Source organism: Talpa europaea (assembly GCF_964194135.1).
Source record: "Talpa europaea genome assembly, chromosome: 6".
Lineage (NCBI taxonomy): Eukaryota > Metazoa > Chordata > Mammalia > Eulipotyphla > Talpidae > Talpa > Talpa europaea.
In genome coordinates, this window is record NC_140072.1 from 98,498,345 (window position 1) to 98,642,523 (window position 144,179).

The 144,179-nt window shown below is 38.5% G+C and overlaps 1 protein-coding gene across 1 annotated transcript; it reads left to right on the plus strand.

Moving 5' to 3' along the window:
- Positions 1 to 9,641: 9,641 nt before the first annotated feature.
- EPSTI1 (epithelial stromal interaction 1) lies at positions 9,642 to 96,486 on the plus strand (the record flags this gene model as incomplete). The annotated part of the gene is given in 15 exon segments (XM_084234892.1): positions 9,642 to 9,794; positions 30,034 to 30,086; positions 34,311 to 34,369; positions 35,672 to 35,755; positions 39,526 to 39,599; positions 40,242 to 40,325; positions 47,758 to 47,831; positions 59,965 to 60,058; positions 62,137 to 62,214; positions 67,867 to 67,950; positions 86,626 to 86,699; positions 91,552 to 91,615; positions 91,619 to 91,651; positions 96,288 to 96,331; positions 96,333 to 96,486. Coding segments are annotated over 15 exon segments (1,206 nt in total).
- Positions 96,487 to 144,179: the final 47,693 nt, after the last annotated feature.

Genomic DNA, 144,179 nt, shown 5'->3' on the forward strand with positions numbered 1-144,179 from the left:
TTCTTTTAGGGGGCAAAAGAGGCTGAGAAACAGTAAATGTTAACTTATGTTTTTTTAAAAAAAGTTACATTTTATAATGTAATGATGTCATTATAAAATGACATCATTTTAAGAACCCTAAGTTTACTTGTTTTGTTTTTAAATTAACCCACCAACCACTGTCCTTCTCTGGTCAAAAGAGAGGGCTCCACTATATAACAAAATTCAGAGGGCACAAAGGAGAAAAGACTAAAGAAGGAGTCAGAAATGATTATGGAAGGATGAATACAGATTTGCTGAATTAATAAGAAGGAACAGATTTTGTTACTGTAGGGACAGGAAGGGCCACAGTGCAGGTTTTCTGATCCAGCAGACCAGGTAAAGGAATCCTAGAGCCCTCCTGTAGGCTTTTATTAGGATTTACCAGGCACACGGCAGGAAAGGGTGCTGGGGGGCCGGGAGGCTGGCAGGCCTCCCAGCCCCCAGCAAGCTTCACTCTGCGCTCTCCAGTTCTCTGGTGGTTCTGCTTCTGCTTTTCTGCTTCTTTGTTTCTCTCTGCTTCTGCTGGCATCCCTATGACGCCGCCCTTAAAAGCCCAGTCTCAGTCTAGGTGAATCCTATCTACATATGCCCACACTCTACTCCAGGTGCCCGCCATCAGGCATACATTCAGGACCACAGGGTTCCATCATCTATCCTAATGAGGGGAGGGCAGAAAATCCTGATACTTTTACCGTACCCAACAGTTACCAAACTCAAGTCATTTGTTGCATAGTATGTATCATCAGTCAATTGATTAGATGGAGTCAGAGATTCATGGTAAGACAATTGAAGCTATCCTCAGCCACTGTAGCACAGCACTAGTTAGATCCCTGGCCAGCCAGGGAGCTGACACATATGGCCCAGCAGACCTCTCCTGACTCACCTGCTGCTCCCCTCAGCAGTGTATTTCCATCAATCCTCCTGATCTTTTCCCCATTCTGTCTCTGGTGAATCCTCTCACTCCCCGCCCCCAACTCTGGCCTATACCCCAGTTCTTGTATGTATAAATAAATAAATCTTTAAAAAAAAAAAAAGAATACAGGGCAAGACGCAAAGGCAGATTTATATCTGCCCTGCTGGAAAACAGCATAAACTGAGTAGAGACCAGGGTGCAAACAGGACCCCAAAAAAGAGAGGAGGCTCCAGATCCATTGTCACTCTGAATGGAGTCGGAAGAGCCACAGCAAGGAAGTAATTCCTTCAGTAATAATTTGGCAATCTGCAAAGCTGCTTCTGTCTTGTGGGGAATGCTCGTTCCATGAAGTTATCCACAAAGGCCAAAAGATATTTACAATTGCCAGTGGTTGGGCATTTGGGTAAAACCCACTTGCCAGTCTTCAAAAGGGCACATGCCCCAATATTGAATCCCAGTACCTTAATGAGAGTCAGACTTTCACTTTTTCTTGGCACATAAATAGCAAACTTGATTTACAGTTTGAGACATTCTGTGTAAATTAGGGCTCTTTAAAAATGGGCCCAAGCACTCTAGTAAACCATCCCTCCCATAGTGGGGTCCTCCATGGAGACAGTTCATCAGAATCATTCAGCTCAGCCAATGAGAGGACACCACCACCCTGCAAATGACAAGCACTCTGCTTCCAACCCCCCATTTCCTCCAGTTGACCCTCCTTTTTTCTTTTTTAATTTTTAAAATTTTCTTACAGCATTGTTCATCTTGTAGTCCCCATAGTTGACAATCCTTAATTCCTTTTTTCTACTGTTTCTTCCTTTTGTTTTGGGGTAAATGAGAGAGTGAGATCACACCTTCCAAATTACATTTTGTTGTTGTTTTCAAATAAACCCATTTTGCTGCTGAAATAATTGGCTGTTTATTTATTCATTTATTTATTTTTGAGGTCAACATGAAAAATACCAGGTACCTACAGATAAATCAAGTAAGATGAGGATAAAAGGTGACTGTTTAATTTGCTAACTACATGGTCTTTGGTGACTTGGGCCTGGGGGGGGGGGGTGCGTGGGTTTCATAGCAGAGAGATGGTTACCATACCACATTCTAATATAAGGAGAACCATTGGTAATTCTCTTTCCTAGTTATATAGGTATCAGACTTCTTTACATAACATGAAGAGAAGGGAATAATAGCTAATTTGTATTTATCATCAATCAGATGTTTTTAAAATGACTTTCTCGCTAGGTGCTTGAATATTTGCTGAAATGTTTACCCTTTGGAACTTAGAGTAGGAAGTCAGTGAAAACCTCTACCTTCTTCCCTTAATGATATTTACTTAACTACCCACAATGGGAAATACAGCTGAGGTATGGTTTTAAGACTTCATCTCTTAGAAGAGGTTTTTAAAACAAAGAAATGAGCATAAAGTAAGTCACTAGGGGGTGCACACACAAACATGTTTTTATTTTTAACTTCAAGATGCATTTTCAGTTGACTGACTGCCAATAACTTGGCATGCTGCTTTTGGCCTATGGCAAAGGCAGTAAAATAAGTGCCATCCGTGGGAGTGTCCACTGTGTAATTGCGAAAAACGGGCACCTACAACACATGGATTTGTCTAATGGTCACCCAGTGCAGCATCTGCTGCTCAGGTGCCAGCTAGAGATAATCCTGTGAAAGAAAAGCTGGCACCAGTGCACATATGTTATTTTTTGGAGCCAATTTACATTTTGTGCTTTTGTCTGTCTGAGCCAAAACAGCATAAACAATGCCAAACCCAGTTTTCTGATTATTTTCAGGCTGATTGAATCTGGCACATGACATGGTTTTATCTAATTAACCCACATGTGGTACAAAACAAAACAAATTTGAAATGGAAAGCTCTTTTCTGCCTTTATTGAAAGACTGAGGTGAATATATAATTATTTTGTCCGTGTCTCGCAGCCAGATTTATGGTTGAAAGAAGAGGTCTTTTTGTTGTTGTTTTAACTAAATAGTAAAATAAGTTCTGGGTATTATCTGCCTATTATAATTAAAATGTTTTATGTTTTACATTTTCCCAAATCTAGCCCTCTCCTTTTCTCCCTGTCCTGAAAGAGGAGATAGTTATGAAAGATACGTTCAAAATTGTGTTATCATTAGAAATATATTTGATCTTTGACTCCAGTTCCTGACACAAGTTCCTAAAACCCTTAGAATTTCCCCAGGGATAAGACTTAAAAGTATCCATCAGGAGCCCTACTAGAACATACCTGAGTTTTTGCTAATGAGGTGACAGAGTAGGTCACTTTGATAGCCTTCATGGGGCTGATCAGCCCCACTTGCCAACTTCTGGGAAGAGGGGTAGGGTGCAGCTTAAGTCACAAAAATTCTGGAACAAGGAGATTTGGTGAATCTCCAGATCTATCACATCCACATGCCAGAAGGTTGCTGTACCCTGGTGCCCAGAGACAGAAGTTCCGGTGCTAAGGACTCTTCAAGATCTCACACTACGGCCTTCTTTAACTGGCTGTTCTTCTAAATTCTTTTTACTATTCTTTCCAATAAACTGGTAAACATAAGCAAATGTTCTGTGAGTTGCTCTAGCAAATTAATCTAACTAGAGGTAGGGGTGGTGAGAATTCCCAATATGTAGGAAACAACCTGAACTGAGAGTGGGCTTTGAAAGGGTAGGGGCTACATGCTTGTGGGACTGAGCCCTTAACTTTGCTGTAACCAGATGGTCAAAGTACTGCCTGAGGTGAACAGAGGGGAACAAAAGTTTTTAAGATAGGGAGAGAAATTTTAATACATAACCAGTCAGGTATGAAAGCAGGAGCTGGCTCAGATCTGCCTCCCTGACCAGTCAGAGCCTTGGGGACTTAAAGGGTGATTGGGAGGTGGGGATAGGACAGGACTGGCCAGGGAAAAGGGAGGCTGTTCCATTGTACAGACCTCTTCTCAAGGTCCCATGTTCACTTTCCAGGGGGGCTTAGAATGTGCTCCGAGAGGGATTTGCGGAGTTAGATGTCATCAGGTTACTCCTGGTCACGTCTGGGGTCCAAGTGTGCCTCCTAAAACAGAGCTGCCCGATAACCGAGTGGAATCTACTTTGATCAGTTTCTACTGGTCGTGTTCTGCTCATCTTGCAAAAACAAGCTGACAGAAGTTTGTGAAAGAAGAGGGGGAGATGAGCACGAAGAAGAGAGCGGTGAGAATGCTTCGAGCTTGTCAGGTGACACATGCTTGGACTTTGCATAACAATTTCTGACCAGAGTTTCATTACTATTTCTGGATATTGATTTAGATTGCAGGGCATCTAGGTGGTGTTGCAGAATTGTCAAATATGGGTAAATCTCATTCACTACACATTTGGTGACCAGAAGTGTCAAAATGAGGAGTTAATCATAAGTGGTAAAGGAGAAACACAGAGGAGTATTTTTTTTCTTTCCTTTAAACTGATAAACATATGGACTGTTTGTTAAAAAAAAAAAAAATCTCACAACTGAATAAGAGTCTATCACATTTTGAAGATGAATATTAGGCAAAGTAACAATTCAGCTATCCATTTAGGGTTGCAATGCTTCCATACTCATTGTATGGTAATCTGAGGGCAGGCATAATATTTCTCATCTATAGTTGCTTCAGGACACCCGACACAGCAGTGAGTACAGTGGAGCTCAGTAAAATGCTAATTCATGGTGATGACGGCATTAATGCGTTAGAGTAGGAAGTGGTACTGTTAAATGACCAAAATTCAGTGAATTAATTTTAAAGATCTGATTGGCTTTATTATACAAGTCATGAAGAAGCAGCATCCCATCAAGCTTGAGCAAAGGACTGTAAGAAACTTTACAAAAAGAATTTTTTTTTACTGTTTATAAGAAATTTTATTTATTTTTATTGATGTTACATTGGTTTACAACATCATATGCAATTAAGAGGTATCCTAGGTATGTCTTCTTTTATTTATTTGTTTGTTTGTTTTGTAGTTCTCTTATGTATGTCTTCTGAAAGAGCCCAGAAGCATTTTTACCTTAGTAAAAATGAATACAACTTCCACTCAAAGGTTGATTGCAAATACCATTTCCCACTAAAAGGAAACAAAGGTCCTTGGAGAAATGGATGATAATTCTATGTCTGAAACAGGGAAAGTACAAGATAAGCCTGGTCAACCTTAAAGAAGTTTACCAGCAACGTGAGTCTACTGCAGAATAGCAGAAACATTGCAATCCAGGAGATGCAAGCTATTGTGAAATATAGGCAAATCCAAAGTGACAAAGAGAAGATTGGCTTTATGGCCCTTAGCAGAAAACTGGAGAGGGATGTTCAAATGCAAGTTCATTGGAGGAAAGTGAGAGTTCAAGATTGTGACAGCTTCCTATTGGCTGGACTGCAGCTAGGCAAGATGAGATATGTAAAAAAGGTACTTCTGATGGAGTCTTAAATAACAGTGAGTGAGCTCTCCCTCTGGTCCTCCAGGCTCCATTTCAAATAAAGCTTCCCTTTATTTATTTCCACAGCCTGGAGCATCTTGTTGTACCAAAGTAAAAAGAAGCTCAAAGAGTGCTGGGACATTTCAAAAGGCAATAGGAGTTCCCACAAAGGGGCTCTAACTGGCCAAAGGTGACAATCAAAACAAATAACAATAGTAATAAAGTAGAATCTGTTGAATAAAATAAATATCCACAAGTCCTTATTTGTATAAATGAATACATAAGATGAAAGAGAAATCTCTTCCTTCAAGCAGAATATTTTATAATCAATGTTGAAGAAGTGATGGAACTAGAAATTATTTTGTGGTAGTAAATGGTTCAGGCAAAAAACATCAATGGATGTTAAATCCAGTGTACAAAAGTTTGATGAGGATTAGGATATTTACATATTCTCAAAGTACCTCCCCACAGATTACTTGTCAATTGCTTATTAATTATTCTCATTCACTATACAGTGGGGAAACCCAGCATTATGTACCATCACAACCAAGGGATGATGTCACCATTACAGATAATGGGACAAACTGCCATCATACAGTTTCAGATATGATGCGTTGAGGAAAACAGCATTTCTGTAACAATGCACAACTTTATCTAAATCTTAAGGAAAAATATGGCAATGTTTGCGAAGAACACTGCAATGTTTTTGGCTTGTATGCCTCAAAAAATATCAAGATCCTGTGGGATGAGGGAAAATTGGAAACAGTTCCTGTGTGAGAGCAATCAGAGTCAGGGCAATTAAATGGCCCTCAGTTGGATCCTAGATCATGAAGAAATAGGGGGAAAAGGAAGAAATTTGCTTTTTTGTTTATTTTGTTATGAAAAATTTTTGAGATAACTGGCAACATTTTTTTTTAAGATTTATTTATTTATGCATACAAGAACTGGGGTACAGGCCAGAGGCTCGGGGGGTGAGAGGATTCACCAGAGACAGAGTGAAGAGAAGAACAGGCAGACTGACTGAAATACACTGTTGAGGGGAGCAGCGGGCAAAGCAAGAGAGGTCTGCTGCACCATGTGGGTATTTCCTTGGCTGGCCAGGGATTGAACCTGTGCTGAAGAGACTACAGACAGCTTCAGAGCGCTGCACTCAACCCCTTATGCATAGCACAGCAGACCTCTCCTATGCCACCAGGGAGGTCCATGATAACTAGCAGCTTTTGAGTGGCATTTATGGCTTAGATGCTAGTATATATTGATGTTCATTCTTGATTTGTATAAGTAAAAGAGTGTCTCTATTTTCAGTAAATGTGAACTGAAGTATTTAACAATAATGGATCTGTGTGTTTGCAACTTAACCTGAAATGTTTCCACAAAAATGTGGAAGACCCAACCCCATATCTGTGATTAGTGGAAATTCAGCCTTGGCACATGTAGTTGACATGAGGTCATACCGCATTCTTGTGGGCTCAAGTACAGTGGCCAATATCCTTACTGTAGTGATTTGGAGATGCATGGACATGAGGAAAAGGACCAAGTGATGGCAGAGGCAGAGAGTGGGGTGATGAGCTAGAAACCCAGAAATGCCAAGGATCTCCAAAAACACCAGAAGAAAGAAGATGAATATGAGACTGTCTCCCTCAGAGCCCCCAGAAATAACGAACTCTGCTGACACCTTGCCTTCTCATTTCTAGCCTCTAGAGATATGAGAGAAAAAATCTCTGTTGTTTCAAGTCACCCAGGTTGTGGCACTTTGTTCTGATAGCTCTAGGAAACTAATGTAAACCCTTTGCTACTAACATCAGCATCTTATGCATATGACTTTTTTTGGGTATAAATATTCTAAAAAGTGTAACGGAAAGGGCTATACAGGAATGTATTGTTATGTGCATGTAAGAAAAATGTTTCCATTTTTTGTGTATATTTCTTTCATTCATATACCTGTGGGATCCTTGCATATGATGTAACTGTATTCGCTATGATCTTAATTTTTGTGTCTGTCCCAAATTCATCCATTGAAATCCTCACCTCCAGAGGTGATGGTATTGGTAGGTGAGGCTTTGGGAAGTGACTAAGTCATGAGGGGGGAGGGGGAGCTCATGAATGGGGTTAGTGGGGGTGAGAGGATTCGCCAGAGACAGAGTGGGGAGCAGAACAGACAGACTGACTGAAACACACTGCTGAGGGGAGCAGCGGGCAAGACAGGAGAGGTCTGCTGTGCTATGTGGGTTAGCTCCCTGACTGGGGATGGAATTCATTTTGCAGTGGCTCATGGTAGATTGATAGCACTGAGACTTTAACCCCTGCACCATCAGGGAGGCCCAGGGATTAGTTTTTTATTTTTAGGGGATTTCACAGATCTCCTTCGTTTTTTTAATGCTATGTGAGGACCCAGAAGAGGGCCCTCACCCAATGATTCTGCATACTGACTTGGAACTCCCAGCCTCTGGAACTGTGAGCATACATTTCTGGCTGTTCGTGAGTCATCCAGTCTGTGGCATTTTGCCACAGCAGCTTAAATGGACTAAGAAAATAACTTTTAACCCTCATTTCCTTGCAGGATAGTATCTCCTTTAAAATGCACAACATGATAAAATAGAGTTAGTGAAGAGAGCAATAAAGAGGAAGCTGAATCAGATTCAAAGCCTGCTTTTGGAACTAACACAACTCTGGGAAAAATGCCTAACACTGACACCCAATAGCAGGCCATGCATGTGTAGTAAATGTGTGTTGATTATTATGAAATAATTCTGAACTACTTGCTTTATCTTTTATAATTGAGAAATTAATGTTCTTCACAGGTAATGCTAAGATACATAAAAAAAATATATAAAATTTCTTTTTCACATCTATACCTTCCTGTAGAGAACATTTATATTATCAATAAAAATGTTAACATCTCATTAATATATGCTCCAATACCATTTGCAGAGCCAAAATATCTCTATGCCATTGTTAATTTGTTAAATAATAACTATAAAAAACACTTTATAATCTCCAGTGTGCAATGATCACATTTGGCCCTGAAATGTGAAAGCAAATGGGAAGGACAGGATTTATAAAGGAGGAAACCAAGGTTCCCAGGGGCTGAGTAATTCACTAAAGATCATCTTGCTTTTAAGAAGAAGAGACAATATGAGTATTAATTCCTGAAATTCTGGTGTCAGTTATTGTTTTAGAACACAGCCGAGCATTTGGCCAGAATTAAATATCTGGCTTGAAGCACAGAATGTCATTGATGGCACTGTGAACTAATCCACCTATTACTATTTATAACAAGGTACATTTGATTGCTTCTTTTAAAACTCAACCTTTGCATTCCATAACCCAGAAACATGTTTTACTTGGATTAAGTACAGCCTAAACAGGAATAACCCAAGGTCTTTTGTCTAAAAAACAAGGAAACAAACAAAACAAAACAAAAAAAAACCTTTACTGACAAACACAACTAGAAAATAGAAAACATGGTATTTTTTTTTTGGTTTCAACTATTTTTGTATGGCCAGATTCTATGTGAATGAGTAGTTTTGAGAGAAAGTCTGCTGGATTATTTTAATCTAAATTGAGACACCAAACCTCTAACATTGATACAGCTTGATTTTCCAGCATTTTGCTTGTTCTTCCTATATTATAATGAAGATAATTTATTGAGAACAAAAGGGATTTAAGATGATGCGGGTTTGTTCTTTAAAATACTTTCGTTTTTCATACACTATGCCACAAAGTCAGTGTCATGGATGTGACAGCTCTGCATTCCAGCCACCAAAACAGTGTCACCTGTCAGGGTCCAAATGCACCTGGCAAACATGCCAAGAATGTGGTTGGAAGGAGTTCTGAAACACTATCTAAATGGTTTGAAATTTCTTACATCAATAAAAAAATTTTACATCCTTCCTCTTTCCACATTCTCCTGAAAAGTGTCATGTATTAAATGTACTGCCATAGTTATGTTTTAGTACAGGCTATGTGCATATTTCATTATCCTACCCTCAGAGACCAGCTGATGCTTCTGCTATACTACCCAACACCTCCATACCGACTCAGTCACGTACTACAAAAATGACCAAATTATTGTTCTCCTTGCAGCAATATGGTCTTAGCCTAATGTTCTGAGACATAATGACCTACTAGAAGCAATCTGTAATACACACTCAAGACTTCTCCTTCTAACTTGTCTGTTATTCAGCCTTCTAAACTGTCATTCTGTTGCAGTTTAGTAACTTGTAATATCTTTTGGTGCAAAAAGCAAATAAGAGCTGCTCCTAAGAGTTGATGTAATGATGACATTAGTGATAATGTTCCTCATCTACAGTGCTGATTCTCAATCTGATTGTACAGTGGAGTACCTGGTAGACTTTAAAAATTCCAGGGTCCAAGCTGTGCCCCCAGATAATTCCAATCAGAATTCTGCAATGGACTCAAGTCTCAGTGACTCTACAACTGCTCAGGTGATTCCAGAATATAAGCAACATTGAGAATGACTGAACTAGCATATAAACAGCCAGTTTACCAGCTGCTAGCCAGCAGTATTTCTGCCTGTCTGTGCCCAAGTCCCTAACTGGACTTGAGATTTGGAGGTTCAGATGTGCCTATTCTGACACTTTTGGGGTTGGCTCCACACCACTGGAACCACTGGCTTGGCTCTACACTGAGGCTCTCTTGCCTTCTTACTAACTGACCAGTTTGTACCTGGAGTGAACAGGGAGAGAATACTGCTTTTCCTTTCACACCTTTTATTTTCTCTTCTTTTTTTAATTCATTTTTTTCAAAGATTTATTTTATTTATTTATGCACACAGAGCTGGGGTATAGGCCAGAAGTGTGTGTGTGGGGTGGTGGTAATAGGATTCACCGGAGACAGAGTGGGGAGCAGAACTGGCAGGTCTACTGAGATACACTGCTGAGGGGAGTAGTGGGTGAGAAAGGAGAGGTCTGCTGCACCATGTGGGTTAGCTCCCTGGCTGGGGGATTTAACTCATGCTGCAGTCGCTACCAATAGCTTCATAGTGCTGAGACTTAACCCCTTGTGCCACCAGGGAGGGCCCTAATTCATTTTTTTTGATAGGCATATGTGTAGTTTCCAGTTTGACAATCCATGGATAATATTCATTTGCACATTTTTATATAGCACATGGTAAGCACATGTATAGTAGAATTATTGGATATGAAAATGTCACTCTTATAGTCAGTCAGTTTTTCAAAAAGGTTATACTAATTTACAAAGTCCACCAGCAAAGCATAACACATTTTAGTTGTTTTATATCTTTGCTTACAATAGGTTTTTCTCTTTCATTTTAATTTTTGTTGAATGTATAGAGGTATCTCATAATTTTAATTTGCATTTTCAACATGCAAATGAAGTAGAGCTCCTTTTCATTTATTAGTTATTTGGATATATTTTTGCCTAAAGTGCTTGCTCAAGTATTTTGCCCAGCTTGCTTTATGCTTTTGAATTTAAATAATAACAATTAATAATAATAGTAATAATGATGATGATGATCACATTTACTGAGTGTATTATGTGGAAATGAGGTGCTACACACTTTGTACTTGTATAATACATACAGTGACACTATTTTTTTTTAAAAAGATTTTATTTATTTATTTATAAAAGCACTGGGTACAGTCAGAAGTGCGGGAGGGTGAGAGAATTCACCAGAGCCAGAGTGGGGAGAAGAACAGGCAGACTGATGAAGTACACTGCTGAGGGGAGCTGCGGGCAGCAGGAGAGGTCTGCGTGCCATGTGGGACCCTTGCCGAGGCCTGGGGATTGAGCAGGCGCTGGGGAGGCTGCGGGCAGCTTCCCAGCCCAGCGCTCAACCACTGTGCCACCAGGGAGGCCCAACACTATTTTTCAGTAGTTCTTATGACTCATTCCCATCTTACAGTTGAGGAATCTGAGGCCCTGAGATGTTCAGTGCTTCACCCAAAGCTTCTCAGTTGTAAGAATTGGGGCTGAGATTTAGACACAGGACTACTTGGCAGCGTAAAGTTTAAATGGCAAACACTTCAGAAATAGCAGGAATCATTCCCTTCTTTTGGACTGTATGTAACCTTTATCATAACCATTTTCAGGGGTTTCTGACTAGTACCTCAAGAGGAGTCGTCATGCTATTGGTGGGGAATCCCAACCTCAAATCTCACTTCTAGAAGCACTTATAGGCCATGGAAATTTCTAACATGACTCCTTCTCCAAGTTCAGTCAATCAAAAGAACCCTTGGTTTATCCAAAACAAGTGGATCTCTTGTCAGCTTCCCAAATGTAGTAGGGATGGAACAATGTCACAAAATATCTATGGAGTGTTCAATGCGTCAGTATTCCAGCTTCCCCAGGAGTGTACTCCTGAGCCAGGCATTTAGAAGTTGGTAGGTCAAACTATATACACTGCTTTGTTGTTAAACTGAAAGGGATTTCAAGATAAAACACACTGAAGGTATACCTCTGTAGTGCTTTAGCAATAGTGAGCCAAGAACTACTGGAACTGAAGTTAAGAACTCTTTAAGATCAACTCAAAATGGATAAAAGATTTGGACATAAGACTTGACACCATAAAATATATATAGAAGAAAATGTAGGTAAAACACTTTAAGACATACACCTCAGTACCTCAGTAACATCTTTAAAGACTCATGACCCAAAGCAAAGAAAGCTAAGGAAAAGATGAACACCTGTGATTGCATCAAACTGGAAAGCTTCTGTACAGCAAAAGGTACATTAACCAAAGAGACACTCCGACTGATCGGGAAAAAATATCTTGGCACTCCATACAACTGATAAGGGACTGATCACAAAGATATTCAAAGAACTCACATGACTCAATAAGAACAAAGTAAACAATCCAGTCAACAAATGGGCAGAAGAATTTAAAAGACATTTCTCCAAAGAGGAAATGCAAATGGACAAGAGGCATATGAAAAAATGTTCAGCTACCTTATAATCATGGAAATGCAAATCAAAACCACAATGAGATACCACCTTACACCAGTAAGAATGGTACATATTAAAAAAACTATCAACAACAAATGTTGGTGAAGATGTGTGTGGTGAAAAAGGAACTCTCCTGCATTGTGGTGGATGTGCAAATTGGTCCAACTACTATAGGAAGCTGTGTGGAGATTCCTCAGTTTACTAAAAATGGAGCTACCATATGACCCAGCAATTCCACTCCTAGGGATCTACTCAAAGGATACAAAAACATTGATTCAAAAGAATACCTGTACCCCTATATTTATTGCAGCACTATTGATAATAGGTAAAACCTGGAAACAACCCAAATGCCCGAAAATAGATGACCGGATCAAGAAGATGTGGCATATATACACAATGGAATATTATTCAGCAATCAAAAAGATAAATTAATGGCATTCACAGCAACATGGATGGAGCTAGAAGGAATTTTCCTCAGTCAAATAAATCAGAAGGAAAAAGAAAAATATCGGATGGTTCATTTAATAGGAGAAATATAGGGGAACCAAATAAGACATCAGGGGAAAAAATAATAGCAATACAAAATACAACAAAACAAAACAAAAATAAATGGACAGATATAAACTAGAGACATCTTGCAGGGGATGAGGAAGGAGAGGAATCAGAGGGAGGGAGGGAGGAGCACAGGGGACTGTAGTGATGGTGCACTGGTATATTGGTGAAGGAAATTCTATGGGGACTACACCTGGGGGGGTGGATGCAAACATTGTTTAAAAATGAACAATGATGTAAAATATATATAAATAAAAAATAAAAAGAGCTCTTTAAGGACAAACTTAAGTACTATTACAAAGCATATATAAAGCTCTTACATTGACAGCTGAAAAAAATTAACTTCTATTTATTTGATATCAAGGTGCAGTTTATGAACCACTTTCACATATATTAACTCCTTTGGCTCTCACAAACTCCTAAAAGTAGATTGGACGGGTGGTGTTATTATGATTAATATTTCCATCTTATAAATGAAGCAACCAAAGCTCAGAGAGTTTCAGTGGTTGCCTGAGGTCACAAAACTCTTTACGTTGACTCTGGCAGGTCTCAAGGTCAAGTCTCCTGACCTTTTCCCTGTACCACACATTCTCTTACATACCTGAAGATACTTACAGAGGGCTATTAATGCTCACAAATGAATTGGCCTAGAGTTAAATCATCAGAACAATTGGAGAATTACCTAAGGGGGACATTTTTGGAAAAGTCACAGTGGTTGGGTAAAAAATGGGCAGCACAGTAGAGAGTTTCTGTTTGATTAATATATCACAACTAGAGAAACCATTCGGGGGAACTCTCTACCATACCACTGGCAGAGTCTTCAGAAGTTTCCCCAAAGTTAAGGGAAATACCTTTTATCCCTGCAGCCTGCAAAGATCTGTGACAGCTACCCAGTGATAGAACCGGAGATGGAAGCCACCAGCTATTTCTCAGATCTGAATTTATAAAGAAATTCAGCTACCTTCCCAGGGATAGGAAATATCATTGAAAGCACATTTCTATATTCCAAATTTCCCCAAGTGATATATATTGTCACCAGAACAAGCACACATCTTTCCACTCTCAGGTATAATTTTTTGAGCTATACAACAAGCTCACTACATTAATATTGTTAAAGAAAAGGAATTCTGATCCAAATCTAGCATGTTTGCTATTCATGAAAATTTAACAAGTTGTATAAAGCACTGTCATTGTATAGAACATTTGATCATGTAATTGTAGGGATGAGTATTTGGAGTGTTAAAGTTTTTATTAATGCTGATTCTGATAGGTTTGAAATTTTGACATAACTGTTTTGGTTTTGGAATATAATACACAGCTACTCATTGTGAAAATCTTAATAAATGAAAAGCATTTTGAATTTTGGCAATAGATATTTTGTCATGAACATCTTACATAATGTAAAAAGTTAGACTCAGAAGACCTAAATTTAAGTTCTGGTTTTGTCACAAATTTGTTATAGAATTCTGGTAAGTCATCTGACTTACTTAAGTTTCAATTCCCTTGTGTCTAAAATTAGCTGGCTAAGAGACATTCTGCAGGGGAGGTAGATGGAGTTGGATCAAAACAGGGGTGGGAAGAGCACAAGGGTCCATGGTGATAGTGCATGGGTGAATGGGTGGTGGGAATTCCATGGGAACTATACCCAAGATGATAAAACATACATTGTATAAAAATGAAGAATGATATAAAAATATATAAAATTAAATAAATAAACAAATAAATCAATCAATAAAATTAGCTGGCTAAATGATCTTTAACATGGAGTTAGAATAATAAGGTCCACTGTAGCTCTGGACTCAGAGAGAGTATGTATGTGCTTCTCATTCAGTAAATATTTCTTATATGAACTTAGAGTGATATAATTGTAGCATTTTATGAGTCTATGGTATAAGACTTGAAGAATTTCTAAAGAATATATAATTGTCACAATACAAATATGCACATACCCACTCCTACACACTCATATACACACACATCCAATGAGAAGATACCAAGTATTGAATTTTACGTAGCTCCTTCATTAGGAGATAAAATAAAAGCTTAAAAATAATAATTGGACTCAAGCTATTGGATCAATCTAACTTCTGAATGGTCAGATTTAAGGAAACATGACTTATTAGAATTTTCAGAAACTAAGATTTAATTGAGATACTTGAAGATAAAAGGAAGTTGAGGAGTTCTCTATCTTCATGCTAATGAAGGAGTACTCTAAGGCAAGAAATTTAAAAATCAACTACATACTTCCATTTTTTCCCTTGGAAGATAAAGACATGCTTGGGCATGTTAGCATTAGGCCAGATTGGTGAAATTTCTTTTTGATTTAAACTTATCTTTAATCTGAGTTTATTGGGTTTGCTAAAATTGTTCATTGTGGACCTGAATTACCATTTCCCATCAATGTCTCATTTTATAATACTCATTTGCACATCTTTTTGAATCCTCCTTTTCTTTCCACCCAGCTTCCCTCTTTTGCAACCAAAATGTCTTTTGCTCAGATTAAACTCATTTACCTAAAGGAATGAATAAGTGATTATTTCCCAGGGGCAGTTATATTTGAAAAGAAAACCATTTTCTAAATGAATTCCTAATTGGTCAAATTTCAGGCAATTTAACAATCTCATTAGATTTCAGGTGTTCTCCATGTCCCTTAAAACATATAGGTAATTGTCTAGTACAGTAGTTGTTCCAACCTTTAAAGTTATGGAATGCTTGCTTCAAACAAAACCAAGCAGCAGTCCAATGCTGAGAAGAGAGAAGGGCTAAAGCATTTTGGTTGAAGCAAAGATGGAGATCCAGAAACTTCCTCATTCACTATTTTTCTCCACCACCCATCACTGCAGAGGTATATGCCCCAGAACAACACAGTAAAAAACAAACAAACAAAGAAACCCCCCACATATTCTCACATAAATATACACATTTAAAGTGAAAAGAGTGGACGACATGCAAATAGATAACCCACTCTCAAGTATCCTAATGTGACCTGTAGGTGTCCATTTGCAATAATAAATCACATTCCCCTTTTATTTTTAACACTTTGAGAAAATAGCAAAATGAAAAGTGAACAAAAATAGCAATTTGATTTTATCTATTATCTTCTATTTCTTGTTCATGTTTGAAACTTTATGTGATTGTGTTGTAAAGTAAATATGGTCAAGTAAGTATATTCCTAATGTCAATGTTAACTAATATTATAGCTCCTTTAGGAGAACTGGTTTTCCCCTAATTTGGATTTTCCCTTTCTCAAACTTTGAACTTAATCCAACCAACAAACCAATTGCTTTCTCCTCTGAAATAAAAGTTCCAGTGGTATTTTCCCAGTAGAAAAGATTTTGAACAACATGACTTTTGGAAAGACCATCCAGATCTACTTTTTTACTGAGCTCTAGACTTGCATTTCTTACCTTACAGATGCTTCCAGACCATTGGTTCCCAAATCAAACTCGTTCACCTTCCGCCAAAACTTACCCCTCCTCTTGATTAAACTTATGCTAATTCAAAACTAATTCAAAAACCATAAGAACAGCAGCCATTAAATTACTGGGACTCTAAACTAGGCATATAAAGTACATCAGGATTTTCAACCTCAGGACTGTTGACATAGGTGAGACTTTGTTGTGGGAGGCTCTCTTGTGCATTGCAGGGAGCTTAGCAGCATCCCTGGCCTCTACCCCGTAGATAGCAGTAGTTCCAATCCTCTCTCCCAATCCTCACCTCCAAAGAGGCTTATTGTAAAAATGTCTCCAGATGTTCCCCACAGTCTGTTGGCGTCAACTTCATTTGAGAACACTGATAAGGATTACTTCTTTATTCCTCACAGATCCCCACAAGGTAGGCATTGTATTTTTATTCCACACTATGCAGATGGCAAAACTGGGCCTCTGAGGAATTTTGAGTTTTGTACTTGGTCATGTGACTGATATGTGGAAGAACTGGATTTCAAAAGAAATGTGTCCTCAGTTTTTTCAAAAGCTCTTATCAAGTCACTTTGCTTTTATGAAAGACTGTCCTGAATACCTATTTTTGCTAGCTGAAGGAAAACTGAAGAGAATTTACATGTTTGCAATAAAGCCAAGAGCAAAATGTCTTCTAGTGTCTATTTTGCAGCAGCCATTATGTAGGGGAGCTCATCCCCCAGAGAGAGAGTGGCCCGAAAGCTTTTTCCCGGGAAACTATCAATACTTGGTACAGGCTGTGTAAGCTTTATATCATTATTGCTTTTACTACATGTTAATGTTGTGTTAGGTTAATTTTATGTTGCTAATGTTATTTTAGATTTCATGCATTATTTGGCAGGATTTTGTAGGTTAAACACTCAAAGAATTTCCATATTAATGAATGCTAATTGCATCATTGATTTCCTAAAAAGTTTCATGAGAAGATTCTGTTTTTGGATATTGGGGGAAATTTGTACTGTAAAAACTGCCCTCCTGATGCTTACTTCTCCTGTGCATCTAGCTTTTTTAACCACTTTGTTCTTTGAAATGTCTTGATTTTGCTTCCTGTATTCTGTTTCCCATGGCCTTGCCTTAGCTCAAACCTCTATTTTGTACATAGGTTCTAATAACTAGGCTCTCAGGAGCTGGCTTTCTCTATCAATATTATTACATAACTGGACCTCCCTGGTGGAGCAAGGGATAAAGACACAACCCATGAAGCTGTCTGCAACCACTGCAGCATGAGTTCGATCCCTGGCCAGGGAGAAACCCATGTGGGGCAGCAGACCTCTCCTAACTCTCCCACTACTCCCCTCAGCAGTGTATTTCGTTCAATCTGCCTGTTCTGTTCCCCACTCTGTCTCTGGTGAATCCTCTCCCTGCCCCCTCTGGTCTGTACCCCAGTTCTTATATGCATAAATAAATAAATCTTTAAAAAATATTTTTACATAATTGCCCTTTTGAGAACCCTTCTGTACCTCCATCTGTCCTATAGCATCGGTCTCCAAAGGTAGTCCCAGCAGCATTGTTATCTCCTGAAAATGTACGTACCCGGTGCCCACTGTAGATCTACTAAATCAGAAACTCGAGTGGGTTAGAGCCCAGAAGTCTGCTTCAATACATCAACTGTTTGGCTGAAGTTTAGGAACTGCTGCCCTACTTACTTGATAGAGCTCTAACACCCGTGGGTGGCACAAAAGCCCTAACTTGTTTTTCTCCCAAATCCCTGTCTTTCCTCCTCCTGCCTTACCCCACATAGTTGCTGCCATTCAATTTCATTAGCTATCAATCGTGCATTTGTCTTTCTGTTCTACACCTAATAAAATAAGCAAGACAATCCAGCTCCTGATCTGGGGCTGGGGGACTACCACCACCCTCCCCAGGGAGTTAGGTACACACCTTGTCATTTTAAACCACAAATTTCTGCCACTGCATCTTTTTCCTGGTGAGCTTCTGTGTCATTTGTGGCTCATTCTCAAATGTCCCTTTACCTTGAAATAGTCAGAGGGTTCATCGCTAGTTACCCAGAGCAACAAGTAGCCATATACATCCCCTTGTTATTTCACTCACCCCATGTGACATTAGCATGGGTCTCCTAGTATACATACAGGCCAGGTGAGGGAAGAGTCTTCTCTCACCTTTGGTTAGCCAGTGCTATGGCAACGCTGATCCTCACACAGGATCATCAGAGAGCTTTTAAAATATGTAGGTGCTGGGACTTTCCTGTAGACCTACAGGTATCGAATCTTGCAAATGTCTATCTTAAAAATCATCTCCACAACTAGCTGAATCATTGCACATTGGCTTGCACAGAGCAGGTGTTTAATCAGTATTTCTCAAATGTCTGATTTATTACTCAACAAATCTTGCTAAAGAATCACCTCTACCTACCCTTCACCTTCCTTCTCCAGTACTTTGCTTTTGATTTTACTTTTCATTTCCTTTAACTTGAGTGCATCTGCACAGCAACAAAGCAGCAACCACTGCTGCTAAAAGGGGAATTTCTGTTTAGATAATTTTAACTATTGAGCTAATCGCTGGCATTTGAAAGGAAATATCTTGTTCACAGCCTCAAATATCCAGCAGTAACTCAAATTGGAGTTACCCGTTAACATTCCTTATGTATCTTTCAGGTTCTACTCTCCCTGCTGCTCCTCGCTCACTTAGGGTTTCACATAGATTTGTCAAAGTCTGGGGCAAGCACCAGGCCAGGGCTGCAGCTATTTGTTGTGATAAGGTCAGAGGGTGTCTCCTTGGAGGCTGAAATGGAAATCTGGCGGGAGCGGTCTGCAATAGGTAACCAGGAATCGAAACTCAGCTGTTAAAACCGCTGTCCCTGTGGGAGGGATCGCCTCTCCAGACTCACTAAGCCTTCCAGCCTCCTTCCTCCAGCAGCTGCGGCGACCCGGGACCGCGGGCCCTGAGCCATGTCCTCCCACAGCAAAGTGGTAGGCTCCAGGCTCCGCGCCAAGAGCCCTTCCCAGAGTAGACCGGTGCAGCGATGGTAAGTCTTGAAAAACCTGCCCTGAGAGGTAGGGGGTGGGCGTCCAGAACCCAAACGTACTCACAGCTTTTCTTAATTCTTGGAGCCCAATATAAGGCTTGAAACAAAAGCTCATTTGTCTCAACAAAAGCACCCTGACTTACTGTCCATATTGAGCGCGCCAATCTGCAGTCCTTTACTAACTCTACCAACTCCCATTCATTTCAAGAATATTGCTTGCCAGAGCTTGTGGCTGGTTACAGCATGGAAAGCTATCGGCGCGTCGGCGCGTAGAAACTGCTGGACTTCATAGTAATATTTCAATTATGTCCTAAACAGCTGTTATAATTAGTATGAAAACAATTTCCCCCTTCTAGTAAAATTAATCTCCCCCCCCCACCCCACTTCACTTTCACTCACCCTTTCTCCTCGACTTCTAGCACATGAAAGAAGCCCTGGTTGCTAAGGAAGCTTGACCGATAAGCAGTACATTTTCTTTCATTTTTTAACTTTTGAAAGAATTCATAACTACCAGACTTTTCCTGTTATTCATGAAAAAGGTTAGGATCACTCTTAAATGGGGAGGATGATCTGGATGATTCCAGTTAGAGATTGCTACATTCCTCTCCTCAGAATAAGAGGTGTCTTGCCACAATAGGCGGTCACTAACTTCCAGTAACCTGCATCTCTGTCTAAGCTGTAGCACTTAATGTAACAGAGGTTGTGGGTGTATGGTCTCATGTTGATGATAAACATCCTTTAAGTGCCTTCTTTTTTTTTTCCTATTAAAAGGCATCTACATAGATATAATTGTTTATTTGCAAGTTCATATCATCTCATAAGCATTAGTAGATGCATCTGTTCACTTATTTGAGTGTAAATTACCCTAGAATCTTGTTGGACCAAATTGCTCAGAAAGGAGCAATTTTCTGATTAATTATTCATTTCTCAAAACCTGCAGACCTTCCCACATATGGTTTGTAAGTACACCATTAAAGAGTACCTGGAAAAGTTCAGTTATCTCTCATAGAACTCCATTCTCCCCCTCCCCCCTATGAACCAGTTGCAATTAGCAGAGCATTATAAGATACATTCCTTTTTACGGTGTTTAGCATTTAAAATCCTGTTTGGTTCATTCTGAGTTCTTATGTCTCTATTAGTCACTTATATCTACTCTTTATCTCCTTTAATAGAAGTGGGAAACCAAGGGAAATGGTTGAATGGTAAATAACATCTAACTAAAATCAACAAAAATAGTCTATTAAGATTTATTCATTTGGGTAGGTATGAGAAATTAGAAGCATTTTCTGATGGAAAATTAAGAAAAAGGGAGGAAAAGTGCTTAATAATAAACCATCAGTGACTCACTCTTATGAGCTTATTTTTGTGATTAAGGGTTGAAACCTAAGCTTATGTGTGTGCAACCTTCCACTAATTGTTTAGGAAAGCCCCAGTATGGGCACACAAACATGGGTGTTGAGGCCAGGCAGACCTGGGTTCAAGTTCTGATTCTGCCATTGCTTGCTTGCTTTCTAAACTACAATAAGATGTTCAGTTACTTGGTGCTTGAGTTTCCTCATTACTGAAAAGAGGTACCAACCTCTCAAGGTCTTTTTGTTAGTGTGCGTGTGCACATGTGTGTATACATGCACATGTGTGTATACATGTATGCATGAAGCATAACTTTTTGACTGGCCAAGAGCAAATATGCAGTAAATGTTGGATACTGATCACCTCGAATTCATTTCACAAATGTTTATTGGTAAGTACTATGCACTTAAGATAAAGCGTTTCTGTCTTGTGAAAACACCAATTTAAAACACCTACTCACATGTAAATGTAAATAAATTGATTTTAATAAATTCTCCTTAAATGATTACTCTAACAAACTCTAAAACAAAGCTGAATTCTTGACTATGTTTAGATTTAAGTAATTACAGGTATTTATTAACTCATATTTTCTTTCCAATAATTTTTATTTAGTTATTTGCTCTTGTCCCTAAATAACATCAACTATATATACAGAATTAAAGAGAAAAAAGCTCAAACAAACATCTAGTCCAAAGTAATCTTGTCTGGACCCTTCTTTTCAATATTTGATTGTCATCATCTTACTTTCACTCACATCACATCTAAATAAACATTCGACTAAAGTATGGATTTTTCTGATGGTTTCAGCCCAGAACAGACTTTATCCAGTTCTGGTCAATAGGCTTTTGCCTGTGATAGCCACATAGGGTTCACTTCAAACACTTGTCTATAATCATAACTGGAAGTAGTCCTTTAACTAATGCTGCTTGAAGAAAATAAAAATATATTCTGAAAATGAACCCATAATGTGAAATTTTACTATACAGTTAACTTTACCATAATTCATACACAAAGTGGGTTTACCTTAACATATTTGCGGCCCACTTAGTACTGAAGACTATATAGACTTCCTGATGAGCAATGACAATAGCAAACACTAGGAAATGCCTTGTAGGAGAAAGTGCATTACATATATTAACTCTTTAAGGTCGCACAACAATCATATAATAGAGAAGATTTCTAACTCTGGCTTTAACTTAAAGTGTAAGAACGAATAACTGCTCAACAAAAGAGAAGCCCTTACAAAGCTTACAGTCTAATTGATGGGATAGACAGTTATCAAATAATTACACAAATACATCTTTGTGTGCAATATAGAGGAAAGCCAAACCCTAAGCTAATCTTGGGAACAGGTAAAGCTTTCCTAAGAGGTGATATTTGAGTGTCAGTCACCAGGTAATTAAAAGTTGTATGGTTTTTTCTGACATCAAATATCATTCCAATACCAACCAACTGCAATTCAATTCAATTCAGTTCTGACACTACCCAGAGTGAGCACAGGCCCTACAAGTGAAGGGCTCAGCGCCATAAGTCTGCCCTGTTTCTGATCCCAACCACAAATGGGATCCCCTGACTACCTACTCTTCTGCTTGACTGACAGCAAATTTAGGCATTTCCATGACCTCCCCTCCCTGGGTCATATCCCTCCTCCCAACCCCATGTTTGAGAATTCATCAGAATGGCTCATAGAACTCATGAAAACCATGATTTTATCTTTTATAGTACTATTCCTGTTGTACTATAAAAGATATCGCTCAGGAACAGCCAAAGGGAAGAGATGCATAAAAGCAAGATAAGGGGTTTGGGCATGGGGTGTTACACAGAGCTTCCACCCATTTCTGGTGGCCCACTTTCCCAGCACCTTCATGTGTTCACCAATATAGAAGTTTTTTGAACCTTTTTATTTGAGAATTTTTATTCAAGCTTCATTATAGATTGAGACCAATGGCTAATGATATAATTTCTATGCTCTCCCCAGAGGTGAGAGGTGGAGGGGTCAGAATAGGGCTTGAGTGTAGGGTTGTGGGCCTGCAAGTTCCAATCCTCTAATCACATGTCCTCTAATCTCATGTTTAGTTTTTCTACAAACAGTTCTCTCTAGGGGCCCCCCAACCCTAGAGAGATAATGAAAATTAGCATATGACATTGTTATCACTTGGAATTCTACAATTTTAGGATCAATAGGCCAATAACCAGGAACAAAGACTATTTATGTTGTATTATAGCATAGGAATTTAAGTAGCCCCTGTGGCAACCAGGAAGCTTGCTATTCACCTCTCCTTCAAAAGAATGTACTATGTGGCTCATAGTTAACTGAAAGCCCCAGTCACCCTTTGCTCTTAAAGTACACTTACTCTGCTCTTCCCAGAGAGTCCCCTTTAATCCTTCCCAGGCATGCTCCCTATCCCCCAGTAGATCTCCCAATCCTGTCTACCAAAGCCTGGATTTTCTTTGCTGCTTTTCTCAAATGACAACTTGGTGGGCTTGCATTAGTGCAGTTCTGTCACTGTCACCATTTTTGTGCAAACTAAACAGCACACTGTCTTCCAGACTTCTGACCATAACCTGGAATAATTAGCCCTAGTACATGTGTGTGTGCATATGAAACTGTATGTAACTGAATAAAACTTCACAACAATCCTCACCCTTATTATATGGGTTGTACTCTGACATTTTCTATTTTTATTCATTAAAAATAAATCCGTTAAATTGATTTCATGACTCATTATCATGGCCCATACCTACAGCGTGAAAAGCATAGTTCTATGCATGGCAGAAGAGGTTATTGGAGTGAATGGAAAGAAAAGACATTTTGGTTTGATTAGATCAAATTTACCTTCCTGTATATGCAGTAGGATAGAAATTATTGTTCTGTTTAGAATGATTTTCAACTTTTCTACGTGAGATTCCACTCGTCAGTATGGTATACATTTGCAACCTACCAAGTCTTGGGGAGGAATCATTTTTGTTCAAATACAATATCATCAAAAATGAATAAGTATTTCTCAAAAAGTCTTTGACAGCTGAAACAGTGAAACAATAAATCAACAGGATGATGAAAGCTTGAAAACTCATAATACCTATAATAATCAGCGGAAGCATAGCAGAAATGAGGGGGAAAAAAAGAAACTTAGTTCAATTACACAGTAAGGTTACTTACTTCAAAGTCAGTAGAGTGCTGTAAGGTTATACATATTGTTAAGGTTAATTGCATCTATTCCGAATGTATTTGAATTTGAAACAAAAGCTTAACCGGAAAAAAATCATCAAAAGGTGAAGACAGCTCTTGAAGGGTCTGTTCTCTATCAGAGAATCACTTGATGTTGGTTCCTTTGTTCTGTAAAGTTTGTAATACAGCCCCCTCCAACAGGAACACTTAAAAGGCAATCCATTAAAATCCTATAGAAAAAATTGAGTACATTTACCATCATTAAAACTGATGGACTAGTATTGCCTGGTGATTGCTTTGCTGTGGGACTAGTGAGAGCAGAATCCCATGCTATCTAATCTTGGGGGGGGGGGTAAAACTCTGAGCCCCTGCTTTAAGCTTTCTTTAAAAAAAATTTCTTCATTTAAAAATATTTGGCATTTTTTCACCTGATTATAAAAGTCATATTTGTATGAAAACTCAAACATTATAAAAATAATATGGAAAAAGCCCCTTGCAATTTCAAGCCTTAGAAATAAACACGTCAAGCAGGGTAGGTTCTGCTCTATGATTGTTTATGCCAAAAATAGGAGTCTTAAGAGTCACTTTTCCCCTTGTTCTCTGTCTTGATCTATTCTGTCAATAGAAGGTGACAGAAGAAGCAGATAAGGTCTCTTTCAGTCTTTATTTCAATGTGTCACTGCTGGTATTACAACACCCCTGGCAGATGGTCCTTTGCTTGTGTTGTTGGATTTTAACTTGGTCCTTGTTTGTTACCTTCCTGTTGTTGAAAATCTAGTCAACTGGGATCTCCTTTCCCTTATAGTGGGGTTTGGTGGTCAGGGAATTAAATGTGAGACCATGTACTTACGAGTGCTTAAAGGTCCTGAAACCCAAGCTAGAAAACCTCCCAGTCCAGCTAACACCCGGCTTACAAAACCCTGATCAGCTGGTGCTCCTCTTCCCACCACCCTGACCTGGTGATGAGTCCCATCAAATCCAGGCACCCACCAGTTTGAACTCAGCAATGTGGCTCTTGCCCTGTTGTGTGATCCACAAGAAATGACCCTTGCTTATTTATTGGTTCTTTCAAAGCTTGTGTGGAATTAGTTGGTGAAAGCCAGGCAAAGACCCTTCAGAGTCAGCAACACTGTGGTATAGGCAGAAAATGTTTTTCCACATTTCACTTGTACAAGCAAAGAACCTTTGTTCTTATAATGGATTCTTGGACAATATCTCCATGTAGTGTTCTTTCCAAAAATGTTTAATATGAATATATAATCATGAGAATATCACTTCCTTAAATTCAAATTGTGAGTCATTCTATAAATGCTATAAGACAATTTACCTGGTTTATTAGCCAGGGTTCTGAAGAGAAACAGACCAGTGATTTACATAACACCAGCTAACACCATTTCTATTGTGAAGAATTGGTTCACAAGCTTGTGGAGGCTGAGAAGACCCCTGACCTGCTCTCTGCAAACTGGAGACCCAGAAAAGCTGGTGATGTATTTCATGAGGCCCGAAAACAAGGGAGCTGATGGTGCAGATTCCACTCAAACCTGAGGGCCTTAGTGCAGGCCCATAGAGGGCAGGAGAAAATGGTTTAGTTCACGATATGGCAGAGAATGGATCCAACCTTCCTCTGCCTCTTTGTACTATTCAGACCTTCAAAAAATTGAATGATGCTCACCCACTTCAGGGAGGGAGGTTTCCTTTACTCAGCCCATTGATTCAAGTGCTAGTATCTTCCAGAAATATGCAAACATACCCAGAAATGTTTTACTGGGTAGCTGGGTATCTCATGGCCCCTAAAGTTGACACATAGCATGAACTATCATTCCTGGGCTCTGCAAAATGTCAGTCATGAGAGGAAGAAACATGTTTGGGAATAGTTCTAGGCTATAGGAGTCTAAAAGTCTCTAAGTGTGTAATGTATCACTGGATCCAGAGTGAGGGAAGGGGAAGGAGAATATTTAAAACATTGGAACAAGCTAAGCTATGGAAACAACCTAAATGCCCAAAAGTAGATGACTGGATCAAGAAAATGTGGTACATATACACAATGGAATATTACTCAGCAACCAAAAAAGATAAACTCATGCAATTTGCAGCAACATGGATGAAGCTGGAAGGGATCATGCTCAGTGAAATAAGCCAGAAAGAAAAAGAAAAATACCGGATGGTCTCACTCATAGTAGGAATTAGAAAACCTAAATAAGGGACCAGGAAAAAGACTAATTATAATAAAGTAAAAATCAAAATCAACAAGCAACTATGAACCAGAGACACAGTAAGGGGGGGAGGGTGGAAGGATTAGGGTCAAAATAAGGGGGGTGGGAATTGTATGGGAAATATAACCAAGATGAAAATGCATACATTGTGCAAAAAATAAAAATGTAAAAATATACATAAAATTTTAAAAAATGAAAAAAAAATTGGAACAATTTGGAAGTTGGAATATGGCTATTAGCCAATGGTGTTTTTAATATTTGTTTCCTTGAGTGTAATATTAATAGTTATGTTTAGGGAGGAGAATGCCTTTGCTCCTTGGAGATCCCTGCTGAAGTATTTTGCAGTGATGTGTTCTGACTTTGCAGCTTGTTTTCATTTGCTTCAGAAAAAACAATAAAGGGGAAAAGAGAAAAAAAGCGAATGTGGCAAAACATTAACTGTTGGTAAATAGGTAAATAGTATATGGGTTTTCATTTTACTAAGATTTTCATTTTGTTTTGTAGGCTTAAAATTTAGCATATAAGTTTGGGGAAACCATCCATAATTTTAGATAGTATTCTAAAGTTAATTGTGAGTCTATTCTTTTGGAATCTGGAGAAGTTAATAGGAAGTTTGTTGCAAAGCTTATACTTAAGATTTCTTCAGCTTACCCTAGGTATATTAGATTTCAATAAATAATTTAAGGGAAAAATCTAGATTCAGAACCCTATTATCTTTTGAAGGGGAAAACTAGCTGATAACTTTTAATGAGATGCTGTCTATCAATACACTTTGTTTCATGCAGTGGTTCTTTTTACTCCTGGGACACAGAATGAACAGAGAATCAGTAATATGGGATATAGATGTTAGAAGAAGAGCCAGAGCCAGAAATGTAAACAGAAAGTCAGAAAAACTAGTACATCTGTTGTAGAAGAAGAGTCAGCAAAGGGATTCAGTCACCGCATTAAAAAAAGCTTGGTTCTATTCAATGTAATAAAATAGAACATCTATTACACAAAACATGTGTAAATATAATTACATATAATAAAAATATATATCCCAGAATAAATGTCTTAAGCATAGAAGGCTATAAAATAAAGTCTGAAGGTAGGTAGTCCAGGACTGATCAAATACAAATAACAGGCATCCGTAATAAAGCATTTATTTCCTAGCAACTGTAATTCCTAGTAATTGTTCTAAGCACTTTATATCTATACTCTGAAAGGTAGACCATTGTTATGCCCATTTCATAGGTAGAAAAATAGAAAAACTAAGTAATATGCATAGAATAGTTAGCAAGTAACAGAATTAGGGTTTAAGGCGTATCAATTTTGGCAATGGATTACCATTAGCGTGGTGGTTTTATAGTCACAGAGAGCAGTTTATGTCTGCCTTTCCACTTTGCTATTTCTTTCTTTTTTTTTTTTTCTTTCCACCTTGCTATTTCTGATGCATGTCTTCATCTTCAGGTTACCTTATTGACAAGCATAGGTACCAGAGTACCAGCTGCCTTGTCAGCCTTCCAGGAAGGGGGGTGACAGCAAAAAAGCTCTTCCTACTAAACTTTATTTGAAGGAGCTTTTCTAGAAATTCTTCTCAATGGCTCTAACTTGATAATTCAATTTTTTCAAACTTAATCACATGGTTATACCTAGCCATAAAGAAAATTGGGGACTATAGTATTTTATTTGGCCATATCATCAATCTGAATAATATAGGAGTACTATTAATATGGAGGTGAAAATGAATGGTTAGGTAGAACCAGCATCTTTCCTAGTTTAAGAATTAAGGTCATGGGCCTCGCTGGTGGCGCAGGCGGTTGAGTGCAGTGCTGTGAAGTAGTCCGTAGCCTCTGCAGCGCAGGTTTGATCCCAGCCGGCCAGCGAGAATCCCACATGTCGTGGCAGACCTCTCCTTTCTTGCCCGCTGCTCCCCTCAGCAGTATACTTCATCAGTCTGCCTGTTCTGTTCCCCGCTCTGTCTCTGGGGAATCCTCTCCCCCTCCTGCGCATTTATTGTAGAAATAAATAAATCTTAAAAAAAAAAAAAAAGAATTAGGGTCAGTCAAGGATAAGCACAAGAAGGAATCATATGATCAAATTGTCTCTGGGATTTTAGAAATGCAAATGGGCTATGTAAGGAAGAAAAATTTAAATGTAGTCCACATTCCTATTTAGCATACTGACTTTACAGGGTTGAGTTTTCTTCTGGATAATCTCTGTGAAGCTTTATGTTTTATATGTAGTTTAGGATTGTTTGTAACAGTGAACAATTCAAACAATTTAAATGGTTAAATGAGTAGTTACATTATGAGGCATCCATGTTGAAATTTTATGTAGTCATTTAATATTAATTTTGTTATATGCATAATTGGGAAAACTACTTATGAGTGAAAGTGTTTTAAAATTGGACTTATGATATGATTGCAGCAGTGCAATAGTATGCATAGGGTAGAAATTAGACTGAAATGTACCCAAATAAAATTGTAATTAGTGATCTCTAAGGGGTGGGATTATAAGTGATTTTTAACTGATCTAAAAATGATTTTCTGTATTTTTTTCTATGAGCATATGTTACTTTCAAAATGAGAAATAAAATTTCTTTCAGTGTTCTTCGTGGAGAACTGGTTATAAATCCCTTATGTTTTATATTTCTGTTTTTCCCCTTAAGTTTTAGAAAACCTTTGGGAACAATGTTTAAGATGTAGACGTAATCAAAAATTTGTCTGTTAATAATAGTAATGATTATAGCATGACTAGCCCATTTGATAATCTATTCAGATGCCAATTTCTTTATTACTCAGACGTTCTTTAAAGATTACTAATCCTAAATATTGTCATGTTGGTAAAGACAGACTTCCTTGGGCTCCCTCACCAGGTATACTACCAGGTATACTACCTATTAACCTGGAACATTCCTCAGATTGTTATGTAGCTGGGAACCTTGAGAGATGAAGTACACTCTCTTTAGGGCAAAGATGTGGCTTGGTATGACCTGCTGTGAAAATTGAGGATCCCCCAACTCAGTGTTCTTCAGCTGGATGCAGACACAGCATGTACAGCCTCCACATACCCCCCCCCAAAAAAAACACTGGAGCCCAGAGAAAACAAATGTAAACATGCTGGTGCTCATGCTGGTGCTGTGTCATGAAAAATAAATTCCTTTGTCTCTGATCCAGTAGTCTAATGTCTTCTGCCAGCATCCAAAATACTGTAACGGGCTGAAAGGTGAATTAGCTTACAGGTAGGGTCAAATCAAATTCCAGAATGGACATCTATATATTCTGATATTTTGAATTCCTTGCAGTTATTTTTATTGAGGAAGCAGTTGGTCTTCATCTCTGCTCGTTAATTGTTCATTTTTTAAATACAGTCTGTATAATAATGTGCTTTATATATATTCTTTGTATCTTTAGAATGAATCCTTATTACATCCTCTTTTCATAGTTGTTATCATATATAATATGTGTATGTTCTTTTAGTGAAGAAATATGAATTTTTCAGGTCTACTCTATGTTTGTTCAGGTTGGTAATTGCACAAAGTTGTCTGGCTAATGTATTTATAAAGCTGAAATACATGTGTCCTTTCCACCTGAAAGATACTTGTTCTTTAATTTGCATAAATTTCCCATATTTCACTAAGTCATGGGGTCTGCATGGGAATCCTGGGATGGATGGATATGTGTGGGTGTGCGCGCGCGCGCGCGTGTGTGTGTGTGTGTGTGTGTGTGTACCTCTTTCTACTTTCCATAAAGGCATTCTGTGAACAAAGACACTAATGACCTGATGATCTCTTGTTCATATTTCTTCTCTGCTATGTGTTCAGTCCTCTAACAAAAACTGTGAATTGTAGAACTAACCAGCTTCCCATCAGACTCGTGGGTATGCAGACAGTGTCTTGGGCTCTGCAGTTCTGAGGTCAAAGAGCATTCACAAACGCTTCCACATTGAAGATGTGGAGTGCTGGATGGGGGCTGATGTAATAGACTTAAGGGTCAAGGATGATTAGTCAATTTGATCTTGTTTTTTCTTTTGCACGGGGATCTTTTATAGGCTTTTGGAAACCTGAATGTTTCAGGAATTTTCACTCATATTGGCCAAAACCAGTAAGTTTCATATTCCTGCACTGAATATATATAGCAGAATCCAATATGGAAAGCCATAGCTAGAAAATAAATCTCTATCCTGTGCCTTTGATTACCTTCCTTTTTTTTTTTTTTCAGTTTCACCAAGGATAAGGTTTTATTGACTATGAAAACCTCAAACGAATTTTTTGGTTGAATGGTAAACTTTACATGTCTGCTATTCTGTTTGAAATGATCTATTTATAACTTTATCTTCTACATATTTCTGAATTTTGTCCCTGACTACCTTTTTTCCCCAGTAAAACCAATGTTGTTCCTAATTAGAAGTTTAAATTACATCTGCTGCAGTTTGTACACACCAGGGCATATATTTATATAATACTCCTAGCCAGCCAAGATATTTTTCACAACTTCAACATAACATTTTTTCATTAAGTTTTTATTGATGAGGCATTATAAAAATTGTGCAAGAATGTACACAAGAGAAGCAGTTGTGTAACTCAGAAGAGACCTCATAGGAAAACATTTCTTAAATGAAGTTTTCTTACATTTTTTTTTTTATGGTGCAGAAAACCATGTTTTTTTCTTTTTGACCCGTGCTATTCTTTCATGTTTCTGTATAGCTCATTGAGATGAGCTGTTGGAAAGTGAAAATAATCTTACAAACTGAGATATTTCATTAAATTTCAATGAGGTAATTAAGGAAGCTCATTTTCCAAGATACACATTTATTTCAGTAGCTTGAATGTTGCTTAATCAGGAAATGATCAGAATACCAAGTATAGGTAGATTGGGCTGGTTGAGATCAGAGGCTTTGAGAGACAAACTGTTGAAAGGGATGGCGTGGAGGTTAAAACAGCAGAGGTCCTTGCTGTGGGTGGAAGCTAATTGGCTGAAAACATGAATAAGTTATACTTGTTATTCATGTCAAGGAAAAGCCGAGAGAGGAGGAACGGATACATATATCTACCAAGACATTACACTCTGTCACATGTTATTAAATAATAACTAAAGCAGGTCTTTAGACTTATATCACTTTTCCTATAGCAAGTTAGAGGAATGTTGCTCAATTACTTGGCAACGCTTTCTTCTGAATATTATGATTCAGAGTTGGCATTTTTTAGCCAATAAAATATTGTTGAAAAGGTTGCTAAGGAATCCCTAACATAAAACATTTATTACTGGTCACACTGTCCTTGAGCCTGGGGTTATGTTTAAATGCTTTCAATTAAAAGCCTCTGATTTCAAGCCTGGATAATTCTTTCCTTCTTTTTCTGACTCTGTGCTATGTCTAGGTACTCATAGGGTTACTCACATTCATGAGAGATTGATCACTGTTGTGTTCCTGAAACCAAAGATTCTAGCATGATGTTGTCAGACTTAAAGTTAGATTAGATATTGTAGAATAAAATCTTTGACAAATAGATTGATTTTTTTCTTTCCATACCTTTCTACCATTTTCATAAGAGAGACCTGTGGAACCTGGAAAATTCTCTGTGAAGCTACTTTTAGCAAAAGCCTGGCAATAAATCACTTTTTGCCATTTCAGATCCTGTCCTTTAAGCCTTAACTTGCTATTCATCTTCTCTGAAGTTTTCTACCCCTCTAGACTTCCTATAATGCTCTTCTCACTTCTTACATCATTCCACTTTGCCACTTTTTTGAATATCCTTGCAGTGTGCTCCACTGGTGTCATGAATTGTTCCTAAGTATAAGTGATGTCAAAGTAGTTGGTATCTGTATCTGTTCTTAAAAATATCCTCTCAATCCTCATAATCCCCTAATGCAACAAGTCCATTGTAGGTGTTCAGTTAAGCAAGTTACTTTGGAAGTCAATCAAAAAGCTGATGTTAAATAAAATATATAACTGTCTTTAATTATTTTTAACGTAGTTTATTTGTAGTTGAATTGGAATACCCCTCTCAGGTATTTCCACAATAGTATACCCATCACCCATTCACTCATGTTCCACCACCAGACAGCATTGTGTGCTTTCTTCCCTCTTTGTTCTTCTCCCTCCACACTCCCTTCTATTCTTTGTATTTCAGTTCTGTTGTCAGCTTTCAAGGGTTAGTTTTTCAGCTTGAAAGACAGTCATATTTTATGCTTTCTATATTTAGCTGAAAAAGTCAGAATCAGATACCCAACTTGTCTAAGTCAAAAGTGATGGGTTTGAGTCTCAGTACTGTTGTTTCATCAGTCTTGTGATCTTTGGCATATGATTTTACCTCTGTATTTGTATCAATGATTTATTAATCCTTAAATTCCCTCTTAGTCCCAAATTCCCCTTATCAAAAACATCAACATGACCTGGGAACTCATTACAACTGCATGTTACTAGACCCCACCTGAGGCCAATTGAATCAGCTCTGCACACTAGCAAATTCTCCAGGTGATTCTGATGCAGCTAAAGTTTGAGAACTAGTGGGTCTGGAGTATAGTCAGATCCTACAGAAGCTGTATCACATTGTCACTGGACATTGAGGATTGTGTAGTTGTTTCTTGATTGGTATTGAAATCCTGTATCTTGTGTTTCACCTTTAAGATTCAACAGAATGGTTCACTATTGCATTATGTTCAAGTTTACAGATACCCAAAAAATTGCACTTCTCAAGTTCCTATAAAGTGCTGGCAATTGAAGAATGAAAAATCTTTAAGGTGAACCAAGAATATGCAATGGACTAGGGATTAATTTCCAGCTGCACTCTCCTAATTTTGTATTCATAACGTTGCATGCATGCTATGCTACCCATGCAGTGTCTGCTGATATACATTAGATAATTGGGCATCCAGCAGTCCCATTTGCATGCAAAGGTGGTTGCATTTCTCCCATTTATAAGTCTAAAATTAAAGCCCAGTTTGAAGCTGGCTGAAGGTTTGCTGCTAAGAAAATGAGATAAGGAAGAAATGACTTCTGTTAATCTGCTCTTGTGGCCTCTGCCATTCAATCTTTGTTAATTTGTCCTTTGAAATTATACATTGTGTGTTGTAAAGAGAGCTTTCTAAGAGTCTGGGATTTTTAAAAACCTACGTTTATAAGCTGATTGTGTTTATCCATAGTATTGCCCCTAAAACTGTATCCACATGTATGCTGCAGTCTGTTGTTGTGCTATAATTTTGCTTTATGACACATTCATACTTTTTTGGGACCATGTACATCATCTCAAAGAAGAGTTACCACTGGGACAGACTCATAGATGGTGTCTGTGGGCATCATTGCATGTCAATCCAGTCTGCATTCATCAAGTAGCTACTTATGTCCAGTACTGTGCAGGGCTGGATGTATACAGATCAATTAAGGGCAATTTATGCCCTCAAAAAACTCACCATATCTTAGTAGCTCTCTGGTATCTCAGTGCTGAATACATTTTTTAAAGATTTATTTATTTATGCATCCAAGAACTGGGGTACAGGCCAGAGGTGTGGAGGGTGAGAGGATTCACCAGAGACAGTGGGGAACAGAACAGGCAGACTGACTGAAATACACTGCTGAGGGGAGCAGTGGGTGAGTCAGGAGAGGTCTGCTGCGCCATGTGGGTTGCTCTCTGGAGGGCTGGGGATTGAACTCATGCTGCAGTGGCTGTGGACAGTTTCATAGGTCGCGCCTTAGCCCCTTGTGCCACCTGGGAGGGTCAGTGTTGAATATTTTTCCTTAAATGAAGTTTTCTCTGATTCCCCCCATTTGAAGTGATCCTATGCTTCTTTGAGCTCCTGGTTATGCCTAACTTTTGTCCCAGGAAAACAAAGAGTCCAGTGGACCCTAGGGCCAGAAGAGCCAAAGGCCAAAGCACGAAACTGCCATTTGGCTTTTAGATAGGTCATTGGGAGATGTCTGCCTTGCAAGGAGCATACAACCCCAGTTGGGGGAAGTTTGGTGGGGGGGGGGGGATGCTTGAGTGTTTCCTATACTCCCAGAGTAGGTCACAGGGAAGAGAATGTCTATCCAGAAGCATCTCAGAGGAACTTGCCCATGAGTGCCACCTACAGGAACAATGGATTCCTATAAATTCAGTCTCCAGGAGCCAACTGTGAAGTTGTCACATGTCACTCTCCATCAATTGCTTGTATTTGTTTTACTTTGACAAGTAGATTGTAAGCTCCTGAACAACAGACCAGGGTCTTGGAAGATGGTCCTCTTCCAAAATACCTGTCTAAATACAGCATATCAGCAGGAAAAATGTGTGGTGATTTATATGCATTAGTAGTTTCTCATGATAATAAGCAGATCTTTTCTTCTCATTCTAGCCCAGGAGCATACACTTTGATAATACCAAATGAAAATCGAAGAAAACAGATACAAAGAAGTATGTACATCTGTTCATTTAACATTTAGATTGCTTCTCATTTTCTTATAGAGTACAATTGATTTGCTTTGATCTGACGTATTTTTATTTTCTGACTCGTATAGACTCTCCAGATCTCGTCAAGCTTTTTTTTTATTTTATCTTTAGCAATGCTAATTATACTTTAAAAAATTTCCCTATTATAAATGCTTCTAAATTTGTTTCTCTGTGTTAATAGCAGAACTCAAAGCATGATTGTAGAGTACAGATTTCTGTTGGCTTTAAACAACTTCACACCTATTGCCAAAAGATCCAATTTCACACCTATTGCCAAAAGTTCCTGTAAAGTTGGGCTGGCTACAGATAGTTTTATAGGCCTATGACTACTTTTGAAATAAGCATATTATATGTGAAATGGACCACGAACAAATTTGTCTGTTGACAGATCTTGGCACAACTGGAAGGCAACTCTCTAAAGGGTCTCCACCAGACAGGTAGCTCCCTGGTAGTATAAGCAGGTCAGTGCAGAACTTATGATCAGTTATGGAGACTGACAATGGGCATTGCTTGCAACAGGTTCTGACATCTCACAAGATTTTGACTTAAATACCTAACAGAAATGTAAGACTTAGCATGCTCTGTGTTCTTGAAAACTTCCAAAATACCTGAATATTTTATAAAGTATTTTTCTCTAATAACTAAAAAACATCATAAGTGGACATTTGGAACCATCAGGTCTCATGGCAAGGATGAGGATCAGAACCTGAACAGAATTAGTGTCTCTCTGGCGCCCCCTGTTGTCACTCACATGTACATGTAGGGACTGAGCACTGTTCTTTAAGGCTCACTCTGCCTAGTGGTTCCATTCCAGGAACAAGAGTGGAGGCTGCCCTCCCCCTAACCCTGCAATGCAGAGCCCTCACCCCTTGTAGTTATAATTATCTTGGGGAACATTTAAAATAAAATGAGTATGGCCCTCAGAATTTTCTGGGTATATGTGTTTGTCTGTGTGTGAAAAGTTCTTATTGACATAAAAGTACAGTAGTTTAGCACATGTTCTCTATAGGAAACGCTCATTGAACATGAATTTGTGTAGGATTTTAAGAATGCCAGAAAAGGAGAAAAAGCTAACTTAGTAGCTCAGGCTGTTCTTCAGATTTGCACCTTATGTTCAAGATCCTTAGAGAGGTGCATGGGACCCTGAGGGGTTAGGACTAAATGGTGTAGTTAACTGTCCTCTGATGGTTGTTTGTTATGGTTTCAAGGGACCGGTTTGTTTTTCACACTAATAATGAACGATTTGGTATTTCTCACCTGGCTTAGTTGCTGAGAAAGAGCTGGAGGACCTGGAGAAGTGGAAGGAACAACACAGAGCAAAGACAATTTCTCTGGCTCCAAGTCAGCTAGGTAAGCCTGCAGACCTGTTGTCTGAAAGGGTGAGCACAGGGCCACCCAAGGATCCTCTTAGCATCTTGCCTACACGTCTTTGAAGTCTTTGAATGGATGGTATAGGTTGTTGGGTGCTGTTGCTTGGAATGGAATGAATTTTTTTTAAGATTTATTTATTTATACATAAAAGAGCTGGGGTACAGGCCAGAGGCGTGGGGGGCGGGGGTGAGAGGATTCACCAGAGACAGAGTGGGAAACAGAACAGACTGACCAAAGAACACTACTGAGGGGAACAGCGGGCGAGCCAGGAAAGGTCTGCTGCCCATGTGGGTTGCTTCCTGGCTGGCCAGGAATTGAACCCATGCTGCAGAGGCTGCTGACAGCCTCATAGGTTGCGTCTCAACCCTTGCACCACCAGAGAGGCCCCTGGAATGAATTTAAAGTTGAAACTCATTGAATCTGCAGCTATATTGTTTCTGATTTTTTGTAAGAAGCAGACGTGTGATGCCACAGTGATCTGGCACACAAGTGATGGCTTAATTGCTAGATAATTCAGAGCCTCTTGGATGAAAATCAGCTCTGATGAAACTTACCTGGGGGCTGCATACACCTTGTCATAGCCAGGGGGGCGGGGAGAGTGGGGGGGTGGGGGGTGGACAAAAGCTATCACAGCACATTGATCATGGCAGTTAAATGATAATGTGAAAAATGTAATGGAGAGTCAATCCCAAAGCCCAGATGAGAGTGAACTAGGGACTCAGTGTTAGGAATAAAAAGAAACGTTACCTGTGTATTCAGTCTACAGGTAGAGACCTCTGAGCGTCTGCTGCCTGTGTGGTGAATCATTTGGGCAGCCTTTGCCTGGTGCTTGGATCATTCAGTGGGGATGCCACCTAATTGGTATCATTCATGTCCTTTCTTCCCTTTTCTGTTCCATCAGCAGCTGAGAAATTAAAGGACTGGATACATAGTTTCCACAGATTTAGTTACTACAAAATCAGGAGTCACTGTCCCATAGTTTTAGAGAAACACTTCTTTCCAGGTGAAAATAAACTAACTTGAAAATCATGTAATGAAACAAATTAACATTATCAACCACATCCCTCTTTTTTCTTATGAAAGGTGTCAATCTCATCTTTATGCTGAAAAAATCAGATTTGAGGGGTATGATCAGGAAACATCTCTGTCCTTCCAAATTGACCCCTCAAACCAGTTATTTTAGACTAGTTTTCCTAATATTCTTTGTCTGAAATTAGATTGTTTTGTTTTTTCTCAAATATAGTTATACAGCTAATTCTAGGCATAAACCATTTCCATAGTTAATGTTCATTCTTAGGTACTAGTCAACCTTTGGTTACTAATAGAGATAAAAGTTTCTTCCCTGCTTTGACCAGGACTGTTTTGGTTTAAAAAAAAAAAAAACACAAAGAATTGAGACTCTGACCCCTCCCAGGTCAAAGGGAGAAGGGAAACAGAGAGTTAGGGCTTCCTAATGCACTGATTATAGATTCTTCAAGTTTTGGTGTGTGCTTCCTGCACATTCCCCCCTGGGGATCTGTGTGTTCTGCAGGTCCCACCTTGCTTGCCATCCATCTCTCTCCTGGATTTTCCTGATGGAGATAATACACTTTCCTCCTGGCAGCACGAGGCTTTCCAGTTGGCTCTCGTGGGCTGTCTTTGCAGGGCTCCATTGTTCCTCTGGATGGCTTCATGGGCAAATCCCTTAGATTGTCATTCTCTCTCATGACAACCCAGAATGGGAGTACAGAAGCCAGGCTACTTAGCACTCAACCACCTTCTTGGTGAAATGTCTGAGTTGCCATCTGAAGGCAGCCTTGGGCCTTTGGACTTTGCCTTTCCTGGCAATGGCGTCACTAGGGTCCTTAGTGTTGGAGATACAGGCTGAGCTATCCAAGAATTTATATTAAACCTTTCTTGCTCATCTTGACAAAAACATTCCTTCTTCCCCAAACATGACCATAGAAATGGAATTCACAAAGACATATTTCCTCAGGATCCCATCTCCGTTTAACCTAGTCAGCCACTTTTGTAGGGCAAGGGAAGTTCCTACTTAAAGTTCCCCGAACTGGTTTTCAGTTACCCCATTGCAGAACCTACTTAGGAGTCCCATTTCTTTACTTTGGCATTTGGAGCATTTGCCACCTACTGTCTTGGAAGGTTAGCCAAAAGTGAGCAGAAATCTCATTGTAGCTTTCTGTAATAGGATGATCCTTGATATGTGTGTAGGAAGAGGTATTTGAAAAGAAAAATGTTGAATGTATTAAACTTTTTTTTAAAGATTTATTTATTTGTGCACACAAGAGCTGGCGTACAGGCCAGAGGCGCGGGTGGGTGAGAGGATTCACCAGAGACAGAGTGGGGAACAGAACAGGCAGACTGACTGAAATACACTGCTGAGGGGAGCAGCGTGCAAGACAGAAGAGGTCTGCTGTGCCATGTGGGTTGCTCCCTGGCCGGCCAGGGATCGAACTCATGCTGCAGGGATCGAACTCAGAGGCTGCAGATTACTTCATAGTGCTGTGCTTAACCTCTTGTGCCACTAGGGAGGCCCAGAATGTATTAAACTTTGAGATGAGGTTTGAACAAAACCTGCAGATACTTGGGTATCTTTCTCCATTTTTGTCTTTCTCAACTCTTCCCTGAGCTTTCTATCCCTTAAAATATCAGAATTGTTCTAGGAGATACTGATAGTAACTGTAGTATTAGATAAAAGCTTCAAGAGTCTTTACTATCCCACCCCCCAACTCCATCACCTGCAACAAAGTTAACCAAGCCAAACAGGCATTATTTACCTTTTGAGATTCAGAAGAAAAGTTTCTGTGGTGTCTTTATTAGTTCAATTACCAAAACTATGGTGAAAGCAAATTGTTCTAATGCATCTTCTATGACATGAATCTTTCAGAGAACAGACAGGTTTTGTGACCAAAGCACCAGAGAATGATTTCAAAGGAATCTTTGTGATACAAACACCAACCTTACATAAACATTGAAAAATCCCTACTAAACAGCAAATGTTAAATGACTGCCAACCTGTAAGGATTTCTGGCCCCAGATTAGTGTGTACATATATAATCTAGCACTCATATTTTTCCTTTGGATACCTAAAGAGAAAACAGTGAATAGTATGAATTGACAATTACTAACTAGAATATTCTCATTGTACTGTTAAGAACTTGGTTGTAAGGATTATATATTTGTCTAATAGCAAACCCCCTAAGGTCATCTGAATTTTACTACTTGATTATAGGGCAAAAGAGTCAGAGAAGAAAAGTAATGCAAGAGTCACTGAATTGTCATATTCAAGCTGGAGAAATATACTAGAATTTTCAAGACAGGTTTTATTTCTTATTTAGCATAAATGTTCAGGTATGATTTCAATCTATATGAAAACTTGAAACCCTACGTGATTGAAAATCCTTAGGATTGTCCTCTTGTTTCAGGAATATGGTCTCGTATAGCTGTTTTCTCTTTTACTTTTATTTTTTAAAGGTTGTACTGGTTTACAATCCTGTGTGGGATTCAGAGGTATAAGATCACACACTTTAGATATATGTTACCACATCATGCCTATCCCACTGTTTTCTCTTTTAAACAGTTACCATTTTTAAATATTTTATGAAGAAAGCTGGTTTTGTCCTGATTTTCAGGAGTGTGAAAATGCTAAAGAAATTCATAGTGTAGACATATCGTGTGTTAATTAGTCCTCGATGGCTGACATTTCAACTTAATATTCATGTTTCACCTTTTTGACTCTTTTTTTTCCTTAGGTGGAAGCCAATCAGAGGCTGAAGTCAGGCAGAAACAACAAATACAGCTGACGCAATCTAAATACCAGCAAAAGGTCAGAATCCATCTCTTTTAGTTTAATTTTGGCAAGGAATTTGAGTAACAGCACTTTCATGTAACCATGAAATAACACAGTAACTTTACCAAAAGCATAAAACATTTCAACCAATTGCAAAAGAAAACTCTCAACATCAAACAAATCAGGATGTGATAATTAAATAGGTAAATATCCAGAATTCTTATCCAAGAGATTTATCAGTTAGCAGGATCCTTGTCTAAGAAATTTTTTTTGAGTTTAACTTTACTATGTTTTGAATTTTTGGTTCCAAGAACATGGATTTGTTTGCCTTGTGAAAGTAGTGAAAAAAGAAAGATTTAAAATGTGCAGTGATTTCCAAATGGACTCTGACTTTTACAATATGGAAAAATGATTTGCTCTTCCTTATTCCCACCTCAGGGTGGTAGGAAAGGGGAGAGAGACAGAAACCAAGAAATACAAAGAAAGAAATGTCATGGGCAGGGGATGTAGCCTGACCATTCTCTATGATCAAAGTAGCCTGATGACAAACCTACAATCAAGGCTAGAGAGAGCACAAACAATACCATAATTTGCTGTTCATTATAATATTGTGTTCCAGAGGTTCAAAGTAAAAAACAGTAACTTTATTCTGTTCTCTGTAATCTCAATATGATTTAGCTAAAAAGAGAGGAATCTATAAGAATCAAGAAGGAAGCTGAAGAAGCTGAAATCAATAAAATGAAGACAATTCAAAGAGAGAAGGTAAAGCAGGAAAAAGGATGATCAGCTAACATTTAATGGGGACTTACTATGTGCCTGATTCTCTTCTAGATGCTGTCTATATTTTAACTCATGAAATATATATTATTCTTAGTACTCAAGTTTGCAAATGAGGAAGCTGACACAAAGGGTAGATTACTGGCCCCAGGTTCAGAGTCAGTATACAGAAGTAGGGTTCAAAAAAAAAAAAAAAAAGAAGTAGGGTTCAAAAAAAAAAAAAAAAAAGAAGTAGGGTTCAAGTACAGGTGCACTGGCTTCAGGGCTAGAGTTCTTATCACCACATGGTTTCACCTTCCAGGCTAGTGATCAAAGTAGCAGCTGGCTATTTGGCTAGATGGCAAGGCAATTAATAACAATGGCAATCAGTGATATACTTCCATATTTGCATACAAATATTGAAATTTCCACGGTATGAAAGAAACATATCTCCCTTAATGATAAAAGAAAAAGTGTGAATTTGCATTTCAGTATTAGTGAGGCAATCTGTTCTCAACCTCAATGTTTTGGGCTTTGATCCTTATTTGGGGCCTTAGAACAGAAATATTTTCAGAACTGCTCATCTGCTGGAGTCCCCTTGCTCCTACTTCCGGTCCCTATGATGTCCTAGGCAGTACATTTTAGATCGTGAGGTTTGGAGGAAAGGTGACTCCTGGTGCTGACTGCCAAGTTGACAGCTACTGCAGATTTAAGCCATGGAGACACAAGCCCTGTGTCTGTTGTCTGTCTACATCACTTTCTCTCCATTCCTCCTTCCCTTTCTTTCATATCTTTTTTTTTTATTTTTTTTGAGATTTATTTTTATTTATTTATACAAGCACTGGGTACAGTCAGAAGCGCTGGAGGGTGAGAGAATTCACCAGAGCCAGAGTGGGGAGCAGAGCAGGCAGAAGGACCGAAGTACACTGCTGAGGGTAGCGGCGGGCAGCAGGAGAGGTCTGCGCGCCATGTGGGACCCTCCTCCAGTGGCCGGGGATCGAACCTGTGCTGCAGAGGCTGCAGGTGCCACCGGGGAGGCCCCAGATCTTCTTTTATTTATTTATTTATTAAGGGAATTGTTAGCTATATTTTTATTTTTTTTTAAATAATAAATTTTATTTTTATATTCCCCCATACAATTGCAAACGCCCCATTCTGACCCCAATCCTTCCCCTCCCGCCCCCCACCCCCCAAAAAGTGTCTCTGGTTCATAGTTTTCTGTTGATTTTGATTTTCACTTTCTTATATTCATTTTCCTGGTCCCTTATTTAAGTTTTCTAGATTCCTGCTATGAGTGAGACCATCCGGTATTTTTCTTTTTCTTTTTGGCTTATTTCGCTGAGCATGATCCCTTCCAGCGCCATCCATGTTGCTGCAAATTGCATGTGTTTATCTTTTTTGAATGCTGAGTAATATTCCATGGTATATATGTACCACATCTTCTTGATCCAGTCATCTATTTTTGGGCATTTGGGTTGTTTCCAAAGCTTAGCTATTGTAAACAGTGCTGCTATAAACATAGGGGTGCAGACTTGTAATCAGGGAAATGCAAATCAGAACTAGCAGAGATACCATCTCACACCAGTGAGAATGGCACATATTAAAAAAACTAGCAACAACAAATGTTGGCGAGGGTGTGGAGAAAAAGGAACTCTTCTGCACTGTTGATGGGAGTGCAAACTGGTCCAACCACTATGGAGAGCTGTGTGGAGATTTCTGGACCTACTAAACATAGAGCTTCCATATGATCCAGCAATTCCACTCCTAGGTATTTACCCAAAGGACACAGAAGCATCAATTCCCAGATCTTCTTTTAAAGATTAAATGTTGGTTAAAAATGTACACCTGACTACCAAGATATTTTTAGTACTTAGAGTTAATAATGTCAAAAGCAGATAGCTCATGGACTGCACTAGAGTATGCATGACTTTTCTTCCCCTAAAGAAAGCATTCTGTTGTGCTATGTGATTTTGGACAATCCCTCAGCCCTCTGAACTATTCCTGTAAAATGAGTCTGTAAGCTGGGCCTCTCCGGTGGCGCAGCGGTTGAGCACTGGGTTGCGAAGCTGCCCGCAGCCTCTGCAGCGCTGGTTCGATCCCCGGCTGCTCCCCGGCCACTGGAGGAGGGTCCCACATGGCGCACAGACCCCTTCTGCCGCCCGCTGCTCCCCTCAGCAGTGTACTTCGGTCCTTCTGCTTGTTCTGTTCCCTGCTCTGGCTCTGGTGAATTCTCTCACCTTCCTGCACTTCCGACTGTACCCAGTGCTTGTATAAATAAATAAATAAATTAATTAAAAAAAATGAGTCTTTAAGTTCTACCTCCTCTTCTCCCAAGGCTATCTGTAAGATGCATCTGTAGAGAAATAGTCTTTGGGGGTGAAAACTCTAATGAAATGCTGGAGGTATAAAAAAGAATACATGAATAGTGTTCATAAAGTTTAATTCAGCAATCTATTCCCAGTTGATCAGTCAGCTATTACATTTTCTTTGAAAATATTTTTACGTCAATATTTTAAAACCAGTCTTCCTTGCTTTCTACTTCTCTATTCTGCATTCTTATTCATCCAAATTTTTCTCCCCCTCCCCTCATTTCTTCCTTTAAAGGTAGGTTCACACTTTGATCCTTTGATGGTAGAAGACGTTTCTCCTTTATAGAGCATAGTATGTCTATATTTCAGGTAGAACTAAGAAAATCATCAAATTACAACCTGGAACTGAAGTAAAAGGCTTGTAGATCTTGAAGAATTATTGAATTACAACCTCTTATCCTAAGTCATTTATATATTGTTATTTAATGATCATAATTGTTTGGTTTGTGGGTCACTTATAGCTCATTTCTTGATAGACCATATAATGCATACTGTTCAGAAATGTTACTGGTTGAATTAAAGCAGAATTTTCCCCTTTTCACATTAGAAATTAATTATAGACATTTCAATTGGCTTGACTTTTCTAATGTGACAACTGTAATGATCATTGTTATAAATCTGCTCAAAAGTGAGAGATGGGGAAAGCATTGATATGTAGATCCTTCCCAATCAAAGTGTGGTTTTCAAACCAGCAGCATCAGTTGTTAGTAATACAGAATCTTGAACCCCACCCCACACCTTTTGAATCAGCATCTTCATCTTATCAAGCTCCCCAGGTAACTTTTGTGCATGTAAATGTTTGGGAGCACGAGTCTAAACCGCCATAGAAGAGAAAGAACAGCCAGCCTTGGTGCTTCCACAAACCTGATTTTTTCTGCCTAATTGGCCTACACTGCCACCACGACCTGGCACTTCTGTTGTGCAAAAATCTGTGACTTTCCATACTAAATGTAAGCTTGTTTAGTACTTTATGTAAGAGAAAAGAAAAACAGATATTAACCATCCAGAAATGGCATATTTCACATTGCCAGTGTAAAAATGGCCAAGGGATGTGATAATGGCCATGTTTAGGGAGCACTTACTCTTTAAAATGCACAGCAAACACACGTGGATAACAGCCTGCAGAATACCACCCTCCTCCCCAGGCAAATGGCTGCTGCCCAGGGACTCTGAGCCAAGTAGAATCCAAGCCTATTGCATCCAAGAGCCTGTAATTGGCCTCTGGTCTTAATCTCCCTGGCCCTTCAGTTTTCCCTCTCCCAAAAGGGGTCAGCAGGGAACACTCATCCTAATTGTTCATCACCTATATTCCCTGCCAGCATTTGTGGGTATTCTTTGATCCTTAATAAGCACACATGTACAAAAGGCAGCCAACTCTGTAGCATCTGATCATGTCAGTGGGGTCCAGGAAGAGTTAATCTCATGGGGAAGGGTAAGTTCAGAGAGGACATTGGGATGCTTCAATCAAACATGCATTCCCTTTACGAGAGTATGCTGATGCTATATATTTTTTCCAGGGGTCTACTGGAGCATCTTTGTACTGACTCATCAGAGTGAATTGTTACATTTTCAGAATTATTGTGAACTAATTGACTTCTTTATTGGTAGCTTGAAATGGGCCAAGGGAGGAGTATTTTCGCCATGGAAATAAGTAAATGCGACAACCAACATCCTCTCTTCCTGTTAGAACTGGTTGTTAAGCATCTGTCAGGCCACCACTGCTTAGTCTGGAATTAAAGGGGTCCTCCCTCACCCTCCCCTGGCACCAGCATTCCAAAGCCAAACCTAAGAAGGGCAAAGATTATGAAGTATTTGTTGTATTATGTGTCTGATGCTTACAGATTTAAAAAAAGATTATAAGCCATGTGGTAGTCAGTATTCTGACACCCACTCCTCCCCCTCATTCTAATCCATAGAACCAAGGGATATGTTATGTGGCCAAAAGGAATTAAGTTTGGAGGTGGGTTTGGAGGTAGAATTAATATTCCTAGTCAATTTGCCTTCCAACAGGGTGTAGCCTGCATTATACAGGTGGGATCAATGTAACCAGAAGTGTCCTTAAGTTAGAAGAGGGGCAGAGACCTCAGTGGGGTCTTAAACAATGCTTAATGTATTTCTAGTTTTGAAGATGGAATCAGTGGTCATTAGCCCAAGGAATGTGTGAAACCTCTAGAGGCTGAAATGGCAAGGAATCTAATTTTCCTTTGGCGCTTCCAGAAGGAACACAGTCCTGCTGACACCTTGATTTTATCCCATTGAGACTCATTTTGGACTTCTAGCCTTCAGAACTGTAAAATCATTAATAAATTTGTATGATTATCATTAATGATTTGGTTATTTGTTACAGCCGCAATAAGAAACAGATATAACCCTTGTGTTTTATAATGATGTTTTTATTTCTTTTTCTGGAAATTATATATTGCAAAGAAAATACCTCTAAAATATTAGAGCATCACAGAAAAAGAAAGTTGCTAAAAAATAAAGGCAGTATACTAGATGAAAGTGCTTTGCCTGTGGACCTTGCTGCATAAGTAGACGAGGTTTCTATCCTCACAGTAAGTCATTCATCCAAATTTAGTGCTGTGGTGGTAAATCTCCACCTTAATTTTCCTTCCTAATCACATCAATAAATTAGGCAATAAATTTGTTTTTCCAGATGTTCATGATGCCCCAAAACTTGAGAAATTAAAATCTTTTCAGTGCCCTCTGTTCAAACCTCTTGGGCAGCAAGCACCTCACTCCCTGGAGTACGGTAGCCCTCTTCCCATTATCTCCTTTTCCCCCATGAACAATTCTTGCTTGTTTAAGGTTGATCTCTATGTAGAAATTCTCCTTTTCCTTAGTCCCACACAAATTCTTCATTTAGTTATCTGCCTTTTGGGGAATCTAAGAAAGTTATGAGCCCAAGTCTCCATAAAAACATAGTCCTAATGTACAGTTCACCTGTGAATCCAGGTTAGAAACAACAGTTTTGAGTGTTACTCAGCTCCCTGTCAACCATGTCTTTGATGAGTCTGCACTTAGAGGCACTTTGTGAATATTTGTGAAACTGTTGAGAGCATTTTCCAAATGCCTACTTCTGTGCTTTTTTCCTGTTTATCTTATACTACTTGCAAGCGTCTATCCCTAACCTTTTTTACATACTGCTTCCATTGTTCTTGAGTCTATATTCCTAGTAAACTTTTGAAAATTTCTGGGCACTGATCTATGCATATTATTATTCTTGACATCTAACATAATACTAGATATGAAATAGGCATTTGATTAATGTTTGTTGTTCAGTGGAGACTTAGTAATATTAAATGATTTGTTTACAGTCACTCAGTAAGTGATGGTAGACCTAGAATTGATTCCACAATTTCTTCAGGATTTCATGTTCTTAGATATTTTACATTTTGTGTATATGTGTATGTGTGTGTGTGTGTGTACATATTTGAGTGACTCATTAACTCACTGTTAAATGGAAAAGAACAAACAAATACTAGATACTAAATCCAAGTATCTGGAATAGTACACTAAAATAGGTAACTACATTGGTAGGTAATAAACAAAATTCCTCACATACGCTAGCATTTTGCCAGAATACTCCTCTATCAACTTTTGAGGGATAAACAGATCTTTGGATAAAATTTAGTGGCTATATATTTGTTTTTATGAATTGAATTCAATAATAACCTATTAATGAAGAGATTAAACCTGTTTTTCACATTTTGGATCTTGCTAAGGAACCCAGCCCTGGCACTTATGTGATTTTTCTCTCTAGCATTCCTTCAAGTGGCATATCTAGTATTGGTTTAATCAATACCTACTGTTTGCTTTCTGTCTTTTATTTACCCTTTTAATTTTTTTTCAGAGGCATGTGAATCTCATTACATGTGTAAGGATTTTTCTTCCAGATTCAGATCATGCTTACTCTGTTTTACAATTTCCCATTAGTTTGCTTCCCAGAGTTCTGTGTTTCATTAATAATCTAGTTACTTTGTATTATAATTGATTCCCATAGATTATAATAAATGTCCTTTTTTTTCTTCCTGAAACTGAAATCATCCATTTTGTCTTTTAAAATGAAACTAGTAAGAATTTCTGTGTGAATGAAGACTTTCATGGAAATAAACAATAAGAATAATTTTTGCCTCTTATTGGAAAACTAGAACCAAATGTATGTCAGGATTTGGAAGTGATGATTTCTATTATTCCCTTTTCACAGGTCTTCCTGCTGGGCAAATCCAATTCGTTTTATTAAAGCAAACCCAGCTGCTTGTGTCTCCTTTGGATTCACTTTAAGCTTCAAGTTTCCTCTATGGTGTGGAAATTATTTCAATTCTCCATTAAATTTGTTGTCTAGGAATTTTACTTGCTTTTCATGGGCAAGTTTAAAAAAAAAAGACAGTTGTGTCATAATGAACAAAAAGCAAGTGTTCCTTGGCTATTGAAATTGGATTAAAATACACAGAATCATGGAGACAGTAATATCAAATATGAAGTCCTTTGTCTCTAGACTCTGTAAAAAACTAATTAAAAAAGAGAGAGAGCATTCTTTTCAAGCGGATTTTTTAAAAATGACATTTGCTGTTCAGTCTCTCAACAGCTTTAAGTGTCTGCTTCTCACTCATAAGGGAGTTGAGTTGGCTTATTGAAAATCTTTTCCTGAATGCTTTAGTGGAATGTGAGTGTATATATAAATATTGCATGAACTGTTTAACCATTCATTATTTTATCTTAACATACTTGGTGCAGAAATTTCATGTTTCCTTCAGAACATTTTGAAAAACTGCTTAAAATATACATGAAATTATTATTTGAACTAAAGAATAATAATGTGAAATACTGACTCTGTGATTATACTAACCAGTTGGAAAGGGGAAGTCATGGAAAGAACTCTGGGCTCCTGGCTCTGAGTGTAGTGCTCATTGGTTGGAAGAGGAATGTTCCCTAGGGAGCCCTGGTAGACTACTATTGGACTATGAAGTCTACTTAAGCCTGAGGATTTTGGACCTTGGGTAAATTTACCATCATGGTTCTACTTGAAGCTTCCCTCACAGATTACGTTTTGATATTTGCCATTTCAGAGCAATAAACTAGAGGAGAAAAGAAGACTTCAAGAAAACCTAAGAAAAGAAATATTTAGAGTGCATCATCAATAGTAAGTTTGTGTTTTCAGAATTTTCTACCTATGTTGTTCATTCTGCTCTTAAATTCTAGTGATGCATTATTGGCTGTTAAATTATATAATTACTCTGTCATTATATAAATGAGTTTTTAAGGTTGGGGTCATCTATACTCAGCAACGTATTCTTTACTGGTCAGTTAATTAGAAATAATACTAATGAATTTGAGGGATTCCCCATTCTAAATAATGGAGGGTTTGATCCTTTGATGACCCTGGGTTCTTCTAGTTATGTTGACTACCAAACACTGACATAAGGAGGAGAGTATTTGAAAAGAAGGGACTAGGCACTTATTAACTAATGGGCTGATGATTATTACATACTTATATATCTATAGCCAAGAACTGAGAAATCATTTAAGTTATTGGCAAAGCTCCCAATTTCTGATCATATACCATGGTATTTTTTCTATTGTCCAATATGTATAGGGCAACTCTTATGTGGTTTACAATGTAGTTAATCTATTCTGTGAAGTAGACTTTAAATATAAGATTATATCCTAATTCTAACTAGATTGCTGGCAAACTGCTTAAAAAAGTAGACAAAACCAATGAACCATATTTCTGGTTCTACTTTAATTCCAAATGTGATACAATTAAAATTAAGCAGATATGTGTTAAAAATCTTAGTTCCATTCTTTAGATGTGACCTTGGACAAACATCTAAACATCAGTTGATTTTCTTTAATAGAGATGATAATCTCTCTTCATATACCATTTGTAAGCATTAAATAAAGTATCTTATATAAATGTCACAAAAGTACCTGAATTTTATTGGGACTTGAAATGAAATTTTACAGAGGCTCTTGTCGAATAAGATCATACAACTTTCATTTTATATACACTGCATAATAATTTCTGTTCTCACCGGAACTGGCAATTGACCTCCTGGTTTTATATGGATAGCTCTCTGACTGCTTCCTCATCCCTCTTCCTATTATTGTACCTCACTGGTGAATTTAAAGTTATTTTGATGTTGGGTTGCACACATGTGACTTCCTAAAGTATACTGCTTCTAAGCACAATGTCCTTTGATTTTCTCATTGCACTGAAATTATCCTGCCTCTGTCATAAGCATTTCCTTGCTTTAAGACTCAGAGGTGTTAGTGGAAAATGTCAAGTTTTTCACTTCTTCATTTTGCCCTTTGGTAAGTTAAGTACTTGACCTCTGTTAGGCCACAAAATGCATGGTAGATGGGATGAAGTTGAGCGGAAGTGTTAATGAGGGGTGTTTTCCTTTGTAAGGAATTATCCTCCTTTATATCCTAGAATCCAAGACCCTACTCTTCTTCTAAGGCAGGCATGTGAGTGTGACAGACTAGATGGGAAGCTAAATACCAGGATATATTGGCTGTCTTCATGAGAGAAAGTGTAGAGAGTTGGTAAGAGAGAAAAAATGATTAACAGGGTCAATGGATTATTGCCTTAACTTTATGGGCAGTGAAAGCAAGAGAGTTTATTTCTAGGAGTTCAGATAAGGGAAGGCAACAATGAAGGCATTAGTGGACTAGAATCACCAGAAGAGCAACTGGATTTACTCTGTGGCATCCTAGTTTTACCCTAGAAAATGGAACCAATCAGTAATGTTAGGTACAGGCTAGGAAGTTGAACAAGTCCATTCTCTGCAGTTTTAAATTTAAACATTTTAGTTTATATACATGTTGATTCTCATGATAGACACCTGAACCACAGGTAATGTTATAATGTTACTTCAATAAAAAAAAAAAATTAGTGAATAGCAAAACAAAACCAAAAATTATCCAGTAAAGGAGGAGAGTCTCTTGTAGTTTAAAGGATGTAGGAGGTTGTAACCAACCTCCCTTCTTTCCTAGTCTCCCAGCTTCTTGAATTTGTGTTTTACTAAATGCTAGAGATCAATCACCCTTTTTCTGTAAAGGGAAAAAAAGAGTTTTACCCTCAGCCACCTCACACACTATCAGTGGAGCTGAATTCAATTACACGCACATTTCACTCTCACTCTCTCCTCTGCTTATCGCGAAAGTCCCAGTTAACTAGGAAAAAGAGAAGCTGGCTAAAAATGAGAAGTATCTCAAATTGATTTTTAAAGCCTATTGAGAAACACAAGAAGAAGTATATGTGTGAGTTTTTTAAAGAGTATTTTGTTTTAGACCACTGTTGAAATTAAACGAGCAATAGTTCATGAAATGAATGACCATTATATAGCTAGAAATATGAAAGGGACTTCTTAGAAAAGATGGATCCTCTGTATAAGAAGCCTTTATCACACTTTCCTAGAATCAGTTTATGGTGAAAAAATTGTCTAGGAGAGTTGTTAGAATTTTAATGACTCAAAGATTTCTCCAGACCAACCAGGCTGTTCCCCATCTCCTCCTCCCAAATTAGATTCTCTTGCAGCTGTCAAACTTAGGAACAGAATAGAAACACAAATAAATTCTTCCGAACTAGTCAATACCACATGCCCTTGCTAGTTTCAGCAGGCTGTGAAACATGGTTCAAATAGACCAAGAATGGTGGGTGGTGTTTTTTTTTCCCCTTCTTTTTTTTTTTTCTATAGAAAAGGACAACCATGGGCTTGAATACACTGTAAATCCATGTTGTTGGAGAAAAAAGCTCATGATAGCATCTTGGGGCACCACCATGAGAATCTTAATGTGGTCTTCTTAACACCTTGTTACCGACTTTGTTCATTTGCGTTTGATTATTTTTAGTGTTGTCAATTATTTAGCTAACAGGCAGAAAACTAGGCTTTTATTGACATCTAAAGGGACTCTCCTGAGTGTAATAATGAAGGCAGTTTATCGAATGCCTGTGAGGTTGCTTTCTAATTGTACGCATTAATCTGCCCATGCAAGCTGGCTGAAAATCCACAAGCAGATTGCACGTGCAGATGGAGCACACAGGATGGTTTTTATGAAAAGACCTCTGGAATGTACTTCTGCAGTACTGTCTTTTCCCTAGAAATTGAATGACTGTGACTATTTCAATTGGTGGCTGGGAGCAAACCAGATTAATGGTGCATCAAGTCTGCTACTCTGACTGGGGACGTACCCAAATTTCACAATTTAGAGTTATTTCTATTATTCTTGAGCATGAACATAAAGGGTCAAAATGGGCATCTAAGGTAGGTGTAGCTTCTATTTTTACTCTCTAGTTATTTACCACTTACAAAATGTCAAATGTAATACTTTTCAGGAAGAGCCAGTATATCCACCAATATTGCTGGTAGATTTGGTGATTTGCAGTAAGTTAGTAAAACTGCTTTTGTTTTTATAGCAAAGAGAGGCTGTTGGTCTACGTTATTTAAAACACTGAGTAAAATAATTCACAGCATTAAAAATGTTAAATAAGAATTTATTTTGAAGTTACCGTCACCTTTCTAATAGTTTTTTGGATGGAAGTAGAAACAGGTAGAAAATTTTCTGTAGAAAATTCAAACAGAATTTTGAGCTTGTTTAACCAGGGGTGAGGGCTAAGGTAAGATGTGTGGAGACATTTGAGTGTATTTTGTGTGTACTAGGAAAAACAATGTTCTCTTAAGGATTTGCTGGTGAGATAAGAATTGGGTATCTTTTAAACACTTAAAACATTTAAAATGTTAATACCTAATAACCATTTCATGCAATATGTATATTTTTATAGATATTAATGTGTGTAGTTTTTAAAAATACAAATCGCTTGGCTCTTTTAAATAAGCAAAGTAATAATAAGCTGCCGCATCATTGAGACCTGTGGGGGTGTCAGGAGTATTAGGCACATTATGTACCTTTTTGCAATTAGTACATCATCCTCATTTTACAGATGGAAGGTTTGAGTAATTTAAATTGTGCAAAGTCACAGAGCCAATAAATGATGCAGTCAAATCTTGGTCTTGAGATACAGGGATTGGGGGGAATAGGGAAAATAGGCAATTCAGAGGCATGGTAAACTTTGAAGATCAGGAATGTCTGGCTAGGATGGGGATGATGAGTGCTGTATGACAGGTGATACTATGGAGAAGACTGGAGAGTAGGTTAGGTCGATTCAGAAAGAATGACTTGGCCAAGTTGATTTCCATCTTCCTACCAAGACCTATATTTTACCTAAAGGAGAACAAAAGAAAAACTGAGGAAGTAGGTATCTGCTTTCTCTGGTTTTCACCATATGTGAATGACATCATCTTAAGGTTCAACACTGGGCTAGTACCATAATTAAACTTACTGTAGAGTAGATGGACTTTTGTGGCCTCTCCTGGCTATACTCTACTCCTGTGTAGTTTCTAAAATCTCTAGGGGAGAAAGGCTCAGCTTATAAAGCCCCAGTTGGGAAAGCTCTTAGAACCAAGCTCATTTCAAGACTGGACATTTTCTTAAATTTCTCCAAAGAGAAAATGCAAATGGCCAACAGGCATATGAAAAAATGTTCAATATCACTTGTATTCAGGGAAATGCAAATCAAAACTACCATGAGATACCATCTTACACCAGTGAGAATGGCACATATTAAAAAAACTAGCAACAACAAATGTTGACAAGGATGTGGAGAAAAAGGAACTCTCCTGCACTGTTGGTGGGAGTGCAAACTGGTCCAACCACTATGGAGAGGTGTGTGGAGATTTCTTGATCCACTAAACATAGAGCTTCCATATGATCCAGCAATTCCACTCCTAGGTATTTACCCAAAGGACACAGAAACATCAATTCCAAAGGGCACCTGCACCCCTATGTTTATAGCAGCACTGTTTAAAATCGCTAAGCTTTGGAAACAATCCAAATGACCAAAAATAGATGACTGGATCAAGAAGATGTGGTACATATACACCATGAAATATTACTCAGCATTCAAAAAAGATAAACTCATGCAACTTGCAGCAACATGGATGGCGCTGGAAGGGATCATGCTCAGCGAAATAAGCCAGAAAGAAAAAGAAAAATAGAGGATGGTCTCACTCATAGCAGGAATCCAGAAAACCTAAGTAAGGGACCAGGAAAAAGACTAATTATAATAAAGTAAAAATAAAAATCAACAGCCAACAATAAACCAGGGACACACTACGGGGATGGGTGGGGGAAGAGGGAGTAGAATCAAAACCAGGGGGGTGGTAAGTGTATGGGAATTATAGTCAAGATGAAGATGTATACATTGTGCAAAAAATGAAAAATGATGTAAAAATATATAAAATAAAATTTAAAAAATTTTAAAAAAAGACTGAACCTTTTTATCCCTCAACTTCTAAGCCTCCATTGAGGCCAGCCTACCTACTGAAATGTTGAGTTTTCATTTCTGCCATTGGAGCATGTCTCCCTTTTATTTCTAAGTGAATAATAGTGTGATTAGTTCCTATGAGGCACATCTTCATCTATTTTAGCTTCCTAGGGCTGAGGATCCAGGCAGGTCTGCTGAATGTGCACACTTAGTCCCCAAGTTAGCTTTCTAATATGCTCACAAAACTTCTAATGCCCTTCCTGGGAGCTTCCAAGAGACACTTAAGAGCTAAATTGATCCCTTATCCATATGGTAGACTTAAATCCAACCTCACATTTTATAATCCTACTAAGGTGAATCGAAAGTCATCCAATTCATAACTTTTCATCTTATGCTAATGGAGTTGAATTTATACATACAAAAATCCCCTCTTTTGTTCAGAATAAGAGTGAAAAATTTGTAGCTATCTGAAAGAATATCTACCTACTGAATGTGAAATCATTGTGATGGTTAATACCCTATTAAAATTTCCACCCACTATCAATTCTTCCTGCAGATGTCCTAGTGTACATTAACTCGTTTTTGTAACTGAGGCTTTTAGAGGGGGGGAGTGAGATGACCAAAGCTGCGCTTTAGAAAATTAAAGCTGACCAAAGAACTCTTACAAACTAATAGGAAAAAGACAACTCTAGAAACTTTGGCCAAAGACTTGAAACAACAATTGAAAGAGAGAAAGTATAAATCAAAAATATTCAACCTCAGTGGAACACAAATAAAAAATTAACTTATGACAGTGGTAAAAAAAATAAATGTATTGATAATATCTACCATTTACTATCCTTTATAAATTCAACAATGAGCACCTAGTTTAGTGCCTAATACTGGTATGTGTCAGGTGTATACTGTGATAGGGGGTATATGGAACCTTGACCCAATGTGGAGATTCAGGTAATGACAAGCTGATAAAAAATATGTGGGGGCCTCCCCTGGTGGTGCAGTGGTTGAGCACTGGGCTGTGAAGATGCCTGCAGCTTCTGCAGTGCCAGTTCGATCCCTGGCCACTGGACGAGGGTCTCACATGGTGCGACAGACCTCTCCTGCCGCCCACTGCTCCCCTCAGCAGTGTATTTCATCAGTCTGCCTGTTCTGTTCCCCACTCTGTCTCTGGTGAATCCTCTCACCCTCCCACACATCTGGCCTGCACCCCAGTTCTTGTATAAATAAATAAATCTTAAAAATAAAATATGTGGGATAACAGACTATATAATTCCTGTGAGGGAATAAAGTGGTAGAGATTGGTTCTGGTAGAGATTGGATCTAGACAAAGGCACTGGGATGGAAGAATCTCCTTAGCATAAGTCTCTAAGAAAATGGCACTTGAACTGAAGGCAGAAATACAAGAAGGGAGAGCCATGCCGAGACCCAGGGAGAGAGCGCTGGGTTGGAGGAACAGCATGCAATTTGTTTGATAACTTGAAAGAAAGTGGGTGTATTTGACTTGAAGTGAATAGAAGAGGAGAGAGCTGGAAGTTGGTAACATAGACAGGAGCCAGACAAATCATAGGTTTTGGCACAGGATCTGGATTTTATTCAAATCACAGGGGAGAACCTTCTCTTTCTTAAGAAATGATCACTTGTTTACTGTGTGGAGAATGGATTTGAGGAAGCAAAAATGGAAATGTGGAAGCTAGTACAAACATGCAGTAGTCCAGGTGGGAAGTGGGGGTGGACCCATAGTGGCACCAGAGGCTGGAGGAGCTGTTAGGAGAGGACGTGGTTTGGGAAGAAAAAAAAATCAAAAGTTGAGCAAACAATGTGAGGGCTGGTAGAGGAGGCAGCATTGTGGGAGTAGATTGGCATCACATGAAATTAATCAACTCCGGCTTCTGATACCAGTATTTAAGACACAGGGAAAGGCTGGCCTTAAATGGATAAAGATGGATGGCATATATCGATGTTGTGAGCACTACAAGAAGAGATCTTTTTTGCAAGTCAAGTGGGGCAGGAGATAGTCTGGAAGCAGCTTGAGAACAAGGAGGCTTCTGCTCCACGCAGGCATCCTGGAGTCATGTGAGAAATAAAGTAGCTTCCTTTAGGGAACTTGGGGAAGTACTGTCCTCAAGAAATAGTCTTGCTTTTCAGTGATAGTGAAGGCAAAGATAAACAGCTGGGACTACATCAAATTAAAGAGCTTCTGCACAGCAAAAGAGACAATAACAAAAACAAAGAGAAACCCCACCAACTGGGAGAACATTTTTGCACACAACACTAATGATAAAGGACTGATCACAAAGATCTACAAAGACCTAATGAGACTCCACAAAAATAAAGCAAATAATCCAGTCAAAAAATGGGCAGAAGAGCTAAAAAGAAACTTCTCTAAAGAGGAAATGCAAATGGCCAACAGGCATATAAAAAAATGTTCAACATCACTTGTCATCAGGGAAATGCAAATCAAAACTACCATGAGATACCATCGTACTAATTGTAATAAAGTAAAAATCAAAATCAACAGGCAACTATAAACCAGAGACTCACTATGGGGGGGGGATTATGGTCAAAATAAGGGGGGAGGAATTATATGGGGATTATAACCAAGATGAAAATGCAGACATTGTGCAAAAATGAAAAATGATGTAAAAATATAAAAAATAAAATTAGAACAAACAGCTGGCAGTCTCCACATTCCTTTCCCCCTTTCATTCTCCCTACCTCCCTTTTCTCTCCTTCCTGCTCATTCTCTTCCTCTGTCTTCTTTTCCTCTCTCTGGGATCTTACAAATGGTGCTGAATTTGATGTCCCTGTTCAGGTTTCTTAAGACACCCTAGCCCCTCCCTGACATATGACAAGGTTACCATACTTAATTTTATTTTTTTGATGGTTTGATAGGTGTGAAATGGTATCTTGTTTTAATCAGAATATACCAAATGACCATTTTTTCACATGGATATTGGTCTTGAGAAACAGTCGAGTGACTAAATGCATGTTCCCTGGAGCCGGTGGGCAGAATCTCATCCTGGTTTGGGCATTTACTAGCTGTGTAATATTGGGCAAGTCACTTTTATAAATTGGAGATTATAATCCCTCACAGCTTTGTCATGAAGCTGATTTATGTAATATGAGTGCAGCAGTGTTTCACACATGAATAAGCACTCTGAGTGCTAAGCTCATTGTTGTTCTTGTGTTATTGTTGCTAGCTGGATTTCCTTGTGTGTCAAGTACCTGTTCCTGCTTTTGGCCCATTTTTCTTTTTTTTTTCCCCTAAAAGATTTATTAAAATTCTTTCTATTTTTTCACACTAAATCTTTTATAATTTTTCTCTTTGGTTATCAATTTTTTCTGTGGGTTGTCTTCATTTTTTAATAGTCTCACTATTGCTTTTTTATTAACACATATATACTTATAAACTATAAGAGAAATAGTACACTTTAGTGTTTGGCATCATTATGGAATATGGCATATCTTCTCTTTCATACTGTTAGCTGATGTTCAAAGATCAGTATAGCAGCTGTTTCTGAATTCCCTGTTCAATACTAGAATTCAACCTGATTTTTCTTCTTCTTTTTTTTATGAATGCAAAGGCTATATAATTAAGAAGTACACAGCTACCTGGTTATAATCAGGTGCCCTTTGGGGCTACATTTACCTGCAAAGGTTTTTTTTGTTTTGTTTTGTTTTTTGATTTATTTGGTGATTTGTTTTTTGACCAGTTCAGTGCTGGCCCACAGTGGTCAAAATTTTCTGCATCCATTGCCAAGTTGTTTCACATCAAAAATGTGCAGCATTTTGGTTGTGCTACAGAAACTAGGCCATCTGGCCTGTGTCCCCACGGAGCAGTGATGGCCTGGAGCTGAGCAGCAGTCGATCCCTTTATGTGGATCACTCTCTAGTGTGTCGAAATCCTCCCCTCTCTCTCTCTGGGCTCTTCAGTTGAAGTGGCAGTTGTCATTTGTCACTGGGTGTGAGTTCCTCTGGCCCTCACTCTGGGCTCACATCTCTCATTTATATGACCTGTAGGGACCCCACAGCCCTTATTTTAGCTCACAGTTGGTGCGAGAAGGTAAAGCTACCCCACTCCCAGCAAGGCAAAAAGTATTGGGCAGTGGTTTGTAACTGGTATTTTTTCTGGGGAGGGTGCCTTCTTAATTATGACAGTTGAACTTTAAAATCAGTACTGTAAACATCCTCATTAGAATTTTCTTTTGTGTCCTGTCCTGGTTTTGCATTGGCAGACATGGGCCACCAGGTAGACAGGTGTTTTCAGAACCTTGTAGCCGTGGGGTGTGATGAGTGGCAGGTGTTGGCTCAGAAACTCCTACAGGCCTAAGTGCACTTTCTTGAGTGCTAAAGCCCTAGTCTTCATTTCTAACATTAAAAAATACACCTTATAGTAATTGTTGCAATGTGGGCTATTCAAATGAGCTAACAGATACCATTTCATTCTCTTGTGGCCTTTCTTATAAATTATGTGTTTTTAAAAATGTCAGTTTTGTCTTTTTTTTTTATTTTTAAATTTTTTAAGACATATTTATTTTTGCATACAAGAGCTGGGGTACAGGCCAAAGGTGTGGGAGGTGAGGAGATTTCACCAGAGACAGAGCGGGGAACAGAACAGGCAGATTGAATGAAATGTGCTGCTGAGGGGAGCAGTGGGCATGTCAGGAGAGGTCTGCTGCGCCATGTGGGTTGCTCCCTGGCTGGCCAGGGATCAAACTCGTTCTGGACAGCTTCATAGATTGCGTCTTAACCCCTTGCGCCACCAGGGAGGCCCAGTTTTGTCTTTTTATTGATCAAATTCCATTAAGAGATTTTGAATATTCCATTATATTACAATATAGTTAACCCACATCCCATTCCATTTTCACAACACAGTTTTTCCTTCTAAACCCCTACCTGTCCTCAAACTAGATAAGATCTTAGTGATATTGGGATAAATGACTACTTTTTTTTTTTTTAAAGAGCTTCTTTTTTTTTTTTAAGATTTATTTATTTATTTATACAAGCAGTGAGTACAGTCAGAGGCGCGGGAGGGTGAGAGAATTCACCAGAGCCAGAGCGGGGAGCAGAGCAGGCAGAAGGACCGAAGTCCACTGCTGAGGGGAGCAGCGGGCGGCAGGAGAGGTCTGCGCGCCATGTGGGACCCTCCTCTGGGGCCGGGGAGCAGCCGGGGATCGAACTGGTGCCGCAGAGGCCACGGGGAGCTTCGCAACCCAGCGCTCAACCGCTGCGCCACCGGGGATGCCCAATGACTACTTGTTTTTGTAACAAGCGTTTAGTAGCTCTTAGATCCAACAAGAAGACAGTGTAAGGATGAATAGGCTCTTCCCCTTTCCCACCTTCTGCTCCCCCCACAAAGCTGAGCTTGGCACTGGCAGGTTAGAAGCACCTGGAAGAGCACAATGCAGGGCTGCCAGTGATCTTCCTCTAAAGTTCCCTCCTCACTTATCATGGTCTGTCTCATTCCTTCCTCCTAAGGTCTGCGCTCAGTCTAGGAAATTCAGAAATATCCCCCAAACTCTGGCAATTCTCTTTGTTTTATACTTTTGACTGATGACTTCATAAAGCCACAGACAGTGGGGCAGCTTCCAGACTCTGTGACTTCATTAGTCTCCTGTCTATGCTGGGGGAGATAAGCCATCCCAGACAAATGGACGTTGCTGGTGTCGGCTGCTGAGGCCTCTGTTTCTCAGGGTTATGTTCATCTCTTAACTTTTACCTCTTTCTTTCGTGGCTCGAGCCTCTGACCTTGTTCAAATGCCATGTTCTACCTGAGCAGTGTTTTGAAGTGATGTCAGCATCTCGGTTTAATTTCTGCTTCGTTTAGATTCTCCCTGCACCCCTTCCCCCCACTGAATGCCATTTGTTTACACCAGACCATTTGTGTTTCCCTTGACCCCCACATCTTAAGTGCTTGATGAATTGGATTTTAGTGTTAGGCCTAAAGTATTAGGCGGAGGAAAAGAAAGGGGTGGTGGGGGGGAGCAGGCTGCAAACATCTGGTGTGACATAAATCAGGCTGCAATGAGGTATTTGGTTTTGAGTGTGGAACAAAAAAAAAAATTCCCTTAATTGGGAAAAGGACAAAGTATTAGAAATGAATTACTAGTAGACAGCATGGGCAGTCTTTGAAGTATGGAATCAAACAATTTCAAAGGTGAGAAAAGAAACTGGGGTGAAGGTTTGGATTTGTGAAGGAAAAGAAACTTCGTATTAAAATTGAGGACTTTTCTAGGTCAAGCTTTCATAATCTTTCAGAGATAGAAAGATGTCAGAAATGCAAACGAGAGCTACCAGCACTTCTTACCTTCCATGGAAGGCATGAATCAAATGCAAAGGTGTGTGTGTGTGTGTGTGTGTGTGTGTGTGTGTGTGTGTGTGTCTGGAGAGAGAGTCAATCAGTTTCAACATCCCAAAGGGGCACATGGTATGTAAGTGGTTAATAGTCACTGGATTACAGAGCCTGTGTCTCCTCAGAGCAGGGAAAGCCATGAAGAAAATGAGAGGACTAGGAGAAAGTTGAGGAGAAGCTGAGAGAAGGGGTTGATTGTAAAACTAGTGTGGAATGAGATGTGGAATGTCCCACACTTGTGTAGCGAAATCTGGGTGCTAAGTTTTAGATGTTCAGGTAGGAAATTAGGGCCCCAATGTGTACAAACTGAGCACATATTATCTCTAGTCAAAGTACATGAAGTAGAAGAAAATGAAATCCTAAATTTCATGACTTAAACATTTCATATTTTTCAGACTAATGTTCTTCAAGAATGTGTTCTTCCTTAACATTTTATTTTGATTTTTTTTGCTATGCCTTGTTCTAAACTAGCCTTTTTGTTCTATCTAGGACAATTTTAGTCAACACCCAATATATGTCTAGGCTAGTTTTCTAAGGCATAATAAATAATGTTTGTATTTTCATGAAGGCATTAACACCTGTTTGTGTTCCTGCTAGCAAAAATGCTGAGTTCTTGAGCACAGTGGACTCTGGGTTAACAAACAGGAATACCTGTCAAATTGCTGTTCCTGACTGGCAGCCTTCTCCTTGGGTAAGTGGAATCCTATACAGCACTCCGTCTGGCACTTTTAAAAGAATGAAGATTAGGGCATACTGTGACCTAACATTATAGAATATTGCAGCTAAAGGCAAATGACCTAACATGAAATTTTGACCTCATTCATTGCCTCATCTTATACTTGTTGCCTGGATTATGTGTATCTGGACTCAACACCAGCTTCTGAAAAGTCCTTGAGTTCACCCGGTCATCCATTTACCCACCCCTCCCTTAAATTATGATGTCTACCTTAGGTCTACTGCCTGCATACAATTTCTGCCCAGAAGGACCTCAGCCGAGGGTAGGAGAAAACCATAGTTGTGAAGCAACCAATTAATATAGAGAAAAAGCATTTAAAATGCTGAAACTGAAAAGATGACTCAGTAAAATTATTTCAGCTATTAGAAATTAATCAACACAGAGAAAGTAAGCATTTAAGCAATATGGAAAGAAAAAAAGGATGTGTTAGGAAAGAAGTGCTTTGTGTAGCTGCTGGGTTAGAATGAACCAGAAGGCTGCAGAAGTAGGAGGAACCAGGAGGAGGGGTTGTTGGTAATGGCAATTTGAGAGGGAGAGTTCGGTGCAGGCACTGTCATGGGTGCTGCGAGAGCTTCAGCTTTCCTGACCTCTGGGAGGGAGATGTCAACACTATCGCCCAGACATTGGCATATCCGGAAATGCTGCCACCCCTCCCGCCCCCAGGAATCTGGTGGTGCTCCTGGTGGACACCATGGCATTTGTACTTCACCGAGGAGAACTTGGGTTTTCTTCTGCGAGTATTAGGCACTGAAAACATTTAAATAGGGAAGGTTCAAGGTCAGATATGTTTTTTTAGCGGGATCATGTGGGTAACCATGTGAAGGATGGATCTATATAAAATAATAAGAGAGGCAGAATCCAGGCCTCTCAATGGTTTCTGCATTCATCTAGTTGAGGAATGACCCATGGTAGGGGAGAAGGTGGAGAGAGAGGAGTGCAGGTGAGCAGGCTGCTGGGAAGGTGAGATAACAGGACTTGGTTATTGACTGGCTAATTGGGGACAAGAAAGTAAGTGTACTTAAGCATGACTCCCTCCAGGAGAGGGTTTTAGTCTTAGTTCTTCTAGGGGTTGAGCAGGTAAATGAAAAGTGACTAGGAATGATATTCATCCCCTTTCCCACCCTTTCTCATAGTGTCCATGTTTTTAAATGTCAGGAAGACATTATAATATTCCTTGGGAGTAGGTTATTATACTTTGCCGACAAACTCTTAAGTGTTCCTTATTTTTTTCCAGTTTCTAAGGTGGTGTTCCACAGCCTAAATTTACCAGTGTGAGCTCCACAAGTCATAGCAAAGATGTAATTTCTGTCCTTTCATTGCAGAGCTCTGGAGGAAAGAGTTGAGAAGCTATAGGTAGTAGAGTTGAATCATGTAGATGACAATGCTTGTCACATGTCCAGGTACCCTGTGATTGTGGGCTGGGCATGGGGAGATCAGGAGTTGGATAACTTTACCAACTGGGCGTTCCAGTGCCCCACTTAGCACCTAAATCAGAGCCTGTGTCACCCACTGCCCATGGGTGATTCGTATGCACAGTAATGTTTGAGGAGCTTTACTCTGTAACTCATGCCTTTCTGGCCATACATATCCTCTCGTTTCCACTACTAAGAACACTAGTAGAGTTTATTTTAATTTTTATCCATGTGTCACATGTTCATTAGAAGTCAACACTTTAAGGCACATGTGCCTTGCCCCTCTTCAAACCCATTTCCATGCCAATACTTTAAACTTCTTATATTAATTTCCCGTTGTTGCTGTAATAAATCACTGCAAATTCAGGTCCTTAATACAACACAAAACTATTCCCCTGCAGTTCTTATAGGTCAGAACTCATAGAAATGAGTTTGATGGGGCTAAAATCAGGGTGTCAACCAGGTTGGTTCCTTCTGGAGGTTCTACCAGAGAATCTGTTCTATGTTTAATCCAGAATCTCTTGGCTGTGGCATTCTTTGTCTCCCTCGTACTTGACTGCATCCCCATTCTCTGCTTTCACCTTTTTCCTCTTCCTTGATCTTGTTTCTTTCCTCTTAAAGGATAGGTCCACCTGGTTCATCCAGGATTATTCCAACTCAAGACCCTTAATTGCTGCAAGGTCCCTCTTACCATGTAAGGTGACATTCACAGCTTCCAGAGATTAGGATTCCAAGGATACTTTTGGGGGGCTAGTCATCCTACTATACTCCCCCCTCACTATTTCTTTTGCTATTTGGCTCTGCATATCTGTTAACTTGTATGTTACTATCTCTGGATTAATCAATTTAAGATCTCATTAATTTTTTTGCCCCACTCTCATAATTTCTTCTCCCCAATTTCCAAACTTTCCCTCTATGGCTACATAAATAGTTTTCTCAGTGGTGAGCCAGCTAGTATGCTACACATTTTCTTTTTCTTCCAACTTTTAAAAACTTTCATGTTATTTTTGCATTTTCTTGGTTTCCTTTGAACATTCGGCCTCTGTGTCTGCTGTACAAAGTGCCCCTGAATGCAAATTTCCGTGGAATTTTCCACTTTGTGCCTGATGGATAACTTGTCAGCTCTGAGTTTCTTTCTGTCCTGGAGCTGTCCCTCCTGTGTGTCCCTCTGACCTCTTGATAACCTGGGCTGCTTGTTCTCTCAGCCTCCTACATTGCTGTTGTTCTCTGACTTCCCTTTCACAGAATGTTTCTTAACCTCCTATGCACCTTAGAATTACTTGGGGGGCTTTAAAATTCACCAATGTCTGGGTTGCACCCCCCAGAGATCCTGCTATACTGTGGCCTGAGCCTCGGGGCCGTCCGAGCTCCTCAGGTGAGGTTCAGCCAAGCATGAGAATCCTGCTTTAAAGTCGTCTGGGGAACTGCTTTGATTACTTCCCCATGTTGAGTCCCCTTATTTCTGGGTTTCATATCTTCTGTTTTTGTGCTGATTTCTTTGTTTTGATGAAGTGTATTATTTAGTTGCTTCCCTAGAGAAAATGCATGTTTGAACCCTTATGTGTCTAAAACTATCTTTATTCAGCCCACATATTTTGCTTGCCATTTTCTGTTAAGTATTCCAAATTGGAAGTAATTTCCATTCAGGATTTTGTTGGTTCCTGAGAAATCTAAGATTGTTCAATTTTCAGTCCTTTTCCTTGCTGCCCCTGGAAATATTTTAACATCTTCTCTTTATTTTTTTTTTCTGGCTCTATAACTTCATAATGATGTACTTTAGTTTGAGGATCATTTTAATTCATTTCAATCTGGAATCTCTTTTTAGATAATAAAAATAGATTCAGCTATTTTTTAGATAACAGGTGAATTTTTAGATAATTTTCTTGTGTTATTTCTTTTTTAAAAAAAAAACTTATTTTATTTATACAAGGGCTCAGGCACAGGCCAGATGCATGGGTGAGAGGATTCACCAGAGATAGATTGGGGAGCAGAACAGGAAGACTGATGAAACACACTGCTGAGGGGAGCAGTGGGCGATACAGGAGAGGTCTGCTGCACCATGTGGGTATCTCCGCAGTTGGCTGGCTGGAACCCATGCTGCAGAGGCTGCGAACAGCTTCACAGTGCAGCGCTCAACCAGGGAGGTCCTTTCTGGTGTTATTTCTTTGATTTATTTCTCTTCATTCTTTCTTAATGGAATTCTATTTTTTAAATACAGTCCTCCTGGATTTATCTTCTAACTTTCTTGTAAAAAATACTCCTCTAATTTATCTTGGTATTGTTTTCTTCTACTTTCTGAAATACTGAGTTAGAAAATCTCTGGTCTTTACTGTCCTGAGTGTCTCTTTGACTCACACAGCAACCACTCTCAGTAATTCTGGCGCCAGGGTTTGATCCCATATCATGCAGTTCTGTGACACCAGATGGGTAGCCCATCTTTTAAATCAATTCTGACACTATCTACCTAGATAGTTATGTGTGATAAGATGTGGTTAAGGACTCAGTCCCAGAAGACTGCCCCCATATCCCTCACTTCAGATGGCAATCGAAATAAATAGATTGCCAGGTTACCTACAGCTTTAGTCTGACTTAGATACAAATTGGAGGTTCCCATGATTCTCTCCTTGAGTTAATGATTAATTTGCAAACGTGACTATAGAACTTAGGGAAATACATACATATATGTATACCAGTTTATTAAAGGATATGATGAAGGATTCAAATGAACAGCCAGATGAAGATAAATGGGGAGAATGCTGGAAAGATCCTCAGCATAGGAGCTTCTGACCCCACTGGGTTGGGGTGACTCACCTGCCTGGTATATGGGTGTGTTCTCCAACCTGGAAGCTCCCTGAGGCACATACTGCTGGGATTTTAGGAGAGGCTTCCTCACATAGGCTTGATCAATGATTAACTCTCTTTCTAGCTTCTTCCCTTCTCACACGATAAGTGTGGTTTTGAAATTTCCAATTTCCTATTCACGACTCACTTTTTCTGGAGGCCAGTCCCCATCCAGGAGCCCACCCAGAATCACCTTAATAAAACAAAAGATGCTCTTAGTGTTTGAATCTCTCAGGAATTTACAAGGGTTTTAGGAGCTCTGTGTTGGGGGCTCAGAGACAATATATTTGGACAAGAGCTGCTGCTTTTGCTCCTATCACTTAGGAAATGACAAGGGCTTTAGGAACTCTGTGCCAGGAACCTAGATGGCAGAGACTAGCATACATGTTTTGCAATTATCTGACACATCTCGTCACATATGACTTTATCTTCTAAATTATTTGCTGGTTTGTCTTTTGGGGGGAGGGAGGAAAGAAGATATTTTTATTTTCCGAGAGTTCTTCTTTTCTCTGTTCTTCAAAAAAGAGCAATCTATTTTTGTTTCATAGATAAAATATCAGCTTCTACCTCTCAGAGGAAACCGTGCAGGGAGCAGAAGAAAAAAACATCAAAGTCTCACTTCTCGGTGTGCAGGATTTTATACAAGTCTTTCAGTCTCTCTCTGGGATTTGACCCCTGCTGCCTTCTGTGCGAGGTGTGCCTGGTTAGCTTACCCAGAGACTAGCTTTTGATTTCCTGTCAGGGTTGTGAGAATTAGCACTTGAATTTTCAAGTGGGAACAGTATAGATACCTCCCTACCATCCCTCGTCTCCCCGATAGCTGAGGCCTCCATTTCTCGGGCGTCATGCTGCTTTGTGGAAAACATTGGTTTCTTGTGGATGTTCTCTATCCCCTGAAAGCAAGTGTTTTAGTATTTCTTCATCTACATTGTTTTTATAGATTCCATCTGGGAATATAGATTTCTTTGGATTTTTGAAGATAGACTGTGTGTTTGTTTCATATTCTCCTCTGTTTAGGACAACTTATGAGAGAAGAATGGAACCAAACATTTTTACTCCACCATCTTGATAATGGTGATAATGCTTATCATAGTTGAAGTGCCTCCTAGCCCCTATTCATATGCAAGGCTCTAACTTCTTTTCTCTCAGAATATAGTCCTATTTGGGGATTGGGTCTTTATAGAGGTAATTAAAAGAGATTATTAGAGTAAATTCTAATCCAATATAAAACATGTCCTTATAAAAAGAAGAAATTTAGAAAGAGACAGACCTTTATAAAGGGAAGATGATATGAACAGACACAGGGAGAAGACAGGCATCTACAAGCCAAGTAGCAAATCCTAGCGCCTTCCCTCAAAGCCCTTAGGAGGAACCAAACTTGCAGAGACTTTGATTTTGGGCTCCTACCCTCCCACACTATGAGACAATAAGTTTCCATTTTTTAGGTTACCCATCCTGTGGAACTTTGTCAAGGCAGTCCTAGCAAACCAGTACAAGACTATTTTAATTTGTTCCCCATGCCCTATCCCTGCTAAATCTGTTCCTACTCACCCTTCAAAACACAACATAATGTCACCAAGTTTGACATATCATTGATCTGGTTTAATTAAATGTCCTTCTCTTTAGTTTCCTTTATCATAATACCTATCACGCTGTGCTGTAATCTTTCATCTTCTTGTCTGACATCCACGCTAAACTACAAGCACTTGGTCTGGATCCTGCCTTACCACAGAGGCTTGAACTACTGTTTATTGAATGAATATAGAACCAGCAGGGTTTCTGGTGGATAAGTAAAAAGTGTACTTGAGCCGAGTAAGAAAAATTTAGTCTTAATATAGTACATGTTTAATGATAGAAAAATTATGTGAATATAATAATGACTTAGAAATTTCTGGGATTTAGAGCAAAAAAATAGTCAAATATTTTTTCCTGTTCTATTGTTTTTGAACAGAAACTTCCTGCTCTGCCTCATGATCACAGCTGGGTAAGCGACCGTTAGGTTTGTGACTTTGAACTCTTCCTAGTTAAGGTGCCATGTGGCTTCTCAGTTTCTATGGCCTTTTGAATGACACTTTATGGATATAATAACCTTTTTTTGTGAGGAAAAGCTAGAAACTGTATTCTAGTGAAGAAGAACAAAGTAGTTGTGTTTAAAAGGGAGGTATACTGACAGAATTTAGGTCCTGACTCAAGTCATCATATCTGCTTTAAATTTTTTACTCCTTTTACTTTCTTGAAAGGAAGATGTGAACCTTCCTTGTTGCCCCCCTTTTCAGTTTTTTTTTAAGGAATATTTGTGCTAAAGACTAGCCTTTTTGAACACAGAAAGGAAGGGGTCATTGGAAAACCACTCGAGGATATAGATTAGAAAAAGTCATAGGGTGAGTTTACCTGTTCAGTGTGGCAGATTTGGATACGTGCCAGGCTTTCTGAACACATCTGAAGCTCCACTGTTCTAATTGATAGTGTTGCTGCTGATACAATTCTGAAAGCCTTTCTTTCTGACAAGAACTTCTTATTTGCTGGAATATGGGTTTTTATGGTGACAGAAATGGGGGAATGAGTTAAGAAGTGCTTGAGAAAAATTATAGTAAAGGAATGGGCAACTATTCTACAGAAGCTTTATGGATTATTAGTCCAAAGAACTAGGCCTGAAATTTGTAGCCTGCTGGCCTGGCATGCTGCTGCTGTGGTTTTATGAGAACAATGGAATTTCCTACGCATTAGCTCATCACCCCAACTTCTCTGTCTTGCACAGACTGAACTACAAATCAATGTGAGAAAGAAAAAGCGTATGACAAATAAATAGACAGAATACTAGCAGTCTCACAAATTCTGAAATGTGTGATCACTACGCAATTTGTGCAGAGGGCTGAAGGGCACCCTGCTGTGTGTGCTGACTCTCCTGAGGCTTCCCTTGGAGGTCCAAATTCATTTTGAAATGTTTATCCCTATTTCCTGAACTGGCTTTATTTTCCCTCTTAGAAACAAGCTTCAAGTACAGATTAGGGATGCAAAGACTTAGAAAGAAAAGCATTTCTGGAATTATATGCTATCAGTCAGCAGCTGACAAGTAATTTAATAGGAAGCCATTAATGAGCAGTGGACACATCAGTGCTTCTAAAGTCATTGTCACCATTGCTTGTCTCTGATATTGACTACTTGGAATATTCTTGGAAAATATATTTAACTTTCCTCTATTTCAGATTCTTCTCACTAAAGAATAAGCTATGTTGATTATCTCTGAGGGGATTTTTTTTAAGCTTAATTAAACAAACGTTTAGATCATCCTTTAAAATGTGCTGGATAACTGTGCTTATATCAGCCTTTTTAAAATATATCCCAAGGGAAATCCTCAGACATAATCATAAATCACTCAGTAAGCAAGTGTGTATGGAGTGCGTACAGTATCTTCAGTATGGAGTTTGAGTTATTAGAATGAGTTCCAATGGGGACAGACTAGTATATTGTGGTGATGCTCTTTCCTGTGATTTCCCCCCTACTTTACAGTCCAGAAGCCGAGCTTATAAGGAGTCTGTAAAGGAGGAAGAAAATCGAAAATTGAAAAAGATGAAGGAGGAACAACGTCAGAAGGTATTCACAAAATCCTATTAGTCATTGCTAATTATTTGCTTGTGGTACTAGATACTTTTGAAGGGTTTCTGAACAGAAATATTTACATACATGAAAATTACATACATGAAAATCTCGAAAAAAAAAGTAACTCAGGCATTAAAAACAAATGATGAGATGTGAGTATGTTTTGTGAATATGGTGGTGTGGTGACTGCTTTCAAAATTCTCATGGCACTTGACCTCATGGGAGGGCTAGCGTGTCTGCTGCAGCAGGCAGCAATGGTTCTTGGAGGGAATAGACACTTGTGACCCTCTGCTCTACAAAACATAACCAATGTCACTGCCACTTCTTTTTCAAAGCAAATATAAATGAAATTATGAATAGTGTTTAGAGAATACTGCAACAAGCAAAGGTAGAAACACAATGTTATGAAACTGGCTTATATATGCACCAGAAGATACACATAAATTAAAACAAAGATATTCTGTATGTGTATGGCCAGTGAAGTATTCCAAACAATTTTTGAGAGATAGAAATCAATGAGATAAATACAGAGCCTCTGAAGAAAAATGCTTATGGGTGATCTTCATTAGAATATGAATTAGCTGATTTGGTAACTGAAAATATTCAGTGCTGTGAGTTGATGGTCATGCCTGTGTTTGATCCATAGCCTCAGTTAGGTCCTGAAGCTCTTCCTTGTGGAATGAGGACCTAATCAGTGAGTCATCCCAAGGTGCCATGTCATTCCACATCTTTTAAAGAAGCAAAATAAATCATTCTGCTCTAAGACGCCATTATCTTATCCATTATGTTTAGTTTCCAACTTTTCTACTTGTCTTCCTGATTGATAAAACCTGATGGTTCTTCCAGAATATCGAATCTATTCCTTAAATTGCACACTTAACTTAGAATCTACCTGCCATTTTGGTTTCTGTGATTTGGTTTTATTTGTGAGGTTTTTGGGGGTAGGTTTTTCACACAAGATAATTTGTTATAGCACTTGTGTGTAAGAATCATGTCATGAACTGGACTGTACACACTAGTTGTTGCTGTCATTAAAGTGCTCCCCTCCTCCCAGCAGCTTTTTGGTCCATCATGGCTTTATCCAGCATGCAGAGCAGATACCTGGGTCACTAAGCTGTTGTGTGCATAGTAGGTAATAATTAAATTGTTGAAAGAAATCATGTGAGTTGTAAAATTTAGTTATAGTGCTACTATAAGCAATGAAGAAAGCACAAAACATTTTTCACCCTTAGTCTTTTTCTTTTAAAGATATGTCCCATTGGCAAAGTTCTCATATTGAAATACATTATTAAATAAGTAATGCTGATATAAGATTCTAGTAATAGCAAGTGGAAGCTAAATCTGATATATGCTCATGTATTTTCACTTATGCCTGCCAAATGACATGAAAGTGTTAATCCATTTCTGTGAACTTTTAATATCAAGTTCTAAGTTACTTCAATACTGAGAAGAATATTATAAAGTTAGTGTAAATATTTCTCTTAAAATAATTTCTAGTGAATTGTTATAGTGTTTTAAAAAGCTTGGTGTACATATTTGGAATGTGAAAGCCATTAAAAGTAGAACATTTCACAAAGAGAATGTTCAACAGATTAGAAAATCAGATCTGGGATTTAATTTTCAGGTTGAGTAGTTATTTTAGATAGTGAAAATTAAGCTTTTTATTTCTTAATCACTTTATTTCTCCTGGTGTTAGATAAATATTGATCCATACATATTTTCTGGTTATTGATTGGTCATGTTTGACTATATAATCTTTTGCATTAACTATTTCCCTTTCCCTACTGTCATGTTCAGTAAAATGAATAATTTGACATATAGATACTTCTATCCTTAGGGATTTCATTCAGTAGAATACTTAATATTTACCCATCTATTCTATTTATCATTGTTTCTCTCCCTTTTTGTGCAATCTTTTGTTGGAAAATGTCTACTGAAGTTATTCCCTGATTGGTGGAGTTTGTCATTCCTTGTCACTTCAGTGATTTAGTTTAAGAAAAAAAAAAGAGGGTTATATTTATTGAAGAAGATACAGAAAAAGCACATGTAACATATCATTAACATCCACCCATGTGTTTGTTCATTCCATTCATTCAAAAAATGTTTACTGACTACCTCCTATGGAGAAATTCATAAGGAAGTGATCTGGGTTCAGTTGAAATGAGCAGCACTTTTATTTTGCTCTGTTATACTTCTGACTTCTACATTCTTCCATTATTCTGGTTACTTGGGGACAGTAAGTTCTTCCTAAGGTTAACTTCTCAACATTTTACAGATGATTCAGTTCCCTCTTCTAGAAATACTATTATAATTCCCTTTTCTTCTCCTCTACCTTCAATATGTATTCTTCTCATTGAGTGCTTTTGTCAGCATATGTGCTCACTCTTACCATTGTAAAATAAACAAACCAACTAACTGTTTCTGCTGTCCACAGAGAAATCACATATTTTCTGTGTCTACCAAATTTAAAAAAAAAATAAAGACAAAAGTTATCTTATAGTAATCACATTTTTATTACTCACTTCATCCCTGATTCATTGTGTTCTGGTTTATATTGACAAATATTATATCTAAAACTGCTTTCTAAAAATAAAATACCTTCTGAATAGTCAATTCATTGGCATTTCTGTAATTTCTATTTCACATCACTTTAAAACTTTGTTTTGGGGGGGGCGGAGCAACATGGCGGCGAGGAGACGCTGCGAGTAAGATCTCCCATTAAAAAAAGTTAATAGGGAGGAAAAGCGGCAGGTCCCAGTGAGAACTGGGACACGGAAGATAAACGGACGACTCCAGCAAACTGCCCAAAGAAGAAAGTTGCCATAAAAGAGGACGAGAAGGGAGGGAAGCGCAGAACCCTGCTCCCCTCCCCCGCCCACAGAGGCGGCACTCTCCGACCGGCAGAGAGGAGGGAAACAACAAACCAAAACGGCCAACAAGAACAAAGGACGCAGCAAGCGGGACTGTGAGTGGAAAGGAACTATTTCAGCCACCACAGCCCGTGAACGGGAGCTGTGGAGAACCCTGCAGGATCCGCCGCGGAGGTGAGCTCCAGGCGCCATTAAAGAGAGCTCCGCCCCCCAGGAGGAGACCAGCACCAGCACACAGCCCCGGCCACCCGGTAAGCTTGCATGGAAAGCGGCGCACTGAAAAAGCAGACGCGGATCTGGATCGGATAGCAGCTGCCCAGGTCCCCGCGCCTGCGACCTAGGCTTGCGGGGAGACCGCGGAGGCCCTCCCTGAATGAGCAGGAACCAGGCGCCCAGGCAGGGAACAGGATTCAAAAGGCGCCATTCCCGTGCCACTGATCTGGGCTACAGCCCGAGTCCTGGAACTGAGGGCTTTGGAACTGAGACCCGGGGCACGAAATTAGGGGCGTGGGTTCCCCATGACGGTGGGGCACAAGGCAGACACAGCACCCCAAAGCCGTTGAGGTGTACCCTACCATCCCCGCTCTGCTCCCTGTCCCACGGGGTGGAAAATCAGCTCCCCAAGGGCTCTAGGAGAGATCTCTGGCGCCACCTAGCGACTTGAAGCCAGCAGAGGCTCCTGAAGGAGCTAGTGGCCAGCTGGGGAGTTAGCCCACACCGGGCCCCTTCCGAACAAGTAGTCTGAGCCCACAGGGAGAGCGAGCACCCACACCCGGGGCAGACCAGGCACGCAGAAGAGTGTGCCTGAGACCAGACGCGCAGGGAGTGTGTCCCACATCACCATTTTAGAACAGGGACATTTCTTCAGTAAAGACTACCTGCAGAAGGCTTCCTCAGGAGCCAGAGGTGAGCGGGGGAAGTTCGCCCACGCCAGACCCCCTCTGGCCTGCAGTCCAAGCGCAGAGGGGGAGCAGGAACCTACCGCTGGGGCAGACCAGGCGCACAGGGGAGTGTGTCCCCACATCGGCATTTTAGAACAGGGACCTTTCTCCATACGTAGTGGGAGACTTCAACACACCACTATCAACAATGGATAGATCAACAAGACAAAAAATAAGTAAAGAAACCAAAGCTCTAAATAAGGACCTAGAGCAATTGGGCTTAACAGACATCTATAGAACACTAAACCCAAAAAAAACTGAGTACACATTTTTCTCAAGCGCACACGGATCATTCTCCAGGATCGATCACATACTGGGGCACAAGACAAACATCAACAGATACACCAAGATTGAAATCATATCAACCATCTTTTCTGACCATGAAGGCATCAAACTAGAAATAAACCATAAAAAGAAGGCAAGGAACTTTCCTACCTCATGGAGATTAAAAACCACACTACTGGAAGACCACTGGACTAATGAGGAGATCAAAGAAGAAATTAAAAAATTTTTTGAATTGAACGACAAGGAGGACACCAATATCCTAAATGTATGGGATGCAGCAAAAGCAGTAATAAGAGGAAAATATATAGCAATAGAAGCTCACATCAAGAAACAAGAAAGAACGCAAAGAAACAACCTAATCTCGAAGCTCAAAGATCTAGAAAAAGAACAACAAAAAAACCCCAAAACCAGTAGAAGAAAAGAAATAATAAAAACCAAAGCAGAAATAAATGAAATTGAAACTAAAAAAACAATCCAAAAGATCAATGAAACCAAGAGCTGGTTCTTTGAAAAAATCAATAAAATAGACAAACCCCTAGCCAGGCTCACAAAGGAAAAAAGGGAGAAAGCACAAATAAACAGGATCATCAATGAAAGAGGAGAAATCACAACGGACACAGCAGAAATCAAAAGAATAATCAGTAACTACTATGAACAGTTATATGGAAACAAGTTTAACAATCTAGAGGAGATGGACAAATTCCTACAACTCTACAATCACCCAAAGCTAGATAAAGAAGAAATAGAACACCTAAACAGACCAATTACAATTAGCGAAATTGAAATGGTAATCAAAAACCTCCCCAAAAACAAAAGCCCAGGACCTGATGGATTTACAAATGAATTCTACCAAACATTCAGAGACGAATTAGTGCCTATCCTTCACAAACTCTTTCAAAAAATTGAGAAGGAAGGGACAATACCAAACACGTTTTGTGAAGCCAACATTACACTAATACCAAAACCGAACAAGGACAACACAAAAAAAGAAAACTACAGGCCAATCTCCCTAATGAACACTGATGCAAAAATCCTCAATAAAACTTTAGCTATCAGAATCCAACAATGTATCCATAAGATAATTCACCACGACCAAGTAGGATTCATTCCAGGGACACAAGGATGGTTTAACATCCGAAAATCAATCAATGTTATCCAACACATCAACAAAAAGAAATATAAAAACCATATGATAATATCAATAGATGCCGAGAAAGCTTTCCACAAAGTGCAACACCCATTCATGATAAAAGCCCTTGAAATTCTTGGGATACAAGGAACATACCTCAACATCATAAAGGCCATCTATGACAAGCCAACAGCCAGTATCATTCTCAATGGTGAAAAGCTGAAAGCAATTCCATTAAGATCTGGAACAAGACAAGGATGTCCACTCTCACCACTGCTTTTCAATATAATACTGGAAGTCCTAGCCAGGGCAATAAGACAAGAGAAAGACATCCAAGGACTCCAAATAAGAAAAGAAGAAGTCAAACTATCACTATTTGCAGACGATATGATATTATACATAGACAACCCCAAAAACTCCACAGAAAAGTTAATTCAACTCATCAATCAGTTCAGTAAAGTGGCAGGATACAAAATCAACACGCAAAAGTCAGTAGCCTTCCTATACACAAACAATAAATCTGAAGAAGAAGAAATCAAAAAAACCATCCCTTTTGTTATTGAAACAAAAAAAATCAAATATTTGGGAATAAATCTAACAAAAGAGGTAAAGGACCTATACAAAGAAAACTATAAAACACTGTTAAAAGAAATAGAAGAAGACACAAAGAAATGGAGAGACATCCCCTGCTCATGGATTGGAAGAACAAACATTATTAAAATGGCCATCCTTCCAAAAGCAATATACAGATTCAATGCTACTCCAATCAAAATTTCAATGTCATTCTTCAAAGAAATAGAACAATTATTGATGAAATTCATATGGAATCACAAAAAACCCTGAATTGCCAAAGCTCTCCTGAAAAAAAAAAAAGAAGGGAATGGAGGCATCACATTCCCAGACTTCAAACTATACTACAAAGCCATAATCATCAAAACTGCATGGTATTGGAACAAGAACAGACATACAGACCAATGGAATCGAATAGAAAATCCAGAAATAAACCCACAGATTTATGGTCAACTAATCTTTGACAAAGGAGCAAAGAATATGCATTGGAGCAAAGAAAGTTTGTTCAATAAATGGTGCTGGGAAAACTGGGTCGCTACATGCAAAAGAATGAAGCTTGACCACTACCTCACACCATACACAAAAATCAACTCAAAATGGATTAAAGAACTAGACATAAGACCTGAAGCCATAAAATACATAGAAGGAAATATAGGCGAAACACTACGTGATTTGCACATCAAAGACATCTTTACAGACACATCACCCAAAGCAGTGATAGTGAAGGCAAAGATAAACAGCTGGGACTACATCAAATTAAAGAGCTTTTGCACAGCAAAAGAGACAATAACAAAAACAAAGAGAAACCCCACCAACTGGGAGAACATTTTTGCACCCAACACTAATGATAAAGGACTGATCACAAAAATCTGCAAAGAGCTGATGAGACTCAACAACAACAAAGAAAATAATCCAGTCAAAAAATGGGCAGAAGAGCTAAAAAGAAACTTCTCTGAAGAGGAAATGCAAATGGCCAACAGACATATGAAAAAATGTTCAACATCACTTGTCATCAGGGAAATGCAAATCAAAACTACCATGAGATACCATCTTACACCAGTGAGAATGGCACATATTAAAAAAACTAGCAACAACAAATGTTGGCGAGGGTGTGGAGAAAAAGGAACTCTTCTGCACTTTTGGTGGGAGTGCAAACTGGTCCAACCACTGTGGAAAGCTGTGTGGAGATTTCTGGACCTACTAAACATAGAGCTTCCATATGATCCAGCAATTCCACTCCTAGGTATTTACCCAAAGGACACAGAAACATCAATTCCAAAGAACACCTGCACCCCTATGTTTATAGCAGCACTGTTTACAATAGCTAAGCTTTGGAAACAACCCAAATGCCCAAAAATAGATGACTGGATCAAGAAGATGTGGTACATATATACCATGGAATATTACTCAGCATTCAAAAAAGATAAACACATGCAATTTGCAGCAACATGGATGGCGCTGGAAGGGATCATGCTTAGCGAAATAAGCCAAAAAGAAAAAGAACAATACTGGATGGTCTCACTCATAGCAGGAATCTAGAAAACTTAAATAAGGGACCAGGAAAATGAATAACTATAAGAAAGTGAAAATCAAAATCAACAAAAAACTATGAACCAGAGACACTTTTAGGGGGGCGGGGGCGGGAGGGGAGGGATTGGGGTCAGAATGGGGGGGCTGCAATTGTATGGGGAATATAACAAAATTTATAAAAAAAAATAAAACTTTGTTTTGGGGCCTTTCTTTTTTTTTAAAAAATTGTATTATTCTGGTTGATCTATCTCAGTAAAATCTACCCGAGTATCTATCTATCAGTCAGTCTATCTATCTACCTATCTGTCATCTATCTATCCATCCCATCAACAACCACATATTGAGCTCAAGCTGAGTCTTGTGTTAAGATGCAGGAACTTCAATTAAGAATAGAAAACATGGTTTCTGCCCCATGAAGCTTACTTTTTGATGGAGGAGACAGATGATTAAAAGAAACAAAGACACACTACTTTTTATTTTATTTATAGTGGTTAATCACAGTAATTAGTGCTGCAAGGAAAATAAACTGTTTTGATAATTTCAGGATGACATAGCAAATATTGATTGCCCGTCTTTCTCTTAAAACCCTGATTTTTATTTCAGTTATTTGTTCTACTCTTAGCATGCATGAACTATGTTTCAGAGAAGATAACACCCAAGATCTTTGGGGGTCCAATCCCACAGGGTCTCACTGTTCACAGGAGTTGTGTTTTCCCACTTGTGATTGGTGCAGACACAGGTATAGGAATAGTTCCAACCAGAAAACTTATGAGAATTCTGAATTTCTGAGTGGATTTTTGATATATTAATTTTCCCACTTGATTTTCAGCTTAATTTCTTTTCTTTCTTTTTTTTTTTTTTGCCTAATTCTAGTATTTTTCTCTGCCAGCTTTTTTGGGGTTAGAATTTATATGCCAGTTTCTTTTTTAAAAATCACTTAATTTTAACTTCTTTGTGTCACTTGGTTTAAAATAGATTTCTAATGAAGAAATGGCTGATTTTTCTTTCATCCAGATTCTTAGTCTCTTTTATGAGGTAAATTTAATATATTCTCATTTATCATGATAAGTAGAGACTTTACATATATTCTTACCACACAATTTATTTTTTATTAACTGTTTTATGTTTTCTATTATTTCTGTTATTTCTGTTCACTCTAAATATTCTTTGTATCATTTATTTTTCGTCCTCACATCATAAGAAGTTCTAGTGTTTTTGTATTTAATCTTATAGTCTTTGGTCGGGCCAATTAATCTCAAAATATGTCGCTCTTCAGTTTGGGGAAATTCTTATTTTCCTTTTACCTTTTTACCCCTATATTGCCTTTGCTCTCCATTTCTGGAATATTCGTCAAACCACATTAGAAATTCTAGATCTGTTCTCTATGCCTCTTAATTGTTTTTAGAGTTATTATCTCACAGATCATTTTCATTGCATTCTGGGAGAAACCTGCATCTATATCATCTGTTCACTAAATTATTTCATTAAGTTTCCATTCTGCTTGCTTGGTACATGTGTGGAATTTGTTTCCTTACTAAGATTACTGACTTACTTTCTCATGGCCGTGTTGTGCTTAGTAAGTGTAATAGTCTTTCTGATCTCTTCATAAATGGTAATTATACAAACACTGAAATTTTCTTTTTACTACTTTAATTTTACTTTTTTCTTTTCCACTTTGTTTTATCTCCCATGTTTTTTTTTTTTTCCCTCAAATATTTGATGATTTTGGTTATCTCTTCATGTTTCTTCGGGCATGCTGCAAAGAGTATCATGCAGGAGCTTACCTTCTGGGTTGTTCTCCCACAGTTGGTAAGCACCTGGGACATTGTCCTGTTTCTCTGAGCTACACACCCCTCTCCCAGTCAGTGTTTACCCAGTGAGCTATCACAGTGCTGTCTGCTGTGTAGTGAAGGGGTGGGTTAGAAAGGGGAAAGAGCCTGTTTCCAAGCTGCCTCAATACAGTTTTCCAAATGGTCATCTCCATGACTGCCTCAGTATCCCCTTCTGGAGCTTCTTCAGAAGCAGACCTGACTCAGCTCCTGACCATTATGGATACTGTATCCTGTCTCCTTTCTGTTTCTGAAATTTAAAATATTTTTCTGATAGGCTAGGAGCACATAGTGATTTTTGCATGGTTATTGATTTTATATAGTCATTTAGAAAGTACAAATGAAACAATAAAAAAATACTTAAATTATTGGGTGTCAGAAAATTATTCTAGAATACATTAAAAAATCATGGTGAAGGCACTTTATGGGGAATGCATGCAAAATTATAGTCTGAGACATTGTGCTCAGCAGAAAAAAGAACATAATTTTTAAGTCCAAACAGTACTAAAAAAAGAAATGAATTAATCCAAGAATTTAGAACAAGAACAATAAATGATACTGAAGGAAGTAATTAAGATAATAACAGAATTTAATAACGAAACTTCAAGAAATAACTGTTATAAAAATCCAACAGCTTGTTCTTTGATAAGGTCAACAAAATGAAGCAATCTCTGCCAAGTCTAACAAAGACGAGATTAATAAAAATACAATTATACAACATTAAAAATGAGGGTCTGAATTATAGAAAGATAGTTTATATTACTATAGATAAATCTATGCTATAAATTGAATATGTGGATTAAGTGTATGATTTTATAGGAAAATATATCAATAGATCTCTAAAATAACTCAAAGAAGTAAATTACAAACAGACAAATGGAAATAAAAGTGATTTCTAAACTTTTCTGAGAATTCCTTCCCTCTAACAAGCTAAAATTGGACCATTCTACAGGCAAGTACACTGGAATTTAAGGAACAGATTTTTTTTCCCCGACACTTTTCAAATTGTTTGAGAGTAGGGAAAAAAATGAAATAATTTAGAATTTATGTTATTTTTATCATCTACCTGATGGTACAACCTGATAAAGGAAACATGTGCACACACATACACACTCACACAAACTTATAGATCTGAAGGAAAAATTCTAGTTAATAGAATATTGTAAATAGTTTGCCAAGGCCAAGAAAGGTTTATTTTAGGAATACAAAAATGACTAGCTATATATTATAACTTTTAAAAAATCTTATGACAATAGGATATATCTTGAGAGAGAAGGCATTTGACCAGTTCAGTTGCAAAGCAGACACTGATAGCTTTTAACTTCTACTCTCAATTAAAAAAAATGAAGTATAAATATGTCTTTCCCTTTAACATACATAGTGTTCAAGCCTATTAATAACTAGCATCATCAGTGGTGAAATACAGGAACAGTGAATGACATAAGGTTATCTGCAACCAGTACTGTTCTGGAAATTCTAACCTAATGCGTATCAAAGTTATTTTAATTTTAGTTTAAAAACAGAAAATGCTATAGGATGGAACAAGACTTGGAATTATTTTAGTCAACTTGCTAAGACAAAAGAAAATAGCTTTTCTGATTATTGGAAATAAGTTATTTATGGATGAGATCAATTTGCTGTAGAAATCAAAAGAATCAACTGAAAAATGAGTAGAAAAAGTTGAATTAAATGAGACTTAGTTATCTGATAAAACATGCATGTAAAAATCAGCTTTCTCAAATATTAGCAAACCTTAATTAGAAAATTTAACAGAGTAAAAAGACAGCAGAAAACACCACATAAAAATCATTAAGTCTCTAAAAACACTAAAAGCCATCCCCCAAATCTCCAGCACTTTCCTATGATTCTTAAATGTCATTCTGAATAATGATGATGAATGATGCTGAATTTTCCTGAGTAGAAAATTCAGTATTATAATAAATACAGTTTTATCCAAGTTAATTGTAAGTTTAATGCAATTACAATAAAAGTTTCAGTGGAATTTGAGGTAGTTTGAAAAATGACTCCATGTTTCAACTGAGAAAAGTCACAAAACTAAACCAAAAACTTAATAAATATATCATTTGTTTGCTGTGATATGGAGAACTTGATGCTGTTAGCTATTAAAAATTGCCACAAACTATGGTTTATGTCTAAAAGGTATACATATTTTCTGAGAAAACACACACAATATATGTACAAAATTGTTTATTTCAAAAGTCCTAATAGAAAGTTGGAGACAATTTTCTCAGCAATAGAGGATTCAAAGACTTTGAACTTTGGAATACTGTATAGCAATTATGGTCATACTTTGGTGACATGTATAGGCTCAGCTATATGAAGGTGAAAAAATAAAGATTATAAAATTGAATCAGGGTGAGTTTTGAAAACTATTTCCTGCACTTTGTGCCAATTACGTCATCTCTCTTCGTCTCATCTGTTGTTATGTGTCCAATAGTGACATTATTTACATCATGACACTGTTCCTAGGATTACATGATAGAAAGCACATGGAGGGCTTATCCTATTGCCTGGAATGTGGTAAAAGGAAGCTGTAATTTATGTGTATAAATCAAGAAATGAAGAAAATATTCTGGTATGTTTAAGGATGGAGAATTTTATATGTGGTTATTATGCTTTTCCCTACATTTTTTCCTGGGCTTTCTACATTTTTCACAATGAATAATCTTTTTTTTTAAAGATTTATTTATTTATGCATAATACAAGGGCTGGGGTATAGGCAGGAGATGTAGGGGGGTGAGTGGATTCACCAGAGACAAAGTGGGCAACAGAACAGGCAGATTGAGTGAAATACACTGCTGAGGGGAGCGGAGGGTGAGTCAGGAGAGGTCTACTGTGCCATGTGGGTCGCTCCCTGGCCAACCGGGGATTGAACTCATGATGCAGAGGCTGCGGATTGCTTCATAGTGCGGTGCTTAACCCCTTGCACCACCAGGGAGACCCCACAATAAATAATCTTTATGAGAAAAAAATTAAGTTACAAGAAAGTTGACAAAAAGTATTCCTAGTGGGAGATATTGAACTGTGCGATTCAACAATTAGCATAGTTATTGTAGATTATTTTGGAGTCTGTTTTTCTTTGGTTGGTCTTCTCTTAATTTTTTGAAGTAGTTTCCATATTTCCTCTTAGCCAAGACCATCTTTGTTCTTTTGGGCAATGACGTTACTGTGGGGGAGCCAGTGGACCAGGGCTTCATTGATCTGTCTCCAGTCCCCCAAAAGCTCTTCTCCAGTAATGAAAATTATTCAGAGGAAGGTGTTTTTTAACTTCCACTGCATCCACTCTTCTGCTCCTGCTAGCCTCCTCCTCTTGTGGAGTTGAAAGGGCATCTTCTCCTGGGAGAAGCTCCCAGGGCATTGGCACTTGAATGTTTACATAAATCAGTTAAGCTAAACCATGTCAGAACATGCCTCACTGGAATCAGACATGATTTTTAAATGACCCTATCCTAGTCTTCAATTACTGCACTATCGCCTTGCTGTAGAATACGTCTTTCACTCAAACCTCATTGGGTTTCTCAAGTGCCTGGCCTTGCACACACCTCTCTGTGGGAGACTGCACCCTTTTGTAAACTGGAACACAGAGAAGTGATTTCTACAACCTGCAGCAGGATATGATGACCCTTTTATTTCTCACCATTAACTTGGGTGCCGAGCAATGATACCTGGTACCCACAGGCAGCTCCCTGCCAAAGAGCCCTGCCCCTGGCTGTGCAGACACAGGTCGTGACACCATCTACAGTATTGTCCTTGGCTGGTGTTTACAGGAAGTTCTGTTCTTGGCATCTCCAAGACAGTATTTTGTTTATCATATTACTTAAGGATCTCTCTGTGCCCAGCTCTTCTGAATGCAGGAAATGGTATTAGAATCATGAGAAGACACACTCTCTCCTCTGGGAGCCTTCATGGATGCACTTAAAATGTCAGATAACTCCCAGGAACATTAGCTCCTTGTTTGCATTCCTTCCTTCCTATTCCCGTTTTATTTTGCTGGAAGTTGGGTTCAGCAATGCACTTCTTTCTGCTTTGTTTCTGTGTGTCTGGGTTTTTCTCTCACATTATACTGTGAGTTCTTTGCATCTGTACATTCAGCATGAATCCAGGTGTCTGGAAAATGGTTGATGCTTAATAACTGTGTGTTAAATGGGAAAGGATCTGACAGTCTCGGATGCTGCACATCATGTCTCTCCTGCTTAGAGCATTTTGATATTCTTAATGTCCAATGCTCAGTTCTTGGAACAAGAACAACTTATTTTGTATTTGTTCAGCTAGGTATTGCACATCTTCCAGTGTGAGAGCCCAGTAAATGAACCAAGAATATGCTTATAAGGCATGCAGATGCATCCGCAATGACTGTCAGTTCAGCAGAACAAATTAATTAGGTGAAATTATCCTTCGTGGAACCAAAGGAAAAGCAGCCTCTCCCTTGTAAATATGCTTTGCTGGTCATAGAACAATAATCCTGACCACAACGATGCCAGACTGCCCCTTCCACCATCTGGAGCAATACTCTCACATGGTGATGCCTCATCAGCTCCCCAACACCATTTCCCTTCTGCTTTGCTTTCTCGCCTGTCTCCTGCTCTTGCTTCTGTGATAGGATGATGTGTGCTACTCTCTTCCCATCTTTTCCTCCTCCCTAACTGTTCTTGACTTCATAATATCTTGCATTTTTACTCCTTTGTGCATTAAAAACTATATATTCTTTGGGATTTTTAAATGAAAGAAATAAATGTTATCCCACACAGATCCACTTCTGTCAATGACATAAAAATATATATATATACATGGTTCAAAAGCTAAAATTAGAGCTATGCGTGATTGTCAAGTTTCCTTCTCCTGCCCATTCATCCTCGATGTTACTCTTCCTAATGATAATTACATTAAAGCAGTTTAATGTATGCTTTTCCATAGACCTGTTTTAAAAGGGATATATAAAACCTATACAAGTTCAAATGCTTGTATACATTTTTCTTTTTCATTTCTATTTAGGTGGAATAGCCCCAGGAAGAGAACTCTGAACCTATCTTTTAACATTTAATGCATTTTAGAGATTTCAGCATAGAATCTCCCCCCTCTACCTTATTCTTTTTCACTGCTGCATAGCACTCCATTGTGTGGATGAACTACCTTAATGTGCCAGTTCCTTATTGAAGGACATTAAGATTTTTTTCTTAGACTTTTACTGTTTTAGTACTACAAATGTGGCTATCCTATCCTTATACAGTATCTTTGAACATTCTGCAAAGGATGTGTACATTTTCCTTTTTGATATCTGGAACTTCCTCACTCCAACTTTATAAGTAAATTTACCCTAACCTCCTTTGAAAACTTGGTGGTTCTATCTTTTAGGTTCAAATCTTATACCTCTATAAAATTTACTTTGCCATTAAAAATAAAGGGTCTAGGGGACTCCCTGGGGGCACAAGGGGTTAAGTCGCAGCACTGTGTAGCTATCTGCAGCCACTGCAGCACAAGTTTGATCCCCGGCCAGGGAGGTGGCCCAAATGGCACAGCAGACCTCTCCTGTCTCACCTGCTGCTCCCCTCAGCAGTGTATTTCACTCAGTCTGCCTGTTCTGTTCCCCGCTCTGTCTCAGGTGAATCCTCTCACACCTCTCCCCAACCTGCAACTCTGGCCCCCAGTTCTTATATGCATAAATAAATAAATCTTTTGAAAAAAAATAAAGGGTCTAGTTTGAATCTTTCTCACTATAGTTGGCATGTCCATCATCATTCATTAAATTATATACCCCATGTGGGTTTATGTACATTTCAATGGATTAGGTCTTTCTTGGGCTCAAATTGTTTTAATTACTGTAATTTCATCATCTTTTACTATTTGATGAAGCTGGCTCTCATCTCTCTTTCTTTAGAATGTTTTCATGGCTATGAGAACATTTCCAGATAAATTTCAGGATTATTTTGTCAAGGCTGAAAGATTACCTTGAAGTGATTTTAAAGAAATCAGTTATAATATCCATGTTGATACATAATATACATGTCTTACAGTTTTTTTTAATCTTTATCTCATATCCAAAGTGATCAGAATTTAATTTTCCAGACTTCAGGTGATTAAATCTAGAATGAACTGAATACCAAAAGTTGCTTCTTGGAAAAATGGGTTAATGTATTTGAAAAGGACAGGTGTCCTTTAATAAAAATTATTTATGTTTGAACTCAGGTTGGATATGGTCTGCTAGAACTTTTGAGTGTAAATGGGTCATATATTTCTGGACATGGTTGTTTATGCTTAAGTATGATTAGCTGCTGATGAATTAACCTTAATCTTTACTGGCTATTTTGGATGCATCTTGCAGAAGCTTAGAAAAAAATCTCAGCTCCAGTCTTTATTTTGCCACCAGTGAGCATTTAACTCTTGACAAATTACTTCAACGGAATCTCTGATCCTCTTTCTTCATCTGTAAGACAAGCATACTGATGCTCATTCAGTCATCAAATAATATTTATTTACCTGCCTACCTCTGAGAATTATTGCAAGAAGCAAGTAGTAGAATTCTGGTAAAATTTTTCGTTGAAATATTAAAGTCTTCTGGTTAAACATTGGACTTTCAAAATATTTTATTTGCTTAGCCCTAATCCCTCTTTTCCCAAAGCCCACAATAAAGGATTTTTTTTTTAAGGCATCATTCCATAAGAACCAAAGAACAGGCCAGGAACTCCAGCAAAAAAAAAAAAAAAAAAAAAAAAGGTATCAGCAACATCTTGGAAGCTAAAATGTAGAGCAGGGAAAGCCAGCACTTATTTCCAAGAAGTAGTAAGAAGCAAGTTGAAGCAATATTTCTTTTTAATTGAAGTAAGATTGCATAGTAACAATATATGAGTTTCAGGTGTACATCATTGAGAATCAACATAGATATATATTCTACACTGAGTTCACAGTGAAACATCCAAGTCTGTCATTTTCCATATTATCCCTCTTGTCCTGATCTACCTGCCCCTCCTCCTTCCTTGGTGTTAACCACTGAGTGAACCCGTAGTCTAAAAGTTTATTTTTGCTTTAGTTTATCTGTTTGTTTTCTCTGTGTACCACATATGAGTGATTCAAACAGTGTCTTCCTCTGTCTGGCTTACTTTACTATGCATACTTCCCTCTAGGTCTGTCCATGTTGTTGCATGGCAGGATTTCATCCTTTTCATGCGGCTGTATGATAATCTTTTTACACCCTCTCCAAACACATCTTGTTTCTTGTCTTTTGTATAATAGTTATTCTCACAGGTATGAGGTAATGTCTCATTGTGGTTTTGATACACAGTTCTCTAATAATAAATATGATGAGCATTTTTTCATTTGTCTTTTGGCCAGCTGTCTTTTTTGGATAAGTGTCTACTTAGATCTTCTGCTCATTTTTTCAGATTTTTTTTGTTATTGAATTTTATCTATATTTTGTATATTAACCCCTTCTTGGACATGTGATGTGCAAATATCGTCTCCCATTCATTAGGATGTCTTTTTATTTTAATGTAAGTTTTTTTCACCATGCAAAAACTTTTTAGTTTGCTGTAATCCCATTTGTTTGCTTTTCCTTTCCTTGCCATTGAAATCAAGAACACACACACACACATTTCTAAGATGGATATCAAGAAGTTGATATCCTTTTTCTTCTGTGTATTTTATGGTTTCTGATCTTACATGCAAATCTTAATCCATTTTGAATTAATTTTGTACCATTTATTGAAAAGATTTTCCTTGCTCCACTGTAAGCTCTTAATTCTTTTGTTGTGAATTAGTTGTGTGTGGTTTAATTTCTGTGCATTCAATTCTGTTCTACTGACCCATGTGTCTGTTTTTATTCCAATAACTTTCTGTTTGGATTACTATCACTTTGTGGTATAGTTTGAAGTGAGGGAGTGTGATGCCCACATTTGTGGTTGTTTTTTTTTTTTTTTCCTACAAGAGCATTTGGGGCCTTTTGTAGTTCCAAATAAATTTCATGAATTTTTGTTCTAAGATCAATATTGCACTGAATCTGCATATTGCTTTAAGTAATATAGTCATTTTAATGATGCTAATTCCTTCAATCCATGAGCACAGAATACCCTTTCACTTCTCTATGCTTTATTCCATTTCTTTCAACAATGTCTTACAGTTTTCAGTGTGCAACTCTTTCACTTCTTTGGTCAAATGTATACTAAGATAATTTAATTCATTTTGCTTTCATAGTAAATAGGATTGTTTTCCCAATTTTAAGCTAGTTAATTATTTGGGAATAGAAATGCAACCAATTTTTGTGTATTAACTTTGTAGCCTGCCACTTCACTGTTCACTAATTATTTATTGAATATAATAACCTTTTTTTCTGGAGCCTTTGGGATTGTCTATGTATTTTATAATGTTACCTGCAAGTAGTTATAGTTGTATTTCTCCCCTTCCAACTTGGATAACTTTTACATCTTTTTCTTATCCAATTGCTTTAGCTAGGACTTTCAGCAATATACTGAATAGTACTGGTGAAAGTGAACCTTCTTGTCTTGTTTTTAATCTTAAAGAAACAGCTTTTAGTTTTTTTCCCATTGAGTATGATGTTGACTATGGATCCATTGTATATGTGCTTTATTGTGTAGATAAGTGTTTTTTCTATATCCTTTTAAAAAAATCATTAAATGGCGTTAAATATTTTCAAATGTTTTTATGTATCTATTGAGATGATTATGACTTTTTGTTTTCCCCTTTATTGTTGTGGTCAGTCATCTTTATTAATTCGTATTTGTTGAAACACACTTGCATCCCTGGAATAAATCCCTCTTGATCATGGGGTGTGATTATTTTAATGTACTGTTGATTTTGGGTCCCTAGTATTTTGTTGAGGATTTTTTTTAATCTATGTGCATCAGAGATATTGGCCTGTAGTTTTATTCTGGTATCTGGTTTCAGAATCAGGGTTATGTTCACTTCACAAAAAGTGTTTAAAAAAAATTTAAAAAGGAGAGAAACTTTCTAAAGTTTGAGATGGGTAAATATTAGAAGTCATTAATCAATAATAGTGAACATTTACTATCTAGGATGGAGAATGTTTTACTAATAGAATTGTACAACAGAATTCAGTCCAATATTTACTTGGAAGTGGCTATGAATTTGTTGGGAAAGGAAAGCTAGAGAAATACCAAGAAATGGCATTGTGTGACATCCCTTAACAAGCAAATTGATTTGTTTTCTTTGTGAGATTCAGGTGAGTTTGACTTACATTCTGATTTTTTTCTGTGTATGTTGTACCTATTCTAATATCTTAGTCATGCCCATTGCCCTTTTAATTTCACAATTTTACACTCACAATACTATTGGTTGACTAAGGCAGAATTACTTTTGTCACACATAGTTAAGTAAAAAGATAATTTCACGTGGAAATGGTATTTAAGTAAAAGGTTCAAAAAATGAATTATTGCACCAGCTAGTTAAATATGTAATTGATTCGCTTGTCTTTTGTATAGTCATGTTAATTAAAAACCATATTTTAAAACTTTTATTCTTCCTAGGGTGAATTACCGGAATTTAAGCGACAACAAGAAGAGGAAAAGAGAATCAGAACTCACCAGTCAGAACATAGGAGGTATATATGGCCAATAAAATCAGCATCATTGGTTAAATCAATTACCTATAAAGTTTTTGTAATGTCTTATGAAAATAATATAGTAACATTAAATACAGTTTTAGAATCTATATTACCTTTTTAATTTTTATATTATGGGGTTTGTTGTGTGTGAGGATGTCAACTGCTACACACACGTACACACACACACAAACATACACTATCCAAATCACACTAAAAAACTGACTCATGCTTTCAAGCTATGTGTTTATTTACATTATATTTCATTTATTTTCCCTGGGATAAAGGTTTCAGTCCTTTATCATTTGTATACTACTTTAGGATAATTGAATTAATACAAGATGGTGAGATATTCATATTTGAATATAAAAGATCAGGCAAAACTAACATTAGAGTTGTTTTATACTGACTAATATGTTAATTTGTAATTTTTAATAGGGTAAGCATACTCTATCTTATTACTAATATCAGATCTTAAGAGTACCCAGTAAAACACCATGTTAACATTTGAACAGTAAACATGCTGTTAGTATATTATGATATTTCTGAGGGGGCACTTGAATTATTTGCCGTGTTTCAGGAGAAGTATTTAATGTAAAGATTTGTGATTTAAAGGAACAATTTTTCTTTTGAAATTGATTGACTTTTCTTATGTGTTTAACCCTCCTTGTATCATTGGAGTGTATTTTAAGATTCTGGTAGTATCATTTTATAAATGAGAGACTTTTAAAAATGTTAATGGAAGTTTCCAGTTCTATTGAAGCCATAACTATAGATGGATGCTCATATTCTTTGGACAGTATTATTCTGCTCTCACATACCAGTCAAAATAGTTTAAAATACCAAATGTGAATTTATGTGTTCTCTTCTGATTATAAGGGAACATCAACTCTGATACACTGGTGAGGCTATTTTGTTGGCTCAGGGGAGACCATTACTGCTTTTACTAAGTAGGGCATATTTTAGTTTCATTCTTTTTATTGGTCTTTTTTTCATTCTCTCAAAAAATTCTATTTAAAAGAACCTGATGTTGTATTTATTTAACACTGGTTTTTAATGGTAGCCAGTTATTTTTAATGGTAGCCAGTTATTTTTCTGGAATTCTGAGTGTTAATTGGATCAGGCTTAAATCATCTTGAAGATAGTTATATGTCATATTAATAGGCCTCAGTGATATCTCATAAAAATGACTATCTACAATAGTCACCCAATGAAAAAAAATATTTAGAGTTGGAAAAGATTATTTTTTTGGTTATACAAATCTTGGCCCTCATTCTTTATTTCTATCCCCTGCTGAACACCTAAATATTGGTGGAATTTTTTTTCCTAGATCTTATTTACTCTTCCTATTAATTCCAGTTAAATATAATCTATATTTAGTCCATGAAGAAATATCTCTGAATAATAAACTCAGTAATCAATTTTGAAATAACTGATCGAGACTTTACACATACATTTTACATTCTCATCAGTTTTTGAAGAGCGTTTATGTTTGTATTAGAGTTTACAGTGCAACTCTCCCATGTTTTCTTATGAAAATACTCAGTAGCCTCTAATGAATAATATCGCTATGTCTGTTTCTGCCAAGGGCTACAACACAAGTGATGAATTATGTATGTAGAGAATATAAGTTAGGTTTTCTCCAGGGACATAATTTTATTGGTATTAAAAGACAGGCTGTTTTCTATTGTTTAGAAATTCACATGGCAGAATTCAACCCTGAGTTTTATAATAGAAAACTTATAGGGGTCCATACAAGCTTTCCAATGAATCCTGTACTGATTGAGCTTGAGTAGACCTGTACCCAACACAATGTGACATTTTTGTAAGAGAAGAAAGTGGAAACTCCAGAGAGAAGACAGAGCATGAGGGTCAAGGACTTGAAAGGAGATGGGCCACAAGCTGAAACCTGGAATGAATTGAATTGATTAATTGAAATTTGAATTATTGAATGATAATTCAGTAATTATCATATGAATTAATGAATGATAATATTATCCAAATTAACCCATAGAAGAAAATCCAGAGCTAGTTTGACAGCAATAAAATATACGTACTTTCCAAAATTAGAAAACAAAAATATAAATTGGTATTTTATTTTTACTATTTGATATCTCAATAGGAATTGAGAAAAACAATTTCTTTGCCACCCATGATCCTGGTTGACCCATATTGTAGTGGACTTAGGCCAACTGGGAGAACTCCCAAAGTTTCAAAGAAAGCTCAGCTCCTCTGCTGGTTCCTCTTAGTAACAGATGTTCAAAAGTGAATCATGTCATCTTGTATATTATGGCAAGCTGTCAGTCTTCAAAGATTTTGAATAAATGGAGGGCAGTTGACAGTGAGCTGTTCTGCAGGCTGCCTTCACCATCATAGGGGGTTTCATGATGTGGCTGCCATCACAGAAGCAGGCAGAGGTAGGGAACATGTGCCTTGATAATTCATTAGCCAGTTACACATCAGAGAACACTCGGCAAAACCTTTATTCTGAGCACTGGGACTATAGAACTAAGGTAGAGAAGTTTACTGACAATATGGTAATGGCAATCTGGAGGAAATAGATAGAAGTCAATAATTTAACAGCAAGATTTTTTCAGGCAATGATATGTACCATGAGAACCACATTATAGGGTGAAGTTAAGGGAGTTACAGGAGGCAGCAGGTCCTCATCAAAGAGGTAACATAGGACAAGAGCCAGTTACATGAGACCAAGTTTTGAAACATGCTTGATGTCCCCTATTCTCAGGCAAAAATGCAAACACAAAGTCTCCAAAGTTGGAATGAGCTTGAACTTCAAAAAAAATTTTATTGATGTATAATGTTATTATGTAATGTAACAAGTTTCAGGTGTACACCATTCTACATCCACGTCTCTATAAACTATATTAAATTGACCACCGAAAGACCAAGTCTGCCTTCATCATACAATTGACCCTGTTTACTGGATTGATCCACCCCCCTCCCTCACTGTTTCCCTTAGACTTTTAAAGTCCCAAATAATTCAATTTATAGAAGGTAAGTAGAGTGTAGGTAGATGCCAGAAAATATAAGATTTTTTAAGGCAGTGATTTTATTTCAAAATTACTAGGAGGTTATAAGCAAGAGAAAGGCATGATTCCTTTTATAATTTAATAAGGTGGTTGTATGGACAATAGATTAGAGAGGACAGGAGTGGAAACAGAAGCAAGTTGGGGGAGGATAGTGATTTAGATTAGAATGATGGCATGGAAAGAAATGCATGAATTTGGAATGTATTTTTGGGTAGAACCAACAAGGCTTCTGTTGGTTTGGATGTGGAGTGGAATGGGGAAGGTTGAGAGAAAGCCCATCTTTGTCACCAGCAAGAAAAGACTGGATGGGGACAGCACTGGTGGATGCCCAGCCCCATGTACTATTGGTTGTGCAGTTAACCGGGGATCGGGTCCTCTTCTCTTCCTTCATAGTCAAGTCCCCATCTCAGTAAGACACTCTTCAACCTACATGTTGAGAAGTCTAGAAAAGACAAACCTGGAACTCTACAGTGCATCAGACTGAGCAGAATGTGGCACATGGAGAAATTTTATGATAAGAGGAAAAAAAACTTTCTAATAACTAAGATGTAACCACTGTGTGATGAGATTTGAAGTTGATGAGAAGATACAATCCAGTAACCCAGAGGTCAAACTAGGGGATCATGCAGTTGACATTTTAGCTGACCCTAGGCAAGCACAAACAATCAAACAATACCCTGCCTCTGGCTTTGCCACCCAGCATTATCTTTTTCCAGAGTTTCAACTCTCCCAATCATTGACTTATAGCCACCCTCTATGACCACACCACACTGATCTTCAGGGTTGTAGAGGAGGCTAGTATAGCTGGGCCCTGCCTTTCCTTCCTCCCTTAAATTACTGTGTTGAGTGGCAGCGATGTGCCAAGCAGCGTGTTCCTGCCAAGATTTGATTAGTGATGCTCTTCGTCCATAATCTGTTGCCATCAAGGGTTCTTGTTTTTGTGCTGCCTCTCCAGCCTCAGGCTCTTAAGTCTACTCAGTCATACATGAGCAAGTCAGAGCATGGTGTTGCTTTTAATTTATTTTTTTAATCAAAAATTATAATATATAACATGCAGAAATATCCACGAAACAAATACTTAGATGGCTAACTATAAAGTAAACACCCAAGTAGCCAGCTCCAGAAGTAGAATGTAACCATCACCCTCCAGATAACCCTATAACCTTTATGATGATCATGTTCTTGCCTTTCTTTATAGTTTTACCTTCTATGTGTCAAATGTATTTTCTACCTCTCACTGAACATCTGGGAAATAATGTACCCATTTCTTTTTTTAAAAGTTGGGACTTCCCTCTTCTGTTATTTTTCTTTTCCCTTTCTCTCTTCTCATTTTCCTTCTACTTTTCTCTTATGGGATATAATTTAGCAAGACCTGGCAATGGAGTTCAGAGTATATGGGAGCAATATCAGTCTTGCAACAACTGTTTTTGATTTCTCTTCATGTTTTATTTCTTGCTGAAGAATCCATCTTTGTCCATCTCTGGGGTTCACATCTGGCATGAGCCTTTGGGGTATAGTGGTTTGGGTGACCAAGGCACATCTTGTAGTAAAAGTGGGGCCGTGAAACTCTGAAATGGGAGCTGTGCCTCCTCTAGCCTGTGCCAAGATTGGCACTAGCTCCAGCAAAGGACTGTTAACAGCATGTCATATGGTTAATGTGAAAAGCACTTTCTGTAGATTTCTTCTAAGCTAAAGGGGGGAAGCAATCCCCACAGTCAGTTCATAAAGCACATTAGATTCTCAAAAGTCTCTCAGCCCTGCAGCCAGCTTTCCACTCACACACATTTTTCATTGTTTTAAAGGGTAAATAATGCTTTTTTGGACCGACTCCAAGGCAAAAGTCAACCAGGTGGCCTGGAGCAGTTTTGAGGCTATTGGAATATGAATAGTGGTAACAGCTGGGTGAGTTTTTTCTTCTCAAAAAAAAAAAAAAAAAATCTTTCAAAGTTGTAGAGTAAAAACAATGAGAATTTTAAAAATATGTTGTGGCCTTCTCCCTAGATATTATTTTTTTTGGTGTGCTGTTCAGCTGTATGATGGGCAGTCAGCCAGGGTGATTACTGTAAATTCCACAATAGCCTTAGAGAGAGGGAGAAAGTCCTGATTTCAGCTCCAGCCAATCACAATAAAAAATGACACCTGCCCTTTGTTCTCAGTGTGATTGCCTATACTGTAAGGCTTTTTATCATCCTTTGCCCAGACCTACAACAAAAACAAATGAACTTTTTTTCAGGAAGATTTTAAGTGAAATATGGTTATAAAAACAGTAAGCTTTCTGCAGTAATATATTCTTTCAGTGAAACTACACATTAAATAAACCAGTATTTAGTATTTTACTACAAAGTGATTTTTTTCAAAACTCTCCAACAAAAGGTACTATTTGAAAATGAACAGTCTTTAAAGATTTCCGTGAAGATCTTGCAGCAGTGTTGTAATATGTGTTTAATGTGTTTTGCATGCTCAGTATGTTATTGAACCAGCACAAAGCCTTGGAATGTGTATGATCGTGGAGTTTGCAATGTGTACAGAATCAAAATGAACCACACTAGGTTTTAAAATTTAATTGAAACCCAAGTGCATATGTAACTTCCTTAAAAAAATGGAGCAGACAGAAATCTTTAAACTGATACAGGACAACAAAATAATCAGGTGCTTGCTGATCTGGAAACCCTGGAGATAATCACCCTTCAATAGGTAATTGGTAGACAAAAGATCATTTTTAAGAAAGCAATCTGTTAGAAATTTTGTATGCTTATTCCCTTGCAAAGCAACTAGTAGTGTAAATTGATAAAACTTCACAAATGTGTTTATGTTTAAGATAATTGAATGTAGTTAAATCTGCAGAGGATGCACACTGGACATCTGCTTATCTATAATTATGCTTATGTGTATTGCCATCTTATCCAAAGCAGGGACAAATTGGGAAAGAGAAAATCAAACTTGAGGAACTGGCTGCTCTTACTTTGCATTCTTTGCATCAGTTGCTACCTCTCTACTCACCTCTAAAATATCTATATGATTTGTCCTTTAAGAATTTTCTTGAATTCCACCTTAGTGAATGTTTTAACCTTTTGAAGGGTTATGAGCAGGGAATGGACCTGATGAATGTTTTGTTTTAAATAAATTATTCATGGTCCCATAGAAGGTAGATTTAAGGGGTATAGTAAATCAAAGGTAGAGGTAGAGTAACCCATTAGAGGTGAATGCATAAGCCAAATGACCAATGATGATAGTCCTTAGCCAAAAGAGTTGGATAGAGATGGGAGTGGATAGAAGGAGCTTAGAGTTTTTAGCATATACAATAGTAGGATTTTATAAGTGGCCGTCTACTAAATGTTGGGGCCTATGCTCTCGCCCCGTGTCTCTTGCCATCTCCATTCTGGGTTCCATAATACTTTACAACTTTAAGCATAATTTTCTAACATCATTTATTTCATGTTCCATATCCCATCAGGCCAAAGTTCCTTTTTTGTTTATTGATAAATCCCAATCATAAAACAGTGACTGGGACTTACTGCATGCATAAGGAAGCAGGTGGCTGTGATTTAGGGTCACCAAAACAACGCAGATTTACAACCAAATGTTTTGATATACTAAAATGATTAGACACTGAATTTAAAATAGATTTGTATAAAGCATTCAATGAAGTAATTATTGGATTTGAGACAATGAGCAAAAGCAAGAATCGAGGAGAAGCAAGAAGATTTGAAAAAGAACAAAACAGAACTTCTAGAAATTAAACAAAACTTTAAAATTGAAAGCATTCAGTGAATTCATCTTAACAGGGATACATATTAAGAACTAAGCAGAAATACCACTGGTCACCTATTAGGTGCAAAAAAAAAAAACCCAGAAGATTGATGAAATACTGTGTTGGCAAGGCTGTGAAGCAGATTCTTTCATACATTGTTGGTGGGAATTGAAGATGATGCAAGCACTATCTAGATTAATGTATTACTGTCTTCCTGTAAGATAAAAACCAGGTCCAGACATATTACAGTAAAGTTCTATTAAATGTTCAAGGAACAGATTATTCTAGGATAATCTAGAAAGTTATTCAGATAAATGGAAAGGAAGAAATATTCCCCAAAAGGATTTAGCAGGTGAATGTAACTTGGAATCAAAATCAGATAACGACTATACAGAAAAAGAAAATTATAGTTCAGTCTCACGCAAACAAAAACCTGGGTTCAAAAAAAAAAATCACAAAATTGTGATAGATTGAATAACATCTATTTTAGAAAAGTATAATATATCCCTAGTGATTAGATTTATCTCAGAAATGCAAGGGTGGTTTATCACAAATGAGCAACCAAAATAAAACAGGTAATTTACCTCAAACTCTAAGGGAAATTCCCTATGACCATGTCAATATTTACTGAGAGAGCATCTTATAAATTTCAGTTCTCATTCGTGGCAAATTCTAGCATATTAGAGATTGAAAGGAAATTAGCAAAGGACTCAAAATCTTTAATAAAATATGTCAGCTTTTCCTATAAAGCAGATACAAGATTTGAAAAAGAAAAATAGTTATAAATCAGAGCTAATGCAATTATTTATATAGAAAATCCAAAAGAATGTACATTCAAATTGTTAGGCTAAATTAAGGGCCCAGCAGTATTGCTAAGTATAGGATCAGCATATAAAAACTAACTTCATTTGGGAATAACTAACTTCACATTGGGAGTTCTTTAAAATAAAGAGATCAAACCAAAGGGAGGGTGTGTGTGTGTGTGTGTGTGTGTGTGTGTAACCTTTTCTAAAAATATAAATTTTTGCAGAAATATATTAAGGAATAATTAAATAGTTATACCTTGTTAATGAACAGGAATAAGTTCTCCAATCATATATAGAATTAATTAAATTCTAATCAAAGCAAAGAATCAAGCACAGCTAATTAACACTTGATAAAGAGATATGTATGTGAACTCATGATTAAACTTGCATATGGTGTGGACAGGCTGACCCAGCTACTTGTGGAGTTTGATGTATGACAGAAGATAGATGAGGAAGATGGACACTTCAACTAAGTAGTCACATGAAATTAATTAGGTTCATTCCTAACACTATAAACAATCAGGTCAATTAATTAAAGTTTATAAATAGGAAGTATATTTTAATTTTAGAATAGATCACTTATAAAATTGAGCTAGAAAAGATTTTTAACATCCAAAACGAAAAAGAAATGATAAATATATGCTAAAACAAAGCATCTGTTCATCAAAGAACACACTGCAAAGTAAGGAGAGAAACCAAAAACCAAACTTTATCCTGGACACATTTTATAAATCAAGGGATAAAAGGGTAGTATTTACACTATTAAGAAGGTGTCAGTTCTTTAGAAATAAACAGATGATAACTGAAGTCCCCAAGGAATAAGAGAAGAGTGTTATGCTCCAACTCAAAGCTGCGACTCATAGGAAATATTGGAATTGTTACAGAGCAACCCCGATATAAAAATGGGTTGCGTGCCTGTGGGTCCTCACCCGCGCGCTTGTATGAAATTAGCTCTAGGACATCCTTTCCCCCCCTAACAGAACCAGTAAAATGTCAAAGACAGAAGGCAAAGAAGAAGTCTAGAAAACATGATTAAGCCATGACAAAAGTCAAGGAAAGAAAAAAGTGTTTCTTAAAATGTCATATAGATGCTGAAGCAGACTTCTGTTAATTGTGTGCTGGCTAGACATTTGATCTTTACTTTTAAACCTTTTAAACTTTTAATCACATTCTCATATTAATGTGTATTCTGATATTTAAATTTGCTTTTATATTTAAAAAAATATGTTTTGTTTTTCTACCACTCTTAGTTTTCATGATGCATCTAGGGTGGGACATTTAAAGAATCACTCCAAATTATCTTTTCTCTGATAACACTAGGTGTTATCAGAAGCTGTGGAAATCTAAGCCCTGTATCTTCAAGGACAGTTAAGCTTTGCATGACCTGTGAGGAACCTGAGATTTTACTCCCCCAAAGTGTTAGGACAGCAATAGTCTGAATCTCAAATAGAGTTTGGGCTAGCTTTCTGGGAAGCTTGATGGAGATGACTTGGCCCTTTGTATGTGGTCAGAGGGAAAGGGACTCATTTAGTCTCTCTCTTCCTCAAGGTCCCCTTAGAAGTCACCTTCCCAGTGCACAATGCAACTCCATTCCATAAATTTACATTTAAATTGCTTTGCTCACATGGTGTTCCTACTGTCCTTTCTGTAGCCACAGAGGTCCGGGGACAATATTTGTGAACACTACTATGTGTGACCCATGTTAGCATAGATTTAAGAATACAGTTGACAAGCCATCAGTCAACAGGCCATTACATTGTTGACAGACTATATTGTGAATTAAATGCAACGAGACTTTAAAATCATGTCATTTTCCTGGGACTTTATATCACTAAAAAATAATCATTTTAGGCTGACGTAGTAAGAGTGTTCTTTGAAGTTAGTTCATTTGGGACTACCAAGGCTTTGAATTTTCTTTTGCTGCTTCAAATAATTTCTTTTTTTCTTTCAGGATTTTTAAGAAACATTTGCATGCATCTGACCTTCGTCAACTGACCTTGACCACCCTCAGGAGATGTTTTTCCTAAGTGTTGCTTTTTTCAGTCCCAGTTTTTACCTTGACTTCAACTGCACACCCACCAGGCCAAGCAGCTGGGAGTGACTGGCTTCTCCCTGTCATTATTTCTGCATGTTTGCAGGAGCTGAATTCGGAACTCATATTTAATCTCTACTGCCAGTGACATCTTATTTTTCTAATTGCTTTTGCCTCTTATTGGAAGTATAATTACAGCGACATTAGTAAGATAGAAAAGGAGGGAATCATTTGATGCATTTAGGTTAGTGAGAGGTGTGGGTGCTGCCTGCTCTTCTCTCTAGACAGCTAAATCTTACCTAATTTTCAAATCAGGTTGGGGGAGCTGGGGCATGGTTTTAGAGTTTTAACTCCTACTTTCTTATTTTGGTATACAAATGTGAGCAACAGAAAACAATAAATCTGTTATACTCTTACAAACACACTTATAAATTTTCAACTACTTCTGCATAGATGGTTTGTTTTTGTACTTAATAAAAAGTTGTGTTTTTCTCTCTCAGGAGTTTCATTTTTACAGTCTCCTTTACAGTCAGTAGATCACATATAGTACTGTAATCACTGTTGGATCTGGCTATGGTTTTGACTGACTAATATTGTTCCTCTGGGTTTGAGAGTAGGACAGTTAATTTCCTAAAAGGCCATTGTTTCTATAAAAATCAACTAGACACAAATGTAGATACCACATGTGGTTCGTAGGTGTTTTGGAAACTTGTCTCTGCTTTATGCAACCTATTTCCTGTTGTTAATTTGGCAGGCTTTTCTATACTACTTTTATGACCTAGAACCAGTTTAAGGAATGTAAGAGTGGAAAAATAGTGGTTTTCCACAAGGCATGCACCAATCCCCCTCCTTATTCTATAGATGAAACATTGCTTTCAGTCTCAGGATGAAGACTGGAAGAATGAACACATTTTTCAGTTAGAAAACTAGTAATATTTTGAAGCATTAAGAGAGCTTCTGTGTTAACCAATTGCTCGGTTGAAATTAATTTTCCAAGTTTCTGTATTCCGGGAACCAATAGGACTTCAGCTCCTTGCACAAGGGGTGGGGAGAGTCACAGAAGCAGGGTGAGGGTAGAGTATAGAAAGGGCTACATTGGATAGGGGTGGCGGCTGAGAACAGATGGTGCTCAGCTAGTTACTCTGGAGTAAATAATGCATATACTCTTGGTTTTCTGCTCTTCTGCCAGCTGAAGCTGTCTCGGTGCTGTTTACACTAATATAAAAATGTTTGGTCCATTTGAAATCCTTGTCATTGCCTCATATGGGGAAACCAAAGTCCCTCAGTCTGAGTAGGGAACACTGCCAAACTGACTGCAAATGTGTGACTGTCGCAGGCTTTTTACTGCTGCGGCATGAAGCCATTTCAGCCCTACAGCTGCCAGCCTGGCCACCTCAGAGTCCACAGCCATCTTTTGAGTTTTGTGTCCGGGCAAAACATTTCTCACTTGCCACTGTTTTCTGCCTTGTAACTCGGAGTCGATGTAGGGGAAAGGGGTGCTTTCTTACTTGGGGAGCTCTCAGGAAAGTGAGAATCAATTTCCCTTTCACTGCCTGCTGCTGTGTCCTGCATTCCCAAAGATTTTTGTTCAGATATCTGGCTTCATGAAAAAGAATAATGGAAGCACAGAAAGTTATCACTTAATGGCCATATTTATCTAAAGTATGTGTGGGGTTGTAGACATCTCCCTTAAACAGTTCTCTATGCAGGCAGAAGTAACTAGAAAAGAAGCAAGAGCTATTGTGTAAAGGAGCCTGCCATTAAGCTTCCCATATTTAATCTTCCCTGTTATCACCTGGGAAAAAAATTGATTTTGGGTAAGTCTGGATAGGAACCCCAAAGCTGCAATTGCCATTTCTATGCCTTTAAAATGTTTTTTTCTGAAGAAAAATGAGGCAAATCATTAGAAAAGTAATATATAACAGTAACTTTAGACATACCAATGAGTGTTTAAAAGGAAATACTAGTGATTTTTTAGGATTTTTTTAAAAAGATTTATGTATTTATACAAGAACCAAGGTACAGGCCAGATGTGCGGGAGGGTAAGAGGATTCACCAGAGACATAGCCGGGATCAGAACAGGCAGACTACCTGAAACACACTGCTAAGGGGAGCAGTGGGCGAAACAGGAAAGGTCTGCTGCGCCATGTGGGTATCTCACAGACCGGCCAGGATCAAACCCCTGCTGCAGAGGCTGCGGACAGCTTCACAGCTCTGTGCTCAACCCCCTGCGCCACCAGAGAGGCCCTCGGGTTTACTTTTGTAGTGATTCACAGTTAAAATTTGGAGTGCATTCTGTGTGCATACTGAACCCCTTCAATAAAAATCCTTGTGGACACTTACCTAATGATTGGATGAGGACATACACCTTGAATTAGAACTACTAGTTTATATAAGAAAGTGAAAATCAAAATCAACAAAAAACTATGAACCAGAGACACTTTTTGGGGGGTGGGGGCCGGGAGGGGAGAGATTGGGGTCAGAATGGGGCATGTGCAGTTGTATGGGGGAATATAAAAATAAAATTTATTATTTAAAAAAAAAAAAAGAACTACTAGTTTAGGGCAATCCACATTTAGGGTTGATATATGTAGTCAAATTACTTTCCCAATATATGACACCAGTATGTATTGCCAGTGGAATCATGCCTTATACCCTTCCTAATGCTGTTAGTGATTTTAAATCTTTACTCATATGCTGAATGAAAAATGTCATTGGAGAGGTTAACCTGCTTTTGTTCTATAAGCTCACTGGTCATCATTTCCTCCGTGTGTGTAGTGAAGCATCTCTTCTGTTAAGATAATATGTTGCAAATATCTAATTTTTATTTTTAAACAGTATTTAAGTTGGTATTGAAGTTTTAAATATTTGTGTATTTGAATCTATCAATTTTTTTTTTCCGTTGTGGCTTCTTCTTGGTATTATTTTGATAGACTTCAAAATGTTTGTCTCCTCCACCCACAGGGGGACTTGTTTTAAGAACAGGGAGGGGGTCCCCTAATGTGGGGCAGAGTTATGAGCAACACAGGGTAGATCTCTTCCCATACATAGCACAAACCAGCACCCACATTTGTTTTATGTATTTTTGCACTAGAGAAATAGTTCTCAAACATTTGGTGGCCCCTAAACATTTTGTTTAGGTTGAAGGAAAAAAAACCCACTGGATTTTTTCTTCATTTTGTTTAAAAAATTATGAAAAGTCTACCAGCTTATTTTTAACTTGAAAATTTAGTTGTCCATTAGAGAGTGTCTTTAGGAAATTACATTGTAGTCAGAGTAAATGTAGATACATTTCCTCCAAACACTTGACACTTGTAAAAATAAAAACTTCCAATTAAAATTCAAAGTTGATAACTCTAGCTAAAAAATTGTAATTAGCTTTAGGAAACATAACCATAGAAACCGTGCTTACAAGTTTAATTTTGACTTCCAGGATAGTAAGTAGATAAGGCAAGATTAGCTGGCTCTTTTCCTATGAAGGAGTGTTTAAAGGTGTGCCTATGGCAGGAGGTAGCAGGCAAGGTTTAGAAAATTAAAAGGTGGGGGCCTCCCTGGTTAAGATGCAACCTATGAAACTGTCTGCAGCCTCTGCAGCACGAGTTCGATCCTCGGTCAGCCAGAGAGCAACCCACATGGTGCAGCAGACCTCTCCTGACTCGCCTACTGCGCCCCTCAGCAGTGTATTTCAGTCAGTCTGCCTGCTCTGTTTCCTATTCTGTCTCTGGTGAATCCTCTCACCCTCCACACCTCTGGCCTGTACCCTAGCTCTTGTATGCATAGATAAATCTTTTTTTAAAAAAAGAAAATTAAATGATGGAAGCAATAGCAAAAAGCCTACGTGTTTTTGTTTTTGTTTTTGTTTTTTTTTTAACTCCATAAACTAGTGCACATAGCAGCTAGCTCCATGCCAACGTGTATGAAATAAGATTGGTATGAGGCATAATAAATTTACATGAGGAAGGGAAAAATAGACCTTCCAAGTTCCCATAAGAATTTCAGAGACTAAATACACACCAGGCATTTCTTTCAGGAAGAGACTGTTTGGGAACCCTTTTCTTTTTGAATATTGCATTGTTTAACAATAAAATTTAAAAAGAACCAGAGAGGATTTTTTTTCCTCACAGAATTATATACTCAAAAGTGCAGTTTTAAAAAGGCATATGAAGGTAAATGGAGGAATATTTCATTGCATTTACTGCCATGCTGTTGTGCCATCTGCTGGGGTAGAGGAGGCAGGGATACTTGTGTGGCAACACTCACAGCCCCTGCTAAGTGGTGACTCAGTCCTGTGCTTTGCTGCTCTTGGCTGCCTGCCTGTGCTCAGCGCCTCCTGCTCTTGTCCTCCCTGCAGTGCTGCCCAGAGGAACAGCAGGATTTGCTCAGTCATCAGAGGGCAGGCATTTCACTCTGCACAAAATCTTATACAAGTGACCAACACTGGATTATGAACCAGTTTGAAATTTTAATTTTCTACTTTAGAAATTATCATTGTGCTGAAATGGAGCAGAAATTGTACTTTAGTAATAAGACAGCAAAAGCAGATGAGAGGAATATTTGAAAACTGACATTATGAATTAGCAAAAAGCAGAAAATAAAGTTTAAATACAATATTTATATTCGAACAGGTTATGGCACAAGGCGGACACTAGGGTAAAAGCTGTAGTTCCAGTCCTCAGGGAACAGTCAGGACAGACAAGGTTATGTGACCACAATAGATAATCTGCACATTTCCCTGGATTACCAACATTTGTTTTTTGCTGATGCTACACTTCCAGCACAGGTCAGCAGGAGATTCTGCTCAGTTTAGTCATGCAAACCGCCAAACTGGTAAGGCTCCATTTTCTCTTGTTTCCCCTGCAGCAAGAAGAGACAGCGGCAGTATTTTATACTGGTGATTGAATGTTTTCTCCAGAAAACAGCAATTGCTACTTCTGTTCGTATTTCATTGGCCAGAACAGATCACATGGTTATCCCTAACTTTAACGGGAGTGTAGGAGGAAGAGAATTACATTTGTAAATGCTAAATAGTACTAAAAACTATGCAAGTAAATGGACTATAAGGTTGAAGAAGCAAGACACTGGCACATGAAAGCCTAAGATAAAAGAAACCTGTAATGCAGACACAATAGCAGAAATTCAGTTCAGTTTCAAATTTATTAAGGATCTAGCATATGCCAGGCACTGTGCTAGGTATGGAGACTATGGAGATGTGCAAACCAGCTGTGAAAGAACCATTGAACTTGGGGAGATGCACCAGATCACACATTCCCCCATAGGAGAAAGCAGTAAGGCTAGAGATGTAGGACAGACACATCCTAGAGGGCTTTGTGTATCCTATCAGGTAACTTGGGCTTTTGAAGCATTATGAGCAAGGGAAGGACTTGATGGGAGATCCCATGGGAGATCAAGTTGAGGGCGGCAAGACCTGAGGCAGAGCAACCATTTAGGTAACTGTATAGTCCAAGTCACCTATGATGAGTGTTCTAAGCTAGAGAGCTGGGTAGAGATGGGGGTGGGGAGGGGGGAGAATGGAATTCTTAGGATATAAAAAGCAGGACTTCAGAAGAATGACGTAAGTCAGAAATGAGTTTTCTATTTCTAGCTTGGGTGAATATGGTGATGTGACCACAACAATAAAATTTCAGGTATTTCAGAGAAAGGGGAGCCCTGGTGTGGTCAATAAAGAATTTTAAAGACTCTAGATCTAAATTCAAGTGAGCTTAGGGGTTTTATTTTGTTCGGTATTGTATTCCCAGCACCTTAAACGGTACCTAATAGAAAAGTGAAATTCAGTGATTGATAAATAAGTGGATTTGAAGGTGTAAGATTTTCATAGATGAAGTGAGTGGTCATCTTGGTGTTTCATGGGGAATTGGCTACAGTGATACTTAGGCCAGCAAATCAGAGCAAATCAGTAAAAGTGGTAACAGTGTGGGGAAGAGACAGGGAGGGGATAGTTAATAGGGGAAAAGTGTGGAAGGGAGTGGAAGAGAAGAATTATGGGCCCAGTACACCTCCACCGAGTGACTCTGCTAATGGGAAGATAAGAATTAGGAGAGGAGTAGCCCCAGGAAGAATTTCTCACAGCTGATTAAATATGGTAGTGGTCAACGATGGAAAGATTCCTGGGACTCGGATACAACCAAACTGCTCAGGTATGAATAACTCCACAAACCAAAGGGCTGGCAGCTGTGGTCATAAACCAAAGGGCTGGCTTTTCTCATGTGTGGTACAAAAAGGATGTCAGTGCCTGTTCTTAGCTCTGCACAGATCATTAGCGTGGCCATGAGTGGTAGCCTCTTGAAAAGAAAGGATACATTAGGTATAGCCGACACTGTCCCTTAGCAAATCAGTGAAAAGTCAGCCTATCTGCAGTGAAGTTCAAGGCATGATTTCCAAGAAGTAACAACTTACATTGAACAATTTTGAAGGTAAGCTGCTGATCCAGAAATCTTTTGAGCTGATTTACTTGAATTTTCACTTGGGTTTCACTTTATAGCAAAAGGATTTAAGTAGATTGTTTAAGCCATTTTGTTGGGAGTATAGTATGACAGTGCGCTGGAGTTTCCAGTGCTTCCTTTCAGCAGCCCTCTGTTAACCACCGTGTCCATGGCCTGGAACATTCAGCAGACCCCACTGCCATCAGGGCCGTCTGGCTGCTGGTTCCAGTGTGCTCATGCCTGATTATTTGACCCCAGCTTTGCTCTCCCTTAGGCTGTGAGTAGAGGATTTTGCACAACAACCTTAAAGCATTGAAACTCATCCCACCAATCCCAACAAAGATCCCAGGAGACCAGACTGCTCCCAGTAAGATGCTTCTGCCAAAGGAGCACTGTGACAGTGATGCTGGCTACCAGGGGGAGGCAGGTGCATTTCATTACATTAAGAACTCCAACTGGGGTGGAGAGGAGGTTAAAATACCTTTATTTAACTCTCAGTCATTGTCATGGCTGGTGCCAAATGCTGTAGAATTGCGAGGCAGGAAGACACAGAAGAAGGCACTCTGAACCAGACACCAGGAGTCCTGGGGCCCAGCTCCTCACAGCCCACACCTATGACAGGATGTCCTTTTTTTAAAGGCATCCTATAAGAGCTATCTTTGACCATGTCTTGAGAACAAGTATTATCGTGTTAATTGATATTCTTAATTTATGTTTTTACCTTATTGTTTACTTTGGAGGCCAACCTGACAGGGATTGGAGAAGGAAAGAAATAATCAAAGACAAATCCTAGGGCCTCCCCTGGTGGCGCAGACGATTGAGTGCAGTGCTACTAAGCTGTCCGCAGCCTCTGCAGCGTCGTTCACTCCCGCCGGTAGGTGAGGGTCCCACATGGCACGGCAGACCTCTCCTGTCTCTCCCACTGCTCCCCTCAGCAGCTTATTTCGTCAGTCTACCTGTTCTGTTCCCTGCTCTGTCTCTGGTGAATCTTCTCACCCTCCTGTATATCTGGCCTGTACCCCGGTTCTTGTATAAATAAATAAATAAATCTTAAAAAAAAGACAAATCTTAGATTTGGGACTTGAGCAAATGGATAAATGTCTTTGAGGGAAACAGGTATGGAATGGAAAGCAATAGCTTTGTTTTTAAAATGTTCATGTTTATTCTTCATCCTAATGGATAAATCAGTGGGAAGTTGGCTATAAGTCTGGAGCTCAAGCAGAAGATGGGGGTGGAGATATGTTTGAACAACATCAGTATACAGATAATATTAAAGTCATAGACCAGATGGCAGTTCCAGGGAAGAGTGAAGTGGCAGTAAAGAAAGGGTAATACATCTTTTGAAGTAATCACCCATGTGGTGTAGTCAGAGCTACAGGATAGTGGCATTGAACAAATACACAAAAAAGAGTCTTTTAATGAAGAAATTAAACAGCATGAACAAAACTTTATTAATTCCTTTAACTCTTGCACTGTCAGAGTTTTGATGTATGAAACCTCAAAATATTTTCAGACAAGAAATGAAGTTTCTTGACTCTACTATCACCCCACACAGGTGTTCCATTCAGGTTGCCCAGGGATTTCGTAAACATTGATTCTTTTCCTCCTTTTCCATAGGGATGGGTGTCGGAGGTTCTGACAGATGACACCTGGCTATTGTCCAATACCCTGGGCAGTATCCCCTGAAGGCTACTGAGGATTTTCTTCCCTCCTTATTTATACAGTACAATAATTGATTTGCACTTCAGAGGAGCAGGACAATTTTGTTAAATTCCTTCGGGCAATTTAGCCCAAGGTGGGATTATGCTTTGATGTTTTGAGATATGAGATAAGGTTGAAAAATAGTCAAATGTGGTCCTGGTAATAGAAGGAACAGGCTCTCTGTCTGCTCTGACTTCCGTGAACTACAGATCACCACCTCGCTTTTAAATCTAGCTTACTTACTGCTCTCATTGTCTTCCAGACTTATTTAGGCTATAAAAGGTTTGCCTAGAGATATGGGTTGTTTATGTAGATAGTCGGCTGCAGCTGTGCAATAGATCCAAGCCTTCCTTTACGATTTCAGTCAAAATAAAATTAAAGGCTAATTATCACCCTTATTCAGGAAGCAACAAGGAATATTTCAAAGTTCACATTTTTATTGATCTTTCATCAAGAATAGGACTGAAGTTCCAAACGAGATGCATTTTCTATAATGCATGTGGTGTGCATTCTGAATTGCTACTGTTTTTTGTCTTTCTGATTTGCTGGGAAGAAAGCTGGATATTAAATAATAAAAAACAAGTTTTTGTACATGACATTTCATTTTGGGATAACCAGCAACCAAACTTTCCAGGCATTGGGATTAGTCTATTCATCTCTACAAGTGTCCAGAAATGAAATGGAATGTCACCTAAAGCAGTAGTCACATTTCATTGTTATTATATCCGAACTGTCCATTTTATTAAAATTAAATGAAAAACCAAAACTTGCACAATGGTTGTTCAAGCACGTTTATTGGGCTTTAGGATGGAACACACTCCTGTAATTCCATGGTAGCTAATTTTATTGAGTAAAGGACAGTTGTTCAGAGAGCATATTTTTTCCTCCTCTTTCTGGCTGTGTATTTAATCAACTAAATTGCAAATTATAAATTTCTGCTTAAAATCCCCTCAAAAGTAGTTTTTGTTTCTACTTATAGATGCAGTATATACTTCCTGAAAATGTTTTCCCTTTTGCTGCTGAATCATTCACTCCTCTCTCATTGTCTAGTTATTCATTTAGAAAATATTTATATGCTGTTACTATGTTTGTTCTTAGGGTGACATTTGTCAACCAATAATCAAGATCCCTAGGCCCATATGGGATTTACCATTAGTTGCTAGACAGATAAAATGATAGCAACAATAACGATGGTTTCTCATACTAATTAGATATTAGATATTTACCATTTGCTAGATGCTCTTCTAGGTGAGGTCTGGTATTAACTCACTTAGTCATTATCCAAACCTTTGAGATAGGTTCATTATCCCTCTTGTATGGAAAAGGAAACAGAGGCACAGGAAAATCTTAAGTATCTTGCCAAATGTCATACAGTTAGGAAGGGACACTAACATATATCTTATAATATAGGAAATTTAAGATTTAGTGGAAACATAAGTTAAAGGCTCCTGACTTGGTGTTGCTTTGTCTGCTAGGCTGCCATAGCAAAATACCTTGTGCTCAATGACTTCAGCAACAGACATTTATTTTCTCATAGTCCAAGATCAAGGTTTGTCAAGGTTCAGTTTCTGGTGAGAGCTCTCTTCCTGGCCTGGGGATGACTGCCTGCTCATGTGCTCTCACATAGCCAGGGCGGGATTGGGGAGGTAAGTGTGGGATCCTAGGGGGAAAGGGGTAGGAGTGGAGGGGTAGGTAGTAAACTCTCTGGCATTTCTTATGGGGCATTGATTCCATCATGAAGGCCCCAAGCTCATGACCTCATCTTGTTATAGAGCAGCCCCGATATTAAACGGGTTCCTGGCTGTGGGTCCTCACCCGCGCGCTTTAAAGAGACTTATGAATACTCTGCTACAGACACACACAAAAGGGTTAATAAAAGGTTTATTTACAAGAGAAAAAGAAAATAAGGAAAAGGTACAACTCAGGGAGAAAATAGGGAAATAAAGTCTTTAATGCGTCCTACCCGATCCGACGACCTGGAAACCCAAAGTCACTCTCAGAGCTGACCGGACGCTGCAAGCTGGCCGAGAGCCCAAAATGGAGAGCCCCCCCAAAGCCCACGTGTCTGCCTTTTGTATCCACCTGGCTGCTTAACCCCACCCTCAGGTCCCAGCCACCTTCCCTTTGGTGGTGATGGGATTTGGAGTTCCCAGTGTCTTTGGCTTTGACCTGGGGTGGGGGTGGAGTCCACAAAGCCTATATGGAATTTGCTTTGGGACATCCTTTTCCCCCTAACAATTCCACCCCCACCCCAGGTCAAAGCCAAAGACACTGGGAACTCCAAATCCCATCACCACCAAAGGGAAGGTGGCTGGGACCTGAGGGTGGGGTTAAGCAGCCAGGTGGATACAAAAGGCAGACACGTGGGCTTTGGGGGGCTCTCCATTTTGGGCTCTCGGCCAGCTTGCAGCGTCCGGTCAGCTTTGAGAGTGACTTTGGGTTTCCAGGTCGTCGGATCGGGTAGGACGCATTAAAGACTTTATTTCCCTATTTTCTCCCTGAGTTGTACCTTTTCCTTATTTTCTTTTTCTCTTGTAAATAAACCTTTTATTAACCCTTTTGTGTGTGTCTGTAGTAGAGTATTCATAAGTCTCTTTAAAGTGCGCGGGTGAGGACCCACAGCCAGGAACCCGTTTAATATCGGGGCTGCTCTATAACAATCTCACCCTAATAAACTCCCTAAGACTCCCTTTCCAAATACTGTACTATCCGCATATTGGAAGTTAGATGTTCAATATAAGAATTGGGGGTAGGGGAGCATAATTCAATTAATAGCTCCTGGTTTTAGAAATTGTTCAGGTCAAGGATTCGAGACACCTCTCTAGATCAGAAGTAATGTGTTAAAGTTATGAATGAGACTATTAACACACACACACATATATATGTGTATATATATATAATTTCTGGACACCTGCAGAGATGAGTATCTTTATCTGCTAGACCCCAACAGCTTTATCATGGATTACCATGTGATCAACTTAGTAAGGTGCTTAAGCTTAGGTTTCCTATCTCTAAGTTGGGAAAAGGGCTGTGTTACTGTGATGCAACATTTCTACATGTGAATGTCTTTGTGAGTGGTGAGGAATGCATGTGTGTGTTGTGGGGATAGCAATCTTTTCTGGCACTTCAATGCATAGTGCAAATTTTAGAGTATTTTTAAAGCACTTTGTAAAGTCAGTGTAAATTATTTCATGACCACAGTTGAGGTGTTACTTTTATTCTCATTTTTACGTGTATAGACACCCAAAAGTCATGTTCCTTTTCCAAGGCCATGAAGTTGGTACACGACCGAGCCACGGTGAGGGGAAAACAGCACAGCTTTGATTCCTGGCTTGGTGCTTTTCCTCTGGACCACAACTGCCTGGTTCTGGGGCACATTTCGCTGGACACTTGGGCTCTGAAAAAGGTATTGTTCTGTTGTATGCTCAGCTGACATTACATTTTGCTTCCTCGCCATCCATGACTACAGCATAGTGGTGAGTGTTTCAGTGCATTTTGAAGTACTGATTTCCAGTCAGCCCCCATGCCAAAGACCCCACCACACACCCATTTCTATTTGACTCACTTCAGCTCACTGAATGCTGCTACTTGAGAGCCCTGCTTTTTTCTTGCTCCAGTTCCATGTGGGCTAGCAGAGATTTACCGCAGCTATCACGGCTTAAGTGCTAGGAAAACAGCCGACTTTCAAAATGTGGGAAGATTTTGCCCTTTTTTTAAAGTTAGGAACAACCTCCTTTATACATGTAGAAATACCTGCATTTATATCCTTTCATATAAGTGCATACATTTAGTCACAGCATAATGTCTTTTCTAAGTGAAGCATTTTTTCTTTTTTTGCCGTTACTTATTCTTTCTCACACCCACATCAGTCTCCAGCCACAGCTAGTTCATGTTTATAATCTAGTATGTGACCTTCCAACCAATTCTTGGTGCTTATGAAGTTATAGGTGACTATACATATACAGTGAATTTTCACCTAATGTTTTAAAGTAGTTCCTGAAAACTGCAACTTTAAACAAGATAACCTATACACAAAAGCTTTTCCTCAAATGATGTCTATTACTGATAATTCAGTGTTGGCCAGGATTGTTTTTTCTCATCAATGTCATTAAGAAGTGATATTGCAAGTGATATTGAATGGAACAATGATATTTGAGTACAGGCTGGATTTGTATGTATATTTGTGTATATGTGCATATGTGTGTATTGTGTATATGTTTGTGTTTCTGAAAACCAGGTCATTGTCTTACAAAAATAGGTACTTGTAATATGTATATATTAATTGTTTTTTTATGTGATTTTTTTTTTACTGAACAAGAAGTCATAGAAATTATTCCAGATCAACTGGCAGATTTCAATTTATACTTTTTTTTAAATTAAAAATAGAAAATTTAAGACACACAGATAATGAATCCTATTACACACTATATAGCTTCTACAACTATTGGCATTTAGTCAATTTTATTTCATAGATGAAATAAATTGTCCACTTGTTTTTTTGCTGGAATATTTTAAACCAAACTCTAGATACTTTTACTTTTATCCAGTAAAAACTACAGTAGGTAGCACTAGCAGGTAAATTTTAAAAAATTAACCATAATACCAGTATCACAAAATTTATAATGGTTCTTAAAAATCATCTAATATTCAGTTCATGTTCAAATCCCCATGCCTCAAACATTTTTCATATGATTGGTTTGTTTGGATGAAGTTCAAATGCTGTACATTGCATTTTCTTGCTATGTTTTATAAGTCTTTTAAATTTACAACAATATTCCTTTCCCTCCCCCCAATTATTTCCTCTATTAAAGAAACCAAGTTGTTTGCCTTGAGGAATTTGTCACCTTCTCAATTGGGCTTCTTTGTATCATATAGTGTCATTTAACACATTCTTATATCCTGTGTTTCCTTTATAAACATAATTGAATAGAGAAGCTAGAATAGATTCAGGTTCAACTCATTTAGCAAGAACATTTAAGAGCTGGTGCTAACACATTGGGAAGAATAGACTATTGGTGAGTCACTTTAAATGATGCTGAAATTAATTTGTGGGTCCAGGTGTGGTTGGTTTCACTTCCCCAATGAAAATTCTCCATTAGCTTTTACCTAATGGCTTTAGCACTCCGTATAGAACATGACCCACATCTATTATTTCACTGAGTTGAAAAATTATGATTTTCTAAATCATTCTGCATTAACTAGTTGAGCTTCTTCTATGAAGAACTCCCTTGCCTATCATTGGTGACACTGAAATGCAGTTTGTATACAAAAGGCAATAAAAAGGCTAGATCCTTTCCTTTTATTTTTGTCAATTTTTGAATAATGTGTTGCTGTTTTAACAACACCCAGTGGTGATCAATTAAATTTTTGGAATCATAGGTTTTTACATTATTGACATTATTTTGTTTGATGCCCAGGTGGTCTTATCCTTGGCCAATGGAAATCCCTTGGATGTCTCCTTTGGACAAAGTCCCAGTAGTTCATGATATTTTCCTGGCTTTCTGGCACATTAAAATATACCAATCCTACACACTATCTATTTCTGGCACATTAAAATATACCAATCCTACACACTCTCTATTTCTCCCTTTTAGTAGGAAATGATACTGAGAGACCATAATCTTGGTTCTAGAAGTTGATTGATCTTTTTAATGGTTCTGTGGTATTTTATGAGATAGGATAATGTATTTAACTATTCCCCATTGCTGGGCTTTCACTTTGCCCCCATTTTGTCAGATACTGCTGTTCAATTACAAAGCACTATAGAATAAAGGAGAAAATTACTTAAGAGCTGATCTCAATCCTTGTGTCATTAGCAGAATTCATAAGACTGAAAACCAATACTAGGATAGTTGGAGTTTTTGAAAATGTTTTAAAATTTGTGTTGAAATATTTTTTTCTTGTCAAATTCAGATTTTTTGTTTAAAGGTTAAAATATACAGCTGTTTTCAAATAAGTCTAAAAGTAGGGAAACCCAGTGAATTGGTAGAGTACTATGGGTTCCTTGGTAATGGGGATGGAGTAGTAACAGACATCTGAAATGTATGAATCTATACCTCTGAATCATATATAGTGTTGTATACCAACATTACTTTAATAAAAAATATTCCAACTGGGGCCTCCCCGGTGGCGCAAGGGGTTAAGTACAGCACTATGAAGCTATCTGCAGCCACTACAGCACAAGCTCCATCCCTGGCTGGCCAGGGAGCTACCCACATTGTTTAGCAGACCTCTCCTATCTCACCTGCTGCTCCCCTCAGCAGTGTATTTCAGTCAATCTGCCTGTTCTGTTCCCTACTCTGTCTCTGGTGAATCATCTCACCGCCCACACCTCTGGCCTGTACCCCAGGTTCTTTTATGCATAAATAAATAAATCTTTTAAAAAATATTGCAACTAAAAAAACAAACAAATAGCTCTTTTTCACATGTAAATATTTAGACTTTTATGCATAAAGATTCATGTTGTACAGGTCAAATGTACAAGGCCTTTGGATATTAAAAAATCATGTTCAAGTAAAAATGGGAAAAGGAAGAAAAATCCAACCAGTTTCAGTAGGCAGAGAGGAGTAGCCTTGAGCACAGGGTAAAATGAAATGACTTCTCTAACCCAGGCTAATTTTGTTTTCATTTTATACGCTCCCTTTGCTTTGTACTCAAGATTTTCCTGAAATGTAACCTTGGGGGCACTTGGTCTTTTATTTAATGTATGACCATTCTGTGAAGTCAAATCCAAGTTCCTAAAGTGTCTTAGGATGCAAACATGAAAAAATTCCATCTTGTTTCAGAAACTACAGATCTTTCCGAGTTTCCACTTAGTTGTAGGGAAAAATAAAGTGCCTGCAGCTGAGGAGCTGACTACCAAACCAGAGGGAGAATTCTGCCAAGAATATCAAGACAGCTAACCAGCACTTGTAGGTAACAGCAATATTCTGCAAAATTATCTTGCCTAGGAAAGAACACAAAAATGATTTTAATACAGAGAGTTGTCTTTGAAGACTAAATTTCTTTTTATAATTTTTCTTTTTTAAATTGAGGTGATAGTTTACATCGTTTGTGTTTTGGAAGTATAAGATCCCTCCCTCCCTTCCCCTTTCTAGTACTGTTGTAGTGTCAAAGACTAAATTCTGAGTAATTAGGTATTTATAGTAGAACTTAAACATTTTTTCCCCCACATCAGTTAAGTTTCTTAAAGTGTTAGACTCTTCTTGGCTTTGCTAAATTCCTTTTTGTCTTTGACCCTAGAGTATTCTATTCCCCAGGATTTTAAACTCTTCTTGCCTTCGTGCCTTCTTCAAAGGCCAGCATACATACCTTCAAAGTCCTTATGTCTAAGAAAACTGTTTTTTTTTTAACACTGCCAAACAAATGAAAGAGAAATCAATGTCAATTTAGACCATGTGGTCTATTTGAACTAGACTGTCCCACATTTTCATGGACGTTTCCTTATTTATTTTCTCATGGAAGGTGAGATTCTGGGTCCACCTCCTGAAGTTATTTCAGACTCCTGCCAACTTGTCTCTAAGCAACTGATTTACCTTACTTGCTGATTCACAGACAAGAGGCTCTAGGTCTTTAGGAACTTGTCTTCCTTCATCTTTCCACAGTACATGTTGGAGGATACAGCCAGCTTCTTCTTCCATCTACCTCTCTTTAAAGGAGAGTCATTTTCACGTAGCCAAACCAATTCATCAAGAAAAATGTGCCTGCATTTGTGGCATTTTCCATTGACTGTGCTGTATATAGTTGGAATTCAAACTAGAAATTCTGCCACCCCACAGTGCTTGGGCATTATTTGAGGACTAATGGAAAATAATACTCCTTTGGGTACATATTTCTCCTTTCTTTTGGAGCTGATCTTTAACAAGATGAAAAGCAGTTACCTCTCCCTCCTTCCTCTCCTGGTTAGAAAAAAATTTTCTTGGGCCTCCCCTAGTGGTGCAGCGATTGAGCACTGGGCTGCGAAGCTGCCCGCAGCCTCTGCAGCACCAGTTCGATCCCTGCCACTGGCGAGAGTCCCACATAGCACACAGACCTCTCCTGCCACCCACTGCTCCCCTCAGCAGTGTATTTAGTCAGTCTTCCTGTTCTGTTCCTCGCTCTGGCTCTGGTGAATTCTCTCACCCTCCCGTACTTCTGACTGTACCCAGTGAAGTTTTCTTTCCTTCCATCTGGGATCTTAGTGGAAATATATTTTCTGTTTGCTTTTCTAACTGGCAAAGGGATGCATAGTAGTTCTCCAACTCATTGCAGCTTGGACCCCTCGTCAGCTCTATACAACTTTGGATGGAGATGCAGCTGTGCGCCATATTGGCAGTACATTTTATTCTCTCAGAGGGCATGCTGGCCTTCTTGATTCTCTATTTTATTTCTTTGCCAGTCGTCAGACAGTGTGAATTGGAGGAAACAAAATTTATTGAGAACTTTAGGCTCTGTGACTAGCAATAACCATTTCAGACTGGATGCAAAGTTCCCCAGGTGCATCGTGCTATATAACTCTGATTTTCTAGTTCATTGTAAATTCACAACACTATACTAACCCAGCCAACTGGCCTTCTTTCCAGAATCAACATAAAAAAGAAAGCTCTTGGTAACATCTGTAAAGCTTTGGATAATGCTTATTGACTTTGTAAAATAACTTTTCCTTTTTTTAAAAAAAGATTTATTTATACAACAGCTGGGGTACAGGCCAGAGGTGCAGGAGGGTGAGAGGATTCATCAGAGACAGTGTGGGGAGCAGAGCAGGCAGATGGACTCAAGGCACTGCTGAGGGGAGCGGTGGGTGAGAGAGGAAAGGTCTGCTGCGCCATGTGGGTTGCTTTCTGGCCAGCTGGGAATTGAACCAGCACTTCAGAGGCTGCGGACAGTTTCACAGCACTGCACCACTGGGGAGGCCCTAAAATAACTTTTCTCATAGTACAATATAATTTACAGAAAATTACATATAAGTGTACAGCTTGATGAATTTCTACAAACTGAACACATTCATGTAGCCAGCACTTAGATTAATAGTAATTATTAGCACCCCAGAAGTCTCTTTACACTGCTTTCAGTGTTTCCCCTAGTACCATTATTCTGATCCCCAAATGCATGCATTAACTTCACCTTGCCTCATTTTTATATAAGTGGAATCGTGTAGCATATATTCTTTTACACCTCCCTGATTTCTCTCAACATCTGTGAGATTCAACAATGTGAATATTGTTTTTTTTTTTATAAATTTTATTGTTATATTCCCCATACAATTGCAGCCCCCCATTCTGACCCCAATCCCTCCCCTCCCGCCCCCGCCCCCCTAAAAGTGTCTCTGGTTCATAGTTTTTTGTTGATTTTGATTTTCACTTTCTTATAGTTATTCATTTTCCTGGTCCCTTATTTAAGTTTTCTAGATTCCTGCTATGAGTGAGACCATCCGGTATTTTTCTTTTTCTTTTTGGCTTATTTCGCTGAGCATGATCCCTTCCAGCGCCATCCATGTTGCAGCAAATTGCATGTGTTTATCTTTTTTGAATGCTGAGTAATATTCCATGGTATATATGTACCACATCTTCTTGATCCAGTCATCTATTTTTGGGCATTTGGGTTGTTTCCAAAGCTTAGCTAAACAATGTGAATATTGTAATTGTAGCTTGTCCTTGTGAATTGCCATATAGCATTCTATTGTATATCTATGCCACAATTTATTTATCCATTCTCTCTTGATCACTGTTTTTAAAGATTTATTTACCTATGCACACAAGAACTGGGGTACAGGCGAGAGGTGCGGGAGGTGAGAGGATTCACGAGAGACAGAGTAGGGAACAGAACAGGCAGACTTACTGAAATAAACTGCTGAGGGGAGCAGAGGGTGAGACAGGAGAGTCTGCTGTGCCATGTGGGTAGCACCCTGGCTGGGGATCGAACTCATGCCGCAATGGCTTCAGACTGCTGCATAGGTTGTGTCTCAACCCATTGTGCCACTAGGGAGGCCCACTCTCTTGATCACTCTTGATAACATTTGCAAAGTTTCCAGTTTGGGGCTATTACAAATAATGATGCTATCAACATTCTAGTACACATCTTTGCTGAACTGGTATATACCCAGAAGGGGATTTATAGTTATAGTGTATGCATTATGTTCTGTTTTATCAGGCAATGCTAAATAGTTTTCCAAAGTGGTTGTCCCAAGTCAAACATCCATCAACACTTGATCATTTCCATTTTAAAAAATGTATATGCATATACTTTTGACTTGAGAAAGTTTTCAGAGTAAAGAAGACTTTCTATTACCAGCCTCTAGGTTCTGATAGATTTGTAACACTGTATATTGGAATATATTGAACTGGGCTTCTGACAACATCCTACTTTATTGCATTGATGGTAGAAAATGTGGCACGTGGACACATATACCTTTGCAGATTATCAAGAAGAAGCCTCTCGTTTAGTGACTTTCGAGCAGTGAACTCTCATGTTTATTATAATTTTTATGACAAAAACAGTAAAAAGAAATATCCACAATGTCATATCTGTAAGACAGTAATTTTTGACTTCCCTCATCCACAAGTATATCTGAATTTTATATAATTGTGATCATGATAATTCCATAAATATAATTCTACATTTTTTTGAACTCATAACATATTTAGGTTGCTTTCTAAGTTTTCTTATTCTAGAGAGTTTTGTAGAAAATATTGTCACCAGTTATCCTTTTTTTTTATTTTATATATTTTTACATCATTTTTCATTTTTGCACAATGTATGCATTTTCTTTTCTTTTTTTTTTTAAGATTTATTTATTTATACAAGCACTAGGTATAATCAGAAGCGCAGGAGGGTGAGAGAATCCACCAGAGCCAGAGCAGGGAACAGAACAGGCAGACAGGCAAAGAAATACATTGCTGAGGGGAGCAGCGGGTGGCAGGAGAGGTCTGTGTACCATGTGGGACCCTCCCTGGTGGCCGGGGATCAAACCAGCGCTGCAGAGGCTGCTGGCAGCTTTGCAACCCAGCGCTCAGCTGCTGCGCCACCAGGGGAGGTCCACAATGTATGCACTTTCATCTTGGTTATACTCCCCATATACAATTCCCACCCCCCTTGTTTTGATCCTACTCCCTCCTCCCCCCCACCCCCGTAGTGTGTCTCTGGTTTATAGTTGCTTGTTGATTTTGATTTTTACTTTATTATAATTAGTCTTTTTCACTTACTTAGGTTTCCTAAATTCCTGCTATGAGTGAGACCATCTGGTATTTTTCTTTTCTTTCTGGCTTATTTCGCTGAGCATGATCCCTTCCAGCTCCATCTATGTTGCTGCAAATTGCATGTGTTTATCTTTTTTGAATGCTGAGTAATATTCCATTGTGTATATGTACCACATCTTCTTGATTCAGTCATGTATTTTTGGGCATTTGGGCTGTTTCCACAGTTATCCTTTTCTTAAAAAAAAAAATCCTATCATCTAAATTCCCAAGATTAGGATTACTATGTAGAAAATTTATTTTTTTGACTTTTGACTTATTGTGAATCTTTCTTTTGAAAAGACTTTCCACAATTAATATCAGTGGAATTGGACCTTTCTGGAAACCACAAGTGCTTAGTTTTGCTTATAGCAAAAGTTAGGTTTGCAAACAAATGAAATATACAACATATTCTAAAACTAAATTCCTTGCATTTGGAAGATTTAAAATTTCTTTCTTAATTTTAGTCATAATAACCAAATCTGAAAACAACACAATTTCCACCAATAAGTCAGGAGGTAAGCAAAATAATGTTATATTCATAGTGGGGAACTACTTGTCAAATAGGAATAATTCATTGATATATGTGGCAACATGAATGGAACCAAAAATAATTATGTTGAGTGAAAGAAGTCAGACAAAAAAAGAACACCTGCATTTGATTCCATTATATAGAACTACACACGATGTAAACTAATCATAGTGGCAGAAAAGGGACCAGTGTTTGCCTGAAGACATGAGATGAAAATAGATATGACAAGAGAGAAGGTTACAAAGAAGCTCATGGAAACTTTTGAGGGGTGATAGTTATGTTTACTATCTTGATTCTAGCAACAGTCTCCTATGTGTATATATATATATATATATATATATATATATATACATATATATCAAAACAGAAAAACTTATACAGTATAAACATGTGCAATTATATATTATGTCCCAATTAAGCTATTTCAAGAAATAAAATTTCTTGCTCAATATTTCCAACTCTTGAAGATCACTAGCAAATGAGCAGAATGAATTGCTACTTCATTATTATATGGTATAGTAGGTTTAAGGGACACAATTAAATCCATTACTGCATAATAACCACACATTAACAATTCATACCCCTCACTTTTTTATTTTTTATTTTTTTTAAGATTTTATTCATTTATTTATACAAGAACCGGGTTACAGTCCACATGTGCAGGAGGGTGAGAGGATTCACCAGAGACAGAGCAGAGAACAGAACAGGCAGAATGACCGAAATACACTGTGGAGGGGAGCAGCAGGCGAGATAGGAGAGGTGTGCTGCACCGTGTGGGACCCTCGCTGGCAGCCGGGATCGAACCAGCACTGCAGAGGCTGCAGACAGCTTCATAGTGCTGCGCTCAACCGCCTGCGCCACCAGAGGAGGCCCTTTATTTTTTATTTTTTTTATTAAGGTAACATAGGTTTAAAATTCTGTGTATGATTCAGAACTATAGGATCCAATTCTTTCACTTTATAGTGCCCAAAAAGATGTTCAAGTCATAACCCCCAAACCTATAAATGTGATCTTATTTGGAGATAGGGAATTTGCAAATTAAGATGTTACATTTGATGAGGTTGGGCCCTAAATGTAATGACTGGTGTCCTTTTAGGAGAAGAGGATGCACCAACACACACACATGCACACACACACACACACACACACATACACACAGAATACTATATGTAGATGGAGACAGATTGGAGTGATGCAGCTGCAAGTCAAGGAATACAAAGTGTTGTGGGTGCATCAGAGGCTAGGAAGAGGAAGGAAGGATTCTCCCTTGGAGCTTTCAGAAGCAGTCTGATGGCGTTGACCTTGATTGCAGACTTGTAGCCTCTAGAATTGTTAGAAACAAGTGTCTGCTTTTGTAAGCTGTAGAAAAATGGTAATTTGTTGTATCAATCTTTGGAAACATTGTTGACAAAATCCTTGTATTAGTATGCTCTAATTTTATAAAAATGTTGATAATATCAAGCAAAAAATTCAGAGTGTTTGTATTATAGAACCAGATGTCTGATTACTAGTTCCTGTGGTGAAATTCTGTATTTTACAGAAAGGATCTCCCTTTGTTCTTTTCTTATTTCTTTCTGTCTGCTGTTCTGAAGCCATCGTGTTATCAGGGTGTCTTTATATTAACATATGACCATAGTCTAGTTATCCAGGTATTCTCAATGGATGCTTGTTGATCCTTGAGACACTTCCAGGGCATGCGTGAGGTCAAAAACAATTCTCATTTTTGTTTATTTCACTGTGTCAATATTTATAGCAGTCATACAAGAGCCATAGTGGATAAAACTGCTGACATCTCAGCACAAGTCAAGGCAGTACCATCGACTGCACTAGCAGACATTTTATTCTCCAGCTGCAGGTACTGGCAGAAGAACAAGAGACTTAAGACTGACTTGGATGAAGCATCAAAATTACTAATTTTATTAAATCTTGATCCTTGAGTACTTGTGTTTTTAATATTCTATGCAATGATATGGGAGTGCAAATAAAACCCTCCATTAATCACAAAAGCATGAAAAACACTTGTGAACTGAACTAAGCTTTTTCCAAGAACACCATTTTTTTTTTTTGGTTATTCAGGTTGTTCAGACTTGAGAATTTGATAAATATTCCCCCTCCGTGCCCTGATATTCTCCCATGGTGACAGTAATCTTAGACAATACAATTTTTAAAAAATTTACTGAGAAGTACATTTTCTGTATGAGTTTAAGAATAGGTAATGCCCAGGTTGTCACAGACATTTTCTTAAGGAAACAGCATAAAGTAGCAGGGGTGCGTTTAGAAACTAGGCCTCTTTCCAACCCACTATCCTTCCCATTCTACTAAAAAAGACAGGTGGGCTCCATCCATATGTCATGCATCCCCTCCTTGAGACAGTTAGAGTTAATGCTGTAAAAGGAATGCCAGGTGCAAAAAACTGACAAGTCAGATATTACACAGCCACTTAATTTTTATTTTGTAATTTTCACAATCTGAGCAATCAAGTAGAATACATAAAGAAGATACTAAAATGTGGTGTAATAAAATTCATTTGACCAGAAATATGGGCTTCCATGTTTTTGTCTCCAGCTTAGCTTTTTTCATTTTTAATGTCAATTGTCTTTTAGGGCCAGCACCCATTTTGGGAAAAGCTACATTTAGATGAGATTGAGATGTGCTATGATTGACGAGTTCAGAATCTTATCCATTATAAAGCCTTAAGAACAGAAAGAAATGCTGAAGGAAAAGCGTTTCAGCATTGCCATATCCAGACGAATGCCTGGAATAAATATTAACTGTTATTTCTTCAAACTTTTCCATTATTTCATATACTTCATTTCCCCCATTTGAGTCTACAACATATTCTGCAACATTATGGGTTTGTACTTTTGATGAGGCCTCTCAGCTTGGGCTGGGTCAGTGTTTGTAACTCAGCTGGCTGGTGCCAGAGTGAAGAGCTTGTCTGATTTGATTCCACCCCAGGCACTGAAGGATTTTCAAGATTTTCCTCTTAATATTTGGCTTTACTTGATAATCCTAGAGCATGCTGGGAAATCTCAGCAAGAAGAAAAATTTAACAACCACAGGGAGGCTTGCTTGGGGCATTGTGGGTAAGTATGAAAGCTTATGAGTGTGACTACTAATGACTCTTGAATGTTCTGTTCGTCACAAGGTTTTCCTTCAATAAAATATGTGTAAGCTTGGGAGGACAGAGGGCTTTTAGAAAACTCAGCCATCCCCAGTAAGACAAATGCATGATATAGTCATTTCCCAGGAGAAAAGCCACTAGTCAGTAAGGTATGTGGAGCCATATGGTTCAGCTTGCAATTTAGAATTTCAAAAGCAGGAGTTGGCAAAGGGTTCCATGGAGTTTTAGCCTCATGTTTTTGTCATCATTTTTCTTTCTTATTTGTTGAGTACTGACATTGCCCCTGGCATATGCAGGATAGAAGACTCGCTATCTGCCTCTGATCAATGCTGGAGAAAGTGCTCAATTCAGAAATGAGTTTTGCAGCCCCAAAAATGTGACTAAATCCCAAAGGCTTGAAGAGATTTTTTGGGTGCAAATCAATTATTCATGCTCTCTCCCTCTCCCCCCCTCTTGTTTACAGATGCACAGCCCCCCCCTTGTTTGTATATGGTCACTAAACTAAGTCTCCCTGTCTGGAAATGACTAACTACTGGCTAGATTTTCATTTGGTCTGCGTCCTCCCAGATGTGAGCTGGCCCCTATGAGGTGTTGGTGGTGTTAGAGCCTTTGCACTGTACTTTGGTGGTGAGTGAATTTCACTGACCAGGTGACCAGTCTCCAGGGAGGTATTAAAACATAATACACCTAAAGATATAAATATAGATTTCCTATTTCTCTTGTTTTCTGTTGTTTTATTACGACTGTAGGGACAGGGTTGGGCAGGCTAGTAAACTGGAAACTTAGGCAAGATTAACAGATGCAGCATTGAGGTCAATTTGGTTTGTTTTTGGAAAACCTAATTTTTTATACTTTTAAGGCTTCCAACTGATTGGATGAGTTTCAGCCACATTGAGGATAATATCCTTTACTTAAAGTAAATTGATTATAGATGCTAATCACATCTACAAAATAGCTTCACAGTGAAATACAGTGTTTGACCAAACAACTGGGCAACTTAGCTAAATTGTCACCAAGATGACACATAAAATCGACTTATCACACTTAATCTACTTATTGTAGCAGTGATAGCAATTAATGTGGTGAGCCACCTGTGCAAGACTTTCCTAGAAGTCAATTTTGGAGTCTCAGCCAAGAATCTGCTTTGACAGACTTTCTAATAAAATTGTAAGTATCTAATTGCATTTCTACTCAAAATAAAGTGATTTCTGTTATTTGCAACTGACTTCATTGTTATTCTAGAAAAGTCCTTATATCAAACCTCACAGAGTTTGGAGAGTATGAGAAATATACTATAGGCTAATCATACTTATTAACAGATGCAAAAGTAGGATATAAACTATCAGCAATTGAATTAGTAGTCCAAGACTTATAGCTTCAGGTGTATCTAGTTCTATAGGAAGTCTGAATTCTTTTTATGAAGTTGTCTTCTATTGTAAAGTCAATCCCTTTCACATAATCACAGAATTAAAGACGTCCAAGCCCCCTTTTAGGACACTTCATCCACCACCTACTTATCAGATTACTCTTTTTGTTCTGAAAAACTTAATGAATAGGTTTCCATCATCTCCCTATTAGAAAGTCAAGTCGACTTTATCTCTTTTGATCCAAGGCCTAAATTTGTTCTTCCTAATATTTCATTATAATTTCTGAACAATCATATTTATGTAACTCAGGATATTTATGTGTGGTTAACCTCACAGAAATTAATCCAATTCAATACACACAAATGTGCAAAGCCAAAATACTTATAAAATGTAGATTTTCTTGATAAAATATATACTTTCATTTAATTAATAAACTATACCCCATTCAACAATAATAATTATTTCAAACAACTGTATGAGCCCTAAAACATTTTTCAACATTGCTAACCCGAGTTCCTTTTTCAGAAAATACAAAACTCTCCTTCTCTATTGTTCTACTTCCTTCCTGGGGGGAATCAAGACAAGATATGTACCCTCGGGAGTCTCTTCCCCTGATTGAGAATCTGATACTGAACAAATGGCATCACCAGCTGCATATTTTATTGACCTCTGCCTTTCTACAATTTGTATCGTGAAATTTATTTTTGCTTTCCAAGGTGCAAATTTTTTTTTTATATTACCAAATGTGCTTTTTCAAACTCTATAGCTCCCTGCTAGTCTCCATTCCTTAGGAAAGCATGATATACTTCTCTTTGGGGAGGACATTTCTCTCTTGAGAATCAGTGAGCTAAAACAGTTTCTGAGTTACTATTTATGATAAAGTTCAATAACTAAGTATGAGCACAGGAAGAAATATTCAATGTAAGCACAGGAAGAAAGTATATTTTTAACAAGATTACATGATAGCATGAATATTACATTGTTAAAAACATTGCAATTACTAAAATGAATTTAAACTTAATCCTTGAAAACCAATGTAGTCTTGTTTTTAAAATGATCTGCTGAAGCCATAACAAGGCACATTTTTTACAGATATTTACAACTAGAAATTTTAGATTTTTTCTCAGTAAGTTTTCTTTGTTTCTCCCTAGTTTAACAGCTTTGAATACAATCTGTCCAGTCTATAGAATTGCCAACCATAGCAAATGTTCTTTGACTATTCTACAATAAAAGGTTACAAAATAGCCATGTCTGCAAGTAAAACTTGAAATGTCTTTATTTTTCCAAATGCTGATAGTGTGTTTTTATTCTATATACCTTGAAGCTAAAATGAGGAACAGGTAGAACTTTAAAAATAGCTTTGGAGAAAATATGAATGTAATTCTTTCCAAATTTTCAAAAGTGATTAATGTGCCCAAGTTAAACAGACTGGAAAAATAAAATAGAAAAAATCTACCCCAGAATCCATGATTAACACCCGAAGTAGAATAGTTCAATGCTCTGAAGGTTTACTGCCAGCAATGAGGCACAACAGTTTTCACAGCCACTTCAATGCCTCCCAATCCTGGGGGTGTCTGTATTCTACTTGGATGCACCTTGCACTGTTATTGATTTGTATAGTTGAAGCTCATTCACATATTCTACCAATCCTTGCTTCTCTGTAGTATTTTTCCACAAGGTAATCTTTGGTGTCGCCTACTCCTCCCATCACTCCTACATTTACTAGTTCGCTCTGCTATCTCTGACGTGTAATACTTCTCTAAAGAATGGACTTGCAGGGCTTCCCTGGTAGCGTAGGCAGTTGAGCGCCACACTGTGAAGCTGTCTGCAGCCTCTGCAGTGCAAGTTTGATCCCAGCCAGCCAGGGAAAAGCCCAAATGGTGCAGCAGACTTCTGTCTCGCCCATGGCTCCCCTCAGCAGTGTTTTTTGGTCCATCTGTCTGTTCTGTTCCCTGTTCTGTTTCTGGTGAATCCTCTCACCTTCCTGCACCTCTCGCCTTTACCCCAGCTCTTGTATAAAAATAAATAAATCTTTAAAAATAAAAGTGATGATGTAGCTACAATAAAAGTGGCATTTAAACACAGTCATTTTTTTATTAGTCATGGTATTTCACCCATGATGAAGTCTAAGTTTCATACAACCATAATTTGGAACAGAAGTAAATGTTGCTTTTCTAATTTTTTTACTAAGTAGAAGTAGGCAGATACAAGGAATATTGAACAAATATGATAATGTGAAGACCTAAACCCTAGTCCATTTCAGTGATTCACAAAGAGATTAACAAATAGAATTCTCTTGATTAAGGTATTCTGTTTTATTGTTCAATAAATCACTTTACAAAGATTTCTTTACTTTTTAAGATGCATTATATTTTATTGCGGCAACATTGGTTTACACACTATATGATTCTGAGGTATAGTTTCACACCTCTTCAGATAGCTGTTACCACACCACATTTGCCACCAAAGCATCCATAATACTCCACATAGTCCACTGGGCCTCCTCCCCCTTGTCTGGCATTGAGTGTGGTGTAAATGTGGTGACCTGTTAGTCCTGCTGGTCCATGGCTCTGTCATACACTGTTCTTGCTGTTTCTTTTGGCTTTCTGTGGTCTAACTCTGTCTGATCACGTGTCCCATTCTGTCCACCTCACATTAGCCTCTGCCTTACACAGAGTTCTCTCTCCTAGATACAATTTTAGTGATTCCCTTGATGATGATCCGGGTCTAGTTTCACAATGTAGACCCAGATGGACTCAAAGATAACTCTACAGTGGTATTTATCCCAGAACGATTTAAAGACACTTCTATCAGCTACATTGCGAGGGAGACTTGTAAAATACCTGAGTAGATTGAATCAGAACTTCTGGGGAATGGGGTCCTGGAACCTACACTTTAACAAGTGTCCTTATTGATTCTAACATGGCCAAAGTTTTACAAGTATTACCCTAAGTTGAATGTGATCTCTGGGTATCTGCATCCTTTCTGCCATCTTCTGCAATGATTCCCTTGCCTGTAAGGACTCCCTGAGTTTACCACTGCTCTGTTCCATTCGTGTGTTGAACTGCAGGTTGTTTGTATTGCTTGGGCCTTTTAGAAAATCGTACACTGTGACTGCCTGCCCTTTGCAATCACAAATGTAATTTCCCCTTTATTTCATGTATAACCTAAGTTTCCCCAAAGCCTCATCAGTTTGCGGGTACAAATAAAGCCACTTAATGTTTATAACCTAAATTTCACTGACTCATACCCACACCTACATATAATACAAGACCTCAATTCTCTGCAAAGTTCACTGTATTTCTGGGAGATCTTGGAGGTGACTTATGGATGCTCTCAGCCCTGCTTCTCTGTGCCATGTGCTAGTTGACATGCATTGCTTTTGGAGTCACTTAGGCTATGCCTCTGTGTCTCTAAGTGGGTGGCCTTCCTGCAGATGCTGAGCTGTATGGCCAAGACTGGGTGTTTCTCTCTGTGCTCCCATGGCTGCAAACCCTTAGGACCTGGGAGTGGTACTGCATCTCCAGGCATCTTGACTGGGATAGAGTCATTCTGTGCTTGTCATAGAAGCAGAAGGATGCCATTTGCCTTAATCTGTGTTGTATTTTTTCCACCTAGGCAACACTTTTACTTCCCTGGGGCTCCAAAATTTATTTCATTTAATTTATGCATGCAGCTCCCCTCTCCAACATCCCAAACACTATCTATGTACAGCCCAATCACTTCCCAGGAAGCCCATGAATACACCATATGTCCCAAACAAAACTGCTATGAAAAATATACTCTTTATAGACCCTTTCACCAGTTCATCACACATGCTCAGCCATGTCTCAATCACTGAAGTTCATTTTTAAACTAATGGAATACTACTCAGCAATGAAAAAGAGAAACTCATGCCATTTGCAGCAACAGACAGAATTGAAAGGGATTATGCTAAGAGAAATAAGCCCGAAAGAGAAAGATAAATACCAGATGGTTTCACTTGTGTGTGGAATACAGAGAAACCAAACAGAGGGTCAGAAAAGACAAATTCTTGAAAGCTTATCATAGATCTGAGACATTCAGGAAGCAGGAGAGGAGATGGGGGAGGGGGAGAATGGGGGGAGAACCTAATGGACTATGGTGGAGGAGTATATGTGCTTTGTTGGTGGGAGGGATACTGTGACCACATCCCTAGGGAGAAACCCTATACTCGCCACCGGCGAGGGTCCCACATGGCATGCAGACCTCTCCTGCCATGTCCACTGCTCCCCTCAGCAGTGTATTTTGTCAGTCTGCCTGTTCTGTTCCCCGCTCTGGCTTTGGTGAATTCTCTCACCCTCCCGCACTTCTGACTGTACCCAGTGCTTGTATAAATAAATAAATAAATCTTTATAAAAAGGAGTTAACAAGGATGTAAAACAATGATACTTTAAAGAAAACAAACAACGCAGGTTTGATCTCTCCTCTCCCACTACCCAACATATGCATGGGCATTAAGTTTCTGCTTCCAATGATCCCATTTTGAGAGCCACCAAAGAGAATCGTTGGAAAGAGATTTGAACAAAATTTAGACTGTAGTACAAGCTGTCAGTGTGAGAACCCAAAGAGTACTAACCCTGAAAAATTTTTTTTCCCCTACAAGAGGACATCTGATATTTAATATAAAAGAGAAGCAGAGAACTAAACCACAAGCAGGAATTCAGCATTCTAAATGGAATACATTCTCCCCTACCTTCCTCCTCCTTTACCATACAATGCCAGCTGTCACCAAAAGCTGTTTCCAAACCAATTACCATTACTTTATCAGAAAAGAGGATAAAATCTTAACAAAGGAACAGATGACTGGATGCCATTGGTTCTTCTGACTCTGGAACTGCTTTAGAAAGGAAGTTACATCTTTGCAGAATTATTATTATCAATCAGCTTTTATTGCTTCAGCTTTCTTTATTGCATTCGAACACACAAAGTAATGAAAACATATAATAAAGAGAATAAAACACGTAATGCATCACTGTGCAGATATTGCAATCATAGCAAATCCAATGTAAATGCCCTACAGGGAATACTTGAGCCTTCCAATACATTGCTAACAGTTTGCATGATACTATATCACGTTATTTATCTACTAAACCTGTCATGCTCTGCTAAATATCGTGCGACACCAACCCCAAATAGTACGACTCCTTCCCATCCTCCAAACGGAAAGCATATTTCTTTGCTGTCACTGGTTTAATGTTTGCAAAGAGTAGCTCCAGCTCCTGAATAATTAATGCATAACGATTACTAAGCTACGGGTAGTTTACTATTCTAGCCCCTCTGGTCTTTGCAGCGTTGCTTGCTTTAATATGCATTTCGAATTGGAACCAAGAGGTAGTAAAACTCATTAAGATGGCATGGAGCTCAGTCAATAATGATTTACAGAGTTTGGACGCATCCTGGATTTTTCATTCTTGGCTCTCAAGCCCCATCTGCTGCTCATGTTTTGACTTGGTCTCCCTTTTGCAAGTGTTTCTCTGATGGAAGGGTTTCTGCTTTGTTTACATTTACTTTAAAGAGCCAAGACCCAAGAGTTCAGGTCAAGTACTCACTTCCTTTGAGGTATTTCCAAAGCTGCAAAATCACTGGCATTGGTTAAATAGATTTAGATTATTTCTGCCAAATATACACATGCCAAGGAACTCCATGATCTCACATAGGATAAGCAACTTACAAAATATTAAAAAAGGATAATGATCCCAAAGGGGATTCACCGTAAGAATCAGAGATGGAGATTAAAAGATACCTGGGAGAGCTTTAAAGAGAAGGAGCATGAACTTTCTCACAGTGAAAGCAGCAAAAGAGTAACTTGGAGACAGACTGTGCTGTGTACCGTTTGTGGTTTCTGCTCAGTGATGCTGAGCAGATTGGCTCAGCTTTAATGATCCCCCTGTGTTGAAAGCTGTGCCATCCAAAGGCCAAGATGGGTCATTTTAATGGCCTTGCCTGTGAGCTGGAATGATTCAACACTACAGGAATATCAAATGAAGTCACACTGATGGTAGCACAAATCCCCATTGTGTGGGCATTGGAAGGAGAACTGATTGCTTCTAGGAAGACAATCACTCAAAGTTTGTTCTCCTTGGTGCATGATTTGGGGCTGAACATATATAACATATGATAGAAAACTGACCAACATATTTGTGGGATGGTGGTAAATAAAATAGAATGTAAACACCATATCATATTAACCAAAGAGGGCAATATTTTCCTCTCAGAATATGATGCCACTTACATTTTGGAGCCCCTCAGATGTCCCTATTAAATGAAATATTTCAACATTTTACAAACAAATATGTAAATGCCTTGAATCTGGGTCTGTAGCTTGAAAAGTAACTGAATTGGTAGGAGATACTGTTAATTCTTTGAGGTGGTTTGGAAAAGGTCTTTGACTAAGTGGACCCTGGTGACCTACATGTTAGCATAAGTTTAAAAGGTCAAACTTGCTATTTCTTCCTCACCCAGCAGACCAAGCCTTATGTACTGTAATTGGTACTTTGCCCTTTCCAGCTCTTAAATTGTTGCTAGCCCTGGCACAAGGTTAAATAGATGGGACTCTTGTCACTGGTGGAATGGATGAAAGTGAGGCTAAATGTGTGTATTGCTCCATGACTGAGATTGATTCACTAATGAACCATTTGTCAGAGAAGAATGAGGAGGAAGAAAAATATCCAGAGGGTGACCCAAGAAACCCTCACAATATCTTGCATGATTAAATAACAGACCCAATATCAAAACTTCTGAGTCCTTTGGAGAAACATAAGACGAGCTTACACAACAGCATCACTTTCTGTGACAAGATTCCCAAGAGAAGAACCCAGTCGAGTCCGACTCCTCCATGGCTGACCACTTGCAGTGGGACAGCTGGAGACGTTCTTTGTCTAACGGGCTGGCTGCTGTAAGGCATAAATCTTGGGGGTGAGAGGAGTCATGTAAGCTCAGGGGAGACCTCAAAATGCTAAAATGCTTTGATTTGCCTCTTCCAGTTTCAGGTAGCTGCTAGAGATTCTTGGTTTGTGTCTGCATTACTCTAATCTCTGCTTCCATAATTACATTGCTTCCGTGTGTGTATGAGTGTGTGTGTGTAAGCATGTGTGTGTAAGCACCTGTACTTTCTTCTTTTACAGATTCATGATTACATTTTAGATGATCTCTCCATCTCAAAGTCCTTAATCATATCTTCAAAGATCCTTTCTCATAAAATTTATAGGTTCCAGGGATTAGGTCTTTGGAAGGCCATTATTCTGCCTACCACCCCTGATCTACTGTACTCCAGTTATTTCACCTGTAAAATGGAAATAATTATTCTCAACTCACAGGATATTACAAGATTAATTCAATAACATATGTGAGAAAGCCTTACAAATGTTAGCATGTTGTACATAGTTGATGTTTAAAGATCTTGTTCAACTTCTTAGACTATCACAGCTGTGATGTGCATCCTACAGCACTGTGGCAAGATGTGGCATGCAGCCTGTGTTTTCTAAAATGGGTAGGATAATCTAAAGTTGAAAATCATAAGAACCTCACTTTGCATTCAGTTCAAAGATTACAGGCCTATTCTTTGCTAGATACTCTGCTGAGGACTGAAATGACAAGAGTTTAAAAGTCCTTATCTTGGGGGATTCCTTTCCTGACCCATTTCATTTAGTATGGACTGACATATAAAGTTTGAGTATACTGTGATGGGTAGCATGGTGGGGCGAGTCAAAGGTGCTGTGTAGTGCTGGCCATGCAGGAGACCGGGGAGGGATTCTCATCTTCATGGGGGGTGGTATCAAGGAAAACTCAGCCCCACTCAGTTGCTTTGTAGTCACAAGCTAAATAAATAAATCATTTCTATGCTCTTTGGCTTCTGAATTTTAGAATGGAATGGATGGTAATATTGTAGAATGAGATAAAAATGTAGAATGCAATAAAAATATGAATTTTCCTACTTTTTTCCCAAAGCTGGAAGGTCATAGAGAGTGGTGTCAGAAGATGCCTTTCAATTTAGCACAAAGAACATGGAAAGATCTTAATTTTCTCCCACTTCCTAATTTAAACAATTCGGAATCCTTAATAATCAAACCAAATTATGAAATACACAGTGACAGCTGGTGGATTTGATAGAGCTGGCCCTGGAACTAGATTTGCAATTCTGTCATGTTGATGGGGGGAGAAGATGTTGATCAGTATGTTCCTCATTCATTATAATGTTACCAAGGGCTACTGCCTCATAATTTCCTGTCAGCTCCCTTGTTCAGCCTGCAATGGAGGTAGACATGGGAATGTGTCATTCATGCCTGTTGGGAATAAATGCTGTTTCCACTACTAAGTAATTATTTGAGAGTCGACAATTGTAGTTCTGGTTTCAGAGAAGTTGATTAAATATGGGATCCTATTTGGAGAAACAAGGCATATTTGTCAAAAGATAAAAATTCCTAGTAGTATGTTCCAAAGTAGCAAGTGAGCAGCCCAGTCAAGGAGTTATAAAGACATTTGCAAGAAAATGGTGTTTGAGGAAGCTTTTATTGAAGAGGTGGTCCAGACCTGAGCTTAGAATGTTGACAGGACAGAGTTGGGAAGAGCAGCACTAGCAAGGGGTAGAAGCAGGAAGGTGCCGATGTGTTTTTGACACAGGATTTGCAGCCATAGGGATAAAGTAGTATGACTAGAGCCACTTGATTGTAAAAATTTTAATTTGGATAGAAAGTTCAGCTTAGATTCAATTATTTATTCACATATACAGTCAGATTTTTTCCCCTTATTTTTGCATAGAAGAATTGGGGTAGGCCAGAGGTATAGGTGAGAGGATTCAGAGACAGAGGGGAGCAGGACAGGCAGATCTACTGAAATACATTGCTAAGGAGAGGAATGATTCAGGAGAGGTTTGCTGCACCATGTGTGGGTTAGCGTCCTGGCCTGGGATCAAACTCAAGCTGTAGCAGTGATAGCACTGAGACTTAACCCCTAGGCCACCAGGGAGGCCCCACATTCATCAGCTTTTTATTGAGAATATACTGTGTGCTGGCCTTGATCCTGAGGTAAAGATATTTATATTTTGTAATGTTGTCACTAAGAATATTTTTGGACATTGGAGTAAAATACTAAAAATCATGATTTGAGAAGGTTCATTTGACAGCCTTGTGTGAAGAGGATAGAATGGAGAGATACTGAAAATGCAGAGATGACTTAGGAAACAACTGCAGGTGAGGAACTTAGGCAAGTGAGGTAACCTAAGGAGTAAATAACAAGGGATTATTATGGAGGTGGGCAGAGTGACTATTCTTTTTGTATTTTCTTACATTTTTATTTTTCTACTAGATACTGAGTACCTCAACATCATGCTATATTTACTGTGTCTAGACCCCAAATTCTGTGCAGATATGCCTGATGCATAAGTTCAATAAATGTTTGTTGACGTTCTGTTTATTAAAAATGGATTGGATAGGTGACATTGGGAAAGAAGAATCAAAGAAGAGTGGGAAAGAGACACAATATTTAGGTGAAATATGTAACATAATAGATAATAGAGCAGTGAAGAAAAATATGAATTGTTGGGAGGAGAGAATTGGACTTTAGGTGGAGAATTCAAGTAGGGTTTTTTCTTTTATAAGGTAACATTTTTTATTTTTTTTTAAAGATTTATTTTATTTGTTTATACAAGCACTGGGTACAGTCAGAAGCGTGGGAAGATGAGAGAATTCACTGGAGCCAGAGTGGGGAACAGAACAGGCAGACCGACAAAATATACTGCTGAGGGTTGCAGCGGTCATGGCAGGAGAGGTCTGCGCGCCATGTGGGACCCTCGCCCAGGGATTGAACCGGTGCTACAGAGGCTGCAGGCAGCTTTGCAGCCCAGCGCTCAACTGCTGTGCCACTGGGGGAGGCCCAATAAGGTAACATTTAAGCAAAGGCCTGAAGGAGGCGAGAAACATCAGCCTTGTTAATATCTGGGGTAAGAACATTGAGGGCAGAAGGAACAGGAAGTACAAAGATTTTAAGGATTCACAATACATTTCCTTCCACTAAGGAAGTTTAGGGATCAGTACCAACTAGGGGCTATTGGTAGCAGACTTCAATAAGTAAATGAAAACCAAGGGCAGCAGGAAAGGTTTCATCAAGATAGTACTGCAGTCATCAGTTGGGAAGCTGTGCCATACTTACTAGGTGATTTACGTTAAAAATACTAGTCCAGTGCTCAAGGGGGATGACTGACGCAGCTGTTTTGAAGAACAATATGGTGCTACTTAGTCAAATCATAGATCGAGACCTAGATATAGGTGAAGACATATGAACCCTATGACACTAATTCTGCTTTGAGTATATACTCCAAAGAAGCCATCACACTGGTCCATAAGGTGATATATGAAGATTTTAGTTCCAAATCTTAGAGGAAATCTGGTTGCTCATCACTAGAAGGTCATGAAGGGATTACTCTGCAACGATTAGAAACAATAGACTAGATAACAGTGTTTGGTGAAAAAAAATGAAAGTGAAAAACATAGATTGAACTCTAACACAGTAACATTTGTGGAAATTTAAAATATATCAACATAAAATACAAGGAAAAATGAATGGATATACTTTGAATGAATATTGCTTATTGAGGGGAGAAGGGCACTGGGACTGGGAATGAGCATGCTAAGCAACAAATAAGACATATAAACTGAAAAGCTACCTTTCCTGCATCCTTATAGATATTGAATTATGAAGAGTCTCTGTAATATTGCAGTGATCAGAGATGATTGCATTGTGGTTCTGGTTCAGGAGGTGTAGCTGGATTGTAAATATCAGAGAGCAGCAGAAGAGTCAAGTTGTTTTGCTTCTATATCAAACTACTGTGGGATTGGTGTCTTCGCTTCTAGATGATATGTGACAGTGCTTTGACCAGCGTGTTCTCTCTGGAGAACACAGCCATTTCTTTCTGACACCTGGGAACCAGCATGATTATTTGTTTTGAGAGATGATGTGCTATTGGCAAAATCTGTTGTAGTCTCTTCTAAGTAGTGTTTAAAATTTAAATGCAAATGGAGGAAGAGCCATGTGTTGGACAGTCACTGTGAGGAAGTATAAGGTTTTTTTTCCACCCATATTTTTGTGCTACTCTAAACAGCCTGAACTGTTTTTATTCATCATTCCTCATGGTATCCTAGGCAGGTGTAACTGCCACACAGCAAAAGATGAACTCAACAGGGTGCAATCATAAAATAGCTTTATGTTTCCTCTCGTGGCCCTCTCAAACCAACTCTGTGCTTGCTTAAGTCCCATAGATTTTCCAGTAACTCTTAGATTATAAAAAGTCCTCAATCACTTCAAGTCACAAGAATAGTCTCAGTTCAACAACTTAAAGGTGCAGTCTAGTTTAGTAATACAAACTCTGAACTTCACTTAAAGTTTGTGATTCTGCCTCCCCCAGCTTGACACTGCTGCTTCTGGCTGGGAAGAGAAACCTAGGAAGGTAGGGCAGAAGGAGTTTCCATATTTTTCACTTCAGGCTTCATCTTCACATACCCCTTACACTACCATATTCAACTGCCTCTTCTGGAGACAGGACAAAGATGTAAGGGATAGGAAGTTGTTTCTCAAAGAAAAAGATGTTATCTGGCATTGCAGAAAATTCCCATGCGACTTCAACTTTTATATGGCATAGAAAAATAAATTCTTACAAAGCCTTTCCTTAAAATGATGTTCATGTAACATTGTTGCCAACTACTGGAAGAGAATGCATAAAAATTAAGTCATGTGTTTTTTCTTCAATAGTGAGAAAATTATCCTAAATAAAAAGTTTAAACAGAATTTGCAGCACCCTAGGAGTTAATATACCATGACCATGTGAAATGTATCTGAGGATAAATAGCTGGTTTGATAAACAAATATACATCTTAACAGAGTTCATCATATAAACTGATATGGGAAAACAAATGATAATAAAGATACTAGCTTGACATTTGACAAGATTTGATATCCTTTCTAGATTTAAAAATTAAATTTACAGGAAAACATACATCCTTCTTTAACCTGATAAAAAAAGTGCTCATTCCAACCCATAAAATAGCATCATACTAGTGATCTTTAGAAATATTTCTCTTAAAGTCAGATATAAGAAGAGATAGCTCCCTAACTTGATTATTATTTACTCTTTAGACTGAGGAACTAGCTGATCCAAATAAGCAAAAGAAAAATACATTGGAAAAGAGGTAAAAATCTTTGTATATAATATGATTTCTGTGAAATCAAAGATCAATTGCAAAACTGAAATGAACAATTGGATACTTGAGGAAGATGGTTGTTTCAAAGTTAATATACATAAATATTTAACATCTATATGGACAACAGACAACTAGATAATAATGATGACCTCATTTAGAAAAGCAATAGCAAGATAAATTTCTCAGAATGAACTCATTCTATATAGAGAAAACCTTCTTAAGACTTCTGAGGGACATAAAAATGATGACTTTAACAAATGAAAGGTATGCAATAATCTTGAAGAAAAAACTGCTATATCATAGTACTTGCCAAGGTAAACTATACATTTAGTGCAATTCCAAAAAATATTAGTAGGGAGTCATCGGAACTAGATAAGCTGATACTTCTCTCCTTCAATGTTATTGTCCAAAATTTAATCTCAATTTTTAATCACATATGTTAGTCTTTTTGTTGTGCTTTTACATAGTTAATGATGGTTTAGATTCAGTCATATCCTTTACAAGTTTTCTGCCAGCATTTCTTTTACATGGCAAACCTTCAATATAGTAGCATGGTCTTTTATCTTAATTATAATCTTTAGAATTTCTGTCAGAGAGTGTCTGCTGGTAATAAGTTCTTTTGAAGCCTAGAAAGTGTTTTTCTGTTTCTAGGAGGTAATATATTAGGGCAACAGATTTTTTTCTTGGCATGTCAATATTAACATTTTTTCTTCTGGTTTCTTTTTTTGCTGTTGAGAAGTAAGGTCATTGCCCATACGCAGAGCAATGGGCTGCATGATGAGGTTTGGAGACCCCCAAATTCCCATTACCCAGTGGCGGTGCAGCTGTCCTAACTTCAGACCTTTTTATGTTGGCCACAGTCTCATACTTCTTATTTTTACCATGTCTCTGGATAGCTTCATTTCCCTTTCTGCTATTTAATCCTGTATTGCTTGGTTCATCACGGCCCCTAAGCAAAGTCTACTGCCAATTTTGCCAATAAAAGGTCACAGAGTGACTAACATAGATACCAAATGAAAAGTGATGAAAGGTCTACAAAAGTGGAAAATCAGCACTGGTCTTTGCTTCCCAGTAAGGCTTGTCCCAGGCCATCGTAGCTGCGATCTTGAAGATCTTAAAGAACGAGAACAAAGTGATGGAAGATGCTAAAAGATCTGCTTCTATTGAAAGCACAAAGACCAGGTCCAATTTATTCATAGGTCTCTTTTACTAGCAGGGGATGTTCCTTTGGTGATTTGCAGGTTACTCTCTTTTGGTAATCCCTGGACTTCAGTGATTAATGATAGTCTGGTTTTTATTATAATTTTTTTAATTATTACTAAACATTCTTGTTTACTTTGTCACATTATAGTGTCTCCTCTCAGGTGTGGTCACCATAGTTTTCCACCACCAAAGTGCCCACAGCCTACCACACTCTCCTCCCGCTTACCTCCTACTCTCTCCCTCTCTTACTCTCTTATCTCCTACTCTCTTATCTCCCTCCTTCTCCTGAGTGTCTTCTATCTGCCTTCTGCTTTCAAGGGTCAGTCTTACAGTCTGTCTTTTATCTTTTGTTTGGATTCCACATATAAATGAAACCACCCTGTATTTCTCTTTCTCCTCTGTGCTTACTTTGTCTAGAATAATCCCTTCCAGTTCCATTCACATTGCCACAAATGGCATGGTTTATCTTTTTTGATGGCTGATTTAACATTCCCTGTGCATTTACACCACATCTTTTTGATTTTTTCATCTGTTCTGGGGCATTAAGCTTGTTTCCACATCTTAGTTATTGTAAATAGTACTGCAATAAAGATAGGGGTTCAGGTTTCCTTTTGAATTAGTGGTTTTGTGCTCTTTGGATAGATACCTAGAAGTGAATTGTTGGTGATATGGTAAATCCATTTTTAGTCTTTTGAGAAATCTCCACACTTCTTTCCAGAGAAGCTGGACCAGTCAACATTCCCATCAAGCGTATGAAGTTTCCATTTTCTCCACACCCTTGCCAGCAGTTATTGGGGTTTTTTTGATATGAGCCATTCTGTAAGGTGGTATCTCATTGTGGTTTTGATTTGCATTTCCCTGATAGGTGATGGTGAACATTTTTTCATCACGCATGATTATCTCTCCTTACAACTGCTCATCTTCTCAACTGTATCTTGTAACAGCAAGTTCTGCAAGGGAAAGCAGCTCTAGATATGCGTCTCACTCTGGAGTTTTCTATTTCCTCCAGAACTTGCTGTTAATTGCTTATTGCTTTGTTATTTCACTGAGCATGTCAAGCATATTTTTGTTATGGATTTCCAGATTTTTTAGTTATTTTCAGTAAAAGAGTTGGTTCTAATTGTCTGGCATGCTAATAGCAAATGGAGGGATACTTATTGTTGTTAACAATTGTTTCTAGATTTTCCATAAATATTGGTGGCCACCTGAAAGAAGTAGACAAAGCATACTACTGATTACTAACTACTGATTACTTCAAGTACATATTTTCTTTGCCTAGCCATATATATTTATATATATGATTAATTTATACATATTACTATTTTAAATATATGCCAAATATGATTTTAATACTTATTTAAAAATTACTATTCCCTTGACAACTGAGTCAGTTGTAGAATGTTTTTGTTGCTGTTGAAATTACAACTAATAGAAAGGTAGTGAAAGGCACAATAGTGTTACTGTTGTGAACCATCTGAAAACAATCATTAATAATGATTCTTCCACAGAGGTTTGTTAGGTCTCTTTTGGTCATAGCTATAAAGATGAAGAGTGATTTGACCCACCTGCAAAGTTCCCTGTCAGTTCTACTGGGATTTGAAGGATATAAATATGAACAAACAGGTAGTGACTTTCCCCAGAAGGATTCACAGGCCTCCAATAGCTAAGCTACTTCAGGGAGCCATGAAATCTCAAACTTATAACCTAGTCAAAAAGAGAAATAAGCCCTCAGCTAGTCAGAAAGAGAAATAAGCCCTCAACTAGTCAGAAAGAGAAATAAGCCCTCAACTAGTCAGAAAGAGAAATAAGCCCTCAACTAGTCAGAAAGAGGAAATAAGCCCTCCACTCTGGTTAGTTCCTTAACTCCCACCAGGCCCCTGGAGTTGAGTTTAATGCGAGGTCTCTGCTCAAGTCTTCCTGGGAGAATCCTCAGCCTTGGAGCAACCACAGGCTGCCAGTCCAACCATGGCCTCTCTCTTTTTCTATAGTGGGAGATGTTCTGTGGCACCTTCTTCCCACAACCCTCCTTTCCTCTGTGAGTCCACATTTCTGGTTCTGGCTCTTCAACTTTTGAGGAAATACGAAGAGCACTGGAATGAGTTCTTTTTCAAGAATATGATAATGACAGTGATAACAATGATATAGTGATAGCAATGATAATGACAATTGCAGCTGGAATAATTTACTGAATGCTTATTAAATGGCAGCCATAACACCCAATGCTTTATATGTATACTGCTTCATTTAAATTCCTTCAAAAAAATCTTATAAACAGATTTCATCTCCTATAACATCTGTGAAAATTGATATTTAGAAATGTAACTTGCCCATGGGTCGTATCATTAGCAGGTAGCAGTTCTAGGATTTTCACCTTGTAAAGGTTCTTTTTATTACTTTGGCACATTTTTTAAATGAAAATAATGTATATATGCTTAGATTTGGTTTTGCAATAGTCCATACAATGTACTAACAATAAACACAGTATTGTTTTTAATTTATTTAAAATCTGTAAGTCCAACTGGTAAAGATAATTTTGAAATTTTGACATCCATAATTGTAAAACTATTTCTTCTCTGCCACTAACTAGCTGCTGAAACTTGAGAAAATTACATGACATTTCTGTAGGTCTGTTTCTCAACTGTATAATGAAAGGATTAGGTTAAGATTATCTCAGACTCCTTGAGGTCAAAGGCTTTTTGTATTCTTAAAAATATCATGTCATTCAAATGGCTTTTTAATTGAAGTAACATTGGCTTACAGCACTGTATATGATTTAGAGGAATAATAAGTTCATATCTCTTCAAATATGTTACCACAATATACCCACTACCAAAACAAATGACTTTAAAAACACAATTTACAAAAGTTATTTTGTGAACTCAAATAGAACTTTTCCCTTTATTTTTAAATCATCTCTGGTTTGTTTTATTTTTTATTTATTTTTTAAAGGAAGCTTTTTTTTTTTGAAAGATTTATTTATTTATTTATACAAGCACTGGGTACAGTCAGAAGCGTGGGAGGGTGACAGAATTCACCAGAGCCAGAGCGGAGAGCAGAACAGGCAGAAGGACCGAAGTACACTGCTGAGGGGAGCAGCAGGCGGCAGGAGAGGTCTGTACCCATGTGGGACCCTTGCCCAGCGACCGGGGATTGAACCGGTGCTGCAGAGGCTACGGGCATCTCTGCAACCCAGTGCTCAACCGCTGTGCCACTGGGGAGGCCCTCTGGTTTGTTTTAAAGGAGCTATAAATTTTCTTAGATATAAAAAGGTAGATTTATACATTGAGAAAAATGTGTGGCAAACAATTAGCAGCTTTCCTTCTATCTATCTGCCTAGTGTGCTATCTAGCTCATTCGTAGAAATTAATTTACTTATTTTTGATAGGCATTAAAAATATACAAAAATAGACACCTTAGGTTATGCAGTGTATTGATTTAATACATTGCAGTGTGATTACCACCATAGCATTAGATCACAATTCCATCACACCACTTTTATTTTATTTCTGTGATGTGAACATAAAAGATCACCCACCCTCTTGATAACTTAAGTATATAATACAGTATCCTTAACTATAAACAACGCTGTGCATTAGATCTCTGGGACTTACTCATTGTGTGCTTTGACCAACATCTCTTCAATTCCCCCATATCCTTCCCCTGTCATTACTATTACAGTCTTTGTTAATAACAACTGATGGACAATGGGCCTCGCTATAAATTCTCATTTCATTATCACACAGAAAAGATATGAACATGGGCCTCCCCGGTGGCACAGCGGTTGAGCGCTGGGTTGCGAGGCTGCCCGCAGCCTCTGCAGCGCCGGTTCGATCCCCGGCTGCTCCCCGGCCACCGGAGGAGGGTCCCACATGGCGCACAGACCTCTCCTGCAGCCCGCTGCTCCCCTCAGCAGTGTACTTCGGTCCTTCTGCCTGCTCTGCTCCCCACTCTGGCTCTGGTGAATTCTCTCACCCTCCCTGCGCTTCTGACTGTACCCAGTGCTTGTATGCATGTATGTATAAATCAGTTAATCAATCAATCAATAAATAAATCTTTAAAAAAAAGATATGAACACGTGCCACAGCACTACTGTCCAATGAAATAGAAAGGGATAGCTTCTGGGAAGTGTCTGCTTTTGAGACTCAGATCACTCCCGTTCTTCCTTCTTCCTACTAGGATAATGACACAAGGCTTACAGGGGCAGCTCTCTCTTCCAACAAAGTAGACAAAGTCACAGCTAAGGGTGACAAGGTACAAAGAGAAGAAGCTGGGTCCCTGGTGGCACCATGGACATTATGGACAATCTCCTTCTAGAGTTTTCCGTTACATGAGTGGCTCAACTACAATATTTTATGCCTCCAATAGTAATTTTCTTCCAAGTATGTTCATAACTGATAGAGCAAGAACTGATCTTAGTGTGCAACAGCTGAGTGAGATATAAGGCATGTTCTTTTTGCCTTCAATTTTATTATTTTTTTAATTTTTTTAAAAGATTTATTTATACAAGGACCAGGGTACAGGAGGGTACAAGCAGGAGGGCGATAGGATTCACCAGAGATAGAGCAGGGAGCAGAACAGGTAGATTGACTGAAACACACTGCTGAGGGGAGCAGCGGGCTAGACAGGAGAGGTCTGCGGCGCCATGTGGGATACACAGGGAATACAACCCTATGTTTGTTTTTGGTTTTAGGACTCAATGTTCTCCCAGGTCCAGAAGTTTTTGTTTTATCCTGTTCAAACAATTTCTGTAACTCCTCTCCCTGTAGAAGGGACTCACCTTAATTCTCAAGATAATAGGAAATATTTGTATGCTGCCCCAGTGATAAGGATAAGGAAACTGAAGCATGGAGTCAGAGGCTAAATTCACCCAACTAGTAGGTAGAAGAGGCAGGATTTGGGCACAGATGGCCTAGCTGCAGTCCCTGTTCCTAATCAATGTTTGGTGCTTCTCTGCCGTGCCACACATCTCCTCATTTCTACTCACCCCTTGTTATTGGATAAATACATTCCAATTTTTGAAAATACAGTATTGGGGGCCTCCCCTGGTGGCGCAGGCGGTTGAGTGCAGCTCTGAGAAGCTGTCCGCAGCCTCTGCAGCGCAGGTTTAATCCCTGGCTGGCTGGCGAGAATCCCACTTGGTGTGGCAGTCCTCTCCTGACTCGCCAGCTGCTCCCCTCGGCAGTGTTGTTAGGGGGAAAGGATGTCCTGAGATAATCTCATACAGGCTTTGTGGACTCCACCCCCACTCCAGACTAAAGCCATCAGGACATTGGGAAAGACAAATCCCATCACCACCAAGGGGAGGGTGGCTGGGACCTGAGGGTGGAGTTGGGCAGCCAGGTTGGAGATAAAAACCAAACACGTGGGCCTTGCTCGCTCTCTGGCTCGCGATCGCTCGCCTCCTGGCTTCACCGCTCCTGGCTGGCGGCCAACTCTGAGAGCGCCATTTTGGGATTCCTGATCGGCGGATCGGGTAGGACTCATTTAAAACTTTGTCTCCCACTTTTCTCCCAGAGCTGTACATTTCCTCATTTCCCCTTCCCTTGTAAATAAACCTTTTATTAACCTTCCACGTGTGCCTGCAGTAGAGCATTGATAAGTCCTTTTAAGCGGGCGGGTGAGGACCCACAGTCAGGCACCCCGTTTTGTATCGGGGTTGCTCTACAACAGTGTGTTTGGGTCAGTCTGCCTGTTCTGCTCCCCACTCTGTCTCTGGTGAATCCTCTAACCCTCCCACGCATCTGGCCTATACCCTGGTTCTTGTATGCATGAATAAATCTTTAAAAAAAAAAAAAAGAGAAAGAAAATACAATACTGATCTCCTTTCCCTGAATGCAATGAGGGAAGGCATATTAAATCCCAGTCAGTATTTTTCTTAATAACTCAGTCTGTTATATACCCAATGAAAAAGAATATGTTCATTTCAAACCTACATTAACTTAAGCTCCCTGTGTCTTAGTTTTCTCAAATTAAATTGGAGATCATCATTCAACTAGGACTTTGCCTCTCTATTTTACCTCATCAATATTCAGTGACAGGATAAAGGTATTGTCTAAGAAGGTGTTTGAAATCTTCAGGGGAAAAAAAGTGATATTATAACAAAAAAATTGATACAACAGCAGATATCATAATAGGTAAAATGAATTTCAGCTTTGGTATCCCTAGGTACTCCCGATTCAGTTCTTACTAAAATATATTTTAGTCTAGAAGAAAATAGGGACCCTGCCAACTGTTATTAATGCTCACTTGCCTTTTAATTGAGCCTCACTCTTGGAAAATGTCATAAGTATCTGGGGAAATATAATGCATTCAGCAGAAGAATAAATCTCTTTTTGAGAGAGTTAGACCAGGGTTTTTTTTTTTTTCCCACTTATCAGTCATTCCACAATCTTTCTGGTTTATCAGCTCCTTTTTCTCTGCTAAGCATTGACGGTAATGCATACATTTGCCTTTTCCAGTAAATCATCCTTTTATAATTTGGCTTTCTTTCAATCTCAGATTCCCATCAGAAGGGCTTTACCTCGAGGCATATTGCAACCAATTTCCCCCGTAATTAATGCCATATCTGCCTCAGAGTCCATTTCAACTCCCAAATGAAAATTGATGAGGCAGCCAACCACAAATAAGGATCACATACCACTGATTAAACTATCAGTCTAGTTTCCAGGCTATCACGTTATAGTGCTGAATCATAACCGGAGGGTGAGTTTTCTGGTGTTTTGCAATGTATATTGCTCATAGTAAGTGTCCATAAATTGCCATTAGCAGACTAGGAGAGGGATTTTATATGACCCCTATCAAATTCTACCAGAAAGACTAATGATAAAAGAGGTTTGTGTTCCAGGGACTGCGGTTCCATAGCACATGAAAAAAAAAAAAAATTTGTCTAGACTTGATAAAATAAACCACAAACTGCAATAAAAATAGCCAGGTGAAGAAAAACTATCCATTGAAAGTATCTTTTCTTTTTCGGGTAGACTGTAAATGGTTGAATCAGGTAACTGCATATTTCCTGGGGTACATGAAGATGAAATCCTCTACCCACCAGCCTTCAAGCCAGACATTGGGTGGAAGTGGGATTGGGGGTTGGTATAGGAGGCCACTATCACCAAATGGTCATAAGAATTCATTCCCTGGGCCTCCCCAGTGGCGCAGCAGTTGAGCGCTGAGTTGCGAAGCTGCCCGCAGCCTCTGCAGCACCGGTTCGATCCCTGGCCATCGGAGGAGGGTCCCACATGGTGCGCAGACCTCTCCTGCTGCCCGCTGCTCCCCTCAGCAGTGTATTTCGTCCGTCTGCCTGTTCTGTTCCCTGCTCTGGCTCTGGTGAATTCTCTCACCCTCCCGTGCTTCTGACTATACCCAGTGCTTGTATAAATAAATAAATCTAAAAAAAAAAAAAAAGAATGCATTCCCTTATTCTCTCATGCAACATTTTTTTACCCAGTGTCCCAGTACCATGTGAAGAATGGGAACACACAAGACATCAGCTCTATCCTTGTGGAGCTGATATTTTCATGTTGGGGGGTAGCAGGTGACAGAAGTAAACAGCTAACTCAATACGGGGTTAGTAAATGCTAAAATAGAAGCAAGCATGAGTCAAACACATCTGTCTGCACATGAGGCACTAGCCAAATATGCAGGGGTGTGTGTGTGTGTATGTACACTTCTTGAGAGAGGACACAACAGTTCCTAGACTGTCAGATTAAGAATTGGGACAGAATAGGGCATTTGAGGCAGTGGAAGCAATTTCAGCCAAATGTGGTATGGAGAGAGACCATGACTTGTTCGGTGACTTTGAAAAGTTAAGTAACTAGAAAAAAAAGGTGTGGAGACAGTTTGTGGAGAAAAAGGCTAGAGGAAGACTGCTGGGTGTTCACCCCCCAAATATTTGTCCATCAGTGGGAGGGGGCAGATACGAGTGCAATTACAGAAATATATATGTGCGTGAGTATGTAAGCACATGTGTACATAAATGCATTACATATTTCATTCAGTAATGTTTGCTTGTTATTTGGCAATCCCTTTGTAATATTTTAAGAAAGTAATTAAAAAAATAAGTTCAGAACCACTATATATATGAATACTACCTCACCTTACAAGGACTATTTTTCACATTCAAGCAGAATATTTTATGTCCCAATTTGAATGGTTGGACTTTAGTTAGACTTAACTAGTGATTAGATTTAGCTAGCTTGAGCTCATTAGTTATCAGCAACTAACCCCAAAGTAAAGGTAGAAGTGAGACAAGAAATTCGAGCTTTTTCCTAAGATGGAGTGGTCTGCACTCAGTGGGTATTTAAATCACATTATCTTACCAAGTTAAAAAAGTTCACCTGTCTACCTCTCAGAGACCCAACTACCCTGTCCAATTTCTAGCTGCCTATGACCACTGAGTAGCATGTTATACTAAAGGCTGCCATAGAATCCAGGAGGGCAAGGAAAGGCCTGGGGCACATTTGTCAGGAATGCAGGGCCTCGCAGGGGGCTCAAGGTGTCAAGCACTGCACTATGAAGCCATCTGCAGCCTCTGCAGCAAGAGTTCGATCCCTGGCCAGCCAGGGAGAAATCACATGGGCTGGCCTGAGAAGCTGCTCCCAGCCAATGAGGCGCCAGTTCGATCCCCGGCCAACGGCGAGGGTCCCACATGGTGCAGCAGACCTCTCCTGTCTCGCCCGCTGTTCCCCTCAGCAGTGTGTTTCAGTCAGTCTGCCTGTTCTGTTCCCTGCTCTGTCTCTGGTGAACCCTCTCACCTACTGCACCTCTGGTCTGGACCTCAGCTCTTGTATGCATAAATCTTTAAAAAAAGAAAAAAGAATGCCTTCAGAATCAGTGATACTCAAGACAGCATCCTGCCTCAAAAAAATAAATCAAAGAAAAATACATTTGAACAAATGGCTTAGCACTATTGACCATACTTGCATTTTCTAAGAAGGTGATTTGTTTTCACAATTAATTTTACATAAAAACTTCTAATCTTAAAAATGATAAGCTAATTTTATAACTGTTACAATTATTTGTACGATAACCTACCCAAGCCAAATCCCAAGAGAGGAACACAAATAGAATCAGATGGAGCGATTTGGCTTTGCCCAAGCTCCTCTGAATTATAAATTCCTAAAGAGTTTTGTTGTAGCATGCAGCCCTGTGTGCAATGTTCAGCTTCAAGGACAAAGTATTGGAAGAGATTCAAAGACGGATAGTAAAACTCCCGTGGGCTTCCTTGTGGAAGTGAGCTCACCGCCTGAGAGAACAGCAATGTTGAATCAGCTCTTGCTGAGAACCCTCCATCCCCTCCCTGGGAGAAAGGCTTAGCCCAAGAGTCACTTCCTGACAGACCCTGAGGTGTCAGAAGGGGGTGTTCAGAGAGCAGAGCTATGCTGCATTTTTCCCCATGGACTCCTACTGCTTCTAGTTTGGCCTTCAAACAATTCTAAAAGGAGTTGCCAGGTAGTCGGAAAATATATATATTTGTCTCTGTCACTGGTTCCTGGCGCAGCGCTCCTAAAACCCTTGTATTGCTTAAATCCTTTGTGGACTAGGAGCATCTCTTGTTCCAATATTTGACCTTTGGCCCCAATTCCTGCATAGGGTCCTGAAACTCATCATCCCCTGCATAAGAGTGGCGTTTGTTCTGCTGAGTGACCCTGTCTGGGTTCCTGGATGGGGGCTGGTCACCAGAAAAGTCACACCATGATTAGAAGTTTGGGATTTTCAACCTCACATTCCCATCTTCTCAAGAAGAGAGAACTGGAGATGGAGTTAATGGTGGAGTCAATACCTGTACGATAGCTTCTGGGCTGGTGAACACATGTGTAGTTGTTGGAAGAATGGTGCCCCGGAGCAGGCATGGAAGCTCTGTGCCCTTCACACATACTCCATCTTGCGGCTGATCTGTATTCCTTACCATACCCTTCTATAAAAAACTGGTTAACTGCAAGTCAACTCTTTTCCTGAATTCTTTGAGCTGCTTTAGCAATTTAACCAGACCCAGGAGAAAGTCATGGGAACATTGATTTGTAGCCAGTTGGTCAGAAATGCAGGTAACAGCTTGC